The sequence below is a fragment of the Lutjanus erythropterus genome, chromosome 6, assembly GCF_056507025.1.
Source record: "Lutjanus erythropterus isolate fLutEry1 chromosome 6, fLutEry1.hap2, whole genome shotgun sequence".
Classification (NCBI taxonomy): domain Eukaryota; kingdom Metazoa; phylum Chordata; class Actinopteri; order Lutjaniformes; family Lutjanidae; genus Lutjanus; species Lutjanus erythropterus.
In genome coordinates this window covers 17,713,119-17,857,297 of record NC_139322.1, presented here as the reverse complement: position 1 = coordinate 17,857,297, position 144,179 = coordinate 17,713,119, and the positions used below count along the sequence as shown (strand labels likewise).

General features: G+C 38.7%; 1 protein-coding gene across 1 annotated transcript; it reads right to left on the bottom strand.

Moving 5' to 3' along the window:
• Positions 1-43,267: 43,267 nt before the first annotated feature.
• opn7b (opsin 7, group member b) lies at positions 43,268-124,336 on the bottom strand. Its single transcript, XM_084719988.1, has 6 exons — positions 124,014-124,336; positions 61,093-61,180; positions 60,839-61,001; positions 58,745-58,872; positions 46,603-46,937; positions 43,268-45,478 (listed from the first exon to the last, which is right to left on the bottom strand). Exons 2-6 carry the CDS (start codon positions 61,178-61,180, stop codon positions 44,987-44,989), a joined length of 1,206 nt encoding a protein of 401 aa, XP_084576114.1. The 5' UTR covers positions 124,014-124,336; the 3' UTR covers positions 43,268-44,986.
• Between the last annotated feature and the right edge of the window lie 19,843 nt (positions 124,337-144,179).

Sequence of the window (144,179 nt, the reverse complement as noted above, 5' to 3'; positions counted from 1 at the left end):
AATCTGTCAAATGTTCCAAACAGGTGTTTATTTAGATTACTACAACTTTTCCAGTCTTTTGTTGCCCCTGTCCCAATGTGTCAAAGGCATCAAGTTGAGAATGACAAAAGCAACAGACAAAATTTATCAGTTCAAGCATTAAATATCTTGTCTTTGTTCTGTAGTCAGTTGAAAAGTAAAGTAAAAAAGGATTTTCTAATCATTGCATTATGTTTTTATTTACATTTCACACAGCTTCCCAACTATTTTGGAATTGGAGTTTGTATAATGTAGGCTATAAAACAGAGGCGGGGGGAATAAAAATAAAACATTTGTCATCACAGTCTTATGAGAATTAACTGTGGCTGCAAGGGTCCACAGACTGCAACAAATCTATCCCAACTACGTCTCATATAAAGTGAAGAAACAGAGAAGGAAAAAAGCGTAAAGGCATTGTCCATAGTTTCTTAGGCACAGGAAAAGGCTAAGAATGTAACAGAAGAGGGGTCAGTGACCATGACAGATGACAGCCATCTACGTGATGTGATGTAACTGTGACACATACTGCAGAGAAGAAATGGGAAAAAAAAGGAACAGGAAAGAAGTGTGACTGTGAACAGTTATAAAATAAAGCACAATGGCTCTGAGTTGTGCGTGAACAGAAGAGTGCCTATATTGTATTATCAGTCTCTTACTACAGAGTCTTTGTGGGTTGTCCTTTAAATGTAGAACAAAAGACTCAAGTGTTTTCTTGATACCACCACATTTAAGATTACAGAATAATCGATCCTTTCAGTTCCGGTTCTAAGTGTAGTTTTTCCAAATAAATATAATATTAGACTTTTTTTGTTCTTGATTTTATGTTAACTACACACAGATATTTACATATGTATATGTCCTGATATATTTTTGTGTTTGTAGTATTTTTTATGTATATAGTATATACTTTATGTGCTTTTCTGTTATTTGTTATCAAATTAGTCACGCTAAAAGAGGGTAAACCATGCAAATCCCACATGATATCCTCAAATCAATCCTCCAGATATTCTCTCAGTAAAACCCTACCCGATCACAGTTTACTCACCTGTAGTCTGGAATACAGCATCTCTATTGGCCAGGGTCCCAAGCGCTTCCTTCGGATGCTCTGACTGCATGCTCTATGATTTAATGTGGCTGTATACCTTGTGCTCAATCTATTCAATTTTTCCCATGTCCCCATTATCTTCTTTTCCCATGGGACTTGCCCATTGGCTGCCTGCGGCAACTTGGACTGAATTCAAAACTCTGCTTGTGTAAATGGCTGCATTTTTTTTTTCACCTGTCTCTGGCTCACCAAGGGCAACTGAGTCACCACTTCAAACAGCATTGATTCCATCCCCCTCTTTGCTTCCTGACAGTCAAATGACCTTCTTGCGCTCAGTTGTGGGAATGTTTTCACTCTATCTAATGTAGAAGTTTAATTATATTGATTAACCAAAGTTAATTAATTTGTTAAATTTGTGTAGTGATGTAAATAATCTAATTATTTTTCTCCAGTTTTGGTGTCATTGAAGGACAACTTTGCCGATTTGCATCTTTGTATCATTACAATATGCAGATGCACAATGTTTAACTTACCTCCATGCTGTCTGCAGACCTCCCCATTCATTTGCCAGCAAATGTCCAGCAGGCGATGTGCTTTGCATGTTTCTTTTCATTTATTTATTTTTTTTAATTATGTTTTTTGGGGCTTTTCTTGCCTTTATTTGATAGGATAGCTGAAGAGTAGACAGGAAAGGGGGGTGAAGGGAGAGGGGATGACATGCAGCAAAAAAAAGTTTTTTTATGATACACACCTCACGTAAACTACAGCCAAAATCCTGGAGCAGTCCCTACAATAATAATATCTGAATCCTGAATCCTGTTTTGCCAAACTGTGCTGTGAGCAAAGCTCTAAACACAGTTATTAACAAATTTAGAAATAAATGGGGAAAAAAATTGCAGGGTTCTATAATCGTGTGATGACATACTAATGTTAGCAACAAGTTAATGCCTACTAACTGCAGCATGTGGGTCATAAATGATAAGAGAGCGTTTTTTACTCCTCACATGAGCCGAGGAACACAAAGCATTTCACCTTGTCATATCTGCTGGAGCTGGATCAACTGTTCATCATCCTTGTTCAGCTGCAATCGTCTGGAACTGCAGACAAATATGCCATATGACATCTAAGTGTTTTACCTGATATCAGACTGAATTGAGCACTTCATTTCCATATTCAGTTTGTCATTGCCTCCACTCTAACTGATCTCCGTGGGGGAGGAGAGATTCGATTTTCGATTTTTTGTCAACACTGGTGTGCTGCCATGACAACATACTTTGTTTTTGCCACTACAGTCGTGGTTTTGTGAGAGAGTGAGTGCATGAGGGGCAGTTACGTTTCTTTAGTGAGCCATAAAATGTATAAATCTGGCGTGTGTTGTGTTTGTTGCTGCAGAAAAGAAATAAGAAGTTCTTGTAATGTCACTATGGCATCTTCATCTACTCTTCACAACAGAGTTTGGCCACAGATTAGCAAGCATTTGGGGCAAGGGTAGTCTTAAAAGATCTAAACAGAGACATAAATGAATGAAAATGAAAATCTAAAATAATTAACCTGGACTCCTGTAATTCCTGTACATCTGTCGTTCAACTGAAATAGTATTAACTCATTATTTTTCAGCAACCTTTTCAAGAAAGGAATATTTAATGTTTATTATTTCTTACATAAAAAAATAAGTTACATAAAAATGACCATTTACGTTGCAACAATTCTGTAGTTCTCTTTCTTTGTTCCCTTCTTTACGGTAAACTGCAGTGATCAGTGCACAACTGGCAGCAGTAAACATAACCATCTGGGGCATGTATGGGGACATTAAACCCAGGTTAAAACTGATGCTTTAAACCAGGTTTAAATCAACTAAACCAGTGTTTGTCAAACGTTTTACATCGTGTGCCACCTCAGAAAATATTGAGGTCTCCAAGTACCACCTAACTGTTTTGTGCCATTTGGGGCAAGCAAGAGATGTGGTCACTTGAGTGGAGCTTCTTATGTAGGCACTAAAGTTTGGTTCATTGCTGTCCACTTCATTTTTAACACGATTGCTCGAAATATTCTCCTTCTGATGTACACTTCCCTTTGTAATAGTTGCAGATTGTTTTTGAACCATTTGTTTTACTCTGATTTACTTTGATATCTGAAGTAATAGAGAAGAAGAGAGAAAGAGGGAAAAATAAGTTTTACTTCTACCTACTCCTTTTTGGACATGGCTACTCTTTGTTCAATTTTTATATCTGTTTTTTGGAGGTCCTAGCCTTCTTTATTCATCAGGTTTTCTGACATATTGATCGCCCTGTCTGTTTGATAGGCTGTGCGATCAGTCTATTACTGTTCATTTACTTCAGCACCACACAGCTCTCTGCCAACTTCTAAGGTACTAATTGATTTTTACATGTAGTGAAGAAAAAGACACATAGCACTGGTATAATTAAACCTCTATCTGGTTTTGGCAAAGTGTCTGCCCATGTGTTAGAATACACAGTATAGCCTGTGTTATGCATATAGTGGTGGGTGACAGGAGGATTTATATCTCTATAAATCTTGTTCCTTTCACTCTGTCCTGTGCTCAGTGAAGAGAATTTGCATCCATGTATCATAAATAATGAAGATGTCGTGGAGCACACACAGCATGTCGTACCCTGTGAGCTGCCATGAAATTTTAGCAGGAAAACGACGGCACGTACACAATCACTGCAGCATTGTCACACATAAACCCGTTCAATTGGCCTTCCTCTTAATTTCACACACTCTACAGGCGAAGGAAATTATTTTGATCATATGAACACTGATTAAGATAACAAAAAAGAATATTTCGTAACTGGTTATATAAGATGTGTGTTATGCAAGTGTTATGAGAGCCTACATGCTATATGTTAGCACTTTCCTCTGAGGACACACCAGAGTGGAAAGCCTGGCAGTGTTAAAGGATCACTGTGTGAACACTATAACGAGTGTGTGTGTGTGTGTGTGTGTGTGTGTGTGTGTGTGTGTGTGTGTGTGTGTGTGTGTGTGTGTGTGTGTGTGAGAGAGAGAGTTGGGTTTTGGGTTGCTTGCTGGGTGAGGAGCCAGTGGGAGACACTGATAAAATGAAGTGATGAGATATGATGAGACGGATAAAGTGCAGTGATGCAACAGAGAGGAAAAGGAATTTGAGGAATATGCTCAAAAATGAGAAAGAACCGGGAGACGGGGAGCAGGGAGGGGATGAAGATCAATGGGAGCAGTCAGAAGAAGAGCTAAAAGGGCCGAGTGCTTCACAGAAACTGAGGGAGAGATGGACAGAAGTGTCGACAGAGAGGGAGACAAGCAGTGACAGCGGAAGGGGCAGAGACAGGGAGAGGAGCAGATAGGGAGAGTGACTGAGAGATTGAGGGTAGGCAGGAAATAACGTGGCTGGGTGAGAGAAGCAGAAGGAGGGGGGATGAAGGGGAGAGACCTTGTGGTTGTGACTCCAGCTGGATTTGTAGCTGAGTCATGGAGCATGGAAAGAGATAAATGGTTATGACACTAGAGTACGGTGTTTCTGTCCCAAGCTTCTTCCACATTCTGCATTGTGTTCCCTTCTTAGATAAAACTTTTATCTAATATATTTTTGGGAAAAATTATAGTGAAGCACAGCTAAAAATCATTGACGTTATCAGTCTTGCAGGTGTCTGGAGAATAAAAGTCTTTAATTCAATTACTTTCTTACAAGTGACTTTAATGGTGTAGAATTTTATTGCAAGTGTTTGCTGTTACTCAAAAAAACTACAAGGAACATTCACAATGTGTTGATTTTGGAGGCTCCTGTGGACAAAAGCAGTAGTGCTTAATTTTAACTGGCTAATGTACCACTCACTGTGACGTTGTTGAGAAAATGTAAACACAGTCTTGTTTAATCTGATTTCAAGGGTAGTCCAACCTGGTGGCAGGCGTTAAAAATAACTATAGAAATAGTAGATCTTCTCATTGATGGTCTAGTTTGCTAATGGAAGCATCTGTATTAAATTCAGACTGTTTCATAACCGCCCTGCCAGTGCTTTTCTGCCAATACTAATTTGGATGCGGGCCCTCAGTAAGACACTTTATATTCTTGTCATTAATTTGTAAACCATCTCTAAATTAGACCTTCACAATTCATGTTTGTTGTTGTTGCAGTTCTGAAACAGTAAGTCTTTTAGTAATAAACATCCTGTGATACAGCAAATAAATCTTTCACTGTTCATCTATAATTTGTGAATGCAGTTTTGAATTTGTAAAAGTTTGCATCTGTCTGAGTGAACTTTTCTTAAACAGATGGTCTTCAATGCTGCTCACATCCTGCTTTGTTTATTTTTAACTCTTTACATTACCGCTCCCTTGTTGCTTGTGACAGTTTTATATCACAACAGTACCAGCTTTGTGTCTCATTCAACAGCTTGCTCTGTTCTGAGTCTTGTGTAAACATGAAACTGCATCAAGAAGCATACACCCAGATACTTCGACTGTATACTGATGCTTTTGAAATATTTCCAGGAGAATAACATCATCAATAAGTCAGACATGGCTGTTCCGCTCTTGGCACAGGCAGAGAAAACCATAATGAACGGTCTGGACACAAACACGCAATCAGTCAAGGTTAGTATGACCATGCTGGCCTGGCTCTGACAGCCATAGATGCAGGGACACTGTAAAATGTATGTCCTGATCAATAAGTAATGTTTTATTATTTCACTTCCAACAGTTTGTTCAGAATCTAAATGACCGACCATTCGGGTTGTCTGAAAAAAGCTGACATAACTGCAAACAAATATGGTAAATTAAATCTTTCCCCAGCGTATGTCTCAGTATTTTTTACAAGAGCATTTTTATTTTAGGGACTGTTCTGTGCTTTTTCTCTGAATACGATTTAGTCAAGTAAAAGGATGAAGTCAAGTCGGAGCAGTCTCAGTGGAGCAGCATGTATTGATGGCCGCAGCAATGTTGCCTCGTGGCTGTCAATGAGCAGCCGTGGCGCTCGGTGGAATAGACCCGTATTACTTCACTGGAAAGTTAGAGAGACTCACCCTGGCATCATTATTGGCCTGTCAGTATAGAAGCAGCGCTGTGTGACTGCTGGCCTCGCTGTGCGGGGAGAACACTGCAGGTGAATCTGGTTTAATGAGGTGCAGGAATCATTCTGGACAAATAGCTTACAGGTGATTAGGAGGGAGGAGGCAGCAGCACAAGACCTGTCTCAATGCAGAGAGTTGGAGCAAAGCAGTTTATATAGAGACAGGGAGTAAAATATGAGTTTTTCATAGCAGACACTTTGACTTGTCACTGCAGAAAAAGCGTTACTAGAACAATGGGCCACATACAAGAACTCTATAGAAACAGCTTCGTCTGTATGAGTGATTAAGGAGAACTTGACACATTCACCATTATTCTCATGCTTTGTATTTCTCTGAGGTACAAACATAATTAAGGAGTACGCAATTAGTCTGCTATTACCCAAACCTTAGTTTTTCACTCATGACTGCATTTCATTCGTTTGAAGACATTTTGCATTTGAAAAATAGATTACAGTTAATAATGTATTATTACCTACTGTCAGGTGTATTGGCTGTATCTTCACATGCAGCTTTATGCAAATCACTGTCCAGGGGAACATCCTCATTGACAATGCCTGACAGTGCAACATCACCTATTTATGGCTTGAATTTGTCGTCCACCTCTGGGGTAGAGACTTCCCCTCAACCACCTCCTCACACTGCAGTCATCAGTCACCTTGCTGTAGTGAGAATTTTTTTAGGACATTTTCATATCATATCATTTCTTCTTTATTTCAGTGAGAGTACACAGGTAACATGGAATTAACAGCACTGGTTTTCCCAGATTCATGGCTTTCGCAGGTCCCTTAGTACCACTGCTGCTTAAAATGATGAATTTCCTTTAAGGAACTGTGAAAGCAGGGCTTCAGTCTCAAAAAGCTGTTGGGGTGTTGTGCTAATTGTGCTAATTTACAAGTCTCATGCACACACACGCTCAAATACACACAGGCACATCATTTATACAGTCATCTGAAGTTATGAGTGAATCTGACATGGCACATGCAACAAGTCCACGTTTGAAAAATTATGTGAAAGTTGAGATAAGAATATAAAAATGCTCTTGCATGAGGCCCGGTGGCTCTGCTCTATTCAAGTGCACAGTCAGCTGGGACAGTGGCTACGTTTACATGCATAGTTTTTCACCCTTATTCAGAATATGGCAGTGTTCTGAATTTAATACAGGTTGTATAAACAGCATATTCCAGCTGGATATTCTGAAATAGGCCTTATTCCAAATGGAATACGCTGGTATAACTGGTTTGAGGAGCATTATTTGGCCACGTAAGCAACAAATTCAGCATATGCATCTCGGTTGGGTTTTTTACAGCAATTTGTGGGACACAACTTCTTCTGCTCTGTGCTGTAAACAAATCAAATAGTCAACGGTATACACAACTTGGGTAGAGATGTGTACACAAAAGAAATCATATATGTGGTTGGAAGGAGAAACATGGCTACTTTTAAAAATTATTGTAAACATTTGATATCAGCAGTTTTTTGGATATGCATAAATATTGTAATTGTAATTTTCAAGAACGTGATTGAATGAATGAAAGAGGGAGGCTGAGTGGTGGTTGTTTTCACCCAAAAAGGGGCAGGGGTATGACGCAGGAGCAAAGAACCTGGATGGGCTGCTTTCATCTACCGCATACATATGTGCATGAGGAACAGCCTGGAGCCAAGAGGTGCCCACACCACCCACACACACATACATAAAACAGGGCACAAAGAGATACACAGACAAAAGTAACTGACGGCAAGACCGTGGTCATGACACATGTACCACTGTGCCCCTCAAGTGTTAGTTTTTGATTTATTAATTTTAATTGGAGCATGGCAAGCTCTGTAGTGCCACTTGGAAATTACTTAAGTTGTGAAATAAGACTACTCTTATCTTAAAGGTCATCTTTACATTCAGTGTTACTTACCAAAAGGCAGTATGTGCATCCTTGAGGTTTTATAAACATGCTAAGTGCCTTTTTTTCTCCTACAATATTTGCAAGGCCAGTTTAGTAGAACGTTTTACATCATGCAATGTGTACATCTACATTTCCTACCTTGCCTATCTGTCTTTTTTTTATTACCTTTGTTTTACCTTTGCGTACTGCTACACATGTCTGTGTGTTACCATCATCATTTGTCAATGTTATTTTTATTTTCATATCTCTAGTTCCAGGACACAACACAAGACAGGAACGCATCAGTAAACCAGTCTCACATGCACTTATTCCTGTACTGGCATACAAAAACTCATACTCTCTACCCATTTCAATTAAGTCCTCTCCTCTGTGACTGTCTGTTTGCTGTTTATGTCTTGTTGTTTTGTTTCTATTGATTGGTTTTGAGCCAGTTCCCGTTCTGCAGCACATAAAGACAAATTCACATCATGATACAGACAGTTTTAACTGAGTCAAGCCCATTAAAATAGCAAATTTTACCATCTGTAATGTTACTTCTTTAATCTTTTACTGTATAATAGTAATAAGTAAAATGAAATTAGGAATGGCGTGAAACTGGCAGAAAAGAAATATGTGTTGTGTGTGTGTGTGTGTGTGTGTGTGTGTGTGTGTGTGTGTGTGTGTGTGTGTGTGTGTACCCATTTGTTTGGAGTAGGAATTCACCTGGTGGCAAGTTCTTAGAAATATCTCAATTAACATTCACATTTCATTATGATGGCCACATGCACATTTTCAATTAATGCATGTTAGTACACTAATAAGATGTAAAAAGCTATACTTTGTATCAAATTAGATGGAAATGAGAAAGAATTTATCCTTTATTAGACAGTATTAGATGCTTTATTAGACCCTGTTAGACTTTATTAAAGGGTAATTAAGAACACATTACAACAGGACTGCACTATAAACTAAAGTGTTTTATTTCCCACTGTTAGACCCTTATTAGACTATTTGACTATTACTTATTTGTCTATGGGTGACTGTAATAACACTGTATTTGATCAAAGATTCAGGAATTGGTCTTGGCTACTCTGCAAATTGTTTGTGACCAGCCAATAAAGGTGTGTCTTAAGTGGCAGTTATATGATTTCACTTTACAGTACAGTTCTATGTCCCAAATTATCTTCTGAAAAAGTCTAATCGAGGGTCTAATACTAGTTTTTGATACAAAGTACAATTTGTTACATCTAGTCTACTGTAAAAAGTGTAACCAAATAATACAAAAGATGAACTGATCATCAGTCATTAATAATTATAGAAAAATTGTTACTCATGCCATTATAATCCTTTAGTTACTATGCTGAGTCCCATAAATTGACTTATGCTCCACAGGATTCTCTTATCCATGCCCTTCCTCATCCTTCACATATAATCTACCCATGTTTCATGTCTCCAGTGTGGTTGAGGGTCAAAGATGAATGTGAGGATGGACGGGTCCAGTGAAAAGTAAGGAAATGTCGAGATAAGCTGTAGCTCGATGAGTGAGTAGAGAGATTAGGACCAGGAATTGCTCCACCAGGAGGCTGAATGTATAGCACATATGAGTAGCTTTTCTCTGGATTACGTTTATTATATATACGTTTATTTGAAATATCTTAACATGTGTTGAATAGCATAGACATCGTAGAAATGATGGTGCGTAATGACTAGAATACAGAACTAATTTTTTGTGATTTCACTGAATAGTGCAATACTGTCATCACAATGCTGCAAAATGCCCATAATAGAGTTCCCATTTTCTGTCATTTTAGTGAATAGCTGTGGAGGATGGATCCAAACTGGGTCACAGCCCTGACGTCGTAGAGCTGTGCCCAGCTGAATCAAACAGGTTTTGATAATGGTAATCTCACAGATCCATGGCTAAAAGAATGCATGCACACTGCTATCAATCGTTGTAAATGTCATATCGCAGTAGCAGAATGCTGATCTTGAGAAACCAATTGAGGAAGAACCTCCACCCCATCCAATTTACATTGATGCTGGTGGCATTTGAGATCTTAATGGCTTGAAAGAACAGGACTACACATAGACTTTTATCCTTTCATACACCACTTTATCTATATAGCTGAATGCTGAATCAAAGGCCCAGGTTTCAGCTCACTCAGGTTTCTTGCTGGCTTTCGTCATTTTGCAGCGTGTAGCAAACACGTTCTCCAGGTTTAAAGGTGGCATATGCGATGGAAAAAGATTGTTGATATTTGAACTCAACAGCCAAACAAATACACCCCTCCTTTCAGTGCTCCTTCAGAAGATTTACCGTCCCTCCCAGTCTCCCCATCTCCCATTGTAACGAGCCGACAAAAAGCAGGTGGGTGCCTATCCACCCTTCCCTTGTGTCAGCTGGTCCGATGTCTGCTGCTGCCAACCAGCAGGTCACTTTAACCTGACGTCACACAACGTCAAACATGGTGCCTTCCTTTCAAACAGTGGAGTCAGGGGTCGGATAGTATAGTCAATCCTGGGGTTCATAGAAGGCAAACAGTGGTAGAGTGCGCAAAAGTTGTAGCAGCTTAGACCTTCATTCATCTCCACTCACCTCAACACAAGCCAGTGAAAAACTTCCGTAGGATCGTTAACCTTCTAATGTGATCCAGAGAGCTGGCTGTACCTGTCCAATCTGACTGACTGACATAACAGACTGACTGTGTGTGTATGTCTTCCCTGACGGTCCTCATTGTTAAGTGTTCTGTGGCTCGATCTGAGCCACTTTCTGTTTTCCATTTGCAAAGCCAGGGCTGTGTAGAAACACCAGAGGTTTTTATCAGCGCATGCATAGCTACAGGACTGTAAGGAGCTCAAAATGGACAAAAACTGTATTCCATTTGTACCACATACCCCACCTTTAAATGTCAAATGCTGTGTCTGCTATGTTTGCATGTGTGTTATTGACTTGATGTATTTACTTTTTTTTTCCTCCCCTTTCTCCCCTAAGTAGAATGTCTAAGTCCACTCTCCAGCTTTAGTGGCCACTTGTTTTGAGGACAAAAACGACTGCCTACACTCTCTTGAGGGCAACAGAGGAATCTGCAGACCTAATCCTGAACCCAGATCTGACCTGCAGACAGTGAAAAGGTATGTTTCTTGGATTGCACAACTAACCCTTTAATGCTTGGGACACATGTGCTCAGAGGGGTAAAGGGAACTGAACACAGCTCTACCTCAAGCTCCCCTTCTAAGTGTACAGGAGAAACTACAGAAACACAAAACTCGAAGGGCAAAAAAAAAACAGACGGCCCTTTCTAGACCCAGCATTTGTTTTGTTTGTTTTTGCGGTTCAACATGGCGGCCTCCATGGAAGAGGTTCTGCACCCCCTGATAGATATAAATGGCTCAATCTAAGGTAGCAAAAACATAATGATTCTTATTTTCAAGTGATTATACACTAGTGAAAACATACTTATGAACATAATATTCTATTTCTGGCATATTCTGCCTATTGATCCCTCTAGATCTTACACACTAGTCCTTTAATTGCTGCTGGATAGGGGATTTTAGTCATATACTAATTCTGTCCAAAGTGCTTTACAATGTGCCTCTCACTCTCACCAGTGATGACGGTAAGCCACCATGCAAGGTGCTGGACTAACCATCAGGGGCAATGCTTGCTCCAGGTCACTTTGGCATGCGAAGAGGAGGATCTGGGTATCAAACTGACAGCCCTGTAATTAATGGAGCATGGCAGTTAATGCAGCAGTGTTCAGGCATCTATAAATCAAACAGGGTTATACTCAACTGTTCAGATACAGTTCAGTCAGTACAGAAATCACAGAGGTCAGAGTGTCAAAGACACCGATCACACACCTGGATAATGTTCTATTCATGTACACAGGGACATGATAAATACCTGGTTTACTCTATGTTCCATGCCAATATGATCAAAAACAGGATGTGACTCATAGCTGGGATACTAGGATGTACAGACACCTCCCCAGTGAAAGTGGGTCATTTAGAAAATCAGTAGTACTACGTGTTATGAGTCAACATGGGCGTTGGGGTTGTGGGGTGAAATTACATGGGGACACAGAGAGAGACATATGGTGCTGTCACAGTAACAGAAGGGACATGGAAGTGTGGTAACATGCGGATGTGAGGAAAGATGCAGGGTCAGCAATGGCCACTAACACACACACACACACACACACACCGACACACAATTATGCAAAGCAGATGAATTCAGACAGTAAATCATGCTCTTGCTAATTGGGACATGTACATGTACAGAGCATCATTTGGTAGGATTCTTGTTGTCTTGTTTTATGATATGCTCATTCAATCATGCGAAAGATGTGCTATAGTAACATGTCATCTGCACTCCCTGGTTTGAGATACAAACAAAGATTATTGTGGTGATGGTGCACATGTGAAGAAGATAAAGGTAGACTGGTAGATTAAATATAATTAAACAAGATAAAGTCCACAGTTCTCAATTTAAATATTGTTATTTATTTATTTAGAACATCACAACCAACTGGATAGAAATCTACATTTTTGGAGAAACTCAAAAGCTGAAATTCTAAATAATTTACTTTTTATGTTGCCTGGTCACAGATCGGAGCCTGCATGCCCTGGTGGAGGATGTGATAGCTTGCCCCTAGTAACTGAAGTTTATTCAAAGAAATATCATATTCAAGTCCCAAAAAATGTGTCTCACAACAAGTAAATAGCTATCGTGGTGAATAACATCATCACACATGAATGTAGTTGGGCTCACTGTTTTATCTTTCCAGTCATATTCAGTTTATGAAATTTCCAATGTTTAGGGACACCAGTATGCAGGAATATTCAAATACAGTATTTTTTTAGAATAAGCAAAAATAATAATGTTTGTGCTACATGCAAAAAAATGCACAATTTTTGTTCAGAACCTTAATAAAGATGGCATGTCTGTAAAGGGGAGACTCTTGGGAAGCCACAGTCATTCAGATATTTGCAGGTGAATGGTAGGGTCCCTTTCAAAAGGAACCCCTTTGAAAATGACCATGCCATTTTTTCCCTTGCTAAAATTGAGCCTCAGTTTGGAGTGTTACCCAGTCCCATTCCCAAAAAATCTGGCATGACATGGTGCCAATGTATGCCACCAGGTATGTAGTTTAATATGATACCAGTAACTTAACTCTTAGCTTTAAAACTGAGTCTGATACAGCCTCCTAAAGACAGACATCATCACACTCCACACACATACATGTGCACACATGACCAAACGTATGATCCCCTCCAGGCTTATGCCTGGTGGAGTTAACAATAGAAAGACACGTCTGTGTGTGCACACAAACCAGAGGTCTTCAAACTCTGAGGTGCACTTCCTCAGAGGAGCATCGAGAGAGACATGAGGCAAAGATACTGTGTGAGGTGAAAGGGCAGATGTACGCCGATTTGCTGAAAATAACAAGTTAGTCATTGTAGTCTGGCCTGCTGATCTGCACCAAAAATCATGCTCCTTCTCTGAATCATGTAATTTTAGATTCAGAGCGTAACATTTTTGCTTTCTTCAGTGTCAAAAATAATTTGCTGATAGTTCGACCAGGAGATACAAGAAAATGAAGTAAAGATAATTATTTCTTATACGAAAGATACGTGATGATTCGTCCTGAGAGAAAGTCTCTTGCGCTCAGACTCTACAATGAGATTTTGTAATTGAGGGGTGCTGTTCTGAGCACCAGTAAGATAAACCCCCCATGGACTCCAGACACTGGTGGCGGTGATGGTAGCTGATGAGTCTGCTGGGACTGATAGGCTGATGAAGCTGATGAATCTGCAAAGGCTGGGCAGTGGAGGGGCACACATACCAGCAGCGGGCAGGACTAAAGGCAGAGAGAGAAATATATTTAAAATGACAGTAGCAAGATGATAACGGTGGAGGTGTGTTGCTGTGCTACTGGATAGAAGTGACCAGCTGATGGAACAGCTGATAACAGGATTGACAGTCCCACACAATGCTAGCAAGAACAGTGAGCATGCATGAGAGAGGTGAATGGTAAGCACTTGTAAGTATAGCCTTCCTGACTGAACCTTCTCTCAAGCTTGATTTGTTGTGTGTATATTCATGGGTATATCGCAAACAGGAACTGCTCATGGTTACAGAACACTTAGAAAATAGAAGACTTTTAATGATGCCAACATATCCCCCCAAAGCCCTAAATAATGGGAACCAAAATGTAGTGCACATTTATTCCCACACCCACCATCCATGTTGCAATTGTCCAGACTTTCTGGAGAATACTTGACCCAAGAGTAGACTCATAATGTCAGTTTACATAATGGATAAATTTGTCACATGCAAAAGGATTGAACTTGAAGGTCAGAGATGTAAGGAGGAGCGACAACTTGTAATTGTCTTAGGAACTCCATGGAACTGTTTGAACTGTGTGTCCAAAGTTCCCCAAGGGAGTCACAACCTCCGCTCCAGTATGCTTTCACGCAGTCTTTTTTGTGTCTCACAAGCAACCAAGCCGCTGGAACATCTCTGACCACAAGATCTCTAGACTCAGCTGTGTTAATACAATGTCCGTGCATTATTTTATGCTTTTTTATTGTTTTTATTTTTATAAATATAACTTAATATCACAATTCACCCTTTGCCTCAGAGGCCTTTACAGTGTGTACAGTGAGCAACACCCTTTGTCCTGTAGACCCTAAAAAAGGGTAGGGAAAAACTCCTCCCAAAAACTCTTTTTACAGGGAAAAAAATGTAGGAAACCTCAGGGAGAGACACAGAGAAGGGATCGCTCTCCCAGGATGGACAGTTGACAGTCCATGTTGTGTGTACAGACCAGAACAATGAAATCAAATTAAACAGAAAATTTGATGACAACATAGATAAACATACATAAAATTATAAAATATATGGTGTCACCAGGCGTCACCTGTGGCATATGACCTCCTCTCCACCACAGGGACTTAAAAGACGACAGAATACAGAATCATATTTACTAAAAATACTGATAACATAATTTCTTTTATATTAAGTCATAAAATATATGTAGGAGAATGTGGATCCAGAAGAATGTTGAACCACTTCAATTTTAATTCACTCTCTCCACAGGTGTGCAGCATTTTGAGTTTGCCTTACTCTCACTTGGTTAAAAATGCATTAACCTGGACTGAAATTTTTGAAATGTATGAACACAGAGAAATCATTGTCCAAAACAACTGGTGAACAAAATACTCACCCATCACAAGCTGCTGTAAGGTCTCATATGACTCATGCACGTGGCGCATGCAGTGCTGTGATAGCACACACTGAACTCTGTTTTCATGTGTGTCTTTCCTGTCATGTACAGTCCTGTGGAAAACAAATCCCCTCTGGGCACAAGGAAGTCTAACCAGTAAGGTCAGCTCACCCACTGTCTCCTGACACTGCCTTTCCCTCTCAGGAGGAGGGAGTAAAATAGTGCTTGGATCAGCTGACAATGCTGATGGAAAACTTACTACAAGCGTGTCAATGTCACGCCACAGCAGGATGCATCACAGCTGGAACCACTACGCCACTTTAGGCATGACGGAGCCAACAGCTGCCAGACATGCTCAGCTAATCGTTTTATGACACATATGTTCACTGGCCAACACTTTGTCAGCCACTCTTAGTTGCTAGGAGGCAGAATCCACCTGTGGCATTATTCCAGAGATATCAGAGGTACCTTCCCCTGAGACACTCCCATGTCAGCACTTCAATCCCAGACTGAATGAGAGTCTTCATGCTACAGTACACGCCACGAGAAAGAGTCAGAGCTCATTACCTCCCTGCGGTCATGGAGCTCTAGATATTCACTGACCTGTAATGACACTCTTCACTTTTTGTTTTGGGTAGTCCTGGCTGTCTGTAAGCCCAGGCGGCATTCTGAACATGAAATTAAGTGCCATGTCTTGAGAAGCTAAAAGACACTGGAGGACATCTACCTAAATCACATTAACCCTAGCAGGAGAAGCAACAGCTCAGAGACTGACCACCAGATCCCAATCTAATTTTATGAGAACCTGGAAACATTAGTGAAAAAGTTCTGCTGGCCGAGTACAGAGGGATGCAGCAAATGTATAAATGCAATGTATGTAGTAAATTAGTTTATTAATCGAGCCTGCAGTGTGGAGCTTTTGTCTTCCCCATCTGACAGTCAATGTAATTACGCAAACATTGTCAACATGCATTTCTGTATGATGTGTGTCTACCAGGTGAGCTTGCCCTCATTTCCCCTGCTCTCAGGAGTACTCTCACCTAATATTTCTGTGCAAATAAGGACAGAGAGAGAAAAACAAGACAACAAGTTTCAAGACAATAATTCATTATTTATTTGAGTAAATGTAATAGCTACATAGCTACATAGCCTACTCCAAATATTTCACAAATAAAAATACGTCTAAGAGCAGTTATGCAACATCTGTGTCTGCCCTCAGTCTCCAAGCTTCATTTAACAGTTCATTGAGTCAAATTAACACCAATGGTTTGTCCGTGTTTGTCCTCCCCTTTGATTGCTTTCTTTTTTTGACTATATTCCTTTTACTGAAGTTTCTTCTGAGGTACTGCAAACTTTTCTTGGATGCCTCTTTGGTTTTTCCACTGCAGGCTCCACCAAACTCAAAGTTGCGGTAACCCACTCCATTGCTCCTCCCTTTGGCCCTGGCAAACCAGTCATTGCCGGCTGATGTAAATTGCATCACTTGTGTGGCAACGTGGGAATGTTGCCACAGACACTAGATTTAAAAACTCTAAATGAAATTACTAAACAACATGGATGTACATTTTCAGTAAGTACGCAATTTCACAAAGACTTTGTTTGCACCTTTATACAATGAAAGATCATTATTTATTCTAGTGCTACACAAACACCTGCCTGTTCAGGCAACAGATGACAGGCAGGCCCATGTAAATGTAATTTTGCTCCACTGTTTTTTATATTGTGAATATAATTCATGTCTTGAAATTTTTGCTTGCACCTTTTTTATTGCCTCCTCTCAGCCGGTGGTGAGGCAATCTGTCACCTTCAACACATAAACCAGCTGTGAGATGATTCTCTTATCTAGTCAAATCTGGAGGATCACTGCGGTTATCAGTCTGATGCTTCATCTTACAAAGCTCTTTGTTTCTTTTATTATAAAACAGATCAGGTTGGATATGGCATCCCTCACTCCAAGCCAAGTTTTTAGCCTGGTCATGTAGACAGTTTTAATCATTTTAGTCAAGGTACAAGAAAACATTCCTCTCTACATGTAGCCTCATAATTAGTAGATTAAAAAGTCCAGTAGGTGCTTCATTTTCTACTCTACATCTAATGAGAGTGGGATTAAAACCTTTGCATCAGAAGTGAATATAACCAAGCAAGATCAAGTTGCTCTTAATCTTTGTCAGAGTCCTGAATTGCCATGAACCTTTTTTTTGTTGCCTTTTATACCAGTGAACTGCTTATACAATACATAATATAATAATTTGTTAAAATTCAGTGGAAGAAATTCTTAATGTAGCAGAATGATGTATGTTGCATCTCTGATGTAAGCAGGCTTTTACTGTCTCGCTCTTCAAACTACTCGGCTTGTAGGAGGGCATCCTTTAAAGGCAGGTGGTTCTCATCTCAACTACCTTTAAGTAGTTAAATGTTGTTTTGAAGATTATTTTGTTTTCAATCAGTATATTAGGTGGTTTTTGTTAGTGTAACCCCACTGATTGTTTCTCCCCATCCTTTTCAGAGGCTGAGAGTCTAAATTAGTGGGACTGGTGTCTCTGAGTGGTGGTATCTTCTTCTTGTGTGCTGTGCTGTGCACCCTAGTGTCCATGTTTCACAACTGAGTGTGTGTGAGTGTAATAATTTCATACTTCCGCAGGGATGGCCTAACAGTGATGCTATATCATTTAAAGACATTTTTGTGTTCAACACCATAATCTGGCACGAGTTTCTCAAAACAAAAATCCCCCTGGCCAGTTTTAACACTAATGGAGTTGTTTGTCCTATTTAGGTCTACACCGACTGAGAATACAATATTTTAATTCAGATGGTATCTGACATAGGTCTTTGATAAACTGTGAATGGTTTTGCTGTTTATGGAGGAACACGGGCCTGAAGGAACCACTGCCTGAGAGGCAAAGAAGTATTTTTTTCCAATCAAAGGAATTTGGCCACTGAGGCCACTGTACTTAATGACTATACGTGACTTGTATTTTGTTTCTATACTTTATAGAAATACTAATTAATATGGAAGGTATTTTTTTCTTTCTTGTTTAATATGCACTGGACTGTGTGTGTAAAGGCTGTATTATACAAACATACCTGATCTGTTTCAGCATTCATTTTCCTCTGATGTGTGGACATACTAAGATTACCTAAAGTGGATGAGAATGGCTGAATAGTAAACTGTTTCTCAGTGCTTTTATTTTCTGTGACAGGGGAGTATAAGAAACAACTGCTAGCTGTTTAAATTCATCATAAATATAGAAATGCATGGGAGATGTAGCTGAGTCACCTCAGTGTTTAATGGTCAGAGAAGCAAAACACAGGTTTCTGCAGGGAGGAAATCAACTGAAACTACTTTTAAAGAGGCTGAAAAATAAAAGTAGCACATGCATCACCTCAAGCATTATTTTTTTTTATCAGACTCTCTGGGCGCAAACTGATGAAATGCTCAGTGATTGGTAAGAGCAGCATTTCACGCTAAACAGCCTCTCGTATTCCTCTGTTACAGCATTTGAAATCATCAAAGTGACAGAACAAAATGGGAGGAAGCATTACTGCTAATACATAGATTGATTTACCTCTTACATTACACACAGAATCCACTTTAAAAGACTACTGCAGTGATTGAAAAAAAAAAACTTTCTTCTCTGGGAAAACTTCTTTTCCCAGTTGTGCTGTGACTGGAAATGTAAATGCCGCCTTGAGTAGTCAAAAGTCAATACAATAGAGACTCAGTATCTCGTGCTACAAGTCACCACACACTTTTCTGTATTCAACCAAGACTGTGATCTTTTTTGCCAGATGTGCACGGGTATCCTACCAGTGTTGATCTCAGTAAACATGCAGACACAAACACTAGGCGGCTGTGTTGCATGTTTCTACAGTAACCCAAAAATGGACAAAACAAACCCTGGCTCTAGATACTTCCTTTCAAGTTTGTAAAGAGTCTCTCAGCCATTGAAGGACAGACTGGTCCTTTAAGTGCTGAGTGCCTAAATGTTACCATAAAAATACTGAATGATACTTTACTCTATAAGCAGATATTAATAAATGTCACATTTGCTTTTTGTTGCTTTAAGACAGGAGTTAGAGTGGCATGTTTTAGTAATATACAATAATATGTTTTTACTGAATAGTGTTCATAAACAAAAACTATGCCTGCAATCTGTCGCATAATGGTAATATTTTTATTGTGAATAAATTGTATTTAATATGCACAACACAAATTGTGTATTCCATGCTCCAGTCATGTGTACAAATCCAAGGAAATGAGTCTGGATGTGTGAAGTTATCAGAGCATGAATGACTCCAGTGACCAGTGGGCAATAAATCACTGAATAAAAAATATAATATATTCCAGTGTCTGCTCTAATAGCAGAATGGATCTGTGTTGGTCACTTACAAAAACTTGCTGGGCAAGTTTGTGCAAATTTTGCACAAAACCAAATTGTGCAAAAATTGCACAAGTGATCATGCTAGCATCATCTTCAAGTATCACAAGTATCAGTTGTATCAGTTCTTAGGAGTCAAAGAAAAAGAGATTTTCACTCTGGAAGAAATCCATTGTGGAGGAAACAAATAAACAAATAGTAATTTCATCACTGCACTCACTTCTTTTTTTTGACAGGAAAAAAAACATGCTCTCTCACTGTGAATGTTGTAAATGTTTTTTTTTTTGTTTTTTTTTATTGCCTCTCTCCCTCTTACATGTACAGGATACAGCAGAGCCAGACTCATTCTCGAGGGAATGTAAAACAGCATTTTGGGAAACACAGAAAATCACTTTTGCCAAAGTAGACAAGATACTGGGTAAGACTGAAATATCCTAGAGGGACACATCAGGGAAGATCAGAATGCATTCACACGGCTTTCAGAATGGATACAAGAATACAAGACAACGAGAAGGTGAATAGACTGAATAAAAGAGACGAGTGGTCTGGACTGCAGATATATTGATGAACCACAGAGTAAATAAAAAGCCGGAGCAGTAGGCTGCTTAGTAGGCCACACCTCTGCGACCTCTTCAACTGTGTGATAACGAATAATTGTTATTCTTTCAGAAAGAGTGAGCCTACTCTGTTGAGTTTTGAAAGAAAAAATGTGAAGCTTATACCAGAAAAGAAACATTTCCCAAAGGTAAAGGTTCTAAGAATGGAAACAATTTTAAGTAATGTTAATTTCTCACAACAAAGCTTTTGAATGAATCACTTATTCTTTTGGTGTGTGTGTGTGTTGGCTTAGGGGCTCAGCTTTTCTTAGAAACAAGTAAAGGGGGCTCCAAAAAAGGTTGGGAACCACTGCTTCAGATTATGGCCCATAATACACGGTGTAATCCTTCCCAATTTAAAGTTTATTTTTTTGTGTGCTTATGTAGGTACAAGATAACAATATGCAAAGTTGGGGAATAAGGGGGTAACAATGTGGGAATTTTAAAAATATTTATACTGTAGATGTTTTTTTTCTAACTTTTTTCTCTAACTAACCAGTGCTTATTCTATTATTACAGGGTAAAGTATGACCTACTGAGTAAAAATCTCATGTTTGGGTGATCTTTAAGAGAAATGTCAGCAATTTAAGAAAAAACAGCAGAGTGAAAATGTTTTCCCATGAGGGACTTATAAAGTATTACTTCTAAATTATTCATATTCTAAACATAAATCCAGGTAAAAGAGTGGGGAACATACTGTAGTATGTTACTGTTACGTTATTATTGTATTTTACCTGTATTTTACAGTGTACCTTGTAAAGTAGGCCTGCTTATGAGGCACAACACTACACTTACGGAGGACTTCTGAAGCCTGAGGTGGTGCAGGTTTATGTAGGTTGCCACTGTTGTTGCTCAGGGTCTTGTTCATTGTTGTTATGCAGTACAGTAAGTACAACCTTTCTGAAAAAAAAAAAAAAAAAAAAATCAGGTTTCTAGCAGGAGTGTCCATCTAACTGCCAAAGTGAGTCAGTTAAAATAAAAGGAAAATTGTGAAAACATGAATATAGAATAAGAAAACAGTTACTTTGCAAGGCAGCTGCATTTGCAAGATCACAAGATCATGTGAGAATCCATCTTGCCATGGAAGCAGTCAACATCCTTGGAGGGACCACTGGCAGTTACAGCCATGTTTTTAGATGTGAGGACAGTGATAAACATCCATGGAAGCAATTTGTCTCAAACAAAAAATGGCAGCTTCTGAAGACGCTGGCGTAGATACTGTGACAGCAGCAGTTATGTAGAACTGGACAGTATTTCTTCATTGAAAGAAGAGCAAAGAATGGAACTGAAGGCTTTTCTTAATGGAGGCAGATGTTTTCGCTCCTTTCCTGATTGGCTTCGGCAGCAGTTTGATTTGAATGGTTTAAGTTTGGCTGTGTTACACGTGATAGACAGATGGTTCACCCAATCACCTACCTGTTTTTTGAAAGTGCCCGCCCCTTTCCAGACAGTTTCTAAGGACAATTTTCCAGATGGTTCTGTGTAACAAGCCATCTGGTGTGTCAGGTTAAGAAAATAGTGCATGTGGTCAGGATGGCATCTTGTTTGTTCTTGTTCTTGTTGTTATGTTTACATAACTCACAGACAGTTCATTTTGACATCAACCCCTTCTTAATGTTTACTAGATATTTATAGCACTGTCCTAAATTACCTCCTAAGACCTCTCACTTACACACACACACACACACACACACACACACACACACACACACACACACACACACATCCATTAGTGTGTTACAGTCTCTATTTTAAGATATTCCTGAAGCTTAAACGTTTAATCCAGTTAAATTTGTACTTTTCAGATTATTAAATCCACCGTGAGGAATGTCAGCTGTGTATAAGGTCAGCAAAATGTAAAATGTGATTACTCAATGACAGAGTCACAAGCTTTCTCTCCTATTTCTGCCTCAAGCAAAAACAAGTAAAGAACTAACATGTATTCAGTATCTGCACCTGGTAATAACAAAGGGAGGACTGCGCTGCCTCAGCTTACATGTGTGGCTTCAAGGCTGTAATGGTCAATACACACAGGGAAACATTTGATGGATTTTAAAGGTAGAAAAAATTTTGCTATCCTCACACCCAACTAGTGAGACCAAAAAAGAAGTAGTTTTTGTGGCCTTAGGAATGATCAAGAATCTATTCCAATTAAAAGACACCAAGACCTTGAGGAACAACAACAAAATCCACAAATCTCTATGTTACATAATTAAATTTAGAGCATTTTGTGCAAATCTACTGAGGCCCAGTTGTGTTTACAGTAACTTACAACCAAGCTTAACAGAGTCGTACTCTAAACTTATAGCTGATATTGCGTTGTTGGAGGTCTGAGAATACACAAATGTTCCTTATCTTGACAAAACTTATTGAAATTGCAGGCGTAAGTAAAATGAGAAACAGTACAGTAAGAGAATTTTCAGGCTGTCTCTCTCTGGGGTGTAATGATCTAGTTTCAATGATTGTTAGGCCATGATTGAGTACATGGTCAACCATAGTTGTAGATTTCATTAGAAATATTGGTCTTGTCTTCTTCTTCCTCCTCCTCCTCCTCCTCTTGCTCGCAGTCTCCTTCTTCCTCTCAGTTCTTCTGCTCCATTGCTGCCGCTGAGGTCACCTGAGGCTCCTTTATGCTCCAACACATGATTGGAGCGTTTTGCCAATTGAATTTGAAGAAGCGAGAACTGAGTCAGACCAATCGGTAATAGGATGTGGCATTTTGATGTCTTGTTGTTGATACTTGAGCTTTGAGTTTTTAGAATTGAGTGTACAGTTCCATTTCCAAAACTGTAATGCAGCATTTATAGCCATGAGAGGCTGTTTTGGTGGCCATTCCAAAACACACGTGTACATAATGGTAATGTTGAAATTAATCTATCGATTGACCAGCCCGCGCCTTGCCTGATGATGTTGTATTACAGCAAAAGTTGAGCTTGGTTTAACTTTTCTAGCAGATGACTCAGCATTTTGTGTGTGTGTGTGTGTGTGTGTGTTTTGAGATGATTGAAAGGGCTGTATTTTTCCATGACATTTTGGTCCCAGGAAGGCTCAGAGCAAAGTTCATGTTGGTAAATCAAAATCTCTGCGGGGGCCTTTTTAGGACATCTCCCGCTCAGCTTGACAGGCTCAGCTCTACATTGTAAGACTTTGTTCAACTTTAATCTACCTAGATTTTGTTTAATACAGGTGTACCTAAGCTCAGCCACGCTTTGAGCGTGGTACTAACATGCTAACATACTAACAAATTAGCATGTTAACAAGCCACAGCTAGTGTTTAGCATGCTAAGTGCAGGTGAGGTTGAATTCGGACAGTAGTTTGTGAGGTTTGTATCATGAACTAAAGTTTTTGACAAGTGGAAATTTTTTCACCTGCTCTTGGATCCAGAGGAAACATCAGGGGATTGTAAAAGTCAATAGGACTTATTTTTGGGGAGTACAAATCTATACCAAGTTTCATCCTTCAGGATTTAAGCAGAGGACTCAGATCAACACACATGGCTGTCCCTTCCCCAGATCCACACCACTAACATGACTAAAGAAATTGTTTTTGTCTGAATATGTTATCTAGATGATCACATTTTAACACTGGCATCCTATTATCAAACTATTCTATTTGAATTTTATGAATAACACATGTTGGTTGTTGTGGTATTCTTCCTGGTGCCATCTTCTAGTAATCAGGAATGTGTTTATGGAAATATAGCAGTCAATCATCAGCAGGAACACGCACATCCATAAATTCTTTGCAGGTGCTGGGTAACAGTCAGCACAAAAAGAGAAATACAGGCACACTGCTGTCTTCTATTCTACATGACATGACAACATTTCAAACACTGATAGCCTTCCACAGGTAAAGGATAAGCTTTGAGAAATCTTTGCAGTACACAGCATAATTGATGCATGCAGGGCAATAAGGGCAGAACATGGGAAAAGAATGAGAATGCACCTGGGGAATTACACCCCAGGAAATACTATCTCAAGAACCTTGAATATAGTTTGGAAAATTGGCAATAAGGCACACAGACTTGTTACTGACATTAGGCAGAGGCAGGTTTTCACATTACACCAGATGTTTTATTGAAGCAAACTAATCAAATATGCATGGACTGAAGCTGCCAGGGAGGAAAAATTATTAATAACCAAATGACAGTTACTAAAACCAGCAAAGGGAATAAAAAGTGTACATTTCAACAATGTTAAAAAGACCTTAATGCAAAATTTAAAACCGTAAGTGAACTCTACAGTATCTAAAACTGTCAGTCTGACAGAAATCAACCAAAACTGGAAAAACTGAGCTGAAACTACTCGTGGAGAGGCAGACTACACTGAGGAGTGTCCAGGGGTGCTACCGCTTATGCTTTGGTCACACTATATGATGTTCAAAGTTGTCAGATCGCTGTACTGTTCACACTACACAGCTTTCTGTGGCTGTAGGTGTTGCACGCTTCCCTGACCCATCCCTGACACGACCAGTTATTAAACTTCCTTGATTTCTTTTTGACCTCTGTGAGGCATCGATCAGCTCTTGGATCCTAACTTTGAACGGTCCACTCTTGGTGATTGTTGCTTAAGGGAGTGAATGCCAATTTGCCTCTGATCTGGGGGCTTTTGTCTGTGATCCCCAAAACCTGCTGGCGAGTGGAAAATCAGGGCGACAATCTTGTATGAAATCTTTGGTTTCATTCACATTAGGTGCAACACAGCAATCCCTACAGCAAAAATGGTGCAATCTTCATCAGTTCCAGATGTTTTACTCATAAAGTGTAGGAGCCTCATCATGTGGGCTTAGTATTCTACTCTGTGTTAGAGGTCTTCACAGATCCATGAGAGCCCTAGGACTCGAGGCTCATGCAGGTTTACATTAATGTATTAAATGGTGAAGTGGGTCTGGGTCCTGCTATGCGACTGCTGGTCCCTGGTCTGTCTAACATTATGTGTAATCCCAAGTGGATCCAAGAAGACTGAGCCTTGATCAGACAGCACGGATTATGATGAAAATACAGAGGGGCAAACAACTGAAGTTCTCCTCATTATTCTAGATGCAACAATACTGCAAAGCTGATTGTAAACCAGTCACGTTTGTCATCTGTCACCGTGACAGCAAGTGGACTTGTACACTGAGCTGGTTGATTAACAGTAGCCATGCTGCTGTCAATCAACAAGACAAAAGTAACAGAAAACCTGGATGTATTTTACTAACTTTCTTGGCAAGGAGGATGGATTAAACGTATCTCAGCCAGGCATGGGGGAAAGGCTACAAATATCTCATTAGGTAAGACACAAAGTTTTGTAAATTATTGTAAACTTGTTAATAGCAATCAGCTGTTAAATCGTTGCTGACTGGGTCTGTGTCTCCAGACTGGATTCTGCTCTGGCATCTCAGTTCCACGTGGGTCTGGATCCAGCACTTTCAAAGTCAGGTCTGGTTTGGCTCCGGTTGCACATTTCCAGGTCTTTTTACATCCAGGCATGAATTTTTGGACCTGTGAAGACCTCTTTTCTGCTTCACTGAAAGAAAGGGAACTAATACAAAAAGAATCATAAAACAATTTATCTACCATGTTGGTTTAACAATACAGCCAAGAATACAACTCAAGAAAAACAAATCAAAAGGCTAAACAAAACATCAAGGAGCAAAACAGCAGCAGGTGAACCTACAAAGCAAGAGAACAGGGATTAACAAGGCTGTCAATGCTGCATCTTAAAATGATATATTTTGATGTAATGACCCCACAGCTCCTTTGTTATGAGACATTAACATGCAGGATCACTTCAGATAGCTGGGCAGGACAACAATGGGGTTCCAACAAACAATACGCTCACCCAATGTTTCAGATCAAAGCTAGAACAAAAGGAAGTTAACTAAGTGTGCAGTGTAAAAAGGCTGACCACACACACACACACACCACTACGCGTACGACTGTCACATCAGCATTACATTAAAAGTACAGGGTCAGGAGGTTTCTAACTGCTGAACATAAACACCAGTGCATTGCTAAAATATGAGCAATCTGAAAATCAGCAAAAATGTAATTAGTTGTGTGCTGAAGTCCAAGGCATTAAATCCACAACCTCTGCGAACTGATTTTTCTCCTCATTTGAATAAGTATGAGTTAGTAGCTGCAACAGCAGTGATTTAACATGAAGAGACAGAAACATCAGGCTCAAAATACCCTGAGCAAGAGTGATTGATTTTTAAGTTCTCGCCATAAACTGAATACTGTAATGATTCTAAGAAAACCAAACCAAACTGTGTTGGCACTGTTGGTTGGTTGGTCCACTTTGGTCCAGACTGAAATCTTTTGGATGGATTGCCATGATATATTGTACAGATATTAACTGATCATGGGCCCATGAGTCCGGGTTGTGAATCCTCATGACTTTGGTAATCCTTAGACTTTTTCTTTGCAGCCATTATGAGATTGACCTTTGTACTACTACTTTGTGCTACTGAATTTACTGCCATAAAATATAGTACAAATATCAATCATTCCTGAAGGACAAATGCTAACAACGTTGTTGCTCCTGTGACTTTTCCTTTGGCACAACCAGCAGATCTAATTAAAATTCATCCCACCTGCAAAACCGACGTTCCGATCAGCCTCAGCTATACCTTGTGTTTACTGTTGATTAGATGTGGAGGGAAAACTGCACCTGATGCCAATCACTGCAACCTGCAAGGGTGGAGGGGCAGAACCTGGGCACAGGAGAGTGCGACACCACACAGACACTGTGGCACGTAACAGGCACTAGTGTGTTTATTAAAATGAAACTGAAGGCACATTAGAGCTGGAGACAATCTTCACTAAAAGCTGTGTGAAAAATGCATTTTAAATAATCCATTTAGAAATAATCTTTCTTGAGCATGAATCACCATTGTCTCTGTTTTTCATAAATGTTCTTTCTGTGGTAGAAAAAAAATATTTCCTACATGAAACTGCTCACAACAAGTTCTGTGGATCATCTTGAGTAAACAGGTCACTATATTTGTAAGGAAATGTTAAATGTATTTTTTGTTGCTTTTGATTACAACAAGCTGAGTGCCATCTAGTCCCATTATATTCAAGAGAAGCCAGTCATTTCTGTGGCTGATGTCTCCTGATTATAATATATATATATATATATATATATATATATATATATATATATATATATATATATAGATAGATATATATAACTATTCCTTTAATTGTACCTTGTGCATCCTTCAGTTTCATCTAGCATCACTCTTTAGTTATTAGCCTGCTTTGGGATTAAACAGTTGGCATGGAAAGGACTAAGTAGTGATTGTAAGTAGAAGATAAGAAAAAGAATAGAAGATTATTACCGATTTTAAGACCAGTAACTAATTATAGGAGCCTATAATTAGTTACTGGTCTTGAAATCGGTAATAATCTTCTTCCAAGAGTTGATGCAGGGAACTTTTCTGCGCTCTCAGACAGTTATTCAGCCTTTGACACAGTTCACTGTACAGATTTTACCTCATTGCCTCAAGCACTGGGTTGCTATCACAGCTGTGGCTCTAGACAGGTTCACTTATCGGTTACACACAATCACATTCTAAAATTTAAAGGACCATGTTGGTGGTTTTGCATATTTCAGCCCATTTACTATAAAGCACACATACTTTATATCACTACCATTCATTTTCCAAAGCATTCTATAGTTTCTCCTTGTTTGAACTGCCACAGCTTGTTAATATGATGTAATTATTAGTCATCATTCAGTCCTTGAAGGTGTGGATCGATTTGAAGAGTCTAGTGAATCATCATCTGAAAATATGATTTCATTTCAAAGCATAACGTTTCTTAACCTGTCTCAGGGGCAAGAAAAATCCATAAAAACACCTCCGAGGCTCAGATTAAGCTTACATAATGATGAGTTTGGTGCATTTGAATGACAGTTAATATTTGCACATATTCTCAAGGCATTAAAACTTTAAACATTCAGAGTTAAAGTTTACATTAAACGTCTAGCCAGCCAGGGAGGATCATAACAGGTCTTATGAGAGGAGATGTGCTGGTCTTGGATGATATTTAGAGGACTGAATGAAGGAAGTAAAATAAGGAAATTATATTATTTTTGGTTTCAGGAGTGAATCCTCAACAGGATTTCACAGTATTACAGCACTGGTCCTTTATCAATATCAAAAGCCATCGTGTTATTTTACAGTTTTTATTTTGGTCATGTTTTACTGGCTTCTTACCAAACAAAATATGTATCTTTATTTAAGCTCTAACAGCAGCAGACGTTTACTTTGCATGCATACACACTGCATATCTGAAAATAGCCATTGTGTTGTGATGTGATTGTATGTTTGAATCCTGTCTAATCTAATTCAATACACTGCCAGGCAGAGAATCAAATTAGACTCATATCCTGTGTTAGTGGAAAGCACATTCATGTACTTGAGAGATTGCATCTTAATGTTCAAAGATGAAATTATTTATACTGGCAATGTAGTGCAATTTGGTTCAATATACCACACAGACTGTGGAGCGAAGACAAGGGCAGTCATTCTAAATGAATTGTTTGTTTTCAGGGAGTCTGCCCATGGGCAACAAAACGCCTGGCTGAGGTCCCAACAGACACATTTTTCCATTATGAGAAGTGGAAGTAGGTCCAGGAAAAAACAGATTGCAGGGGACAACATAAACAAATAACACATCAGACCAAGAGTAACAAGAAAATGAATGACAATCTATGAAATGAATCACAAGCTGTGACATTTTGGTGAATTTGATGTAAATTTCTAATATAATAGTTAAACACAAACATTTCTGCTACTGAAACCTTATTAACTTGATTATTTTATTCATAGAAATGCAAAACAACCATTTGAATACATTGTATCATCAGGATTTTAACTGCATGTGTACTCAAGGAAATTGGTGTTCATCAAATGTACAAATGCACACCTGTGTTAATATACAGCGAGGTCAGCCATTATCCACCTCATCGGAGTCCGGTTTCACTGTGAACATAAAGAGCCAATCAGATATGCTGACCATGCAGATATTGAATAATGAGACTTGTGTCCTTGTCTAGCTATTAGAGTACGAGAGTTAATGCTCTGCGCTTCACAAACTGCTTGCAGTCTATGGCCACCCACCATAGAGTCTGGTTCCACTCTGCCTGTTAAGAAATGTTTCCTCTGTACTGTCTCCTTATTTCTTGCTCTCGCTGGGAACTATTATATTTCTGAAAATAATACCAAAAAGTAGAGTACGGTCAAGACCAGGGGTTCTCAAAGTGTGAGACTGTAAGCCTCCACTCAGACAAAGTTTGAAAAAAGGTGTCCCTTCAATCCCTCTTAGTTTACCTGCCTAGTTTTGCTCAACACCTGGATTCCCAACCCGTTCTCGACGCACATAACATTATGTTCCTTACAACTTTTCTCAAAATTTTGTTTTCACATGGGGCATGAACCCTGGTCTCCTAGGTGAAAGTCCTCTGTTTATTTAAACCATCCCCCCACCCCACCTCAGACTTTACAGACTTTCTCCCTCTTTATACTACATTAAAAGCCTATTGCGTCTCATAGAGCCACAGATTGAAGTCACATGAAAAGCCTGGTGGCAGGGGTGCCCAGTAGCTAGAGCGTACGCTCAGTGTATCGAGGCTGTCAAGCCATGGGTTTGATTCTGACCTGCAGTTGTCAATAAAATAAAGGTATGAAAAGCCCAAAAAGCCTGGTGCATCCCTTGCAGCTGCCAGCAGGTACTATGAGCACCAGTATGTGACGAGTTGGGAATGAGAGTGTGCTGGGAGTCCTGTAAGATCAATTTGATCCCATAGACAATCAACAACTGAGCCAAGATAGTCTAATGTCGCTGTTTGATATAACTTCAGACATAAATACACAAATACATAAAAAATGATGATTAGTTTCTGACTCTGGGAATGTAGGAATACCACATCTCTGGACTGCATCTCTGAACTACCTCTTTAACCAAAGAATCACACACATTTAGTTTAATCTGTGTGATCTCCTTTGGATGACTAATGTAATATAATGCAATATTCTTTTTATTTCCATTTCTGGACAAACAACGTTGTCTTGCCGACAGATGTGTCAGATCAGAAAATTTTTGAGGAGGGCGTACAGCCTGACAACACCACACACACTGCATATATCAGATACAAAGACGCTGTATGGCACAAAGTTACGTTTGATGCTAAACTGCTGTATTTTGTGTTGTAGTAACTGTTTCCATGGAGAAAAACCTAAAGATCTCTGATGCTAATTTATCAGTACAATGATGAAAGTTATTAAGTTATTAACATGACGTAAATGATCATACAAACTTAGACTGCGCATAATAACTTGGGTACAAATCCTGAAAACAAACCTGAAAAAAAATGTAATTGAAAATATATTCTTTTGAAATAAGTCGCACATGAACACTTTTTGAAGGTTTTGTTTATGTGATCCCATATCTATTCTGCTCTGTGGTATGAGCAGCATGCGTCACTATCCTGAGTTGAAAACAAGCACTGCAGTGCTGGACCAGTCTCATGTGAAACTAATGAGTCTCCGCTGTTACTTTTGGATGAAGAAATATTGTGTTGGCACATGTTTGAACGATCAGCCGTCCGTAATATCATATTGTTATAATAAACTGTTATAATAAAACACAAATACCAACACATTCTGTCATTCAGTCACCATTACTATAATATCAGAAACTTGACCAGCTGAGCCTGGCACTGTGTTAGAGAACTGATGTAATTACCACAGACTTTTTCTGGCAGTGCTTCATGCTGTGCGAATAAAACCTGGTTAAATATTCGCTAAAATGGAAGCAGATGATGATCACAAGCAGCAGATGTTAAACCTCACAATGTGACACATTCCTGATTGTGGTGGAAACAGGAGTTAAAATACCAAGTAATGAAGTTGGAACAGTTCTTTGTTGCTGAAACAGATGAGGTCATTAAGGCCATGTAAGTTTCTCATATTAGACTATATACATACCAACTTATAAATAGTGATGGAAAGAGTCCTGAAACTCTACACTCAAAAGCTCTGTTACATTACTGATTACTCAACAACAAGTAAAACTACTGGTAGAAAAGGAAAAAACATTCTTCTCAAAAGCTTCTCAGAGTATTAGTTACTTTTTAAGCATTGATGTTTAATGCATTGTCAATAGCAGGCATTCAATCAAAGATATTTCTGTTTCTCCAAATCTTCATTCTAAAAGACCCCAAACTCTTGTTCTGGTCACGGTCACTTTTCCGAACCTGCAGCATTTTGGATTTTGGTGTTGTTGTTTTTTAATTGTCTGTCCATATGTGCAGCCTGTTCTCTTTCCCAAGTCGTCAAATATCTATGTTTTGTCACATCCCTTTGTGACTCATAGAGACACACAAGGTACCCCTTAGTGGCCTTTCAAGTAACTTCAATGAAATCCCATCTGCAGCTGTATGACACACACCTGGCTGTCGATGTAGTGTAATCACAGAGAGACCTGGAGGAGGTGAGAGGGATAGGTGGATCAAAAAAACACACATCTTTCACCCTGGAGACTGGGGTTTGTCTCCGATTTGAAACTAACTTGCCTGTCACGTGACTTGTATCATTACATTTTTGACGAAACATACTTATTTTAACCCCAAACACGATCTTTTCCTAAACCTAACCCAGTTGAAGGCCTACTCAGCAGTGAACTATGATTTTAAAAGTAATGAAAATGTCTTATTCAGACTTAAGTAAGAGTAAAATTACAAACAAAAAATAACAAAAAATAGTAAGATTACTGAAAAATATGATTTAATTGACCCTTCCTGTGTCCTTCCTGTGTTGACAAGAAAACTAACTTTGAAGACATGTCCGGGGTCTGTTAAAAAAATTTATTCACATTTTATCAAATAGCCAACAATAGTAAAATGCTAGGTAAATAGCTAATCTACATCAATCATTATGTAGTTCTTAACTTATATTAACCAGCTAGTTAGCTAGCTTTTTGCTGGTTACAAGACAAGAAGAAAGTTGACTAAGGTACCAAGCTCAACTATTATTGGAGCACAAAACAAAAGGAGGCGGTACTTAGGAGGGTCATTTACCTTCACCTGTGTAGTCGTATTTCCTTATTTCCACCCCTGCTGATAAATCACATTCTATGGATGCATAGTGTTTTTTTTCCTGCAAAAACTCAATTTCACAGTTGAAAAACTCTGTGACACTGTGTGTAAAACATACTTTTAACCATCTTCTTATATCAGTTGCAACACTAGTAAAGCTCTAATGTCAATCACACTAATTCATGACTGACATAAACTTATGCTTAGCTGCTGCAGTCCAGCTCACATTGCCGCATGCCTCCCAATCCTGAAATTCTCCTCTAATGCAGACCTGGCAGAATGTAGATATTTTGGCAGATGGTGTTCAGCAGGGACATCTTGTTAAGGTGAGGCAGCCAGATCAGGTCCATCTGTTTGCATAAAGTGTAAGTGCTCTCAACTACACCTGCGGGGTTAATGCAATAGACCAGGTGTGCAAGGACAAAGTGAACAGGAAACAGAAACAGCAGCAGCAGATGTTTTTTCTTACTTTTTCTTATGTGTTCAGTGGATGAAGTAGAAAAACAAGTTTTCTCTTCTTAGTTGGGTCAAGGTGAGAGATGTTGCTGGAACGGTGATTAAGATTAAGATTAAAATTGAGTATATAATTGAAGGTCATATTGCACTAAAGCCTATAATGGCTCAGCCTCTTATGAGAGATTATTGATTGAACCACTCAGTTGAAAAATAAAGGAAATCACAATTATTTTACATTTAAACTTTGCAGTTCATCACCTGTTTCCACACAATATGCGCACATATATGTAAACTTGTTAAAAGCAGCTGTGCTGAGTGACGGTTGGTTAGTAAACGTAGATTTTCCACAGCAATAGGAAACAATCATGAATTTCAATCGGTAGTGTGTGTGTACATAATGTAGAAAAACATGGATCGACACAGGGGGGAAACGTGTGCTTGCTGTAGTCTTTCCTTCTCCTCATACTGGTCATGAAAAGATCCCTTATAAGGTGTCAATGTAAGTGAAAAAAACACATTCCAAAGATCATCTGAAGCTAATATGAGGCTTCAGTAGTATAAATTAAATAAATACAGTTGGTATTTGGACAGCTTGAAGTCAGTTTAGGACAAAAGTCCTTTTCTGTTTTACTATCCCTCCACAAGATTTGAACAGAAAAACAGTCTGGGGAAACACAGACAAACATTATTCTAAATTGTAACTTTGAAAGAAATCCGCTTGATTTGGCTAACTCAGGCTTCTGAAGCTTTCTATTAGATTTGGATAAACACCCACAGAATGTGGACTGTGTATTTTGTCTTCCATTAGTTACATGGAAAGCACATTAGGAAGGGATCTCTTTAGGCCAGGATGAACAGGAGGAATGACTGTAACAAGGAAAACCTGTATCAGTGCTAATGTGGCCACCTGACTAATAATTTAAGACAGACTTGAAAAATTATGAACCTATTAATTTCTTCTTGCAATAAAATAAGCTTTGACTGAACTTCAGAATCTGTTTTTGTCTGTTGTGTGACCATGTAATTCTCTGGATATTTTTCTCCTGGCCTTACTTTTAAATTATGGTTCCAAGAGGAAGAAGCCCACTGGCTGAAGTGATTCCCTCATTTTATCTTTTGTGTGACCATGTGATTGACATTTTTGGTTTTTAGTGAAGTATTTGTGGATTTGTTCTTTTGTCAGCTCCATGTGTGAGCACTGATGCTATGTAGTAGGTTAGACTTGGGTGGCATAAAGCTATCACAGTATACCAGGGTATTATGAAATCCTGAAAGTATGATTTTCAATACCATCAAAAATACAGATGCGCCACTTTCTATTAAATTGATGTGGTGATGCAGTATTGAGGTCATGTATTGTAGTGTGGAACATGTGCCAGTCTCTCTACTGGTGGACAAGGCAGCTGAGCTGAGACACATGGCATCTGTAGGATAAAGCTACAGGACTACCTACTTAAAAATGCCTCTGCCCCTATTTGGGAGTATTTAATAAAGGTAAGTCAGCAAACGCTGCAGAGCACTGACGGTAGCATAGCAGAGCGAGTGTGTAACTTTAGTTGAGTGAGTGTGCGAGGGAGTGGCAGAATAATTACTGTCTACAGTGGCAGAGAGTGATGGTGAATGTGCGCTGAGCGAAGGAAAAGGTAAGCAGTGAAGTTGTCTGTGTGGCAGTAAATGTGACACGAGTAGTTTTATAATTAATGCACTGTTCCAACAATGCCACCTATGTGGGAGCCTATAGGACTAATTTGTTTCTTTTTTTTTCTTACAAGGGTAGACCCATGAAGGACAGACTCATAGTTTAAAGTTTAAATGATGTAGGATGCTGGTTAGGTACAGCCTGGTCTCTGTGGTGGCATCTGCTCCTCGTGGCTCTGCTGCTGGATGGCGGGTGGTCAGGCCAGGGGACAGCGTGCACACATGCTCCTTCATCTGGCATGAAGCACTGCTAGGCTCCTCTTTATTGTGCCCCCATCTCCAGATTGGCTGTCCTCGCTGTCAGTCTTATTATTCAATCAGGGCAACTGTTCATTCTCTAGTTCAGTGTGTTGTGTACTGTGACACAAAAACAAACTACAACACACAAACTTTACAAACCAAAGACAAATCAAACTAATTCCAAAAGGTATTAAAGTTAAATAATCCAAAACAATTAAAGCACACAAATAAATATGCATGCATAACAAAAATGGTAAACAAGGGACAATGATAGCAAATATATATGCAAAAACACATCAAAATAAGACCAAAGCAAATACCCTTGAGTGTATGTGTGTGTGCTGTTTTCCAACTGCTGGAATAGCATCATTATGACAATCAGCTCCGCCTATGTTGAGGAAGTACTTTGTGCAGTGGAATAGAGTCGAGCTGAGCCGTTTTATACAAGTTTCACACAAACACTGTCATAAAATGAAAAATAGATACCACCACAGCCTGCTGAAGGCTGTACTGTAGCTTTTCGGCATCAGAGCTACAGCAGCAGACAGACATAACATGTTTGGACTGCAGAAACTGTGATTAGCCAGCTTGGCCAGGTATCCTCCTTTTCAGTAACACATTGAGAACATAACTCACTGAAACAGCTGACTGTAACTACAGTTCTAAAGGTACGTTGTTGCTCACCATCGCGCTGTATCACAGAGTAAAAGAACAACTGTAAACACTGGGAAATATAATGTATGATGCATCCGTCTTGTGTTATGGTGATGTTATCAGCAGATGTAATCTACACTAAACTATAAATCAAAATGTATGGTGTAAGTATTTCCTGCTCCTGCTACCCCTGTGTCGACTATAAATGTCTTAAACCAGGCTAAGACTACAGGAGCTTTGGGACGATTTACCTCAGATTCACTCCTCTCAACTATTGGACGAGAAATCTGGTCCAGGACCTTGGGCAGTGATGATGTTCAGCCCAGATAATCTGCTAATGTGAGAGGTTTACAGATCCAGTCTCAAATCTCCTGAATTCCTTGCAGACTCATTGGAGCTGCCGTGATAATTTTCAAACATGTTTGATATCGAGGAGATAAATCTGAACAAAAGCCAATGAGAGAGACAAGTAAGGAGACAGAAGCAACTGAGCAGCTTAAGCTTCCTTAATAGATCAATGGTAAAATTAACGATCAATTAATCAATTAATCTGCATAAAAAAACAAACATTTTGCTATACCAAACAATACCAAATGTGTATTTTTTCCTGCTCAATCAAGACCTGATTTTCACAGCAACATATTGCATATGCTCTGACAGTGTTACAGTGTTACAGACTATGAAACATATTAAGACATAAAGACCTACATTTAACTTGATCTACCAAATTAATTAAAGAAGATTAATCCATCATTGATTAGTCATCCCTACAGCTGACAGTGTTGTCAAACAAAAGTAAACATTCAAGCCCTTGAGGCTAACGTCAGGTAGCATTTGTTGACTGATATAAAAGTGTTTAAGTCTCATTTTCAGTTCTCACTGAAGAATAGGCAACGTGTGTCAACCATGTCTCCTCAAACATTTTCACATCCAGAATCATCTTTGATTCACCTTTTTTTTTCTCACTGCAAAGCTTTACTACAGCAGGTTGTTGCGCTACGTCAGACTGCATTTTGTTTACTTCTGCTCCCCGTGAGATCACTTGAGACTGTGCTCCCTCTGGCAGAATTGTCTTAATAATATCCTGTAGTTTGTGGCACACCATTATTTGCAAATCGTGTAATGTATGCATGTTCCAGATAATAGATGATGCAACATTATCTCAAATTAATTTGGGATTTTAAAACTCATGTCATCTGTCCTTGCTTTAGCTTGGCTTTGGTGATTCCCTGACAGATCAAAATACAATTTGTCCAATATTTTGGTTTGTCTGTCTCACAATTTGTAATTCTTTATAATGAGCACGGCAGCCTCACAGAGCTGGAAGCATGGCTGTAAACTTTTATTCTTGTTTTGTAATGGGTTAGCTGCCTTGTGGCTCTTCATGGTTTTATCTAAATGAGAACAGACAAGATTGGGCAGTTTTGGGTTACACTGTTTTGGGGTAGAAAGGGCTTGGGGTGGCTGGACAAGATTTGGGCTGGTTTACCATGACAGGCTGTTTTTAAACACATTAAAAATTACAGTATATTAAAAATGTACTCATAAACTGTATTCCTTATATATGTGAACACATCCAGTCACTCAGCACAACTTTGATATGACATCATTTTTATTCATTCTGCTGAAGATATGAGTTAATATCATTACCATCCACCCATTGCCTTACCCTGCAAATCTGTATTTTCACTGTAACAGAAACATGACTTGACATTTTGATAACATGGGATTGCGTATAGTTTTCTTTCTATATATACTTTCTATATATATGGGAATGCTTTAAGTTGGTGTACATTCACAACTTGGTTCGATTTACCAGTTTAGATAAAACTTTTTATTTTTGTTTTCTGAACTGTCCCTTTTTGATTTCTTTTTTAGAAAATACTTTCATAGTTGCATTGCATCTATCAGTATTCAAATGCAATGGTGAAGACTTCTTTTATTATTATGTCGTATTAAATAATTGTAATCAATCACAATACTGTTGCTATTGTTTAACAATTGAATTGTATTGTTTATTATTATAGTTAATATTTGGGTGGATTTTGAGCAGTTACAGGGCTGGAAAACAACAAACCAATCTGATAACACTTGCACAGACTGTTTCTTCATGCTCCACTGCAACTATTAAAAAAAAAAACATGAAAGCACAGACATCTTCATTCACGGGATCCTGAATTATATTTATTTATCATTCCATTTTACCCCAGAACAAATGATATGTCCTTGGATAGATGTATTTAACACTTTTCATACAATCTTTAATATTTTTTAAACAAAAAGAAAAAAAATACCAAAAGATGTAAACATTTTTTCACAATGCATCTGAAACTTCACTGACAACAATGATAATAATTTCTGTAATTATAATATAATAATATTTTAGAACCTATATAGATAGATAGACATACTTTTTTCCCATATATTAACATACATGTATATATGTACAACACATCACATTCAACCTTGTTCGTGTCTTAGAAACTGGGGGGGCTGCACAACTTCTGACCTGTGCGTGTTTTTGTATTTACATATGCCAGCGTAATACAGTGCAGTCGAAAATGGCAAATCTCCTGAGGATAGGCTGTTTGCTTTTTCAGAGGACAAAAGGAAAATAGGGATTCCTGCAAAGACTTTGTTCCCCAGCTGCAGTCAGAAGATTGAGATTCTATTTGCATCCTCCTGATCGCATTTAACTTTATTTACAGCGGATTAGCACAGACATATAGAGAGCAGTACTTATAGGATTTATCACATCATTCAGACCTAGTGTAGGCTCGGAGAGTTCAGTAAGTGCATTATAAACCATTATAAATACTGCATAAGGAATTTCTGCTGATTCAGTCCCGTGTCTCAAATAGGATTAACAAAGTCTTTGTCATGTTTCCAGGCTGCTTCTTGACAGGTGAGATTCAGGACATAAAGAGAGCCGTGAGATGAGCCCGTTTACCAAAAGTGCTGATAGGATGCCTTACACTGTTACTGGTGGTGACAACAGAGGATTTCTTGATGCAAGGGCAAAAGATAATTGCATTCAGCTCGAGCTGTTTCATGCACACTTCCGACATATCAGCACTTTAATTTCTCTGTAATTAAGCTCGCTGGCAGTAAACTACTCATCCGAATGACTGTAATCACATCAAACACTTCTGCTACTTTGGATTTCCTCCTATTAAATGCTGCACATCTCCAATTCACAAGAGCCACAAATACATTCCATGATTAATTGGGAGGTAGAAACAGTCACCTTCATAGAAGCTGAATATACAATAACATAAGAGATTAAATTTCCCGCTTGCATTGTTGTGTCTCTGTGGAACCCAACAACATTATGGCAGGAAATGGAGCTTGATTAATAGTGGTCAGCTGTAATAGCCATCATATAATGGCTGCGTAATAATAGTGATCTTGCTATTAGAAGCTCCGCTAAGTCGCTTCTTTTCTCACCTAACTATTGGAAAATGGTTTCCAGCTGCAGTGAGGAAATCCACAAACCTGGAGGCTCTTTTGCACTAAAGCCTCCTAATAGGGAACATTTATGGAAACACTTTCAAAGCCACCAGTCAGAAGCTGAAATAACATCAAAATAAAACCCCAATTTCAAGACACTGCAAGGGGTTTGCTCCATCTCCTATTTACACTTTGAGGCTGATATTCATGATAATATATGAATTAAACTTGGCGTCTTTACATACACATATTATACATACATGCAAACCAACGTCTACATGAAATCCCTGACATCTGATAAATATATGCACATTGTTTGGATGAGTAAAGCCAGTGGAAATGGCCCAGATGGGAATGGCAAAATAATTCAGAATATACACACAGGTATACTTGCAGAATTTGTTCCTTCCTTGAGTAGAACAGAATAGAAAAAAGAGACATCAGAATAAGAATTTCACAGTTATGTTCAGTTATGTGTCCTGGTTTGTTTGTCCATCCAAGAGTATGGGCCGAATAAAGCCCGTCCAGCACAGGACTGGAAGCCAAGTCTTTGATATGTATGTTCTTTTAATGGTAACCTGCATATTGGTATAAAAATATGAGTGTCCAAACATTTTGGCTTGGACAGTTACTGTAAAGGTGACTGTAACCTTTGGTTCCAGCATGACATGCAGAAAAACTCCTCTTGGATTTTACAGATCCTTCAGCTTTTACAGCCTTTTTTCTCTGAAGTCTTACACAGCCAACATGAAACCAGCAACATCTTTCACATATTAGAGTAATCAGTTCAATTCTGTAGTTTTTTCCAGGGAAACAACTGTTCCATAGACATTTACTAGGTTCCTTAAAGTATCACCCATGTGTTCACCCTGGAGATTATAGAGCAAGAAACAGAGATGAGCTGCTACCCTGTACATCCATGCAGTTGTATACAGCAATTGTTAGTCATACAGATGAAAAACAAATGAAGACATAGAAATCGACTGTATACGTTAGTGAAAAGGACTGTTTGTCTTTGCAAACAGTGCTGCGGTTTTGACACATGGCCGTGTCAGCCCAGGGCTGTAATTGACTACAAAAACGCCTGGGGCTCCCTTAACCTCACCTCATAGTTAGCCTCAGGTTAAGGATTTGCACTTGAACATAACAGCTCTTGGTTAATGTTATCACAACAATCACAGCATATGACTTGTTTGATACGATTGGACAACAAATGTTCCATTGCTTTTATTTAGACCTTGATTCAATCTAATCAGTGTTTTGGAATAAAATGGATGGAAAGTCTGGAATAACAGTGCTGCATTGATGGTTACATGTTGCTTCAGGTGTTGGTGAAATGAAAAAATAACCAAGCTAGTGTGACATCGGATAAGTCCGCTTATGATAAGCATTCCTTTTCTTTGCCATTACCACAATGTTTCTCTTGCCTTAATCTTTGAGGAGTTATCAGATATCTTATAAAGCAAGAGAAACATGACAAAGACAGAAATAACAACGTCCACAGATTTTCAGAACTGTTCAACAGTGACCTTCTTGTCTGACGACAGAGTTGTGAAATATGATTCAACAAGGCAAGTTTAAGTAATATTCCATGAGTCTGAAGGCTTCTCCAAATTACGGTTGCAAATTTTGTGCATTTTCCTTCACCAGTAGTTGAAAATGCCAACAATTAATTAATCATTAATAATTTCTAAGATATGAAACATGATTTTTTTTTTCTTAATCTACAAATGTTTGTTTTTGTTTTTGTTTTTTTTAAATTTTAAGTCAAAAATTAAGTTTCCTTATTAAACAAACAAACACCAGACAAAACAATGTCAAATGGGGTGCAATTACTGCCATGACCATTGATTAAATATCAATGAATACATTTCTAATTGGTTAATTTCTTTACTCGATCAATATATCAATCATTAACATCCTGACTTCAAATGTGTGCTGCTGCAGCATTTTGAATTTCATTTGTATGTCATTGTTTTCTTCGGCCTGTTTGTGATCAGATTACCTGATTGTCTACTAAAATGCAGAGGAAAGGTTAGAATATTAATTCAGATTGTATTTTGAAAGTAACTAAGTAGATTACATGGTGAAATGAATACTTAAGTACAAGTAAAGGTACAGACTTGAAAATCTACTCATAAAAGTAAAAGTATTCAAAAAAACTACTTAATTACAGTAATTTGAGTATTTGTAATTAGTTACTTCCACCCCTGGTTAGGGGTAGGTTTAGAAATTAGGAATGTGATTGGGGAGGTTTAAGGTAAGAATATCAAGTTAAGCCAATCAGAGGCAGAGTAGGGCGGGACATTCCTGGGTGAAAAATAGTGGATATCCGGCAGAACCTCGGTCAGATTTCTCCTTTCTTGTTTTCTGTACTTTGATATGCTATGTGGATGGGTTAAAAGACATTGCTTGGAGGACCTCTAAAGGGACCTATAGTAACATAGTAAGTTAGCTAATGCTAACTAACTAGCTAGCTAGCAATAGGGTCTACAGTGGCCTCCAAAATATTTTTTGATGGTGGTGTTGGGGACTTAGGAAGGGCAGTTGTTCATCAACATCTCAAAGAGGTACACAGTAGAAATTCTGGTTACCAGGAATGTATACCTGCAAATATTTAAATAAAGCAAGGATTGAGCCATGTTTAACTGATGAAACTTTTTTCTTCTTTTGCGAGAGCTTCAGCGTAAATACAGTGGGCTCATTGAAATGAATGAGAGGGGCTGCATTTCTTCATGCAGTGCTAATGTAAGCTCACATCTAACAGAGCTGTAAGCCCTGAGCTCACAAGGGTCTCACCACAGGGTTAAGTGTTGTTACCAAAGCTCAAGTGGGAGTGGTGGTCTATCAATTTCCTCAAGAAGCAGTCACTACCAGTGTCAGAGCGGTTAATCAAGGGGTGCAGCAAGCAACAGAACACAACACGCATGCTGACATGGTTGTTTTTACATTACTTAAAGCAAATTATACCATGACAAAGTGAACTGCTTCTATAGTCAGGTATTCCGCGAAAACTGCACAGAACTGCAGTCTTCTCTCTCACTACGATGAAGAAAAGAATCATGACATAGCATGAAAGTCACGCCAGTCAACCACAACACGTGCTCCAGCAGATCTAATTAATCTCGTCCATGGCAGGTCTTTTTATACTTTCATTTGATGACCTATGCTGCCAGGGGAAAAAGTACAAAACTGCTCGCTGGACAAACACGGCCGTTAAGCTCAACTATGCTCACTGGGCATTTTTCATTGGAATAATGTTGGCAGGTGCTGAGGCAAAGCCTTGTGTCTCTCATGTTACAAATCCTTTTATTGAACAACAGGCCCTCTCTTTTCCAAGCGGCAAGAAGAGCACTAGAGGCAAGTGGCCTATATCCATGCATAGACATGAAGTTAATTTCTCTCTTTTTTTTTTAAATGGCTCGAGGAACATGTTTATTTTGCCATTTCAGTGTGTTTTTTTTTTCTTGTTTGTGCGTCAGACCCAAAAGAATTTGCTGATACACTGTTAGCTTCTCTCAGGGAGCTGCGCACCATGAAAGCACACACACACCCACACAGGCACATTAGAAAAATACACACATACTGTATAAATAAACTGCTTGTCTCACTTTCATACACACACACACAAACAGGCTTCACTAAATGTTATCTGACCACTCCAAAGGATCATTCTGGTTTGTTACACATTGGGTCTTATTTTAATCATTACTGTCAGTAATGATAACATACTGATCAAATTAATTGATGAAATCTGGTAAACATGACATGATTTAAACAAAGCTCCAGGTTTGCTTAACTTATTTGGAAGAGAAAAAGAATGGATGGTCCATTGTAAACATCCATCAGATTTTACACACAGACTTCCTGGCATCTTTCACCTTCCACATTTGCAGTAATTGCATGCACAAATTGTTTCTGCAATTATGCATTATTATCAGCATTATGGGTGAACTTTCCGTTTCTTTTTTTGTTGTTGTCATGATCTCAGCAATCACTTTGATTATCACATTTATTATCATTGCTGATTGCAAAAAACTATGAAAATAAGACCCAAGTTGTAAAAACCATTGAAACAGAACTAATCTTTAATGTTCCACTGCTCCTGAGCTCATTCTTAAAGTGACAGATCAGATTATTTGATGTGTAGCTGCATGAGGTACATATGGATAGTCAGTGTATTAGCTACAGTAGATGCCAGTTAGGAGAAGCAGAGAGGAGTACCAGCAGGGAAGCTGAGCAAATAAATGCTGTGGACAGGGTCAGCAACAAAATGAATATTAGTCACCTGAAAAAGGTCCACTTAATAATAATGTTATGCTATGTTTTAAATATTTTCATTGCTTTATTTTTTCATCAGGCAGCCTTTTTGGTGGGAAACTGCCAAAAAGGCCAAAGATTGCTCTCTCCAAAACAACTCCATAGGTTGAATCAGTAAATTCGGCCTCACAGAATGCAGAAATTGCTGTGTTATTGTATAACTTTGGTGAATTTGAACTATCCTTTAACCAGACCGAAGTCCCACAATGACTTCAAACCAAGGGTGTGTAAGAACAACTTACTCTTGGTTGCTGTGAGGTAAAATTGCTGATTCCGCCTATGGAAAGTGCAATATTTGTCTTATATATGGTGGCAGTTTCCCATCAGAAAAGACTGACTGATGGCAAAGTAAAAATGGTAAACATATTCTAAATATAGCAGTAATTGTACCCCAGAGAACATGGGACATGCTGAACTACTGCTGACTCAATCTGTCAGTTTGTTTGTGTTATTGAGTGACTGATTACTGAGTAGCTTCCTCTCTGCCTCTCCAAAGTGGGGACGTGCCGACCGGCATCTATAGGTAATACACAGACCTCAAACAACCCCACATCAAATAATCTGAACTATCACTCTGACATGAGCCAGTCCACTGATTGCACCTGATTGGCTTCTTGTGAATAAAAGATGCCAGTATGTGAATACAACTCCCTCTTCTTCTCATCGTCGTTGGCCACCATGTGTGTAAGAGCCAGCTCTCTATTTTATGAACACAGCCACATAACTACATCCTTGTCGTTCTAGATGAACTATGTTTCTGTTAGATGAAGATTTACGTGACATTTCATTAACAATAGGTGATTACTATGTTCAGTGTGTATTTGGTCTGGATTTCATGTCAGAAAAGCAATGCACAATATTTATACAAAATGCTGACATTTAAATATTATCCAGCACACAATTGAAGATTTGCAGATTATTTCAAATTTTGGTCCTCTTTTGTCTAGAGTTCTCTATATAGAGTATATCGAGGAAGGATAGAGCTTATTGAGTGTCATAGATCCTGTTATTCTAAGTCCTCCTCCCAGTTCTGATAATTCAGCCATGCATTCTGTCCTGGACACAGTTGATTAGACATGATTAACATTGGCAGCTCCTCTTTGCAGAGGAATCAATACAACAATCTGTGGGTAAATTGTAGGATCTCCATGATCATTTTTACACATGTAACAATGAGCTCACTAAGCCAAGTCTTTCCCTCAGCGCTTTGTTCTTCACTTCCTCACAGGCTTCATTAATCTAGACAAACGTGGAGGCTGACACACTGTAATTAATTTAATAGGGGCTTTGAAACCTTAATGTATCCTAAACGTGATGAGAAGACACAACTATTTGCCTATTAGATGACAACAGCAACCCTGTGGTCCTTCAATTTGAGGCATGCATTAATAAATACCAGTCAAATCATAAACATCATCAAATACAGTACTTGTAATAAATACATTAAAGGTAGTTTAAGAGAGTTTCAATATCTGCTCCTCCCTCTAAATCCAGCTTGAATTGATTTGCATCGTGACTCCATGGATTCTCAGTCTTGTTTGCTTAGTGTTGATCATTCAAAGTGATCTGATAGTTATTGGCACAGGTTAATACGACCTGATGGAATATTGACGTACATATCTGTGGTTGCATGCTGTTTGTTTGGCTCGTTTATCCTTCTGCATTGGCTTCTAACATTGTGGTCATTTGTTTTTTGGCAGTATCACATATTTGAGGCATGAGACAAGTTCTTAGTTTTTAAACCTTCAGAACATGTTTTCCTTCAATCAGACTTTATCTTTTTGTTTTTAATTACATTTCTCACCATGCACTTAGGTTTTTTTTTCTGGTCATTTTTATCACCTTCCCCTTGTCTGGCTGTGTTTGTTTTTCTAGAGGAAGTCGCTCTGCAACTCATTGGACAGCTGACTGACAGCCACCTCACTGTGTTGTGATCCTTTAAGTATCCTGGCAGTCTGCTGGGGGCTGTGGTCCTCTCTGGTCCCACTGACTGTTTCAGGGCACGGACAGTGTCTGCACGTGCCGTGGTTCTCCGGTAGCCCATTGGACAACCTTGTGGAGTTGCACTCCTCTTTGTGATGGGATTGCGTGCAAGTTCCCTTCTGCGTGGAGCCGTGCGGACACAGACATCCACAGACCGTCCGTCTGCACTGGGCCACATCCCGACACAGGGACTTGCGGAAGTTGGGCTTGAAGACCAGATAGACAATAGGGTTGTAAAGGGTGGAGGACTTGGCAAAGATAGCTGCCAGAGCGAAAGCCATGGGTGGTACATTTGCTGGGTTACCAAATGCTGCCCACATGGACACAATGGCATATGGACTCCATGCTGTCAGGAAACCAATGCAAACTGCCACGGACAGCTGAAAGACACAACAACATGCAAAATACATTTGTCATGTGAACAGTGTTAATTTTATCAATGACAATTTTGACAGTAAGTATTCCTTGATGACCTTTTATTTGATGACTACATTGTGACAATGAATTAAATTAAAAAAGAGTCAGAGTCATGTAGAGTCAGAATGCTTTGCTATGCTCCATTATACTATTGTTATATTTAACAGAGCTGAGCTCACATTAAACATCTGCTCTTTCTAAAAGATCATTTATGATTTCTTATGACTCATAAACAGACACTAACTCAAACTTAAACATCTAAATTTTAGCTCCATGTAAAGTGAATAAACTTAATGTTTCTTGGGTAATATTTGTCTGCCTTAATGATACAATTTACAGATTTTTACTGCTGATTTATTAAAATGGAGTGAAATGTGAGGCTAAATTTAGCAGAAGACCTCAGTAATAAATTAAGTCTGTTTTGTCTGATAAAAGTATGTCTGATAACTAAAAATAACACATCAATAATCACTTATGCCTTTATTCTTATGTAATATTAAAAAAAGAGCCAAAGAATGTCACATGTCAATGTAACACATTATCAGCTGAGATGACTAAACACAGTTAAACATATGCTTACTCCTCACTGGGATCATTACAGCTAGGAGAACTATCCTGAAACTGAGAAGTTTATGACTAAAACACTGACTGAAATTAAACTTAAATTAAAACCATGGTCCACTGACTACATCTTGACTAAAACTAAATGAAAATGAAAGATTAAAATGCAGTTAACAACAATTTTCCCTAAAGCAACTGAAACTAAATGATATCTGATTCTGAAAATGCGCCAGAATCCAGAGATGGTTTATCCTGGTCATTTCAAACTATGACCCATGTATGATGAAATCCATGTTGAATACTCTCAGATCATGGCACCGAAAGATGTCAAATGTGGAGCTTATCTTATCCCTAAATTGGGACCACTTTGACACTCAGATGACTGATGTATTTTTGAATGCCACACACAAACTTCAATGACAAAAAGTGATGATCATATGGTCATATTATAGCCAAAAGTTATCCCCAGATTCTAGGGTATTTTTAGACTCATACAGTATGTCAGAAAGTGACCTTATGCATTTACCTTGACAATAAGTGCATGTGCATTGGTGATCTTGTTCTGTGGGGACATGTGTTGCTGCACAGCCTGGCGGGAGCCCCGCACAGTCAGCAGGATGAATGTGTAGGACAGGAAGATGACAGTGCAGGGCACAATGTAGCAGAAGAAGAACAGGCAGATGATGTAGCTCATGGCTGCAGAGTTCTGGCTGGGAGCCTGCCAATTGATGCAGCACGCTGTACCGTATGGTTCGGCCCCGTACTCGCCCCAGCCTGACAGGGGGCCAACAGCAAAGACTCCAGCGTAGCACCAGACCCCAGCAACCAGTACGCAGGCGTGGCAGTAGGAGAACTTGTTCCCTGAAGAAGAGCATAGCAGGGTAGAGGCAGAGGCAGAGGAAGGAGAGTCGGGGAAGTGATTACTGACAGATGAGGACATCAAGGAAGGATACAGAAACAACAGCATAAAAACAATATGCTACTGAAAGCATATTAAGTCTGGTTACCTGATGCTGATAACAGGCAATGAGTGAGGAGGAGAAAGAGGAGGACAGATGGAGGAGCAAGTGGGACGATATCCAATAAGTTAACAACTTGATAGGAAATTTTCCCTAGGATAGATAAGTAAGTTTGATAAGAAGAATGAATTGCTGTTCTGCAATGTAGATAAAAAGATTAAAAAAAAAAAATACTTTGCTGTGACCTCAGGCAGGTTCAGGTAGATCATATGGCCCACAGGAATGCACACGTGATGCAAGCAATGTTCATAAGAGACCCGAACATAAACATTATTGTGTGTGTATGGACAGAAGCTGCATAGCATGTTTACTTAGAGGCCAAAGTATGTGGGGGAAAAAAAACACTTGAGAAGTTATATAACTACTCTAGTCTGAGCAGTGTGCACACAAGACCTCATATTAGGAAACACAGTCACTACTATTAGTCAGTGTTGGATGTTTATTTACTGCACACAGAAATCCAAACAGGAAAATATATGTGGATTATAATATGTGATCATGCATCATTTCCTATCAATATTTTTCACATTCACTTAAAGCTGGGGTAGGCGTTTTATTTTTCACATCACTGGGCAAAAAAAATCCATAATAACATTTCAGCATAATGCAATTCAAGTGGTCTGAGAAAAACTACCACCTTTTACAGGCTGGAGAAAATCTAGCCCGTGACGAGAGTCTTTGGCCAATCACAGATCACCGCAGAGGGAGGGCGTCGTAGAGAGAGAGTGGGGGAGGGTTTTGCACATGTTTTGCTTACTGTCCTCTTGCACAGTGTAGTGAGAGGTGCATCTGTTTTTCCAGCTGTACATCTGGTTGCTTCCTGTTAACAATATTTTTGCTTACAAACTTAGTGATTTTTAATCCTTAACGTAGTTACTTCTCTTTTTACAAGTAGCTTAGTATTTGCATGTGACCATTATAATCATCACCTCAGTGTCATTGTCATCTTCACTCAGACTCGACAGAAACAAAATAAACTATCAAAAATGTCTTGGTTTGTCTTTCAACTGCTCCAACAAGACTCTTGTTTGGGTGAAATAAAACCTTAATTCGCCACATGAGACGTGAAAATATTCAGGCTTTTCCTCCCCACTGCTTCTTTGATACCCAATGTCCCTCTCACTCCTCTCCTAGTGATATTTTCACATATGGTAAATAAAAGGTTTATGTCCACCAGACCAGAGTTGGTAATTGTTAGAGCAGTAGAAAGACAAGTCAAGATGTTTTTGGTGAGTCTGATTTTGTTTCTGTTGTCTTTGAATGAAAATGATCATATGAACTAGTTAGCTAACATGACTAACGGTTATCTAATATACTAAGTTGCTTACAAAAATGTTCAAAAATTTGCAAAAACACTATTTGAGTCAAATGGAAATACCATTACCAACATATACCAAACTAACTGTGAAAAGTGAAATATATAATATATTTGTACCAGGATTCAAGAAAATTGAAGAAGTGATTCACAAAACCAGCCATATTGTAGGTACGGGAAACCAGTAATGTGTTGGGATGTGATTAATTTGCTAGTTGATTTTTTGAATTGTAACATACTATTCTGTAAATATATCATAATTTTACTATCAAAAAATTAATAGACCTTGTAGTTCATATAAACATGAGAAATCACCAGTATGCAGGAAGTAAGGTTTTTATATTTCAATATTTATAGTAGCCTTTCTATCTTATTCTTACTATGTTATTGCCTTTCATCGCTCCATTTAGTGATGATGTGGCACATAAGATTTAAGGTCAACAGCCACTTTTTCTTCTTACATGAAGCCATTGTTGCAGTACCTTATATAATGTTTGCACAACTGATTTCTGCAATAGATTTTGTATTTTATTTGATTCAGAATTTGCTTAAATGTGAGTATACAGCACTTATGGCACATTTCTGTTAGCATGATTGGCGGTGGAGCACTCACTCATGTGCCAGAGTGTAAATGAGGGGATCTATGGAAAATACTGAAACAGCCCTGGCCGCTAACTGTCGACTGTAATTGATTTAGATGAGGGCTTCTTCAGTGTGGAATCAGTGAGGAGGAGAACACAGGGAGTCTTATCTATGATACCACACAGCCTCTTCAGCTGGATGTCAGTCCCTCTTCCAGTTCACCTTGAGGATGGGGGTTGGTGATTAAACCCTGTGGCACTGGCTCAATTGCGTGGTAGCAGAGAAGGGGGCTGGTTAGCCATTACATTTGGCTTTAATCTGATGTGAAGCATCCCTCCACTGATCTAACTCTCCGGCTCTCAGAGTAGCACGTGAAGGATTCAGCCTGAGCCCTCTTTTCACGGATAGTTGAACTCAATTTCTAACAGAGCCCCTCAAACATGTACCCTTACATTTTAAAAAGGGATACACCAAACTTTTTTTAGACCTCACCTCAGAGCATCTGAATATACAGGCTACAAATCCGAAACCACTGATTTTCATTTTTAGTTTTGTTTGGGTGGTTTGGACTTTTGGAAGAAAAAAAATACAGAGAGTTCTAGCAGGCTAACTTTAGAACCAGAAAAACAACATGAAGACTTATAGAGTCAGTTGTAAAAAAAAAATTCTGACAAGCAGTTATTTTCAAGATCGCAAGAAACTGAGGACTTGAACTGACATGTCGATTTCAGATGTACACCCATCTACAAACCACTCAGTTGCAAGTATATGGAGAGGAAGCTCACATAGATGATGACAACAGGATGTAGGTATGTGTAGTTCTTTAGTGCACTTACATAATTGCAATGTGAAAACAAAATAATGCAACAAAAACATGAACCTTGGGTCAGACCTTGCTTCAGGCTTTTTGATGTGAGAGCACCCAACGTCATTTCTGCACTTTTCCGTCAGTGGATCATGTTTTACTTTTGCAGAAATGGAACGAGAAGGAGCAGCCACAGCGATATGTTACATGAAGAACTGTAGTGGACAAATTGCTCACCTCCAACTCCTAAGAAAGGCCTTTTGTTGTGAAGCGGTGAAAACAGATTGCAGTTGAAATTATGTTTGACATTTTTCTTTATTTCAACAATGTGAGCTTGTTTGGCTGTGCTGTTAACGGACACACCACCAGTTGCTCTTTTGTTGCTGCCATTTTTTGCAGCTTTTCATCGCTATTACCATGGTGACAGTGGATGTCACCAGTCTAACCAAGACTGAAATATTAAGGATTAAAACTTTACAGTAATAAGGTTAATATCAGTGCAGATGGCAATCCAGCATACTGGATTGGTGCATCCATGAACATATATCCAGGGATGTTTTTCTTTATTTTTTTCTCATTCATCTTGTATAGCTTACATTGCTCATGGTCCTGGGTGTGGCCAGTATTTAGTGATATATTTGTCTCCAGTCTTGCCAGAGAAACCAGTCAGTCAAATGGAAATGCTGACTTTCTACCCTTTAGTCCACCATGTTCACTGTATGTGCCGTGTCATACATCGTGCCTGCCTAACAATCATCAATTTTCACAGCCAATACCACTTAACATCAGGACAAATATCCCACATTGATTCTGTTGTCAATTAACTTGAAGTCAGTCCTCTTTAACTGTAAAGCCATTCCCCAGCTCCCTTCTTCATTCTCTGCTACCCCTCCTTCTTGTAATTAGTCAATGACAGGAGGGAGGTGAGGATGTATCTGACTCATCCACTCTCAGTCTGTTAGGTTTTTTTTTTTACTTATGTTTTATTTTCCTCCAGCGTTGCATGCAACACAGTTTTGACGTCAATTGACTTTACATCATTCTCTTTACAAAGTTTCCAGCTGCTTTGAAATCTATCCAGTTTTGGTACAAGTACAATAAAATGTACAAGTAAAGCAGGATATACATAAAATCAGAGGTGGCAGATATCAAATTCAGAGACTTCAAAAGAAGAGGAAAAAGCAAACAGGCGATGAAAAAAAAGGGAAGCAGGAGCAGAAGTGGTAAGGTTGGGGTTCTGACTTTTATAATAATAATAACTTTTATTTTTATAGCAACATTAAAAACAGTTTAAGTGCTTATTGCATTAACAGAGTTATAGCATTGCTTTAATCAATGCAGATTTGACTTCTTAAATTTTACCAAAAACTTTTTACACTCACTTGATGTATTTGTTGTTGTTTTTTGTGTTAATGTACTTACTTGGAGATGGAAACACCTTTTCTGAAAGGGTCTGATATAACTTACTGATCAGTAGGAAGAAGAAGAGAAAGAAGAAGAAAAGAAGAAGAAAAAGCATCATCACTCTACCACCTCTCCCACAACAATGGCACGTGTGTATACAAGCCTATGTGTGCGTAACATAATGGACAATGGAGTGAAAAAGATTTTATTTCCCCAAAGGGGGAGGTTCTTCTTCTTCTAGTTTATTAGCTCCAAAGCAGTTGATAAAATTTTTTGTGACATTTCAAAGGTTTTCTTAAAATTCGCTTGATAGAAACACAGCTGTTACAGGAGTCCAACTCTTTAAATGTGGATTTTTGCAGCTTTTTTTAAATATGTGATTTGTCCCATCTGAAACAATTCCCACACTGTTTAAATACAGATGTAATATAATAATAATAATAATAATAATAATATATATATATATATATATATATATATATATATATATATATATATATATATATATATATATATATATATATATATATATGTACATATATATATATATATATATATATGCTCTCATGTAAAATCCTTTAGATAATCTACACGAGCAAATGATTGCTGAAGATTTGCTTTGGTAAGCCAAAATTAAGTCTGCATAGCTCTCCAGATTTTCCAACCACTCCCCTATTGGAGTGTTTTTCAGAGAAACATCTAAGAAGACTTGTACCTTCAGGGTTATCAGACTGTCACAATACAGTTTCGCAGTCTCAGCCCTTTTGTTTGATGGCCCTCGATCCAGTGTTCACAGGTTTATTAGCCGCCATCGGTGGCTGTAGATAAAACCACCAGATCCACGTGCTGCTGTTAGGTTACCAAATGAGGGCTAATTTGTCTGTCAGCAGGGGTTCATTAAGAAGGTACTCCAGCTGTGACAAATAACTAATTTTAGAGCGAAAGGAAGAAGCACCGTCCATCACTCTCACTCGTGTTTCTAATGCTCCATCTCTTCTGCTCCCTATATATGTGTTAATTTAATCATTTTGCACCTTGGAGGATTTTCTTTAATGCCTTGCTCAAGGACATGTCAGCGAGAATAAATTTCAGTTACCAGCCCTGCCTCCTAAAAATGAGTTTATATACAAGTAATTTGCTACAGCAAATAGGTTTTCAGGGAAACATAATACAGATCTAAATATATTTTCTGTTAAGGAAATGTTTAACATACCAGTGTATTATACAAATGTATTGTTTCAAAGAAATGTTGTCTGTTAAATTAATCCAGGCAGGAAGTACGTACCCACCACAACGTGATTCTGAAAACTATTTAGTAATATAAGAACAGAATTTGTAGAGAAAGGTTTGCAATCACATCAGTTGTAACAATGAGGCCAACCTGACATGGAGAGTGGTTTAAGATAAGTTTTTCACAAGGATTTGTAGGAATGTTTTTTTTTTAACGTGTGTTAAAAGAAGTAACATATGACAGTTCAGAAAGCTTGCAGAAGCTCAGGCAGACCAATTGTGCCACAGACTTTGTGCTTCGACCAGGTTTTAGCTAGAGAATGCACTGGACTACACCTTTGTTTCGCCTTGATTTTTAGACCTCCTGCCAATGGCTGCACAGACCAGGCGCAAGTGCATTTCCTGTCTTGCAGATGTGGCAAAAATGGCAACTGCGCTGGATAACAAATCCACCCGAGCCATCAGCGCAACGGTTTTGTGCCAAGTTAAAGATAGGGCACTAAGTCCCATGAAACAGGCAAAATAAAATATGAGCTACAGACTGGAATAGTGGTACACTGTGGCTGTAGCGTTGTTGTCAGAGAGCATGGTTGCATAATCTCCGATGGCAGATTTAAATATATGGCAGATTTTTCCTTTAAAATCATCATGTATAAGTGTGTGCAGAGAATCATATTTAATTGTACAGTCACACCTGTCTCTGACCTTTGCACGTGAGCTAAAACTTAAGACAACTCAAACTCAGTCTGGTTGATTTAAAGAGGCTGTGCAGACCTTGTTTTTCTCTTATCCACTTGCCGCTCTAATATTCAAACTCAAGCAAAAAGGTCAAATCCTAGGAGAAGTGCAGTTTATTAACTTGGAATGGTGATTTTTGTAGAAACAGTTTGCTGTCTCATCACTTTTCTGAAGAAATTTATGTAGACTCTGTGCTTTAAATAATAATCACAGTAGGATATCTTTTTACATACTGTTGAGTGTTGAATCTCAAAATTCACACATGCATCCAATCCAATTAAACCAGAGTTTATTGTACTTTGACATACGATACAGGAGCGCATGTTGAATTTAATGTGATAGACAGTCTCCATAATATCTCCACACATGGAAACTGAACCTTACGTCAGCAGCTCATAAATGCTATCATGCTTCTACTCTCCGTCCCCCCAGTAGCTCAGTCCTTTAACATATTTGCTGTTACTCCATGAACACAGTTCTTACACCACATGTTTCTTTTCTCGTATTTATGCAAAGCACTGCGTGGAGCTGTCGTAAACCCACTCATTCATCTTGACCAGACTGCAGATTGCTCTCACAGGGAAACTGTTTGGCCATTTTCAGATCTCTTGACAGTGAGCTCACTTACAGAAAAAAGTATTAGGAACAGTAGCGGTGATTTGGCCTTTAGGTGTAGACATCTTTATGTCCTGATCACCAGAAAGTAATAGCTGTTAAAATTTTAATGTGTATGTCAGCTCCAGGCAGAGAAAGCTGCTGCTTTTTGGCTCTCCTGTTGATTTTCTCGTTCTGCTTGTCTTTGTGTGTGTTTTCAAGGTTTTACATTTAACAAATATGATACTCTTTGAAAGCATCTAGTGCCTGGGTATGACAGGCAGCTTTTTTAGGGTAAGTGTATAAGCTAGTGTATAAGCTTAGAAACAAGAAGGCATCGTGGTTTAACACTGTGTCTGTAAACTGAGTACATTTGTTCAAGGCTCCTTGCAGGGAACTCTCATAAAGAGTAATTATTTATGCTCATTTACATTTCAAACACTTTATTTGTGAGGCTTGTAGTCTCCAGGGTTTTACACATTGCATTATAGACTCTGGTAGACAGACAAGAGGAGCTCTTTAAAAACACAGCCTTGACTTCAATTATATTGTGCCTATTAGCAGCAATCGTTGTAACCTGCTGGAGTCTGAAATAGACTTCTAATTCTATTCGGAAGCTGCTGGCTGACGTACTAATTTTCAGAGGCCTGTGAGGTTGGATGTTGACAAATGAAGTTGTGACACGTGCATGTAATCAATGCTTGCTGTCCGTCAGATCTATAGAGTCTCCTGCTGTTTAATAACTCATCCAGGCTGCCAACATCACTTTTCTTAAGCCTTCTGCTCCATGCTACACAGTGTGTTGTGCTGATTTCTTCCTCAACCAAATCTGCCCTTTTCTGCTTATATTAATTATACTTTGTTCATGCATCTTTTGCCTTGTATACCTTGTCAGAAATTCCATTGATGCAATATGTGTTGGTCTCTATTGTGAGTGTCCCTGCGGTGTGAATGGACGAGTGAATGTGAGTGTGTAAAGCATATAAATGGGAACATGCCTAGATTCTGCACTCCAGGATGCAGATTCCTGGAGTGAAGAATCTGTGCTGCAACATAACTACTGTGGATTCAATCATCGAGGATGGACGTGAAGAGAGTTGATGTAGATATCCTGATGTTTCTGGGTGAATTTAAATTATGTACAGTTTCTGTCAGCTGATAGCAATTTATATATGCAGCATTTCTTCAATTAGTTAATTAATTATCATGTAATTTATGAATCATGGCTGAGTGATGCTGTGACAAATGATTTTCACATAAAGACAAAAGAAATTAATGATGGTTTAATTAATGAGAAAATTAGGAGTGACTGATGAGAAACTGAATTAACCTCCTGCAAAAATTAACACAGAAACATATAGCTAATACGGATGCCTGCATGAAATCAAAGGTTTTCAACAGTGTATTTAAAAAAAAAAAAAAAGATATGGACGCTACATCAACTTTCAATGCTGCTTAAATAGATTTAGACACAGGCAATCACATACATAAATCCTCAGTGGCTACAGAGGCAAAACGATTAATTATGATCATCAGCAATGTGCTGCTTGAACAGTTTGAAGTCACACCAGTGCACAGTGGAAACACATCACATGCACAAAGCATTGAAAGATGGAGGAGTTAATGTTAAGTGACACTGCCTGATAGCAGAGGTGAGTCAGACTTCCACTGCAGTTACAATGTGGCCATAAGCAGGAGCGGTATGCATCCTTGAGCAAAAATAGGCACACATAAATGTTACAGTATGTATTTCACTTAAACTCACTTTTCTTTTCTCTCAGAGTCTTTTATTTAAAGCAGAATTTTAGGGCAGTCAGCCAACAGCAGTATTTCACTTCAGTGCATGAACCACTGCAGGGTTATTCTAAAAATATATTCCAATATGATTACTAATTACCTGTTAAAGTTCCAGTGTATAAGATTTACAGGAATCTATTGGCATTTACTGGCAGAATATGACAGAAATGGAATATAATATTCGTAAGTATCTTTTCAATAGTGTTTAATCACCTGAAAATAAGCTGAATTTTTGTTTTTGTTACCTCAGAATGAACTGTTTATACATACTGAGGGCATGGGTCCTCTTCCACTGAGGCCGCCATATTGCTCCGCTTTTCTACAGTGGTTCAAAAAGGACAGACCCAACACTGAGTCTATGGATGGTCATTTTCAGAAGTTTCACAGCCAATGTAGGTTGTCCTACATGCTTGAAAGGGGAGGCGGAGGAGGGGAGGGTTTTCAGTCAGCACACTGCTAGATGCCACTAAACCCTACACACTGGTCCTTTGAAAAATGTTAGTAACATAATCCAAATATCACAGTATGAACGTAATGTAACTTGATTACCTCCCATTAGTTTTGGATTACCTCAATACCAATTATAGTGAAATTTGGTTCTCAAAGTGGGGGTTGTAAAGCCACTGCAGGGGGGCGTGGATAACCAGGGAAGAAATATAAATGAAACAAATATTATTTATGTAAGGAAAATAAACAAACAAGGGTTTCACTCAGGTGTTGTGAAACTCATTTAGGTTGTAATGTGTGCGACTGTGCATGCTAGTATATCGTTCGTCATTTTAAATGTATTTTAAAATTGTAACCCTGCAAACAATTCCCATTTTTACTAAATCCATCTGTAATCTCATTATGTCTTTTTATGTAATTGTAATGGAATACAACTACCTTTTTTGTATCCTAATGACATAACTCTGTAACATGTAATCTGTTACATCCCATGACAGTCTGTTCTGAGGATGTATATGTCATCGCTCCTTGGTTTTGAGAGGCAAGAGTTTGGAAATCTGTGGGAGTAAAACTTGCAGAAAGAGGAAGAGAACTGAATCTCAGCATGAAAGAGATCATTACATAAGTTTAATCTAAAATAGAAAGCAATCCTAATTGTCAATAATTAGCTGACCCTCTTAATGCCCTTGAATACCGTCAGAATTCATTTGCATGATAACATCGAAATCTTCACTGGATAAGACCGCTAATTACCATGAAGTCTATCAAAAACATTAATATCTCCAGCGTGGGTATGAATGTTGGTAGATAACATAACTAATAAAAACTTCATGAAAAAGTAAACTTCCTACATATTTGATGTCATATCTCTGTTGGTTTGTTTCTTCTTGTGACCTCTGTTCCTGTTTGCTTGAGCTGTTTTTCTGTGTTTGACAGATTTTTGAGATCAGTCCTCTGGATAATTGTGCGGTTTTGTGAACTCCTGTAGTGTATTGAGTCTGTGTGAGTTGTCTGGTCTTGCTTTGATAATATCAGAGCCAGGCCTTTTTATTGCTCCTAATTAGTAAATGTAACTAATTAACACCCCACCTACAAATACCAGCTTTTGTTTTTAATTGTGATAAAAGTGGATTTTATTATTTCATTATTTTTTTTTGTTCCCTCTGTGGGCATTTTATCAAAGCCGCCTAACTAACTTACAAATCTTTGGATTGTGGGTGATTACAAAGCGAGCCCACACAAACAGCAGGAAGAAATGGAAATCCACACAGACCTTCAACATTACTGTTTGGGTCATTCTCACTGCTCAGTCACAGGAGACAGCTGTTTTAGATGAAAAAGCTAAAAAAAAAACCACAGTTATCTGGTGAACATAGAGTATTTAGCAGCTAAAGCCAGATATTTCCCTCAGGAATTGGGAGAGACCAAAACAGAGCTAAAAGAGAGAGTAAATAATGGACTTGTTTGATATATTTTACTTGACAGAAACACAACTCCAACTGAATGATAACGTTGCTTCTAGGGGTTTTGCATAATGGTCAATAAGTTGACTATAAATCACTAGTCGACACATAAAAAAAATTTGTTTTAACATCTTTGAAATGGAAGCTTGACAAAACAATCCCCACTCAAGGTCCACTCACTAGCTTTTTCAGGGTTTTCATGCATTTTTCTCAATGTTAAGCCAATGTTAAGTCTTACTTTACAACAACAAATTCACCTCCAGGAAAACTGAGTAAACTCCAGTTCTTGAAAAAGTCAGTGTTGATATTTAATATTGTCACCTCCTCTGGCTTGGTAAATTGACCCAAAGCTACTGCTATTGCAGTCTGTGCACGTTAACATGTGTTAGTCATAGCTGTCATGAAACAGGCTAAAGATAATGACTCAATTTTACTTGTTCAATGACCGTTTCACTCTGCTCCTGTTTGAAATTAACACCACTAATTGAAATTCATTACTAAACACTGTAAGCATGGATGTAGCCAGGGAATCATGCAATTCCAATAATTGGATGGTTTGTGAGTTTTTCAAACACCAGGGCCTGCAGGGGAATAAATTAAAAGGGAAGGGAGTACATTAAATGGCCATGCAAATATCTCCTTATTTACATAGCCTGCTGTTTAAAGAGGTTAAAACATGGCCTTGAAGATTAACATTATTGCAGCATGGTCACTTTTACTTTGTAACAAGCCCTTGACTTGCTGGCCTCACTGCATTAATATTTTCCTCTACAGATTCAAGGTTTTTGGCTTCAGGGCAAGATTCCAATTTTCCTTAACAACATTGATGAAAATGGGTAAGCCTATCTTCTGGTTAATCGGTATCAATAACTGAATATCAAAAACACTTTTGGTAAATTTCTGTGTTTCAAAATAGGTGTAATTTCAAAAAGAGGTAGCAGTAGCCAATAATGCTGACTGAGCATTAACGCTACAACCGCCAGCCATGGAACTACAGACAGCTGCCCTCTAGTCTGGCTTATTCTTTTCAGTAACTCCCAGCACAGCAAGACTTGGACCAAAGACTGCTTCTAAGACAGGTTTGATAACAGGGAATCTAGTACGAAGATGGTTTTCCTGCTAGGTTTGGCTTTTGACACCCCCGGGCTATTTTGTATTTTGGAAATATATTGCTGAAACGGTGCAAAATATCACTGAGGATGTGATTTCAAAAGGGTCAAAAAAGCAATTTTAATTTAATTCCAGCCTTATAGGAGAAAGACTAGTTGTCTTACCGTAGTTTGGGCAGCAAACCTTGAGCCAACAGACGCAGGAAAGCACAGTGAGGTTGGTCAGACTGCACAGGCCAAACAAAACACCACAGAAGGCATAGACAGTACAGGTCATCTCATTAAACAGCCACCTGAATGGAGAGAAAACAGAAGAGAACTCATCTGAACCTGATTTGTTTCTGACATCCTGATACTAAGCCACTGAAGCCACTAAAATCCCTCTGGCGAATTACACAGTTCACACCCGGCAGATGAAACAGGTGATAAGTTTTCCAGCCTTCCCCTCGTCGTATACAGCCACAGTGAGCAGTGATGCATTTTGACCCAACCATGACACTTATGACAGCTATCAGCTGCACATGCTCAGGGGATCAGAGCAGCAAATGGGGAAGGTCAAAGGATAAAGAGACAAGGTGCAGGTTTCATCTACCATTTTCAGTGTTCTTATTGAATTTCTTTTTTTTTTTTTATGTGATGGAGACAATTATGCTTCTCTACAGGGATCTAGTCAAGACTTTAGTAATATCAAGGTTAAGAATCCTTGGACACTCCACTAGAAAAAGTTTTTTTTAAGGGATAGTTTGGATTATTTGATAGTCAACAATGTACCACTGTGGATGGGGTCGGCAACAAAAGGTTTTAGCACATATTTGCAATTTTAGTACACAAAAAATGGCCACCTCAAAAAAGCTTATGCTATATTTAGAACATATTCACTTAACTAAACAATGTGGGGTGAAAATCTCTGTTTTACTAAACCTACTTAAAATCACAGTCAGTTGCACTGATAGAGAGCTGAATGGAAAATGTATTTTCATCCTTACTACAAAGACCACTGTCCTTTGCTTTGCTCTTTGAATTATATTATTACTGTAACAGAGGAGGAAGAAGCACTTTCGTTCAGCCCTGCCGATTGATGGCTTCAGATAGCCTCAGAAACCTTCACCTACAAGGTTGAGCATGTTTTATTAAGCCTGAGAGGTGAAACACAGGGCACAAATCTCTCCCTGCTGCCTGTAAAGCTTAAAGTGGCTATAATCTCTATTTTTATAATAACAATTTATCAAATCTCCTCTGCTGTGTGGAGCCTTATAGTAAGTCTCAGCTCATTGTTTAGCCATGACTTTAACATTTTTGTTCATTCTCACTGCTTTCATTCTGTCATTTCTTGATATGTTTTGATGTGGCAGTAAAGCTGATTTAACTATTTGTCTTTATGCGACTGTTGAAATTTAGGTCCAGAAGGCCCAGAGTCCAGAACTGCACCAAGATTTCTGGCTTGATTTATAGATTTTAGAGTCATGGATTCAAAGTCAGAGTGATATTTTTATTTTTGAAGCTTGGAGGAAGCTCGGGGCTCTGTTGGAAACACCAATGCTTTTAGCCGTTACCCGACATTTTAACCGTCAGTTAAAACGCTGTTACATTTCTTGAGGCTTGTTGGATTTTGCATATATCTGAATGCTTTTCCTTCATGTTGAATGTTATTAAGTGTGTGATGCTGCTGAGAGCTGTTTCCTGGCTCTTATTCTGTGGTGCTTGCCACGATATTGTATTTTATTCTCCACAACCATCTGGCGACCCCCTGAAATTCTCCAAAGCCCACTGGGGGTCCTGACCCTCAGGGTTGAGAAACACTGATATAAATTACTTGTTAAAACTTAAAATTACATTCTTATAAATTTCAGGATCTCTGATTTATGATAGCTCAAGCTGGATCCCTCTTATATTACTATTATAAGGTGCTTGGTTGTACATTTTTTTTCCTACAGTTATGGTAATACACCCTTTTTGGGGATTATTTTTACCTGCTTGTCCATTATTGATTCATGTATAAAGAAGGTCTGATAGACTGAAATCTCAAAAAACTGCATGTGGAAATCTCTTCAATCAGTTAACACATCCACATTGACACGCCCTTGGTGTCCTCTATTGTAGCTACTGCCCTGCTTCTCTAACCATTCTCCACCTTCCACTCTTTGTAAGTCTCTCTGCCTTCTTTCCTTGTCCTTCCAGAATATACTGAATGTGCAGATGACATTGACATAATAGATGAGAGGAGAAAAAATGGTGGTGGAGACCTGACATGTCACTCACATGTGAGTATAGGCTGAAGGGATAGCCAGTGGGAACAGGGTTATGGTCATGGCCAGGTCACTGATGGCCAGGTTAACCACAAAGAACTCCGCTGGCTTCAGGGAGGACTTCTTTCTATAGGCCACAAACAGCAGGATGCCATTCCCCAGCACAGACAGCACACCTGGAGACAGAGTAGCAGCGTATATAAGATACACACATTCACACAGAGAACGGCTTTAAACTGAGGGGGGGAAAAAAATCACATGACTTACCAAAAATGATGTAGAGAGTTCCCATGAGGAAGTCATTGTCTTTCGATATTCTGGACACGAGCAGAAATGTTTCAGAGGCATTGCCCATCTAGAAACGAAACAGGAAAAACAGACAAATAGACAGGGGAAAAGAAAGAGCGAGAGAAATCTTTAAACTTGTGTTTTTCTCCTTCAGGCAATTTAGAAAACAAGCCAACCATCTTTCTCACAAATTTACATCCTTCCTCTGTGTTTCACACAGGCGGAAGCACAAGGGGAATTGTGGCTCAGACCACAGCTAAAACCAAGTTGCAATAATAAACACAATTTAGTCTCACTTCACCAGCCTAATTTTTTGAATCAGAGGTCAAAACATATTCATCTGCTGTGCTGTTATGTGCTGTACTGCATCTCTTTCTTCATGATTCAGACGTTAACTCACAATTAATCTTTTAATAGCAGTTAAAAGCAGAGAACAAGACAGCGCTCCATCTGCTAGGGGTTAGCTCTTTCACTGTTTTCACCAAGTTTTGAGTGTTGGGGGTAGCACACTATAAAGTGACTCATCAGAGTAGTTAGATGAATTATTTTATTGTAAACAGCAACATACCCCGTAAATTTTTAACAGGTGGGATTGCCATTGGTGAACAGGCTCATGAATGACTCCCCTAAATCCAAGATGAAACTGACAGGAGAGCAGGATTTAGAGAGAAAAGCGCGATTACAAATCAGTCTGCACCTTCAGCACCAGGGACAGCACAATTAGTTAGGCTACTGGGAGTTCAGAGCCAAGGTCATGGCCATAGATTCTTACTTGCACAAACTTGGAACAATGAGTCAGATTAGAATAACATATTTAGCCAAACAAGCCCTCTATCCCTGCACTCTTTCTGCTAATATGGGCTTAAGTGGAAACACAGCAGGTTAAATTAGTGGGATCCATTTTGGTCATCTTGCTAACAAAGGTGATGGCAAGTTTTGATAAACTCCTTTGTTAAACATTGGTTGGATGACTTTTACTAACACATAAGTACTTTAATAGGTTACTTTTCTTAGGTAATGCTGTAACAAATTACTTTTTAATGGCAGTAATCTTGTAATGTAACAAGTTGCTTTTAAAAGCAACTGTACCCAACACTGGTGCTCACCTCTTTTGGACCAACACCGTCTCATCAAAGAGAAGAGAAAAGGCTGCTTCCATGTACAAATGCAATACCATCCTTCATGCAAAAATGGGTTATTTGCATACACAGCATGACCCGTTGCCAATACAGTATTCATTGTAGCCAAAGCAAGTTGCTGAGGCAATCCTTTTAAAGGAATTTATGGGTGGAGATAACATGAAAATGTATTCATAGCCTTTCTATTTACTCAATGACTTCACCTCTACTTACAGATTAAAGGGAGCCAACAAAGGGAAGAGACAAGTCAAATCACCTGAGGTTAAGAGTGGAGCTTCTTGAGGATAAAACCATATTACCATAAACTCAGGAGATTATCTTCAAAGAGAACCAGAGGTGAGGAAATTATTTTAATATTATTCTGTGTGGACTTTCTATTAGGATCTTATGTGGCCTCGGTGCATGTAGCTCAGCTTGTTAGCAGACACAGTCCTGCACAGGTTTGGACGAAAAAGTGCACTTGCCTGTATTTTCATTCGCATGTCTAAGCACTTGTGCATGTTTGTGTTGTGGTTTAATTACTTTCCCATGAATTACTCATTAGTGTTATGTTCACAATTTGCTTATTCGCAGCTTGTGTTTGCTGCATCATGTGTGTGGTTTTGTGGTTTTGTGTCCCAGAGAGTGTCTTGTCCTGTGATGTTACAGTATGTTTCATCTTTTTGCTGTCAAACACATCATTTACATAATATATATGTGATGTGATAATATGATATATGATGACCCTAGTCTGACTGACTGGTTGCACACTGAAGGGTATAAGCCTGCCATTGATTGCTTGGCTTCAGTCAACACCGCAGCATCCACTTTAACAGCTTAAAGTTCCCTGGAAACAACAACAACCTCTGATCTAGCAACCTGCACGCCGAAAATTTCAAATTAGTGCCTGGGACACTAATGGTACGAAAATAAACAAGCTAGTAACTGACAACTTTTCTTTTTGGGTGATTTAGCCATTTTAATGCCAGAACTCACCACTTGATGTGCACATGTTCCAGCAAAACAACTTCTTGCTCAAAACTATTTTGCAGCCACACCGTTGCTGCATCCTGGGCTTAGTTCCGCCCAACATGTTTAAAGACATGGAGACAAGGCAGGACTTAAGGAGCTGCAAAACAAAGCTGAGCTGGCCTCAACTTTTTTTCAGCACTCCAATATGTCTTTGTTTTGTCAATTCCATACCCCGTTTCCCCATGATTCATGTGCCGTGTAAACAACAAGGGATCGGTTTCTTTACCTCTACGTTGTAACATTTGTATTACATTAAAGCGTTGAATTGTCTGTGCAAAGAATATTTGTTGAAGTGCTTTGTACTCTTTGAGTCTCCACTGCTAATGTCTGTCTAGTTTAATCTGACACAAAACTCTAATGGTGACTGAACAAAAGAGGAGCATCATTTGGAGCTATTTCACAGCTGTGAATGAAAACGTGTTTGCTACTGTGACAAAACCACAATTTGTTTATACAAAAGGCACAAAATTCAGGAGAAAGAGAGCTTGGATCTATGACAGAAAAGAAGAGAGGGGGAGGGAAAAATATATATTGGGGATCACGGCTGCCTGTGTGAGTGCTGACCCCAGGTCGTTGGCGGTTGGCTTATTTGCTTGTCATGGAGTGCGTCCTCCTCATATGCCAGTGCCAAAGAATTTTCATTTTATGTGAACTGAATGGACAGTAAAGTAATCTGACTCTGAATCTGAAATGTCTCTGCATTTAGGCCTCTAACACTGACGGCTAGCAGCGGTGTGTGTGTCTGTGTGTGTGGAGTGAATGAGTACTGAAAGCAATTCAAATATTCACAATCTATATTTACTGACATGCTAATATTTTTTGACATCACTAAAACTAATACATGATATTAGTATCAAAAGAAACTTACCACCAGGCCAATCAACTTTCCTTTCCTGAAATATACTAAATAATTACATAAGTTCCCCTTAAAAGTCAAGCCAAGATTAATAGTTCATGAATGACAAGGCACCAGTTAGTCTTCACATGAGTGCGATGCTTCCTTTCTTTGCCTGCCTATCTTCTTATATCTTGTGAGAAGAGAAAAACTTTTTACAAAGCAACACTTACAACACTCCTGATGACTTGTGTAGGCTGCAAGGTTATCCAACTTGTTTACCTGAACTCTCATATTTCCCATGATAAACTGTGGGATGGTTAAATCTCCTGCCTGCTTTTTCCTCTTACTTTCCTTCACACTAGTCTGATGCCTCTTCAGTGTCTCAGTAGCTGCATAGAGATTTATCATAAATTTTAAAATGAAAATATAATATTACTTTCCCTTTCTGTCCCTGAGAGAAAAGAGAAATCAAATTCCCAAAGATATTAAGAGTGAAAATGTGGTAGTTTGTTATAAATAATGGATGAAATGAGTTCTTGGTATACAGCACTTCACTTCATAACCAGCAGCTGGAGTGTAGCTGGAATTCAAACTGAATTTCCTTCACGGTTTTTAGACACCTTAATGACTGATATTTTTATTCAGACTTTAACTCTGGACTCCCGGCAAGTCTTTTTTTTCACCTACAACAGTGATCAGCCCTGTAGCAGACAATATATTGCTATGACAATCTATTGTGTATTGTGTCTATTGTAGACACAAATATGTGGACATATATCTCCATGCAGATATGCTGTAAGTCTCCTGGATTCCTACCAATAACAGCTTGATGTTTTTCCATACATTTATAATTACTGATGGGGATTTTATTCCATACTGAGACTCCATCTAAACTGAGCACCATGTTATTACATCTGTTTTCTCTTCATCACAGTTCTTGGCTTGAAACACGATCTCAGTCCAGCATAATACAGGGCTTACGAAACCATTTTAAATCAATCGCAATGACTTAAAAAAAATGCACACTGGTAAAGTTTGAAAACAAGAATGTTCTTTCTTAAAATAGTGCTCCACAGATTTAGCATTGTGTTCCTCTAACATTGTCAAATTCACAATGCAAAGACTAAAAAAAGAATCAAAATTAATGCAGCAGAGGATATAGTTTCTTTAATTCCGTGGACTCTTTTTCCTGACACCTACATTACCCAGAATGCAACTCCACACATGCAACCAACAGTTCATTTAAAGATTCAGGTGTGTTATACTAATGGCAGCAAAGCCGCTTGCGTCAAGCAGAGATGAGAGGCGGGCTACAGAGGTCTGACAAGCTCACTGCTGTCTAACTCTCCATTCCCACACTTTTTTTTCAGGTTCAAATTTGTAGTCTTCAGCCCCAACTGATGTTGACTCAAGTGACATCACTTGAGGCAGTTTTTTTTAGACTTTGCCCTACTCCATCTGAAGCCAAAAGGGTTTTATACACCTTTTTTCACATAATTAAGTGCAAACCATGATGCTTTAGGTCCTTCCCTCTAGCCAGTGTGCAAAATACCCGGTGGCCATCAAGGCCCCTCCCCTGTGCAGTGCTCCAGTGTTATAGTAAAGCCTTACAAAGAATCAATATGCAATATGCAAGATATGAGTCCGTATTTTTAGTGTAACCATGATGTCAAAGCAGAAAGAAAATCCACAGGTTGTATGGGGCAACAAGTTTTTTAACTACCCAGCATTTAAATTGGAGACCTTTTGCAACATTGCCCCCCCATGGTAGAGAGTCTTACCAGAAACAACTGGGTATTCAATGACCATATAAGAGAAAACACCACAACAGTATTTTTCTGTATTCATTACTGTGAATAAATGTTTTGCAAACTGAATAATTAGACATGAGCTAAAAGACATTTTAATGACAAAAGTGACAATTTTTTTTTTTATATACTTATGTAATATCTTAAAATGATATGCCACATAGAACTTGCTGAGTCCTGCATTTGTTTGACCCATACATCCACCCCACCTCCTCCACATGCGGACTTTCATGTGTTTTATGTCACCCGACTCCAACAGCACATCAAAATATGATGCTAGACAGCCACCTCCAGAAACGATGCTAGAGGAGTATGTATGGTTTCATAGTGTAAAGGAAGCAGTTCCCTTTTAATTCCTGAAACACTGACATTTGGGAGATGCACAGATTTCAACTGACAACGACATCATGGTGTCAGCAATGATCTTACAGAATCTTAGAGAGGCATTTGTCAAAATCAGACAGTTTTATACTGAACCTTCAGATGATATTGTGTCTGCCAGCCTGCGTGTCTTATTATTGACATTATTTTTCCACTTTCCCTTCTACTGTATGCTCTCCTCTTCTCAGCAGTGTCCAGGGTACAAGGGCCAAGACTGGATTAACAGTCTGTCTGAGAGGATGAAGTCAAGATTGGAGATGAGAGGCAGAGGCAGAGGATAAGAGGGAGGAACCTTCGTCACCCCCATCAGACTGAGAGGGGGCGAAAAGTGCTGTACGGAGTGAGGGAAAGTCACGAAGAGACTGTCAGCCTGTGACTGAATGGTGGAATTTGGGCCAATCATTGTAGAGGACGTCTGTGACAACTTAAGCCTTGCTGTCATACAAATGGAGCTTACAGTCTACACACATTCAGACATATAGAGACACACACGTACAGTACAAACAGAAAGAGGGGGCAACATTGTCAAGGAGAGGGAAAAGAAGTGGAGACTGTTTAAAAAGAATAGGGGGCTGGAACGAATGAGCAAGGACAAGTGAAGGATGAGAGAAATCCTATAAGTGAAACTGTCAGAAGGATGGGATTGAAAGCAGAATGATGGAGATTACTCATAAGACGAATGGGACAATGGGACAATTCAGTGATGCTTAAAACATCCACCGTGCACATACTTATCATTGAATACCCTTGTGAAATGCAAAGTGATTAAGGGAGCAGGATACAACTGAGAGTGTATTCTCTCCTGAACACATTTGGGAAACACATTCATCCCTCAAGTCCCCATTTCTACAGTCAGTGTCTGTGTTTCTCTTAACCAGACACCTTCACTGTCAGACTGATATTCTTCTATCTCACCAGACGCAGCTGCCTCCCTTATTCCCACATCCTCCTCCTCCTCCTCCTCAGTGTTTATGGAGCATATTTTAAATGACAGAGAGCAGCGATGGAATAAATAATAATAATAATTTACAGGACTCCAGGTTGGAATTGCAGTGTTTTGCAGTAGTTGCTCACTCACAAAATTGTGAGTTAATAAAAAAAAGATTTATACAGGCTGTTTTTGCAGCATATACTGATATCAGTAATCAAAAACCTTATTTCAAATCAAAGCATGCAGTAACGTTTGTCTGAGTGTGCAGTGTTAACAGTGAACAGTGGCAAAACACCAATATTGACAGAAAAATAAAGAAATTTGAATCATTTGCAGGAACTTGTTTCTAAAATGGCTTATTTAACTAATTCAATTGTACTCATGCATGATAATAACTTTTAAATTTGACCATGTTACAGCTGCTCCCATTCTAGAATAGAAATATATAAATATAAGCATAGACAGAAAATGTAGAAGTATGTAAATTTGAATATTATTTGAATATTAAATGTATATACATATATATAATCTACAATAACAGAACATTTTTTTCCAAAGTTAGCAGGTTTGAATATATACACAACAAAAATTTAACACAAATATGTAAAAGTGCATCATACTACAACAGTGTAAATAATAATGCTGAGAAATGGAATCAATAAATGTGTTAAACGAAGCATTAGTATAAATAAGATTAGTTTAATTGTACATTATAAATGTAGTACCAATGCCAGAGTATTGCACAGTTGAATTATTGTACAAAATATTGTAATGTTAAGTTAGTGGTGCACAGCTGAAAACATAAACTATAAATAAATAATATGGCTGTAGCTGCTGACCAGTCCAAGGGTCAGTCTACTGACTCAGACTGTCTGACAGTCTGAGGGAGGAGTTGAAAAGTTTGATGGCCACAGGCAGGGATGGCTTCCTGTGGCACCCTGTGGCGTAGGGTATCTTGGTGGAATGAGTCTTGTACTGAATGTACTCTTGTGCTTGACCAGCTCATCACTGAGTGGGTGGGAGACACTGTCCAAGATGACGTTTAACTCGAACAGCATCCTTCTCTCTGACACTGATGATGGTCAATTATAAATCATCATATTTCTGTCTTTGCTGTCACCATTTGTAAGGCCTGGCCAAAGATGAACTGTGGGGAGAATATTCAAAACACTCCCACAACATGCAACCCTGTCTCCCACAAAATACATTTACAATAGTAATATGCCTGCAGAATATGCTTTAGAGAAACAGTTGTGTCCTTAATGTTTGTATTCTGTTTCCTTGCAGGCTTGAGACGAGGGTTCATGGCCTCATTCCATGTGTCGTCAGGTTTAGACCACAAAAATATGTTTAGGAGTATCAGCATGCAAGCTAAGAACCATCTAAAAAGAAAAAAACGCAATAGCGGAAAGTATCAGGTTTAGATCAGGACCACCACACCACACAGGGAGGTAACAACCAGCCATACCAGTTTAATGTCATCAAACTAGAGGCTCGTGTCTCTGACTACTGTGTGCATCTCACTTAGCCCACCACACATTATGTCAGACATCTCCCTCTTCAACCGACGACAAAGCCAACGATGACAAGACGACATCCTCAGTGGGCTTTCCACACTACATTGATCTGTGATAGAAAAGAATGTGATCAAATACGTTACTGCTCACATAAGTGGAAAACTGTCTCTGGCCCATTCAGCGGTTCATTAAAACATCAAAGCACAGGCGCGCGCACACACACACACACACACACACACACACACACACACACACACACACACACACACACACACACACACACACACACACACACAGCATCAGCAACAACACTGATTAAATGTGAAATCCCACCTTAAGGTTTAATACCACACTCACGAGAAAATCACACATTTTTGGCAGAAAACTCACTTATGATTTTTTAACACATGAATCATTTCTCTGCTACATTAAGCCAAGACACTGTGTGTGAGTAAATGTTGTAATGCTGTTCATCCTATTCATTTCCGCGAGGCATCACTCATTCAGATGGCATAGATCCTCCTGAATCAAACACCATAATTGATCATGGCATGTTTTTCTTTCTATTCTCATAAACAGAAGCATTATCTCCAAATGCAGTAGACACAATGTAGTCAGTATAATGCTGGCAGATAACAAATGGCTGTGTGCACTAAGGAGGAGTAACTGATACATTATCACTTACCCAGCTGTCTGTGGGTAGTGTCATACATTTTGAATACACATTTTAAGAATTAATCTGGAACCAGTGTAGGCTATTAAAGGTCCAGTGTATAAGATTAACAAAGTGTGTTTTCATTAATGTATAATCACCTGAAAATAAAAAATGGTGTGTTTTCGTTACCTTAGAATGAGCTGTATATATCTATGGAGTCCACCATGCTGGACTGCCATACTGTAGCTCTGAATGGACAAAACAAACACTGTCTCTAGATACAGCCTTTAGTGGTATGCAAGGGTTTCATGGCCACCACAGATTCTTGTTCTCGCTTGGAAGGGGAGAATCAAGGTGTCTGAAATCTGCCAGCTAATCCTACTAACCCTTTCATCCCAGCTCACAACCCTCACCCTCTCACTCTAATGAACAAGTTAAACTTTAGCAGCTGTATGAGACGATGCCCAACAGATTTTTTAACATGCGGTTTATGTGAAAAAGTTGCATAGGTAGGTTTAAGCACCAAAAATACTTGGTTTGGTTTAAGGAAAGATTATGTTTTATGTTGAAATAAGTTGCATTACCTTACGTTACCTTACATTATGTTACGTGTTACATTATGTACCTTAAAACTTTGAATAACATTTTGGTTTTACATGGGACACAAACCCCGTTCTCCTATGACAAAGTCTTGTGTGTGTCTATGTGCAGTATAAAGAAAAATGCCAGAAAGAGACTAAAAGAGAGACATTCTAAAAATTGTATAGAATGATTCATAATTATGTAATCTACTACATATGTATAGTAAAAATAATAATAGAGATACTAAAAAAACAAATGAAAAACACAAGCTATGAAAGAGATATTGTGCAAGAGGCTGGCAACAGAGACCTGGTTCCCTTCTCTAATGATGTGTGTTTTCAAGAACAATCAGTGAAGCCTGACCAGTGGCTCTGAGGCTTTGCTCATTAGGACCTAACGCGTCCAAACTGTAACCTGACCCCTTAAGTTTTGAGTGTGAATTCACACAGGCACGGGTAGGTGTCATATAATCATGAGTGTCAGGAATCCTGAGTGCAGGTGTTGCATTATTCCAGCTGTGATGCAATAACGGCATGGTTTCATCTCTCAAGATTGACAAAAGATGAAAAAAAGACAATCAGTTGACATTACAGAAGTGTGAACTGTAAATACACACACACTCTTTGAGAGCAAGTTCCTCTACTTACTCTGAGCTGGGTTACTTAACAAGCTATTATAAGTCTAGTTAGACTCATGAATAATGAGTCAAAATCTGCAGTGACCTCAACTGTGTGTGAAGTAAGATCCAGCCCTCTGGAGGGGTGAACACACATTACCCTCCAAATCACCCAGTCTGCAGCCTATTCAAAGGTGCAAGTGAGCCTATTTTATAAGCAGGCTGCACACTGTGACAGGGGAGAGCTGAAATTAGGCAAATCATTTTCTTTCACAGTGCTAGAGAGACAAGTGAGTGAAAAAGAGAACAGTGAGGGATGTATCTTGAAAAGCTGAGCAGAGTTTGGATTCAAAGAAATGATACAGTGGGAACCAATTATAATAAATAAGCATGATTATGTAAACAGGACATGAGTGATTATCTTGTTTCCCCTTGATACTACTGATGAGAAAGATGATATGCAAGACTAAGAATCATTTTTCCCTTCTCCTTCTATCTCTTACACTTTTTAATATTTCTCTTCCTCAGTTTCGTTGTCTTCTGTGATCAAAACCCATTACTCATTTTTCGCTCCATCACCCAGATTGCTGATGCATGTTTTTGCAAAGACGAGAGCAGACACTCCCCGGGACTCCGGCACAGCAGTACACACAGGTAGTTCCCTTCACAGGAAGTCATTTCAGTTTTGAAAGGTGACCTGAGCTCACTGTGGGCAGCGCATCACTAGAAGAATTTGAAAAACACAGCAGGGGAGTCAGAAGTATTAGTATGACTATGAACCCTGAGTGGGTTCTAGATAAAACCCTGGAATATAAAAAAGGTTCTGTGCAAAACCCCTGGGTAGGGTTTTGTTAGCACCCAGCAGGTGGAAAGGTTCTGGATAGAACTCCAGAGAGGGTTCAGGGTGGAACCATTACACCATAGAGGGGTTTTCCTGTAGAACCTCTCATAGAGGGTTCCGGGTCATACCTCTCAGATGATTCTAGGTATAACTCTTTATGAAGGGTCCTAGGTAGAACTTTCTGAAAGGGTTCCAGGTGGAACTTTTATGGATTGTTCTACCGGGAACCAGAAATCTCCTATGAGGACAAGCTGAAGAACCCTGTATGGTTCTAGTTAGCATCTTTATTTCCGAGAGTGCAGTGTCTGTAGTGAACATACAAATTTCAGACTCAGTGTAGATCAGTTCTGACAGCAGCACTTCATCAATAACACGTCCATTTTTGATGATGAAGTGGAATATAAACTGTCCCTAATGGACTCCATTAACGCTCGCTCCCTTCATTCCTCAACTCCGTTCCTCTTGTCACTTCCTGGAAGTTGCTGCTATCTAGCAAGGGAATGAAAGGAGGGAAAGTGAAAATGCTTTTAGATCCACCACATCGCTCTTTTCCCTTCACCATCTCATGTGCTCATCTTTCATCTTCCTGTTCTCCCTAAGGGTTTTCATTCATCTACCCCCCCACCCCATTTTAATCTATTTTCTCCTACAAACTTTGCTTTCCTCTATTTTCATTTCCTGTTATCATTTTGTTCCGTGGTGAAAGCAGAGTACACAGCTTTGCCTTTTGCAGAGAGTTCTGTACATCTCAATCTACATGTCATGGTCCAGCCTGTTTCTCTCTCATTCCCAGTGTGTTCTCAAGTTTACCCTCCCCTGTGTCTCCTGTTGTTCCTCTGTTTTTCTTCACTCTGTGTCTGCGTGTGTTCGTCTGGGCGTGGCACTCCCTCTCAACCCTGCTCTCAATTAACCTGCACACCTGCGATTCATCCGTCATCAAAGCAGTGTAAAAATGCTGGCTCTTCATTCAAGTCTCTGCCAGATTGTCAAGTTTGCTAAGGTTGTACTAAAACTGTGGCCAAGTTTGTGACTCTGTTATCTTTCCATTCTAATCCTGTGTTTACCTGTGCCTCAAGTTAATTAACCCACTAGTGACTTGTGGACTCTCTGGTCCCGTGCCACTCCAGTCTGTTTTCCAGTCAACCTGCCAGCTCTGCTCCATTGTGAAACGCTCTATGTGAAGCTTATGCCATAGCCTACAGAGTAGCATATACGAGTACGCTGTTGTGAGCAGTTATACTTGTGTACTCATCTGTCTGCATCGCTCTGCAACTACACCGCCAAAGTGCTAGTTGACAGTGGGGTTTCTTTGCCAGAACTTTGGTCAGATGCCCTCTTTCTATCTATTCCTGTCACTTACATTGAAATCACTGCAAAACAATTGGTACATGAAGTTAAAATAAGGAAGAGCCTACAAGGAAAACCTGCAACAACCTAATTAGGGAGGGAAATGTCACAATATAAAGTGGTTGTTTTATTTTTAAAAACCACAAACATAAAATAGCAAGTACTTCACCACCTTTTACCTGACTTGTTATGTTTTCAGTCTGATCTGGAACAGACAGCTGGTAAGTATGTGCAGGGTGGGAAATTAACTTTTTAACATCTACTCGCCACTGCCAGATTAATCTTCAAATTCACCATTCATCATCGTAATTACCACCAGCCACTTCATACTTGACCAGCATTTGGCTGGTGGCTGATCCACTCCAGATGTATATATATGATGGCGGAAGAGCATATTAACGGATTCAAGGTGGACAGAGAGCGTCCAGCGTTACGTAATGTGAGAGGTCTGCGCTGCTGCAACATGTAGTTACATTTCCAGGGCGGTGAACTGGAGTTCGCAACTATGCCGTACCTGTGAAGTCCCTATGGTGTAGATCCAATACTAAATTATAATTAAGCTTAAGAAATGATGCATGCCTGGACACAACCAGGACACAACTTCTTGCACAACTTAGTTTTTTTTAATATTTAGTTTTTGGTTCATTTTCCACTTGCAAATATCCAACTTCAATATCTCCCAAGAACATCATTAAAACACACATTCTCACGTGAGTAGTTCCAGATAATCTGCTGTATTTCTTTATTTATGAATATTTTCCTTTGTAGAATTGTACCAATGGAATTTAGTTTACTGCAGCGCATAAAAAGGAGTTTTTTATGGTAATAGTGATTTATTTATTTTTTTTGCTCAGTATGGAGTTTTTAAGTTGAGAAAGATAGACATTCAATAATTCTGTACAAAGCAACACTTTACAGGGTCAGTACAATACAATGGATTGGATTTTTTTTTTCAGAAAACCCAAGGAAGGACCTCAGGAAACCCATCAGCATTTTTCTGGAATCATTTCAAAGCTAAGATGAATCCTGGAAGATAACCGGGCAATCATCTGTTCCCTTAGACATTTAACAATTGCTGACACACCTTCCATACAGTAATTCACCTCAAGAGAAGAGGGGGCTACACTCTGACTGTCAATCTCATGAATACAAATGTAGCGACATCACGCCTCGCCATGGAGGTCGAACAGGTAGAAAATGACAAGTCGAAATGGACTTTAAATTATTGAAGACAAGAGCATGAGCAGGGTGTCACAGTAGTTCCCTCTCGGTCGACATAAAGGAAGATGGAAATTATGGAGATTATATAACTGTACGTGTGACTTCAAGGCCATGAATGCTGTTTCTCAATGTGCATTTTATTTTAAGTATTAGGGCCAGTGGAAACCCAAATCCACAGTAGCCTTCTTCCTATGGTTTTACATTAGTGAGTGTCTAGTTTTAATCCAAATTTTAAAATATTGTCAGTTTAGGTTCTGTACACTTTCCTTTCCTGATAATGGGTTTGATATCAGTTGTCCCACTGAAATATGTGCAACAAAACAACCATCCATCCATCCATCCATCCATCCATCCATCCATCCATATTCTTCGGCTTATCCGTGGTTGGGTCATGGTGGCAGCAGGCTATGCAGGGTATTCCAGATGTCCCTCACCCAAGCAATGCTTTCCAAGTCCCCCTGGGGGATCTTGAGGTTTGCAAGCCAGATGAGACGTAATCCCTCCTCCCAGTAGGACGTGTCTAGAATATCTCCATAGAGACAGTTCATCTTAATCAGACACCTGAACCACCTTTAAACGCAAACAAGCAGCTGCTCAACTCCAAGCTCCCTTCAGATAACTGAGATCTTCACCCTGTCTCTAAGGCTGAGCACAGCCACCCTACAAAGGGACACTCATTTTGACCGTTTGTGTCCGCAATCTCATCCTTTCAGTCACTACTCAAAGCTCTTGACCATAGGTGAGGGTTGGAATCGGGGGCGGATCTAGGAGTTGAGGAGAACTGGGGCTAAGCCCAGAGACCAATTTCTTATTTATTTATTTATTTATTTATTTATTGGCTTTAGCATTCACCAAAATGTTTTTGCTTCTCTACTGAAATGTCTTAAGAATGTAAAGTGGACAAAAGGCACTGGACAACACATTTTCACACATAAATTCACACCTGTTAGTGATGCAAACTAAGTACATTTACATCAAGTACTGCACTTATTTTGTACTTAAGTTCCATTTTGCCCAACTTTATGCTTCTACACTACATCCCAGAGGCAAATACTGAACTTACTAATCCACAAAGCTGAAAAAAGGCTGTTTAATGACATTAGAGATACATGGTTCTCGCAGGACAGTGATGCTACAGACATTAGATGGTCCTGTAGACCATGATGCACTTCTGTAGATAAACCAGCCAACAGTGGCCTATAAAGCAGTTAAAATGACCTCAAACATCTACAACAGCAAACAGCAGTAACATTAATGCAATAATATTAATCCAGAAACATGAAATAATAACACTGACAGGGAACATTTTACTGCAACATAAATACTTTTACTTTAAGTATATTTATCTTATAATATTATTTACATACTTTTACTTCAGTATGGTTTTGTTAATGCAGGACTTTTACTTGTAGTAAAGTATTTTTACAGTGTGGTATTAGTACTTTTGGATCTGAATACTTTTTACGCTGCAGGAAAGTGTGCACATGCATATGAAAGCATGTTCACGCGCAACGTGGTTATCTTCTCTGTGCTACAGATTATAAATGCTGCAGCATGTTGGCACTCATCAAACATGATAAAGAGTTTTATTTCATTCTCACTTCTGTCAGACACAAAGTCACAGAGCAGCCCTGGATGTGTCTGAAAGCACGGACAGACAGACAGACTACAGCTCAGCTAACATCAGACAGACAGACAGAGAAATTACTTATACAATGTAATTTTCAAACCATAAAAGATACAGAGCTTTTGAGAAAACGTCCGGGCTTGAGCCTCAGTAGCCACCCCCTAAATCGGCCTCTGGTTGGAACATAGATCGACAATAAATTGAAAGTTTTGTTCTCCGGTTCTGTCTGTTAGAACACCAGCATTACTGCTGATGCTACACCAGTCCACCTGTCAATCTCACACTCCATTGTCCAGTCAGAAAATTATACTAAAACAATTTTGCTTGGGGCACTAACTCACTCAAAACCCAGAGGGACAAATTCACCATTGTGTCGCAGAGAACCACGGCCACGGAAGGTCATGGTCCGATAAATTCTAGTTCCCAAAACCTTTCTGATCCCGCCTAGTCTGCCATTTTGAGCCTGAGCTAACTCAATAGGGAACTGAAGCTGTCATATCGTTTCAGACTCCTATGACAAACTACCGCTGCTTCTAACTCTAATGTGCTAAAACACCAAAGTTGCACAAAGTAACTCACTGAGGTAGCGGTAGTCCAGTAACTCCTGTGTTCGGAAGAAGAGATTTGAAGAGAGTTTCAGTTCCTTGTTGGAAAAGGTTGTCTGATATCTAATATCTGACTTGAACCGCCGTCCATCCAGATGGAAAGTTGTGCTTTCTCTTCTTCCCTGCTGTTTTCCCTTCATTCGTCTGTACTCCAAACACTCCTCTCCATCTTCCAGTCATCCATCCATTTAGCTAATGTCTTCCCCTATTAATCCAAACATTTACTCGAGTTTATGCAAATTACATGCGTTGCATTCATCTCTTGCACTCCCACATGCCCTGTCCCTCCATCATTTATACATCCATCTGTTCAGCTCTTCACCTCTGACAAACGCCTCTCAAACAGCACCATGCTCAAACATTGACATTCTCTCTGGGTGTTTTTACTTTGTCTTTAATATTAAGGGCGAGTCCAATCAGTCATCCCACACGCCATCTGTTCACCTCAAGTCAAGCTGCTGCCCGCTGCATACAGAAACCTCAGACATTTCCATATCTCAGAGAGGGATTTGTCTCTGTGACAAACAGACCGATGGAGACGTGTGGGTTTCAAACCAAACAGGTTGCAACTTGAGCTTCATTACTCAAAGGAATTGAGCAAAAGTTCATGATTGTTTACTTTGAAAAGTTTGGGGAAAAACAAGGTTCAAGTCACATCATTCAGGATGTACAACCACTGTCATGTGTGCTACGGAGTTTGTGGCTAAAGGACGACAAATGTTCTTTCTCCTTCATTTATCATCTTCTGCATTGCCTTCTAGCTTTATCCTTCCTATTTTCTCTTTCACACTTTCTCCATCTCTCTTAATGGGAGCTTTGAGGAGTGCCATGTCTATTTGATTAATACCCTGTATTTACATTTAAATATGGTAATCTAAATATGGTAACTGCATGGTATAGAGAAGAGGGAAAACATTTCATTTTGATGGGCAGTTTTCCAACCACTATAGCGGCATGAGTCACAAACAACGAGCAGGTGTTTGATAAATAGCAAAGCTCAAAGCTGAATCTTATTACATGCTGAGAGAACTGCATACAGAGAGAAAGATGAGAAACAAATAAATCTGTCACAGATGAACAGATGAGACTCAACAACAACAACAAGAAAAATTTGCTTCTCTTTACGTCTCAAAAATATGCCTCAGACATAAGTCAAATCTTGTTACCATTATCAAAAACAAATAAAGTGATGGATTCAGAAAGTTCTGTGAGTCTAAATAAAAATCTAAAACATCATTCGTAAGAAACCACTACATCATTGATGCACCATGCATCAATCAAGCAGTTGGGGTCTCGTTTTTTTTTTTGTTTGTTTTATTTCTGTCCCCAGTCTCAAATCTTGCCTCAAAACTTCACAGTGGAGATTTTGTACACGTTGCTCTCAGCCCTGTAAAGCTGTGTCTTTGGTTTATCTGACCAAGTAGTCTACTGAAGACAAGCATCAAAATCAACATCACAAAATTTTGTTTTTGAACAGATGAAAAATTAATATACATATAATAATATCCTAATAATATTATTGTGTTAGTAATCAAGCAGTTTGCTGACTTCCCTCTGACTGACACGCATTGTTAAACAGTTTTTTTTTTTTTTCAGTCCGGTGAAAAAGCAAATAAAAACAAACATTTCTTATCGACTGTCGAAATGCCTTTCATAACCATCATCTGTTGGTATTCCATGTCTTATACCTATTTGTAGTGTTCTCTGTATTTTGGGTATCAGGTCTTTTTGGTGATTAATTCAGCAACAACCAAGCTAGCCTTTGTACTAGTTGTTTGCACCATTTCCTTACTGGAGGCAAAAGAGCAAACATCATTTGCCTCAATTTTTGCCAGTAAAGATATCCAAACCTGCTTCATGCATCAGTGATGAATAACATTTTGAAAAAAAAAAAAAAAAAAAAAAAAAAAAAGGAACAACAACGAAAAAAAAAAATGCTTGCGTCACTGTTTCACACCCAGATGATTTTCTTTGGTCAAAAATTTGAACGCTGATGTCTCATGATTTCATTTGCTCTGACAGACTTGTGTTAGTCTGGTGATGCCAGGCCCAGAAAAAAAACAAAGCTGCCTGGATTATGTTTGGTGAAAAAGTTTTTTATGTGAAGGAAGTGTTTCTTTTTTAAACTTACACACCAGGTATAGGGTGGTGGTTGGTGGTGGATGGTGGGAGTACATTGATACCAGAGACCTGGGTTCAGCGTCCTGTTGAGTCCACATTTATGCAACAAAAACACTGGTGAAGGCAAAGATCATAGTTTTGGTTAAATGTTGAAGAAGTTAATACATTCTTTATTGTGGAAATTTGGACTTAACAATTTGTTTTGAGTGTTTAATCATTAAAATGTTCATCATGCTTTGGCTGCTATGAGCAGACATACTGCAAGTGCTGATACCACCAGTCAGCGCACATTCTGTGGATATTTTCTATATAAACACTTTGCCAAGTGGTACATACTCTCATGGAAAACTGTCCTCATTGTGTCGATTTAAAAGTGTGATTTGTGTTTCTTCCAAATTGTATTTTGCTGTTGCGGGTAAGTATAGGAGACAGGGTTGCTTTCTGGGACAATGGAGGGACAATTACACTGATATGACAGTTAGTCTTTTGTAAGTCTGGTTTTCTTGATAGCGTGCAACCTGATTTTACATTTTTTTCTGATTTAACTTTTATGCATGGTATGTAACCGGTGATTTAGAATCATTATCATTGAATGTGTTGTGTTTTTGCCCGACAGGCAGTACGGAGGCTGCTGTGACAGTGTGACACAACTAATCAGTCAACATTTTGATGACCCCACAGCTATACATGTGTTGTGTTTGCAGATTGTGGTTCACCTTTTAACACACTCTAACCACACCACTTTGTTCATTCCCCTTTTTTTCTTTAAAACAAACAGGTTGGGTACAGGAGTACCACAAGGATATGTGAGCCCTTTTTGACACTGTAAATAAATCAATGCATAAGCAGACAGCCAAACAATTACATCATCAAATTCTCAGTTGACATAATTATATTAAAAGCTCGCTGCAAGGTGATTACTACCCCTCAGTTTATTACAATGAGCACCTTTAGGGGTGTGGGTCTGACAACCACCACCTCATTCTTAACCTCAATAAAACCAAGGAAATGACATTTGACCCCAGGGAGGTGCGAGCCCATGACCTTGTGATTATTGGTGAAGGTGGAATTGGTAGGTGTGGTCCTATAAATACTTAAACAGAAGCCCAGAGTGGCTAATCGTAAAAAACAAAAAGATTCCCAGGGGGCTAAACTGGTTGCAGGGCTCCAAGAATTGGTGAGAGGGTTGTTAAACACAATAATTTTACAAATAGATGATTCAGGCTGTCGTGTTGGGTTGCAGTGAGCCCCAGAAACTGGACACATGAATGGCAGGATCTCACTCACCTCACAAACCATGGCGACCTACTTGATGTTGGAACAGCCCATCTGACTGGGGGTCACACAGTCCCAAAATTGTGATTAAGCTAACCATACTGTGAGGCAGCTGCAGGATGTGGTAGTGTCACCTCCCCCCCACCCCTTCAAGTGAATCAGTTCATCCCTGTCAGGGGCCAAGTGAGAAAGAATCAAATAAACTCAAGCAAAAAGTGGAGTTTGAACCAAAAATACAAATGAAATGAAATGAAAGAACAGAGAAAGTGAAAAGCAGGAAAGGTCAGAGAGACATTAAAGTTTTACAAAGACATACCTTTGCTTTTACACAGACATAAAGTTAAATTTATGTACATTTTGACTGTTTGATCCAGATGAAAGCAGCTTACTGTCAGTTTTTGGTGGACGACCACTTCGGCATTAAAATTTAATTGAGGACTAAGATGATGCAGAAACTCCTCAAGGCATCTTTCTCACATGGCCATTGGGAGTGAACTGATTAATAATTGGACTTTGATATCGATGATGATTGCACATGGGATTGCATAAAGTCAGACTATTTCATGATTTATTTAATCCACCTGTGTTTGCTACCTTTCACATCATCGCTACTGGCAAAAGTTTATAAAGCTTTGTTTGGGTTAATATTAAACTTTTCTCTCATTTATGGTTGAAAGTGGTGTATTTTGTTAATGTGCTGTTGGTTTGAGAACATGTATTGTAAATCCTGTTGAGATGAAGGTCAATGTATGTCTTAATAATATGTGCATATTATTGTCTGCATGTGTGCTTTAAATCCTGTTAAGATGCAGGAGAGTTTAGTTATTTTGCCGTTGGCTACAAGCAGGCACATATTTAAAACATCCTCCTTCCACAGAATTTGTTATGTATCAACAATTTTATGCTTGTGAACCTTCTTCATCTTACAGTAAGTTTGGTGCATTTGTATTTTTTAGCTCACAAAAAAGCCCATCAAGTTAGCAGCACAACATGAGAAATATTCATCATTGTCAATATACATGTGTTTTGTTATTTTGTGTCACTTAATAAATAAATGGTAAATGGACTGCATTTACATTGCTCTTTGCTTCCAACCACTCAAAGCATTTTACATGTCACATTCACCCATTCCCACACATTCATACACTAATGGCAGAAGCTGCCCTGCAAGATGCCTTCAGCTCCTCCGATAATAACATTCAGTGCAATATATAAGTGTAAATGTTACACTGTAAAAAAAAAGAGGATTTGTTTAGTGAAGTGTTAATATGCACCCTTTTGTGTGTTTATTTTCAGGTTTTACAGAAGTAATGCTGGTCATGCTGCTCATTATGACGCCAGAAATGGTTGCACCCATGACTGCACTGTCAGCTGTGATTATTGATGCTGCCACATGGGCTTTTCATAGTTATTTATCTTTCAAAGTTGCAGCAAGACACACTTTCAAGAACTGTAATTTGTCTGAGGAAAACCCAAAGAGGTCAGAGAATAGTGGACTCTTGCCAGCTTACGTGGTAAAGCTATAATAATGCAGTATATATCCTGTGAAACAGGTTTTGGTCTGAAGCATGAAATTCCTGGACTGAAAATGAGTCAAACTCCAGCCTTGCATGGGCACACAAATGCACAATAACTACTGGAACGTGCATGTTGACTATCTGTGTGCTCAGCTGGTTCAGAGACTGTTTGGTGTGGCAACTGAGATCATGTCAACAGTCTCCAATGTTTTACTAGAAAGCATAAAGGCGACAAAAGACAACATGATAAAAACAGCAAAGTAAAAGTGACAGGAAAGAAAGAACGCCCGCCTCTTCACACTGTTTATGAAAATAATGTCAGACGCTCACACCGTATCCTGAAGGACTCGTCACACACTCTACATGCAGAAAATACTTTGGGTTTAAACTTTCCGTCAAACATCCATTAAACTATTCAATAAAAAACAAACTCAGTCTTCACTTATGTAGCATCCCAATGTATTATTTATTATGCTTTTTTGAAACCAATTCTCATTTCTCTTTGTATTTATACCTTTATCTCACAAGGCATGTACAATGTGTATGTACGAAATATACGCTATGGTATGTCATCGTATGTTAGCTTATCTTGATTTACAACTGACCCAACCTAAGCCCCTCCCCTTTTTGCTCTGTGCCCCAGTGACAGTTGAGCGTTGTCGGTACCTCACTCAACTTTCTCCTTCTCTGTTTCCTGTACTTAGATACGCCATGAGCTCAGCTTATTTATACTGAAAAAAAAACAAAAAAACAACAACAAACAAAATTTTAAGATGGTTGCAAGATGTATCAACAAAATGTGAGCTAACTAGCTAGTTAATCTACATCAATCATTAGCTGGCCATTTAACTGGTATTTTGCTCACATTAGCTAGCTAGTTAGGTAATGTTTTACTAACAGTAGCCAACTTAAACTTTGATTGAATATGCCACTTTTACAAGAAAAGGAGAAAGTTGATCAAGGTACCGAGTTTTCTCAGCTGTCATTGGAGCAGAGAGTGGAAAGGGGCAGGCCTTGACTGGGTCAGCTGCTTCATTACAAACTCTAAAGGGAAACCCCTGTCTTCAGTCTTTATTGGAAGCGTGTTTAGCTCACTGCATAGCTTTGCACTGACATCTTACCTCCATAGTAGGCAGAAGACCTCAACTTTAAATGCATCCAAGGGGCAGAATAAGAACATGCACACCAATCTAATATAACAGCTATGAATAGATTCTTTGTTTCAAGACATTTTGTCACCATTACAGTATTGTTAGACTGCATACATTCTTGCTGAGGTTTGCTAAGATCTTACAGCACTCACACTAGTTGCATAGCAAAGGTTAAGTCACTTATAGTAGATCTTATTGGACCATCATAGACAGTTATGTGTGGGTGGATTTCATAGCAAGAACACAATGTATGGAATTAATGTATAAGTATGTCTGCTTCTGTGCCAGCGTGGGTAAAAGTATCTACTCATCTGTAAGTTTCCTTCAGAAAGAAAGAAAATGTGAAACTGCAGACTGCAGGATACCAGATTAAAGGGCTCACAGAGATGTGCTGGCACAAAACAAATACATTTTGTGTATATGTGCTCTATCAGTGGCATATATAGTACATAATGAAAGCACTGTGTTTTAGAAATTTTCATCTTGTTGTTGGTCACACACCTACCAGATAATGTAAATGAGTCCAACTCTCAAAAAATGTGTTTTCCTTATCGATATTTCACTTCAGCGTTCATATGTCACTGTGCAGAATAATGTATGTGCTGGATTTGATACTAGAAGATACTAGTTTTCACATGATGGTCTGAATTTAAGACGTGTGCGCACAAGATGATTATCATTTCTAAAGCCAGTCCTGGTCCATGCAGCCCTCACAAGTGTGATGTGATTAGCATATTGATAGATTCCGGATATTCAAGAATGACTAATTTCCAGAATTTGTAACTAATCCACATATTTTTAATAAAGAAACCCCTATCAGACTCACATTATAATTCCAAGAGCAGTATTTTTAAATTAACTAGAATATGACCGGAGAGAACTGTTTTTTACAAGACTGAAGCAAGAGGGCATTGGCTGGTCAAGAAAAGTGTAACTCAGTAAAAAAGATAAAGCTTTTTAAAATATATCTTATGTGACACTAAATATAATATGAGCTCCTCCAGGTGAGCTACTGAGCTACTTTAATTCTATGATTTTTCACAAAAATATAGCAGGTTTAGAGACGGTTTTACAGTCTGAACAACATGTGGCACCATCCGACCTGATGCTGCGTTCAAGTCAAAGTCAGAATCAAAATTTGAAGTTGAGATTTCCAACTTCGAGTCTAACTCTCCACACACAGAACAGCAAACAAAAACGGCATGGCTGACCATAACAAACAGATTTTTCTGCAGGCTTCTGTCACAGGAACTCATGCCATTAGTGTTAATTAGTGAGATATCCCTTTTAAAAAGTGTGCAAGATTTAGGGGCAGAAATGGAATATAATGTTCGTAAGTAAGTTTTAATTAGTGTTTAATCACCTGAAAATAAGAATCACTCCGCCATGTTTCTCTGCCATGTTTCTGCAGTAGCCCAGAACACACAAACTAGACACTGGTTCCAGAAATGACTTTTCCAGTTTTGCATGAGTTTTATGTACACAATAGGTTGTCCTATGATGTGTTTGCAGTCTGCAAGTATCTATAGTCTGTAACCTTTAACTCTATGCCTTTCTAGCTACACTGGAAGGTAATTACAGAAGTTAGTGAAGTGGTTGTACATTTTTTAATGTTTCCACTTTGGGGGGGCATTTTTAAAGGAGAAATTTGAAACCCATTCACTGTAATAAATCAGAAAATGACCACAATGTGTCATCAGAGATCAAGGAAACATGTTAAGTTGAAATACTGGCTTCACTTGACATGTACGGTACAGCTACAGTGTCCCCCTTTGAAAATCCCCATTCTAGACTGGAATAACTGTTTCGTATGTCCGTTTCACAACTGCTCTTCCATGAAGTTGAGGTAAATGGATTCGCCCAAAGTTTACAAGTAGGAAGTCCACTTTCTGTGGCATTCCATAATATTTGTTCTGGTAGGAGGCTGTAAAATTTCAAGTTCTGAGTTATCTGGAACGCAGCAATAGACCCTTGATTCTGATAAGGAGAAACTCCCCAAAAAAGTGGATGGAAAAAAGCAAGAAACCTCAGTAAGAGCAACAGAGGTGGGATCATTCCTCTGGGTCACGGAGGCAATGCAATATCTGCCTTATGTACAGAACGCACAGAAATAGTCGTAGTAGAATTACAATACTATCCAAGTGCTTAATGTATCATTTGAAGTGAAGTTAAGTGTATTACACAGCGCCTGCCTGTCCCACTGACTTCAGCTTAACGTCCGTCTTGCCTCCCCTTCTCATCTCTTGACAACCTCTATTCCTGCCAGGAGAGGTCTCATTTATTAGAATGTACTTGAAAGCTTTTTGTACCCCAGAAATTCCCCCACTGCTCATCCTCTTGTCAAATATTAAGTTTTGAGCAGAGAAACTGCAGTTGAGATGAAAAAAGCAGAAGAGAGTTCAGCGAACTGACTGCGGTTCGTCTCAGCATTTTGTTCCTGATGTTACTGGCCTCAGACTTATTCTATCACGCCTGCAGCAGAAATATGGTCACAGAATCGCTGATGGACTTTACAGCTGCAGCACTGGCACTGTCCTTGGGCCAGATGTCGGTCGGTGGTGGCGTGAGGCCAAACTTGAGTGTTAGTCTGGGGTCCACTGTTTTGTAGCTACTAATCCCCTACGTGCCAAATCGGCACAACATACTAACACATGTACTGTAAGTGTATCCGCAAAGCCTGCACAGAGAAGCTGTCAGAGCAGCGATAATCAGCAAACAGGGTGGGCGTGGAGAATTAAAACGCAGCACGTCTGCAGCTCATGTGAAGACTATCAACGTGGTTGGTGATCTTAAAGGGTAACTTCTGTGTTTTTCAACCTAAACTGTTTTTTTTATGTTTTTGTATGTAAGTGACTAATAGGGACAACAGTTTTTGAAACTGATCCAGTATTTCTCTACAGTGTTGCAGCCAGCAGAAACTAAACTTCTTCTGCCAGCTGCAGCACATAGAGAGGAAAATAGGGGGAGAAAGACAAAGCTATAAGAAAGAAAGACAAGAAGGTTACGACAGCTCATCTGTGCTCTTGTTTCTGGCGTTCGGCTGACTGTAGCCCAGCCAGCTGTATTCTCTTCGCCGGCATGCTGAGACCTCAGTGCAAACAAAGCTTTCTGAAATTGCGTTTCACCAGTGACAGTATATAAACAACACTGACGTAGCAGCATGCCAGGGCAAGATTAGAAGGCAAGTTCAACAGTCAGACGTCAGCGAGCCCAGTCGAGAGACAGGTGCAGGACCTCGAAGGACGGAGAGACAGAGGGACAGACACATACTCACACTGCCAGACAGAAGTGTGCTTCCAGCATTGTAAACCTCCGAGGCCGTGTATAATTGACGTAGGCATCATCTTTGATTTGTAATTTGGGATGGATAAAAAGATCGAGTTGTTACTAATCAAAAGCATGTCTCATTACTAATCAGACATGTGGACATGACTCATTTCTTTTGAGAGGCGTTTTTACCACTTGTCATGCTCTTTTTAGTGTACCAAGTACTTTAATGATGTTTACTCTTGTTTGCTCATATGCTGCTAATGATACAGCAGTCACAACACGCTTTACTGAATCTCAATACTTAGATATTATGATAGTGTGATCAAATAGATTTACATACTGAAAGTGTCTCATACATTAAATTAATTGCTATACCATGTTTACTATGCATTTGTACGCTTGCTTTCTTTCTTTCCTTCTTTCTTCCAGTGTCAGAGGTGAAGACTACCTTCATGTGTCTTTGAGCGCTCCATATGCTGCTGGTAAATTAGCTATGGCAGACTACACTAACATGATTAGATTTCATGCCATGTACATTAACATGGATGGAACACTTATGTAATACAAATTGAAGGCATATTAAATGTCCCAAATGTAACTCGTAAATCTTCGGTAGATGATTATCCTGATCCCCACGGGACTAAGAGGGAGCGACGTCCTCGTCAGAGTGGAATTAATAGCTTGTTTCAAATAAGGCAGTTTCATCGCTCACTCATAAGACAAAGACAATAAAAACTCTCAGGTCACCACAGCTGAGACCTTCACATAGACAACCCTAGGGCGTGCTATTACCCACAACACAACTATAAAGGCTGCAGGCAGTAGGAAGAGATGAATTGTAGTGAGGTGTGTCTTGCTCCTCAGCAAATACTAATACAGACCCTAACCTCCAAATGCACACATACAGTACATACAGGGGTCTGATGTGTTTTGGTTAATGCCCCTGGATTTTGAGGTAGTATAAAGATGGAGAAATCCACATCCAGAGGAGGTGGAGTGAATGGACGGCTCAAACAAACACAGGACTTTGTGCTTTGAGTCACTTCGGTGACGTCACGTGATGTATATAACAAAACGCTGGCATCTGATGAGTTGGGAGAACAGGTTGGTAACTTTCCATCCAGAGAGAATGATGTGTGCTGGGCTACAGCTAACAATTATTTTCATTATTGATTGAGCTGAAATTATTTTCTCTACTAATTGATCCACGTTTGGTCTATAATTTATAAGAAAATAATGAGAAATGCCTGTTATAATTTTAATTCTTGTTTTGCCAGACTCACAGTCAAAAACCCAAAGATAGAAGATTCAATCAACAATGATTACAAAAAGATAAAAGCAAATCCTCACACACTGATAACTCTGCCTTTTCTTACAAAAAAGTAGCTCACTTGGTAGAGCATATGCCCCATGTGCTGAGGCTATTAACCCTGCATCTTTAGTATTCAGATGGTGAGTTTAATTTTAGGAAGTGCACCATTTGGGCATATAAATACACACACACAGTCCCAGTGGACACACACACACACACAAATGCATTGACTGACCCGACACTGAAAGCGTAGTAAACTTGATGAGAGGAAAGATGAAATAGAAGTGATATTTCGCAGTGGAACAAGAGACTTAAATGTCACGTCATTCAAAACAAGTGTCTCCTTCTGTGAGAGAAAGGTTTGTCTTGGCAGTCTCTCTAAAGACTTGGCTGACCTTCAGGAACATAATAGAACAATGATCACTCACTCCGTCGCCATTCTAATACCTTCCTCTAAGTACTGCATGCCAGTGTATAAAAGTGGCCATTTGTCTCATATCCAATATACTAACATCACAATCAGTTTTGAAATGATCATGCCTGTAAACTATTAAGGCTACAACAATTTTCAACAAGTGTCAGGAATTTGGCTCATTGAGTATGAAAAAAACAAAAGGATATGGCTCAAGTGGCACTAGTGCTTTAATAACTTTAATGGTAAGTCTTTCATCTAATCATTTTAACTTATGCATTAAATTTGTAGTCCCCAGACCAAACACTTTAACTTCACGTAATTTGTGTAACTGTGTAATTCACTTTTTTTTTAATGGCCTGCAGCCATTTTGTCTCTAATTACGCCCGCTTAAGCACTACATTCACTTTACATTAATTCCAAGATTACGTTCCTCACCCCTTGTATGCATTCTCTCACAGTCTATTAACCACTGTCATACAAAGTAAAAGCGTTTTTGCTGAAGTAAGTCAATGACTTAATTGAATCTCATAATCAATCTTGATTATAATTGAAACAGCTCATCCCTGAAAAAACATTGGTAATACGATGTTTTCATGCATGCAAAATCGAAAAAACATAAAAAAAAACATCACAAGAGTGAGTAGAGTGCAGATCTCTGCCAGGAAACAGATGGTGAAGCAAGTTTTTTTATTTGCTATAGTCCCACTTTTCTTTAAGATGCATAGAATAATATAATGGTATTATAACAAGCATCCTTGGTTCACCTAACTGTATAAGCTTAATAAGGAAATGATAAAATGGAAAATAAATCCAAACGTCTCAATTTACATTTACATTGTTATTTATTTAGAACATCATCACCAACCAGGCAGCCATACAGCAATATAAATTTACATTTTCAAAGAAACTCACAAAAATGTATTTCCAAATAATTTACGCTTGATGTTGCTTGATAGGTCGGTGCCTGTATGTCCCAGTGGAAGTCGTGGCAATTCAGACGGTTGATGTTTTGGAATAGAGTCGATACAATCACCCACAGTAACTGAATTTAATTCCAGCAAGAACCCTCTATCACTATCACTTTTATAACAAACCAAATTCACAAAAATCAGTTGAGAATTTAGAAAGTTTCAGTCTATTTTGCAATGAAGTTGTCATCTCTCAACACACATTGTATTCGTTCACTAATGAACTTTGACACTTCAATATGGCGACCACTGAGACGGCATTGGGTACAAGTGAGGGATAATCAAGATAGCATTGTATCGTGCCTAACTTTAATGGATAATTACAAATTGAATATGGACTTAATCTACAGATGCCTTGCAGTTGCCAATGACTTTTGGCCCTTATCATCCAGTTAAGAGGAGTGAGGAGTCAGCAGTCAGTATAAAACAGAGCAATTAATCAAATATTTTTTCAGCATTTTTCAAGGTTTTTCCAAAATTGTGAATCTGATCTTGATAACTATAACAAAACAAACAACAACAAAAAAATCCATGCGTGCACCACGGCTCTAGGATGACAATGTCAGTCTGTTGGTCAGTCCAGTATATCAACAACTATTGGAGGGATTTTCATGAAACTTTTTGACCCCCTGACTTTTCCTGTAGAGCCTCCGTACATGAGGTTCACATCTGTGGTTCAGAGTGAAGTACCTCCACAAGTACTGGATCAATAGTCATGAACTTGATACAGACATTCGTGTTCGTCTGAGAAAACTGGTGATCACCAGATGTTTCTGATGTGTGTGTTAGCATTGTCATTGTGAGCATGTTAGCATGCTGAAATTAGCATTTAGTCAAAGCCTGAGTAAACTCTCACTTTAGTGGATTATTGGACTATTTCACTTTTGGCCGCATGCCTCCTTATTCTGGTTCAGTTATTCAACTCCTGAGGGAAAAAATGTGTTTTTAACTTCAATCTTTTTCATTGTCCACTCCTTTATTTCAGCTGTTTGTAGTTTGTAGCTGGGTAGATAGCATAAACTCCGCATGCCAGAGCATCTTTGGTCTGCTGTCTGCTTTCATGTGGGTGGGTTGATCGCATGGAGCAAAGCAATATCTCGCTGGTTGTGCTTCCTGCCACCCCTCTGCTCCAAGCATGGGTCTCAGTTTGTCAGTTTGCTGGGTTACTGAGACGATGCCGTGCCACAGGGAAACCCCCAGCTCCAGCACTGCACCAAGCCTGTCAGCTTTAATATATGGAGGGTTACTTCAGCTACTGTACATGCATGTGTCCTTCCCTATTTACATCTTAGCTCTTTTTTTTTCTTCTCTCTGATAATTTGTTTCCTCCTTCTGTGCACTGCCTCTTTATTTCAAGTTCTTGTCTCAGTCCTAGTGTGGCTTTGAAGCACACAAACATGATTATGTGTACTGCATGTGTGTGTGTTTTCTGATGTACATGGCACCAAAAAGAAGGGGCTGTCTAGTTATTTTTATTTTTAACACTCTCTACAAATTAGATACGTTTTTGTGTTTAATATTCCATTGCATCTAACCCTGAGCTCGTTTACTGCCTCCATCATATGCACAACAAAAATAAATAAATTTTGCACAGTATGTGTTGAATGGCCTCCCTTCCTTTTCTCCATATGTTTCACTTCATCAGAACTACTTTTACCATGACATCATAAGATGATGGATCACCAAAGTCAGTAGAATTCGTCCTGAGGGAATGCATGAAGGTCTGCACTAAATTTCATGGCAATCCATCTAATTGTTGTGAAGATGACAACAAACGCCGACCCCAAGCTGGTTCATATACCTGACCTAAAATTGATTGATAGTGTACATGAAAAAAAGCAACAAGTAGTTGAATTTTGTTAGTGAACAGACATATTTGATTTGACATATATTACATGTAATAAACACGTCAGTCCATTTGTCCGTTTGTGATGGAAAAGTTGGTTTGCGTTCTCTGTTTCTGGAGATTTTGAGGAGGTGAAGCGCGCTTTTTTCATTTTCAGGCTTCAGCATGTTTCTGGCTGTCAGACTCATGCTTTTAAGACACTCTTTTAGATCAGTTTTAGATAATTTATCTAAATTAAAAGGTTACAGAGGAAGCACATCTGACTTTACTTAAAGAGCAGTGATTAACAGGATGACACTTCAATTCTAGGTTGAATCTATCTTTGCTCCCACTTTAAGCTTGTATATTGTGATAAAATCTTGCAGCTCTGAGCACCGTGGGCCCGAAAAGCTGGTTCAAATCCAGAGACAGGTTCACTCCTGCCAGGTCACAGCAGCCACACTCACACTTTTGTCCTTGATTGCCTCCAAAGCTTGTACAATTTCCATAAAGACACAACACGGTGTTACTACTGTAGGTATTTTATGTTTGTACTCAGTGAACAAGTCAGAGTAGTCTCATTCAGTTCAGTCATACCACTCTAAAGAAATATGTTACAGCTGCACTTGGACAAATTGAGTGGGAGTGGTGTGTGTGTGTGTGTGTGTGTGTGTGTGTGTGTGTGTGTGTGTGTGTGTGTGTTGCTGGTGTGGGGCTCATGAAGATGGATCAAGGTAGACAGGGCAGCATGAACAAAAAAACTATATTCTGCTTTTGCTACACTTTGGGCCATTTCAATACTTTTAAGGTCATCTGTTGAGTTGAACCACTGGCACTTGAGAATGCAAAACTGAATATTCACTATTCATCCCACAAAAAAAAAAGAAAATGAAAGGTTTGTGCACTTAACTGCAATTTTTCCCTTTTCTGCATAGTTTTCTATATGAACCTGAAAAGGCCTGCAGTCCGTACCATAATATTCTCTTTGTAAATGACCAGCCAACAGAAATAAAGAAGAAATTGTAATAAATTTCCATATTTTAACAAAATATCAATGAAATTGACTTTAATCTGTCTATCATCACAGTGTTAAGAGTCATCTTTGTATGTGTGCCTGTGTTGCATGTGTCTGTGCTTTGGTGCTTTGTTTTGTTGGATGTGTTTTGGGATTTACCGTTTCAATTTTCTGCCGTGAAGCTGTTACAGGGGAGGAAAACAAGCAGTGGCATTTGGAGGCGAGAGAGGAGTGAGTCTCAGGTGATGTTTTATTCAGAGCAGTGGAACGGAGTGAGAACGGCAACACACACAAAAACGGGGATGACAGAGGGACTCAAGATGTGATTTTAACCATCAGTGATAGTCCGTTTTTTTTTTTTTTTTTGGCTGTGTGTTTGTGTCTGTCACCTGCTGCCACCACACAGATCAGATTTTGTCAGGTTCTCCCTGGTCACCAGCACTTCAAAGTTCAATGACTCGATTTGCTGTTGAATAAATTGGAGATGGATGATTTCTCTGAATGGGCCCCGATAGCTGGCTCTATTTTGGATGCATTTAATGGCTGGCAAAATATCCAGATTTGTGCAGCTCTGACCCTTATAAATTTTCTATCAAACATTTCATCTCTGCTCCACCCTTTTTATTAGCAAAAATCAATGGAAAACGTGTCCTATCTTTATTTTATTCACTTTGAACTCTTGTGTTCACTTGTTAAAAGGTCATCAGGCAGGTTATATCAGCTGTAGCTGCAGGGTAAAGGCGTAACAGCTAAAATGAAAAGTTTGGTTGTTCTCTGGTTAATCTGTTCTCTGTGGCTAAAGTATGTATTTAGCCAAATACTGTTTATGAGAAGACACTCTCTGTAACACCAATGTACGACTGTGAACAGAACTGTTTGTTCTTCAACTAGGACAAACTGAGTAGTTGCCCTGTCTCCTGTTAAAGGCCAACCTGCACTGAAAGTGTCTGACAACCTCGTTTTGAAATATCCCAACACACTCCTAAAGTGTTATGAGGCATGTCAAACTGCCATGACGCCCCAATCCATCTTCACTCCAACTTGTCTCATACTGATGCTTTGTTACCACCCCTTAGTGTCTCATACTAATGCACAAGGTATCCTTTAATGACTGTATGAGATGCTGCCTGGTTAAAGGAATAGTTAACCCAGAAATTAAAATTCAGTGATTATCTACTCAACCTCAGACCGATTGAGGGTTGGGTTTATTTTGTTAGTCCACAAAACACTGCTGGTGTTTCAAAAGAAAAGTGCAGCATCTCCCAAACTATGTAAGTGAATGGTGAACTGTTTTCAAAAAAAAAAAAACACACACACACACCCTGCAAACTAAGGATCTACAGTGAAGAGCCAGGCTAAAAACTTGGCATGTTGGGGCTTTAGGAGACTTGGATTACACCACACGAGCAACACTGTTTTCCTGTAAAAATCCGGCAGCGTTTCGTGGACTAAAAAACTAAACCTGACCTTCAGTCGGCATGAGGGTGTGTAGATGATGACTAAATTTTCATTTTTGGGTGATCTATCCCTTTAATGTTGTGAAATGGTTGATGTTTGGTTAGGTTTAGGAGAGTTTACAAAAATTACTTGTGGAGGTTTAGGGGTGAAGGATAAGACCATGTTAGGGGTTACAATAAGTGCATTATGAACGCCATGTGACGTCACCAAAGCGAATCACAAGATCAAAATCACATGGCACAAGTCAGGTGACACACATAATGTTATGTAACTTTTGACTGTCTCCTTTTTTATACTACATCGACAGTCATACAGGCACAGATGGGTTTACATTGAAGTCACTTTTAAGTCTGGTGCATTGTTTTCAGCCCCTGTGCATCTGTAAGCTTTAACTTTGGAGCGTCAAATGAGATCCAGTGGCTTTACCGGTGTTTGACTGCCAACCAACTGACAAAAGCAGCAGCACGCACCCAACAGTTTCTCTCCTGCCTTATGTAACATTGACGTTATGGGCTTCTCAAATAGAAATGTACAGAAAATTAATGAGGGGTATCTGTAAAGCAAACAAACTTATGGCTGCCTACATATAAATAGTGACTCCCTCCCAAAATACTGCTGGCTCTGAGGTGTTGACATTCCATCTAACATTATTCAAATAGAAATGTACTGAAAATTAATATTAGTATTTGTAATATACTTATATGTGTATATTTAGCCTGAATACTCACTTTTTCCTAAAATACTTCTGGTTCTGTGATACTGGCATTACAAATATACAGGAATGACGTGCATCAGACCTTCCGAGGTCCCACCCCTTTTTTTGTTTTCGCCTTTTAGCTCCATTGGCCATTGTGCAAGCTTCAGACCTTGTTCAGCTTTCTTCTTTGCTGTGCATTGTACTTAAATATGCTATATTCTTAGCATGTCTATGCTGAAAACAAACCACATTTTGAAGACAGCCAAAAGACGTTGCTGGGGGACCTGTAAAATAAAAAATTAGGTTATTTTAGCAAAATGTTAGCTAACTAACTTGCGTATCTACACCAAAAATTAGCTAGCATTTTGCTAACATTTCCTGACTTAAGTTGACCCTATATTTCTCTTTTACAAAAAAACGGGGACAACTGACAAATGTACCAAGTTTGCGCAACTGTAATTACAACGCAGAGCAAAAAGGGCCATGACTTAAAAGGGTCAGTTATCATTTTCAGTGCAGTTCAGGACCTTAATAATCTCCCTGTTAAATTTTAATTGATACCATATCAAAATTTTCAGCAATCTGATCAATTATATTAGTTCTGGATCAGGACCTACAGCGTTTGGAGTAAGTTACTTGGTAAGTATGGTAGGTTACAGCTGTCTACTGATTATGTCAGATCACTCAATTAACATGTAACGTACTGTATTATTCTGCTCATCTCATTTTCAGGCTGCGGGTCCAACAGTTTTTAGTGGAAGTCAACGGGGCACACCCCTGTTGACTTCCACTAAAAACTGTTGCATTTCTGCTGTTTCCCCCAACAATCCCTTTCTTGTGAGGAGAACAATGGTGCAGAGACAGTATAAAATGAAAAGCTATACGAAAAGGCATGCATGGCCACTTCGCTGCAAGACCAGGCTATTAAGGTCACTGCGTCTGGAGCCACTTATAAGACTGTCAGCATAAAATCCTTTTAAAACACATCTGTATGGGAAGAGCTGAAGCGCTTATGAGTACTGTCAGCGAGGAGACTAAGTGCAGCACTTGTTTTTTCTGTTAAAAAAGCACCTTGTATCACCCAGCAGTACACTTCAGATGAGGAAAACTCTCAGATTACATTTGTTCAGACCCACCCTTAAAGAAGAAAGATACAGACCATTTCACGTATCGCAGTCAGAGCATATGACCGTCCATATATGACAAATTGTGTCGCTGACCTTCATATTAAAATGAGCTGTTAGTCACTCAGAAACTGTATTTGGTGTTACAGAGGATAGATGTCGCAGGAGGCACATTGAGAGGACTATTAGTCAGTCTCTGCTGATGCCACTCCTACCCATTCAATCACACTTTGAGCTCAAGGTTGTTGTCTCTGGAGTCACATACGGTACCACTGATCAAGGGCCTAACCTCTTTGCTACTGTTAATCACATTTTCTGTCTCCCTCTCTGCTTTCCAATATTAGAGTATATAAAAAATACAGAAAGAACAACGACACAAGGAAAATAAGGAGACTTAAGGATGAAAGTATAACCCAATACCCTTATGCCTATTCAAACATTTGCCATACGACCTTTTTGTGAGTGAACACAAGTCAACATATTCAACACAGAGACATACTGCGTTCATTAAGTACTCTGCTTTGTGGAAAATACCTCACCTTCACTCTGAGGATTAACAAAAGCTCTTTACCTTCACTTTTCTGTTAATCTTCTCAGCAAAACAGTTTGTAATCAAGTCAAATGCAAGAGGAAGGCTTTGCTGCAGCGATCTGTGTCGCAGTTAAAACCACGGTCACTGCGGTCAGTCCACGGAGCAGGTGGGCCCGATCAGAAAAATTAACATTCTGATTAATAGGCTGCATCTCCTCAGAAAGAGATGCACTCTGTGTGTTTTCTGCACAAAACACAGCAGTGCAACCTCACTGATTATTTAATTCTGCTTCCACTTGAGAGTTTACTCCGTCTGTACTCTGTAAGCTTAATGATATTCGCTGCAGTGACATCATTGTGTGCATGGAAGCTGTCGGAGGATTGTTTATTCGTGTTACATTAAAAGATGCCTTGGACTTCATCGTCTCAATGTAGCTGACCGTGACTAAGTTTGCAATTTATAGTTTAACAGGAACAGAACATGAAGCAAAACTGATCCCATTTATTAATCTGTGATGGAAGACAAACATTATCATTGCTACCTTCAGCAAGGCCCGAGGTCATGTCATCTGGTTAGATGATAGAAATCAAAGAACTCAGATCTCTCAAACTCATGGAGAGCGCAACAAATTAAGTATTTAGTTTGCTGCTCTGCACGAGGATGTCATTGAGAGAGAATAAAAAAAGAATACACAGTGAAGCTTTTGTGCCTCTTTTACCTGTGAACTGCTGAACTGACTTAATCATACAGAGAAAACAAGCTGATCACATAACTGCTTTCGTGCAAGATGGAGTCTTATCTAAGACTTTTGTTTAACCAAACTGTGAGCCAACTGTTTCACTTATACCACTGCACTAATAAATATTTAAAACTTCAGAAGTAACATAAAACACTGATCATGAGTCCTGAGAACTGAAATTAGTAAAACTTCAAACAGTTACCTTTTACCTTACTAAGGCTTAGAAGCAGCAAGAAACTCAAAATATTTCATTGGTTAAAGAAAAGGTCAGAAAATAAAATGACAACTTGTCATTTTTATGCATCGGATTTTGTACAGATAACAGAAAACAAATTAGATATAGTGTGAGTGAGCTTTAGAGCTGCTGATGGGCAGATTTATCTTTGGTCAGAGTCAGGCTACCTGTTTTCCTTTTTTCAGCCTTCAAGCTAAACTAATTGAGCTGGCTGCTGGCTCTAGGTTACCATACAGAAGTGAGAGGATTACAGATCTTCAATTCATAAAAAAAAAAAAAGCAGATAAACATATTTACCAAACATTTCATCTACTCCTTTGTACATTCAACCTCGTCTTTTAAATTTATAACTGAAATAAAATTAGAAACCATCCTGTGATGGGATCACATCTGTGCAAAGCCTGCCTACGTCAAAATGTTGACATTCAGACCCGTGAATACTCAGTACTCACTGACAACATATTTCATTTGTTCAACCTACAGTATCCATTTTTGGCAACTAAAGCATGATAAATATTTTTAGCTTATATTTAGAAAAGTCAAAGCACATGAGTTCATAGAAAGTGTGTTGCCTTGCTTAATATTTTTTGGGTTGGACATAAAAACACTTAAGTATTCATTTTCAGATGTAAGTGTGTTAAAATCGAGGCATTATATTAGATTGAAGCCAACTGTGAGGAGTTCTCCAAGTCTGTTAAATAACTGAGATTTCTTTCTGGCTTCAGGGGCAGTATATGCTGTAATTATGTGGTATTTTTCACCCCGATAAAAACAATCCAACTTTAAAAGACTACATGGATTTTTTTCTGTTTTTCTAATCATCTTTCATCATCATCATGAAAAAGGGAGAGAGCGCCTGGATGATGTAGTTGAAAAGCTGAAAGCGGGTACTTTGATTGGTTTCCTTTTGTGAGGAACACAGCATGTGGCTGGTTGCACTTTAGAAAAAAAAAAAAAGCAACAGTTGACTGCATAGCTATGCTTAGTCTAAAAGGAACGAGAAATGACAACCCTCCTAGAAATGTAGTGGAGTCAAAAGTACAATATTTGTCTTTGAAATGTAGTGGAGTGAAAGTCAGAAGTTTCCAAAAAAAAAAAAAAAAGAAATACTCAAGTAAATGTACTTTGTTACCGATCACCACTACTTAACTGATACTTAAAAAAAAGCACTATATGACATTCAACAACATCAAAGAATGGCTTTTTTCATTGCTTGAATTGAATTGAACTGAACTTGAATTTGAACAATATGCTATTATACGAATTAACAGTTAAGTTTTCTTCTTACATACACACATACATATACATACACATGTATATATATATATATATGCTATAGGTATATATGTATACATACAAATACACTTATATTTTTTCACATATAAGAAAAACCTAACTGAAATGCACTTAAGAAACCATTACAGCATAATAACAGCAAAATAAATTTTGAGTTGGTTTTCATATTCTACAAACTTAAGTTCAGCTTTAAGTCTTTTAAAGAAATATAATCATATTTTCTAACCTGGACGAAGGCTGTTGTCATCATCTTCAGTGCTGTCATCATAAATGTTGTATCTCATGTTTTACATGTCTGCTCCCCACGTCCGGTGTCAGAGCTGCCCACACTGCCAGCTGATGAGCTTGTCATGGCGTCACACATGCAGTCAGCACAGTGCATCTTTTGTCCCTGTGCGTTGCCAGATGCTTCCCCCCTTTACACGTAACTAATTTCAAATGAAATATAGTCGCACTTTAAATAATTTAGCTTGACATTTGACTGTGTTCACAGCAGCTACGAGCTAACAGAGGGTTAACAACACATCACCTGCAGCCAGAGCCATGTAGAGAGACTGCTGCAGTAATGTTAACTGCATTTGTCTGAACCAGAGGGCAACTATTTAAACTGACAGCTCAGGTTCAAGGCACCAGAATCGGTCTGGTAGGTACAGGTCATACAGGAACCAGTGCCACGCTGGCACCAAGTTTGGTACCCAACCCTATTTATTTGTGTCATTTTCAACTTTTAACCAAAATCTTTCCCTAATTTGGTTTTATAGAGGATATACATGTAATAAATAACCTAAACTTGATCCCAATGCTGCGCATATAAAAAAATAAAAAAATAAATATGATACTGAAATGCCTCATTCCTACTAATTTAATAACAAAGGGTATGAACATGAGAGTGAAGAGGAAGAATGACACAGAGAGAAATACATTATAAGCAGAAATTCCAGCTCGCAATTAAAACAAGCCCTAGAAACCTGGAAAACAACTCCAATGTGCATCCTTTATCACACACAAACTCAGCGTTAACGGCTTTGTATTGAGCCACTTTGTGTCAAATGAGTTCAGCTAAAGGAAAAATATTGAAAACGTGTGATATTCCAGTGAGATGATGAAACAGTGAGGACGTTAATAGGATCTATCTATTTTATTGTTATTATTTTAATAAGATGATCTACCCTGTAATTTAGTACACTGCAGGATCTACAGTAGCTCTGTGGGAAGTTTTCATTACCTCTTGGCTCACTGTTTTGGTTTGCTGGTCCAATAAAATTAAAACATTGGTGTAAAATGGTTATACATGCACAAATATGCTAATTTTACTTGCTAATTGCAACTCTGTTTTTTTTTTTTATTTAAATGTGGTACAAAGAATTATGAAAACCATTATTTTTGCATGCACTTGCACTTTTTGAGCAATAATGTATTTATTGCAATCTTACTGAGTTCAAAGGATCTCAGCCCAGCACTGTAATTATGCTTAATGGATAATTGGTTTTGGAGACAGGTGTTAACAAATACTCTAAAAGCACATTGCATTTCATCCTGTTGGCTTCGGCAGTGGTACTTCATTTGGATTGATAAATGTTAATTAACAAGTTTAAGTGTCCAGTGGCTCTGTGAAGCTGTACTTCACAGAGCCACAGCTGCGCTTTGAGCAAAATGCTAACATCAGCATGCTGGCATGCTCATAATAACAATGTAAATATGCTCTTTTTTTTTTTCTTTTTTTTTACAGAGATGTTTACCCTTTTCACCATCTTAGTTTGGCATGCTAACGTTTGCCAAGTAGAAGAAGACACAAAGCCGAGACTGTTCCATCATCTGGGAATCATGGATGCCTGCGCCTGAGGTTGCATATCATGTGGTGTTTGTAGTTTTACATGTAGCTCGCATGTAAAATAGCAATCATTAGGAACAACGAATGTGCGAATCCATGTACTAGATGACGAGATATTTCAATGGATAGGTAAGTCAGGGGATCAGTAGGATTCATTCTCCAGGCACCATGGACATTTTGTACCAATGTTCACTGAAATCTATCCAGTAATTGTCAAGACATTTAAATTAAGCTTAGCTCAGACAAAAGATTCACAACGAAACTCTTTAGAGACTGAGATTGTTTATCATCTCCATCGCAGCAAAATCTCTGTAACTCTCTGTACATGTGTAACTGCTGGCTGTTCAGGCTGGATATAATTTGTAGCATCTTAAAATATAAATGAGCACAGTGAAAGTGAGTAACTCGCTACAGCTGCAATTCTTGAATTGAATAAATGGTGAAAAAATAAAAGGTGTGTGCATAACATGTGACTGAGGAGAGACGGACACATATGTGACCCACAAAAGATCTTGCGAGAGTGATCATTTTAACCCAAACCATGATCTCTCCCTAACTATAGCCGAGCATTTCTGTCCCTAAACCTACCCAGATTTAAACCACAGTGTTGTCGCTTTATAAAATATCATTAGTCGTTTGAATAATGAGTAATTGAGCCGTATGACCTTTTTTCCATTCAATTTAGACATACCATTTGTTTTGAGTTAACTAATGAGCTCTGGGGCTCAATCTTCTGGATCAAAAAACAAGCTAATTCTAATTCATTTTAAAAGAAAACAAACTGGATCATGTTTGCGTTGAGTCAACTGACTGTTTTAATGAACATCACAGCTGTAGTTGTGTGTGTGTGTGTGTGTGTGTGTGTGTGTGTGTGTGTGTGTGTTAGCATTGTGTTGAACTGTAAATTACTCATCTTAGCCATGTGACTTTTCATACTATGGCTAATTTTGTGTCTGCTCAGTATGTCAAACTGTGTTATGTCACATGGTGTGAATACATGAACTTTGAACTTGAAGCCTCAATTATCTTAATTAATTAATTAATTCTCATTTCTCTATGAGAAGATGGTACTGTACTGTGCTATATGTGCGAGACTACAGGATGTAATATTTGTCACTTTTCTCTATTTGCTGGTTCTGGTGGAAGAAGGCAAAAGTCAGGCAAAATTATGTTTACCAGTCTTTGTTTTTCATGGCAGAAGCCATGACAGTGTACTGCAAGAAATGGTCTATGAGGGCAAACATTTTGGAGGCAGAGTCTGTTAAATCTGTTCTTTGTTGTGCATTCAGTTACATTTATTGAGACATGGATGGCTGACTATTGTACATAACAATTCTCCCAATAAATTCAATGCAACGGAGTGTACAGATTTCAGATCTGGGGAAAAGAGAGCTTGGTATCTGATAGGAACTGTTGTTGGCAGATACCCTGAGCTGAGGTATCAAAATCAGTAGTAGCATAGGGCTCATTTTCACAGCTTTGCAGGCCAGTTCAATTTCAGCGTGGGCAAGCTTGGAGTAAAATGAAATGGGACAACCATGTCATCCTTTTGCAGATTGAAACAATTGTTTGTGTTGTTATTCAGTAACCCCATTTTCTCTGGGGAAAGCTTACACTGGACAGTCTAAATCAAATACTTAATCAGATGTGTACAGTGAGAGACATGAAAGACAAAGGATTACATTGTGCTCTTGATTGTTTTTTTTCATCTCCACGAGAGGCTACACCTCATTTGTTTGCGATGCCTGTTAGATGGGCCACAGTGATGGATTGTGGGCAGAAAAACGTGCATGGTAAAAGCCTTGAGGAGAGATGCACTGGCAAGATGCCAATGCTCACTCACTCAATCACGATGCCTGACCACTAATTTAATTTACATCTAACATGAATGAAGATGAAGGTTAAAGAACTCTAACAAAATCTTCATGGATGTTCAACTTCTATTTTCAGCTTGTGTTTTCTTGCATACACGGCTGTCTGTAGCTGAGGGCTGGTCCAGATGAGGTGGGAAAAGGTCTCGTCTCAACAAGGTGTCAATTACTCTGCAAGTCAGGCCACATTCAAGATGTCAGCCTGAGAGTTCCACATCAAAGGAAACAGATTTTTTTTTTCTTTTTTTTTCTGCTGGTACTGTTTGAGAATGGGGCTGACAGACAATTCTTGTAAAAAAAAAAAAAAACTGACCGCAGGAATTGAAGTAATTGTTAAAAGCAGAAGGGACAGATTAGGGCAGTGTAGTACACTTGTTTGATAGGCGGACTTGGATTGAACAGTTGCAGGAAACAGAATATTATGACCCATTCAGACAATGGGACTACATAAATATATATAAATATACTATACTGATTCCAAACTGGGAAGTTCGTATGTTACAGCACAGTTGTTGGGCATAACATGGGACAGTAAATATCTATGTAACACCAGAAGAAAAAGAAGAAATAGAAAAATAAACCCAACAAATAACAAACCTAGATTAGTGCACTCAGCAGTATAATGTATTTAGTGAGAAAATTTAAAGAGTATTAAGTGTATTTTTTGGCAAAATGGAAGTTATCACTATATATGTCTGTTTCCACTGAAAAACATGTTGTCTTTACTTGGAGACTATTTTTTACAGAACAGTACAGAGGACTGATAGAGAGCTGAACATTATGATGTCAAAGTGAAGTTGACCCTTAACCTTTCAAGCATAAAATGTAATCATCTCATCATTTCATCCTATTAGACAATTGTGTGTAAATTTGATCATAATTAGTGCATGAATCATTGGGTTATGGCCAGCAATGTGTTTTGTGAGGTCACAGTGGACCACCAAAATCTAATCAGTTCAGCCTTGAGACCAAGTGGATGTTTGAGCCAAGTTTGACGACATTCCCTCAAGATGTTCTTGAGATATCGCGTTCACAAGACTGGAGTGACCTAAAAATATGATGCCTGTGGACATGTCCGTCAGCAGCATGGGGCCATAAAAACAGGTTTTTCAATGGTTCTCCAAACTTGTGACTTACAGAGGTCCTTCGGTGTACAGTCATGAATTTGCACACGAAAAGAAATTTGGCTGATCAGTCCAGATTAGCACTGGACAAGACGCACGTCCCTTGGTCATACATGCAGACACTCACTCACGTACACACACATGCACACGGAAGCGATCACATGATTAAAATTGCTCAGTACAGAGTACAAGAAAAATCCTTACGTATAAATATTATAACATACATATCTATAGAATATCTATAGAATACACAACATGGGAAAAACCTGCAGTAAAAAACTAATTTCAGCAGAATATGCTGGAACTTGTATCATCAATCATCATGAGGTATCCGGATGAAGAAGAAAAATATTGCTAACATGGTAACCTTTAAAATCCTACAGAAACTCCAAGAAGTGTAAACTGTCATACAGTTCTGCTGCATGATCACAGCCCAGTGTTTCTTCAAAGTACTGGGTAACATGTCGTGCAGCTCTGGATTGGGTTAGATTTACAAAATCTTTTAATCAATTAAGCCAAATGAAGCATCACATCTTCCCTCCTACACATGCAGCTACACATTCTGAACTCAGCTTTCATGCAGCAGTGTTCGCCCAGCCCACATATTACCAACCTGCAATGACTGGATCACGTCTAACAGGTCAGACTCACCAGTAACACCAGTGCTGGACAAAAACAGCACTCGGTAGACTTCATCTGTGTGTTGTCAGGGTGCTGTGTTTAATTAAGTTATTTCCTAACAAAGGAGAGTGTCAAAGCAGACAAGTGTGGGAACAGACTCTTTGTCTACCGTTGTGAAATCAACATCATCAACCAGCAAATCAGAATCAAACTCCGTGACTGGAAAGCATTCGAAATTAATAGAGAGACAGAGAGAGCAATAGCAGATATTGGCATCACAAGTCATTAAACAAAACGTAGAGCCTACAACCACCCTAGGCTCTGTGAGACTGTAATGAGGCACAGCACAGCAGTGCTAAGAGCTAAAGGCTAATGTCAGAAGTCAGTAGATTTTTTTTTTGTCTCTGATACAAAAAAGATGCAAATGAATGCAGAATCTGATGGCAAGGGACAAGAAGTGGTGGAGTTGTGTTCTGGTTTCCATTTGTAGCCAGTGATTTAGCTTTTTATTTACTTTTTTAAAGTTTATCTGCACTCATGTGAAGATATACTATTATCCTCCAGATCCAATCTCACATTGTAAGTCTTTGATCAGACTGTAAACAGTGTCTGGTGCACAGAGTGAATATCCCTTATGCATTACCTGGATGTCTGCTGACTAAACCAGAAGCCCTGAAACATTGGCTGTTTCCCCCAGAGGCACCAAACAATAGCAGATGGGTTCTGAGACTGTTCCTCTGAGGATCATGAATGTCTGTACAAAATTTCATGACAATCCATACTGTAGTTGTTGAGAAATTTACGTTTGGACCAAAGTGACAGACAGACTGATAGATATACATTGCCTGGAGCTATACAGCAAACAAAAAATAAATCTTAAAATGTGGTATGTAAGAGCCTCTGTCATAAATACCATGACTCTTTGCTGGATTAGAACAGATTTAGTACGTGTAATACATGATTATTAGCGTCACAGTTTTTTTTGGGAGTATTCTCTGCAGGTTTTTTGAGAGAACCTCAGAGACAAATGTGATGATGGACAACAAGCAAAGAGGTCAGTGGGCTGTGGCCTCTGTGTGAAGTGACTGTTATTGCAGCAAGAGCTCCTATTGCAGCAGGCAGCACTATGGGGTGTTAAGTTTTAGTTTTCATACCACAACACCTCTTAGGTTCAGTTCAAACCTTAAGCTCGGAAAAACTGCAATTGCAAATGTTTCACACGATAACTGACCTGCCAGTGTGGCTGATATAGATAAAGTATGACTGTTTAATTCTTCTCCTCCCCACTCCTCTATTTCATGAAACAGTTTTTGCAAATGTAAATGAGCACCATCTATACCCACTCAGAGAAAGAAACCCAATTACTCCATTCACTACATAAACTCTCATAGCCTGCTTTACATAATAATGCTATACCCTATATAGTAAGACTTTGTACTTGCTCTGTTGCTTATGCAATTATGTTTCGTAACTAAATCTGTCTGCATTCTTATCTATGCTGTCTCAATCTGTCTTTGTCACTCAGTGAGGTTGTGACACTTCACTCACCAAGCAGTTTAGTGAAGGGCACTCTGTCCCCTGTCTCTGTTTTGTTTATTGCGCTCTCATGGTCCTCTGGACCTCCTTAGTATTTCATATATCATCTGCATCTAATCAACTTCCATCCATTCCATCCTTGACTCCTGTTTTTGTCAGTAGTAACCACATTGTTGCTTTGCATCAACATTTATTCACATTGCCATTATAATTGGCTTACTATTACTTTTAGGTGGCCTGTTACTTCTACTGCCCTGTATATCTTGATTTATTCGCCCATTGCAACAACAGCATAGAAAACACAACAAAAGAATAAGAACAAAATGGATTTGATTCAAACACCAATAAACTAATATATGCACATTTTCCACACATGAACTCTGAACAATGTCCTGAAAATCAGGTCAGGACAAATTTGCACTTTCAAATATGGAGCACACAACAGGAGATTGTCCACATCAGATGTGTTGTCACATGTTGGAAATGCCCTGTGTGGTTTAGGCAAGGAGAAGTGTTCGCAGAGCATGCAGAAGAAGGACTTCTCCATAATGATGACATAATGATTGTCACCCCAGTTATACAGGTACAATTGTGAAAAACTTTGGCTGGGATGCTTCATCAAAAAATAACAATCCTTTTTAAAGGTAGAATCAGTAGGAATTTGTCCAAGTTGTTTGTCAGTGCATTAGGACGTCTAATACCACTGTTTGGGGTTGGTAAAATGTCCAAAACAATGAGAAAAAAAAGAAATACAGGCAGAGAGCAGGACCTCTATCTCTGAAAATACAGACACCACCTCACACTTCTAATGGGTCATAAGTGATAACTGACAGGGATTATATCATATGATTTTATAGACTTTTATCTTTAGGGAAATGTTGCAAATTAACTCTTTAAGTAAAAAAGGCATACTACTACTACTAACAATAATAATAATAATAATATATTGCCTACAATATAATATGACATGCATTTAATAATGTGAAGACATATAACTAGGGAACAAATAAGAAGTGAGAAGATTTACTGTGAGGAAAGCAGAGAAGGGTGTTAAAAATGGAGGGCAATGCAAGACCAGTCTGCCTATCCGACAGGAGACACTTCGTTGTGCGCTGGACGCACACTTTTACTTTCTCTGACTGTGTGGAAATCCACAGATGACTGATGAAACATGAGGTAAAAAATGAGACTCATGCTGGCTGATACTGATTGGCAAACAGTCATATGAAAACAAAACAATCAATGAAAGAGTGGAAAACACTAAACAGCAAACAGAAGCAGCTACATACTGTGCAGTGTTATCAGGGCAGGGTTAAGTCTGGGCCAACTGATGCAGACATTTGTGTTCACATATACTCTCTCCTCCTCTAGGTAATGTCTTGATAAGTGTAGAGTTGCAGTGCATGTGTGAAAAAAAACTAAACTCCACTTACACTGCACACATCGCATCTGTAGCACAGTTTTGATATGTCTTCCACATAGTGTCCTGGCACCACTACTAGCTTTACAAAAGCAGTGTGTTTTTATTTTATTGATTTGGTAATTCTTCTACCATGGATAAACAGGCTACGTAGTTAAATTTGTACTTGTCTGTTTACATGATCATAAGTCTGCACAAGGTCTTTTATTTTGAAAATTGCCCCAATTCTTTAAGTGTCTGACTTCCTGCCCACTCAGTCTGCTCAGTGCAGATTGATGTGACTTCTGCTAAACACAGACTTGGTGCGCATTCTTTGTGGAGCAGAGCAGAGAGCTGCTTCTGGTATGTGCTGATGTGCTTCTGGTGGAATCACATGCAATGTGTGGAATGTCTGCGATCAGCTTTGGGGGCCATAATGCGCCATAATATTGCCATAGTGCAACAGCTGTGCCTAGTGGAATAAAGCCAAAAGTCTGTAAGCACAGAAGAGTTTTGAGCTAAATGCTAAGATCATCATGATAACATGCCCACAAGGACAATGTCAAAATTCTAAAGTTAAGCAATTGTTGACAATAGTTGTGTAACCATGCTAACATTTGCTAATTAGCACTAAACATAAAGGCGGGCTGAGGCTGATGGGAATGTTGTTAGTTTCATATGAATTTATTCGCAAAGCAAAATGTGGACAAAATTAATTTGATGATGGCGTTAGATAAAAAGTCAGAGGAAAGTTATTACAATTTAACCTACATTTCATGGAAATCCATCTGATGTTTTTTAAGTTACTAAACTCAAAACCAAAAATGTCAGATGTTGGACCAACAGACATACATTGTCACCCTGTTTGTTACAACTTTTGTTGTGTTCCACCACCGTCAACTCTCCTGTTCCTCCCTCAGTATATTTTTAACACGATTGTGATGTTTGAGAACGGAAATGAAAGAGGCCCGGGCTGATATTTTGAGATTTCATAAACAAACGGGATTCCAAGCCGTACAGTAGCACTGAGTGAACCATCTGGTGACAGATAACTTAGCAAATATCCACAAGTGGGGTCAAAGGCAAGGAGTCTACTTAAACAACCACTCTGCCTCTTATAATATTGTGTTTATTTTAGCGTAGCTGTGCAAGACATTTACACTCAGTCTCTTTCCTGCTTTAAAAGTGGGAGCTGTGAGCAAAGAATGACTTTGATTCTGAACTTCTGTGTGCGGGCTTTAATGCTTCTGCAATTTATAGATTCCTGCAAGCTCTTACAGTAATAACCTTTACTGCATTTTCCCGAGCATTATAATTCATTTCTGTGGCTCAGAACTGACCCGTCGAGAATGCTCTATAAAACTTTATTGATGATGAATGACCTCGGTATACTGTAGGCTCCAGTAGCACCTGTGTCATATTCCTACAGTGTGCCATTTTAAAGTCTTAACTTCTATTCTTTCATTAAACATAAGCACCTCTTCCACTGCATTTTCACTGTTGTGTATTTGTATTTCCTTCCCATCTTCTCTTCCTTCCCCAATCGAAAATGTGCATCTTTTAATGACTTGCTCCCTCATTATTCGCAGACCTGAGACAATGGCATAATCGTAGGTGTTGTGAGGGGGTGTGGTGCTGGGGGTGCTTAGGATCTGTGTCAGACAGACATGAGAGGCACAGGGCCAGAGGGAGAGTAACGCAGCGAGGGGAGGCTGTGATGTAATCTTTTCAACAGACAAATAAAGTCATGTAAGATACGAGGAGAAGAGACAGCAAAAGATGTGGCCTTTTCTTCTATAACTTCAAACCAAAATCCACAGAGACGCTTAAATGAGGCATTTCAAAGTTAACTGGATTGGAGAGCTTGTGTGCATAATACATGACGTGGGAGTTTGCAGTATCCGTGTTTTATTTAAATGTGTATGAAGGTATTCTTGATTGTGTATGTTTGATTATGCGTGTTTGATCTTGCAGTCTAGAAGATTATAGAGGTGAATTCATCAGTCGTGCTTGAATAGATTGGGGGAGGATTATTAAGGAAAACGGTTGGTGACTATACGACTTTGTTGCCATGGATGCAACTTTAAATTTGAGTTTCTGTACTTTGATGAAAGCAAAGCATGTGGTGTAATGATGATAGGGAAGCGGTTACACAATCACCACAGTGGCACACTAGATTGAAGCAATCATACAGAAGAAATTAATGACATCTCCACTCATGGACCCACTTACACTACTGATCTTACTGAACACATACGCCATTGTTAGTTTACCCATTATGTTGCCTTTCTTTAATAAATAATTTGTTAACTGGGTTGGTTGTGCAAATCTCCCTCCTTTGTCATTTGGCTCTGCGGCCCAGTTTATGACAAGTGGGGGCTCGTCCAGGATGTTCTACAATGATTTATTGACCCTTCCTTCTCTTTAAGTTTTCTTCACGGTGCTCAGGAATGAGTTTTTGATAGATCGATGAACTTTTATTCAGTAATCCACAGAAACGGAGAGCAATAAAAAGAACAGTATGTATTCATCTCAAGTTCTTTTGTGTACACTTTTGTAAACCTTTGATCCATTGTGCTTCATAGCACACAGAGAAAAATACAACAGAAAAGAGAGAACAAGAAGCATTACGACACGGGGTCAACAAAATGTACATGGAGACAAGACTCTGCATGCTCCAGCTGTGAAAGATGCAATAATTGGTGTTACACCTTGGTCTGGGTGAATACTAAATCCTGATTGGCTGCAGGATGTCCATTAATTCCTGATAATGGACACCTTGTCTTTTCAAATTAATGCGCTGGAATGTGGAACCATAGCAACAGGGAGGCAGTCAAAGCCTCTGTTTACACTTTATTGCAGCATGTTAAAAAGCTACACGTTGCCTCGACTTCTGAACACCACAGAATGGCAACTGCAAAGGCTAATTTATGCTAACGTTAGATATGCATTCAGATATGGACGGAGCATTCTGTCCGTACTCTGCATTAATTTCCTGTGCATTTCTGCCCACTTTCTGAAATTAAACGGATATTGATTAAGGGACAATGACATGGCTCAATAGCTAGCTTGTTAAATTGTATTTACTGCTTGTCAACCATATGCAGCGTCACTGACTCTGAATCTTGCTAGTATAATGTTAGCTTTCTGGCTCACAGCCAGAACTGAGTGTACTGGAAACATCTCCCATTCCCGAGTCGTGTCTAAGGTTCATCCTATTTACTGGAGGAGTAAACATTTTCATTGCATAAGAACCTTATGGATTGGCAATGATTGTTCCAGGTATTAGTCAAACCCTCAGATTTTACCAGGTAAACAGAGTTATGGCTTGAGAAAACCTTTAAGGCTAATTTGTGCCCCCTCTACAAAATAAAATAGATATGACTGTTTCAAATGATGTACACATACTTATTAAGCAACAAATCAACTAGAGGGCACCGTTCAAGTTACCCCAAAGAAGAAGAGTTAACACCAAACATTGCAACGATGGCAGAGGTTGTAATAATGTACCTTTGGGAAAGAATGAAAAACAGAGGCAATCTACAACTGTTTCTGACTTTTGATGGACATGGTCTGTGTCGCCATTAAATACATTGTGATATGTGAACTGCTTTGTCGTGCCTCACGGTCATGCCTGACTTTAACTATTGGTTACACAGCTACACTGCCCCCAACAACTCCCAATGGTAACTCCTGTGTTGTCTGCATCCGCAAGCTTTCAGAAAACATGCACAAATACAGACAAAATGAACCTAGAGTACAGACAAAAGGCTCTGTCTGTGTGCTTATTTAATATTAAGCATAAACAAGCCTTTAGATAATCAGGAATGATTAATTCCTGATTATTCCGCGTTGTGTCGGAGAGTTTTGGCTTCCCTGTCGTCCATTAATTCCTGATAATGAACTCCTTGTTGTGCATTATCGCTCACATAATCACAAGTTGAACAGAGTTTTGTCACATGTGCTAATAACATTAAATTATATTAACTGCTGGCTGTGTGTTTTGATATCTGTAGCCAAGCTGGGTTATGTGACTCCAACAATAATATTCTCATTTCATGATAGTTTGTTAAGCGTTCACATTGCATGGTCTGCGCTGAGGCAGAGAAGCCCTTATTTATAGAGGGAGGAAGGGAGGTAGACAACAGGGAACACAAACTATTACATCGGTGGCTGTACCCTTGCCAATAGAATTTAGTGTGTAAATGTGCGTCTGTGTGTTTTTATGAATTTATTAGTATAGTGGTGTCTCTGTGTGTGTAAGAGCTTGTTCATGTTGTTCTTACAGGCTAAGCTGGCAGTGACAGCCTGATACATAATGCATGCTGTACATGAGGATAAGGATAGCTGACATTTGGTTGCTTGTCATTCAGGATATATCTACCCTGGGGGAACGATCATGCTCGTAGATAATCACACACGGGTATTTATACACACACACATATACTGTACAGAGCCAAGGCATATTTCTCTTCGGGGTAATGTAAATGGCAGATGTCCCTGTCGGAGTCAAAGGCTCCATTCAGCTTTGAGGCAAATCACCAAATCTCTGTGTAACATCATTAAACAATTGCTCAGCTTTCCATTCCCGAACATATTATACAATTCACCATCCTCTGTGTACAGTATGTGTCCATAGAGGTCTCACAGTTGGATTAAATGCTGTTAAAATCAATTTCACAGAAAAATATCTCATGTTTAAAATGAGGGATGTTTTGGGGGCATAGGGCAGGCATGGTAAATAGTTTAATTTATTGACTAAAATTGGGTAGCATGACAACACTACACTGCTCGCACACAACCAACCCATTATACAAATTTGCGTAGTCTACTGACACACGCATCATTGTATAAACACACCCACAGTCAACACTCTCACAGAGTGATGGAGAAAGCAGCTGCTCACCCAGGGCTTACTGTCGGAGTCACACTTTTATTTTTAAACTCGCCGCTCGGTGAGACCAACTCAAACTTGTCACAACAAAGTATTTGAAAGGTTCACATTAACATTGTCTGTTTACAATTTTCAATCTCTTGTTGATTTCTTTTCTCGTATTCATCTAAACCTTCGCCTTCATTACATAACAGCATTCCTGACGTTAAAGATGCACACTATGGATTTCTCTCAGCTGACACAGACAGCTGATAACTGTCTGTTATTTTCATCCTGTGAGTTGCTCCAGTGATGTCATGTGACATATATAACTTAACGTCCTTATTGTAACTTCAGACACGGTGTTGTCCTAAACCTACCCTGGCACTTTCATTGCCTAAACCAGTGCTTCTCAAACAGGGGCCTGTGGTACTCCACCAGGGACAATCTGAAAAGTTTTCAGATGTATTCATTTAAAATATTATATTAAAAATATATATATTTGTTTGCTTGTTTTTATGCATTTATTCAAAAGGCTTCATAGTTCAACAAATAACATTTTAATTTCAGTGGCAGAAACTTTCACATAACTGAGTAGAAGTGTAGGAAAAAAAATAGGCTATGTCAAAGTATTCCAATGGACGTACATGAGGGGGTCTTCTAAGAGGTTCTTGGATGATAACAAAAAATTGAGAACCTCTGGCCTGAACCCAGAGCCAAACTAAGCATTACATGTGTCACATGGCTTGCGTCATGTGGCTTCATTTTGTGAGTGGCTTCAATGACAGCACATAAAGTTACATGTCTCACTTGACTTGCATCATGTGACTTTCGCCTTGCGAGTCACTTCAGTGATGTTGCGTGATGTGCATGTAACATACGTATTGTAATCCCAAACGTGGTCTTATCCTAAACCTACCCAAGCTGTGACAGTTAACCACATGTTAGAAAGGTTTTCTGGCAGCATCCTATACAGGCACTAAGGGTACCTGGTGCATCGGTATGTATGGAATGAGAACAGGATGGATAATTTCACATTTTTGTATTTTAAAAAGAAGTTTATGCACACCTGAGGGGATTATCAACCAATAATTTATCGGCCCAATATTTATCGTGCATCCCTACTCGATGTGTGTGCACATTTGTTTCAAGAGTTGTGAGAGTGTGGTGAGGTGGTTGAGGGTGGGGTTTTGTTTCAGAATGAACTGTCAAATGTGTCGTTTCTGTTTTAACCTGACATGACCTGATTTAATGAGCCAGGATTCAATGAGCCAGAGACGAATTAATTATGTCATAACAGTGTCATGTGCAGATGCAGATTTAAACATTCAGTCTAATTATAAACAAGATTTTCCACACTGCAACATTTAACAGAATACATGAATATCCTGCCCCCGCTGACAGTGTCGATATTACTCCTTTCATCAGACTTCAACACTCACTTAACATTCATTTTGCTTTATTATCATATGTAACTGTGACAATGTGACAAACTGCTAAATGTCAATGCAGGGAGAGCTTCAGGGGTTGGATATGGAATGTTAACATAATGCATTTTTCATGTGCTCTGGTTAAGAGAAAAAAATCTATATAAATGAAGTGAAACTTGAGAGTTAAACCCTGGGAAGGTTGAGAAATTAAGAGAAATGTGGGCCCAGTCATGAGCTTTACACTGAGAGACTAACACTCTAATTGGAGTAAGAGAGGCATGGGCGATTATGGTAATGCACATCGCCATAATCGGAATAAGTTGGTAGCCCTTGTCCTTAGTGAAACCTACGCCTGTGGCATCCCCACAATCCCCATTTGACATGTAGGAAAAATGTGCAAATTACTGTTATGAGTTGCTTCACTGGAATTAGAAACACTGGAACAGGATGTGAGCTGTAAGTAGATCCACAGAAGCTAAATCCAAAAGATGCAGTTAGGAAACATAGCAGACAGTGTAATTAATGTAAAATTGCTTTTTGTTCTCTTCCGCAGACCATTTAGTGTTGGCGATGGCTGTGGTCACAGCTGTTGATAATGTGATCTGAGCTCTCTGTCAGCCGGCTGGAAATTAACCCCACATCTACCACAACACAGAGTGAGTGTATGCAAAATCACTGGAGCTCTGCCTGCAAGCATTCAGACAAACAGTATAATTTAATTTCACATATTGTTTCACAGAATTATCTTTTATATCCATCAATTTCTTATACTGTGAGATAAATAAAAATCCTGTATGATGCAGTATTTTGACCCTAAATCAATATGAGCTTAAAGAAATAATTTCTCTGTTGCTTCATTCATTGTGTGACTTTGTGTTTATGTTTGGACTGTTTCTCTTAGAGATGGCAACAATCAGAATTTTTATTTTGGCTCGCTTTAAGAACATCTGTACAATCTGTGATTTTATCCATGAATATTGTAACAGTGTTGGCCAGAACCCTAAACCACGACACAAGGCAGAACAGGTTAAGAGCATAGTCTAAAATCTTAAATCCAGAACAAGCAGAGGTCAAACCAGCTAGGAACAGAGGTTAACACGAAAAAGTAAGTGGTAAGCATCAAAATCTAAGATTCAGGCAGGTTCATGATCAGAAAAGCAGGACACAATGAACACTGTTATTCTTAGCAAAATACAAAAAGACAGTCTGACGTAAGACTAGTGGAAGTGGGCCATGTAAATACTACTCAGACAAAGGTAACATTTACACCGGGGACCACCACATTTTGAAAAACGCAGACTTTGTCCCCATTGGGCCGCTGTGACTCAGAAGACTGGTGGTTTGATCCCCTTGAGTCCTCATGTTGAAGTTTCCTTGGGCAAGATACTGAAGAAAGCTGGATGAACTGTTTCTGAAGCAGACACCTTGCATGGCAGTCATTAGTGTCTGAATATAAATGTTGCTTTTTATTTATTTTTATTTTTTTAGCCTTTATGTTCCCACCACTTTTCAACACAAAATGACACTGCTGTAGTGAGGTAACCAGAGGGAATGGGGAGCAGGTGAGTGAGTGAGTTGTCAGGTCAGGTGATGGAACTGGGGGGTTAAGAGAGGGCAGGAGAGTATGGCAGGGTCAATGACAGAAATCATGAGGGATTTGTCACAAATATACCGTGTATGAAATGGGACATAAACTACCATCCCATGCAAAAGCCACTGAAATTTCAAATATGCCTCCCCAGTTGGTTGGTCTGCAGCAAAAGATTACAAGAATTCACAGAACATTAACTGGTATTTGGTTGTGGTCTTACTTTTATTCATAGTTGCTCCTAAAGATTCTGCAAAATTTCCAATTTGCTGCTGTAGAGCTGGGAATGCCCAAAACCAGATGGCAGACTGGATTTGTCACATCTTTATCACACATCTGTAACCTCTGATTTTTTATTAATAAAATACATACAGCTTACATCTTCAGTTATGATTTCTATCAAAACATGACAACAGTATTTATGCAAAATATCAAATTGATCGTTTAGAACATTTCTGAAAATACCAATAATAAAGACAGGGCTAAATGTAAATGCAAAAAGAAGCGCATTTTAGAGGAGATGAAAGATGAAGAAATCACTTTAATCATTGTGTTAAAGTAATGTATTTTTTGTCAAACTGCCATGAAATTTGCTGACATTCTCTAGAAAGAGACACAACAAAAAACGATTTGGATTGTAAACTATTGTAACAGTTGTAAATTGATCGAAATGAGCTTTCAAATTCAATCACTCAATCGAAAGACAGAATCGACACATTCCTTCACTATTTATTTTTCACTCCATCTCCACCAAATTGCAGCATTCAAGTGTCCGAAGAAAAAAACACCACTTCAAACATGGCACAATGAAGCTTACTGGACCTTATAAAACACTTGATACCTGACTACAAAAAACGTCATTGTAAATGACAGCTGTGAGAGCATAAAGAAAGATCTGTTGACCTTTACAGATCAAAACTTGATAGTCTAACAATGGCCTGACAGTCATTGCAAAATAAAATATATGTATATATTGTAAAATCAAATTAAATTGTGACCTTAAAATTGAAAGTCATGTCAAATTGTGGATTTGGAAAATAATGAAACCCTTGATAGGTTATCTACAGAAAACACCAAAGTCTACTAAAATAGACTTGCGCTAACTGAATGGCAAACAGACATACGTGGACAGAAGAGGACACAAAGAGCAAACATCTTATACAAGAAGTCATCTGACCCTTCTTCAAGAGACAGCAGATTGATGGTCAAGCAGGAGAACAAATCTTTGATGGTTGCTTTGTGTGTGTTTTTTTTTTTCCACATCTTTAAACTATCCTTTCACAAGAGAAAAACACAAAGGAGTATGGGTAGTGCTACAGACAGGGCATACCTGAGGATTGGGAATGACGAAGACTTTAAATAGCACATTTTTCTTCACCACATGGAGGACAAAATGTTTTTTCTTTACACCTAACGATTGTTTTGTCAAACAGATTCTTTGCTGTCTTCCAGTTAGGATGCTCAAAAGCTCTATGCTGTAGACTTTTTAAAAATAAAACTCTTGACAAGCGATTTATAGCTTTACATGTTCCAACAAACCACCAAGACGGTACTTATACAGCATTTTCTTCAGCTGTAAAGAAAGTATTGTGCTCTTTTGTGTCACCCCTGAGGTCAGTCCTGTGACTCCTGCTAATTAATAACATGAAGAATATTTTAGGTTCCAGCCGGCCTCAGAACACTATCTCAAAGATCAAACTTTATGATAAAGAGGGCATCATAATGACTGCTCTGTTAAGATGTGAGAGCACCTTCTGTCTCCAAAGTCCAAAGTTCTTGTGATCTTTACAAGATATGAAATCAAAATCCAACTAAAAGACATCCGTGCTGCTTCGACTCTTGTAACTCCTAAAGCAATCCGTGACTTCACTGAAGGGAGATATTAAAAATGTATGTGGTCTGTTATCTGCTTCTCAACTTAAATTATGAGTTCGCAAATCAGACAACACTGGGGCTACAGTCAACCAACCAAAATCTTGGTTGACTGAAATTCTACCTACTGTTCAGCCAATTTACTGTCAATGTTGGGAAAAAATCTTCATGTTATTTCTAGATTAATTAAATTAGCCACAGTGCACTGAGTGACTCTACCTGCTGGCCTAAATTGGAGCTCATCAAAGTGGTAAGACTTTACAACAAGGGCGCAATAATTAACATTAGCTAATGCTTAAAGAGCATTAACTCACAGTTTATTAATAGTTAACTACTGCGTCATCATTTACTAATGGTGTTCATGTTAACTATGCCATAATGTATATATTAGTTAATACTTTATAATGATGCTATTAATATAGTTGCAACTGTAATTAACATTAACTAACAGTTAATTAATGCTATAATAAGCATTATATAACTGTTAACAAATGTCTCTGCCTAACATTTATTAAATGCTTACATGTTAATTAGGGTACTAACTAATATCAGTATATGTTTGATAAAAATGGTAACTAACATTTATATATTATGAAGTTTACAGCTACGCCACTTCATTAAGAGAAAAACATTTTTATAAATGTTTATTTAAGGGTTATTATTGTCACACACCAGTGGCTTCCATATATAAACAAAGCTCAGCCCTAACACTCTTGTGCTGCAGAATAAATCAGTGTCTCTATTTTACTCTAAATAGGACCATAATTTACAACATGAACATCACATTGTATGAAGAAGGCCTGAAACTAGTGACTGAGACCATAAACTCATTAGAAAACTATTTACAGAGGTCATAAATGAAGTGAGAAGTAGGGTCATTTTCTCATAGGACTCCATATAATCAGACTTCTTTTTGCAACCAGCAAAGTTGCCCTCTGCTGCTCATTAGAAAGAATGGAGGTTTAAGGCACTACCTCACTGGCTCCGTCCACTTATTATACAGTCTGCTTTCTCCAGAATCTCTTGCTGAACATGATCGTTTCTGCATCAAGTGGTTCTCACCACAGTGAATCTTTCATGTCAGACCCACTAGGCATTCCCATGTTCTCTTGACTCCTGACATTTCCACTGGGATCCAAATCTTTCTGAATCACCACCACAGAATTCAGCTCTTTTTTCACAATAGGAGTATGTTTACTGCAGCTGACTCCATCTGTGAGTCTTTGGCGAGCATAATGCACCAACCAAACTGTGCAAAAACTTATACTAACAGCGGAAGAATACATTGCATAGGAAACAAAGGATGTGCAAGTGCTCAGATAACTGGTGGTTCACCCTAAAGATGTTCATGCAACAGCTGAGTCCTGATTTAGCAATGAAAGGCTTAAAACCCCCTACAAGAGAGAATACCTCAAGAGAAACCCTTTGATAACACTTCGCAGGCAGCAAGGAGTTTTAATGGATCTACCTTAGTGACAAACACATTCATGTGTGCATATTTGACAATCTGAACACCACAGGTAGTGCAGGAAATCTATATAAATCTCTTTTCTGCACTTAATTGCAAGTTTATTAGGTAGATAGCTGATAGACAAAAAAAATTTCAGTCCAATACAACAGTTCAGTAATATAGATGTTGCTTACTCTCATTGATGTAAATCAGGTGGACAAAATAATAGAAACAACTGTCAGTATAACGCAGCTCAACAGCACCACAAACTGCAGCCTCCACACAGAGTCGAATCAACAGCTCTCGAAAACTGAAAATTAAAAACTGAACATAATAACCTTCATGAGGTATTTACTTCAGGATTGCTTTATTAGGCTGCTAGTTGTACTGAATCAACGGATGAAAAAGTGTTACGTTTGTGTTTACGTTAAGTAATTTAAACATCATAACTAGCTATAATAATCTGATGTTTAGAGTTTAGGGTCACTGTGTGGAGTGATTTTAGAAATCTTTTTCTGAGTTTAAAAACAATGCAATATTTCACTATAGACCAGAGGTTTTTAAAGTCATTAGAGAGATGACTCTCAAACCACTGAAGTGCCAAAGTTGGCGAAGTGTGACGTTTTTCACTTTCTCCCTCTCTCTTTCACAGTCAACGAGGCATCACTCTGCTGTCTGACTGCTTTTCTCACCGCCAAAACTTATCAAACTGCCATCTCTAAATTCAAACAAAGAAATTCATTGTATCCCTCCTTTTAATTTCTGCTTTCAGGTGACGGTCTTAGATTGAAATATCTTGGTCACTTCATCGACCTTTCACAGAATCTGTGACATCACTGCTCTTAATTATATTTGATAGTACAAAGCAGTAAATTATTTAGATTACAAAATTATAATATTATAAATTATTAACTGTTTTAAAAATTTAATTGTGTGTTGTCAGAAAGAAATCAGACTCAGAGTATGCTGCTTAATGAGCTGGTGATCATCTGCAGTGCAAACATCAAATGGAAAGCAAAAACATACTAGTGTGCGTGTGCATATCTGCATGCATCAACAATATGATACATCCAGCTGCTCCTCTGATATCACTTCATCAGTAGAGCATCACAAACTCAAAAAAACACAACATATGAAAACATTGAACTTCCACGACAGGAACATCTTGTTATGTTGGATTGCCATGCATGTTCAATAAATCTTGCTCAGACTAAAATCTCCTCATTAAAGTCCCGACACAACATCTCACCTTCAGAAAACCAAAACAAATCAGGGCTTTTCATCTGGATTTTTTCAAAATCTGATTCTTTAGCTGTTTTTTTATTCTCTGAAATCAGCTTCTCTAACAATCCACACAGACTGTCACTTTCCAAGTGTGTCTTGCATACACTCTGTTTCCGCATTAAGCACCTGGAGTTCATTCATTAGTGCAGCATTGTCGCTGCTCTCAGACTTGGCATCTTTTGGCTTTTTGCTCTTGTCTCGTTTTATCTGTCAGGATCTTGCTCAAATAGAAATAGCTCAAGCTTCACAGAAAACATCTGAGTTTTTAAAAACTAGTTAGGTAAATGCTGGTCCAACTTGATCAGTATTTCAGCACTTGTTTATAAATCCGCAGAGACAAAGCTGTAACAAGCCACAGAATCAGAAACATGAGTTATATTGAATATCGAGATGAAATAAAACTTTCAGGTCAGTGTCAGAACCCACAAGAAAGATCTGTTACAACAGCAATTAAAAGTGAGCCATCTACATACACACACACACACACACTCCCTCTCTCTCTCTCTCTCTCTCTCTCTCTCTCTCTCTCTCTCTCTCTCTCTCTCTCTCTCTCTCTCTCTCTCTCTGACTCCCCTCTGAGTGAGTGAGGATTTCGCTGTTGCTTTTATAGCCCAGTGTTTTTTTTTTAAAGGTACAGGCAGTATTTGGTTACTCTCGACAAAAGACAGATAACACGCACCAGTCCTCAAAATGAGAGATCTCACATGTTGTTTCCTCGTTAATTTAATGTTATCTCTCCCCTGGGAAAAACAGTGTTTCCCTCTTCAAATGAACAGTTTTACTGGATCTCATGTTGAATTCCTAACAGCTCTGTAACCTGCGCAACACGATCTGACACCTGGCAGCTCAAGTTACAGTACACGTAGGCAGAAACACCCACACACACATATATCCATAATATAAGGTGATTTAAAAAAACAATGCAAACATTTCTGGGAAAAAAACCTTCACAGTAAACAATGATTGGACGGTAACATCAGAATTGATATGATCTGCATTTAAATTGCAGGTCTATCATGAGGTAAAGGCAACAAGGTCCATGAGGGAATGGGGATCCTGTACAGTCGTACCAAATCATTGTTTTCATCAATCATGTCCTGTAATTCTGTTCACATACAAACGGAGCATGTTTGTTTTTGCTATTAGATAAAAAAAATACTTGATGTTGTATGCTAACAATGCACACATTTTCACTGAATTTCACTTTGATTGTTGTGTAATTTGACATGTTGGACATGGTGCCAAAGTGGTTACATGTCAGTTTTTAGTAATGCAAAGTAACATCTGTATGCACAAGTGTTAAGAAAAGTACGGCTCCATGATCATCTCCGCCCATTCTCTTAGTACACGCATGCAATATGAACTCAATTTAGTTAAGGCACATCAAGTATGATGGTATATAGATTATACTACACTGTGAAAACATAAACAAATTTTAGTTTTGAGCCCAACTTAGACTATTGGGTTTTGAATCTTTGAGTTTATCTAAAGAAGAAAAGTCAGTTATCTCAAGAAAAGATTAGAAGTTGGCAAAACTTTGTTGACTTTATTTCAAAACATAAGAGTTTTTGGGTTTTGATCAAGGGTCAAGAGTCAAAACTCAAAAATCTAATGAAGACACTTGCCTTGAGATAATGAATTTTCTCAAAAAATCTTTTATAGTGTACTCTTCTTTTCCCAATAATTTGTACAGTATATTTAGTCTCACACGGACATTGATAGTCTGCCTTGTAAGTTCATTTGGGCTGAAGGATACTTACTTACATTGATATCAGGATACCCCATCAGAGAAGATTTTTGTTGTTGGATATAATTTAGTCCACCTTAACAGCATTATCTTTTAGCACTATTTAGTTTTACATTTTCCAATATAATATTATGATGTTCAATTTTGAGAGATTAAGTCATTTGAAAATGGCAGGGAAGTCAAATCAGTCCTGCATTGGTGCCTGTAGAACAAAGAGTAAAAATCTAAGGCTATGTATGTAAATCGATGGTGCCTAAAAGACAAACAATCTTCTCTATTAGAAGTTATAATTAGGCATGAGGTTTCTGGTATGTGTTATCATGAAGTTAAGGCAAAGATTAGGTTAATAAACAACTTTATTGGTTATGTTGTTGCTAGTTTATCCAAAAAGTGACGAGACAACCCAATATGAGCCAACGTGCATCAACATTCAGGGCATAAAGTTTTTTAGGAATGGATTTTTAAAAGGATAATGAGAGAAATGTTCTATCATTCCACACGTATCAAACTGTACTGTACAAAAATAGTAACAGGTTGTCAATAAAAATCCCTTTTGTTACCTTTTCAACTTAAAATTTCCAACAAAGCTTCACCCTTCCTCCACTCTCTTTTTCAGTTTTCCCACACAAAAGTGGAAGAAAATGGAGCTCACATGATGGACATTGTTGAAGAAAGTGAATTAAGGTAAAGTCAACCAGGTGTGGTGGGTTTTGTAAGTCAACAGATGGATGACTTTCTCTGTGTGGTGTTACAAAACACACTGTGGATGGATGGAAGTAACAAGTGGATGTGTGACTATCTACCCACACCGACACAATAATGAAAATTCATTCATTATACACTCCTACACACTACGTCAGTGACCTCCTCCATTCATCTTTGTGTACAAAGACGACAATGAGGAGGCGTTTTCTGAGTGTGTGTGTGTGTGCACACATGAATATACGCTCTCCTTTATGATGATCAATGACCATTATTGTGGCACACATTTCACAATCACATGCGTAGATTAAATTAATTTGTGTCTACAATACACTGTCACTAATATTTCCAACCCTTTTTTCAAGTGCACATGACAACAAATATTAGCCGGGAGCAAAGAAAGTAAACAAGAGTGTTATCTGGAACAGCATGGCACAAACATGATGTAACCACCAACGAGCAAGAACACACACACACAGCTGGGTCTTATAAAATATCACCTTTCTAACTCAAAGCACAGGAGTTCTCCTTCATGTGCTCCATAAACCTGATTAATTGCGTACTCTGCCTTTCACCCCCACTGCAAAACGCCTTCCCGCCCACACTGATATGAAAACCACTGCTAACAATAACACCTCCACACTGTCACACAGTGTGACACTTATATCACGTCCACAACCAAAGTCAAATGACTTTGAAATGAAGATAGAAAAAAATCATAATTCACCAGAGCCCAAAATTTCGTCATATTAGAGCCGCAACTAATAATTACTTTCATTGTCAATCAATCTGACAATTATTGTCTGTATTAATTAACTGATTAATGAGTTGATCCATTAAATATCAGAAAATAGTGAAAACATCTAGAAAACACCTTCAGTTGTCCTGATTTGTACAATAAAATGTCCTAAATGTCCTAAGATTTTAAATTTATAATGATACAAAACAGAGAAAACAACGAAACAATGAACAATTATTAAAATAGCTGTAGATTAATTTTCTGTTGATTGACTGATTGATTAATCAAATAATCATGTCGGTCAGCTTGTTTTGTCAGACCAACATTACAAAATCCAACGATTTACAGTGATTTAATTTAAAACAGTTTTACTCTAATTTGAGAAGCAGGAAGGAGAAGTTTGGAATTTATACTTCATAAAAAAACAAAACAAACTAAACACAAATTGTTCTAGATTAACTTTTTGTCCATTAACTAATTTTGTGATTCACAACCCGTTTCTGGACTCAAACCCAGTCCTGAGTGAGAAATCTAAGAAACTGCCTCTTCTTCAGTTCAGCTCTGCAAGAACCTCTATAAGATGCCATCCCAGATCTATTTTCCCATGTTTCCTGTTGGTTTCTACGTAAACAAGCTAAAAAAGGCACAGCACGTACAGTACATGTGACATAATTTTTACAACTTTGTCCTTTAGTATGTTTTTCTCAGTGCATTTTTTCACACTGATTTATTATTACAGGGATCTTCTGTGGTCCTGAACATCATGTGATACAAGAATACATTTGGCAGAGAGCAGCGGGCAATACAGATCTCCTCCAGCAATGCCGGCAGCAGTGCTTGACAGAGCTTGGTCTCTCATGTTGGATATTGGATGTGGGTTTTTTGATTATTATTTTGGCTGGCAGGGCCAGTGTAGAATATCACAGCATAGGATGTTTGAATATCTGCTCCTCGGTCTTGCAGGAGGATATATATCCTCTCCAAATAATCACACAGCCCTGCGTAACGTAGAAGTCGGGCAACTCTATTGCTGTCATTCATGCTGGAGTTATCAAAATAAAAATCACACACGTGGTTTGGTTGCTAAGCCTGAATTTTTTGTTTTTAAAAAAGCCTAAGCACATTGATTATATTTATTCCTGCTGTGATTAAATTAGAGAACAAAAAGCCTTGTAGGCAATCCCATTTAAATCTGTAATTTGTGCACTAAGAACCATGCTTTTGTGTTATACAATGTTTTAAATCAGCAGCATGAAAAATAAGCAGAATCAATTAGATGAATCAAACTAACATCAATCCTGTGCCGCCATCAGTTCAGTCAGTTAATCGATAAGAGTGTATTTCTAAGATGAAATAATTATCCTTAGAATGAGTGGGAAAAAAACAATCAAATGCTCAAAATGTTCCCAAACTTTTTGTCTGGCATGCACCCCACGTTTCCTTGATGTAAATCCTATTCATTCAACTTTATTTATTTCACTCTATATTTCTCTCCTTGTCTAGCCACCCCCCGCCCCACCCACCCACACACACACACACACACACACACACACACACACACACACACACACAAACTCACTTTCCCATTTAAAAACAATAAATGCCAAAATTATAGATGTAGAGATATTTGATTCCATTAAGTTTACAGTACAGTTGTGTTGTAATATGTCCCTAATTACCCTCTAGGGGAGTCTAATAAGGGACTAATTAAGAATATTAGAATTTCTAGTTTGTCAGATTTGATATAAAGTACAGCTTGTTACCTCTTGTTAGTGTAATCTAAGTATGGCCGATCCACGTGAAGAAATTTCTACTCTGTATTTAACCCACCCACAGTGGGCAGCCACTGTGCAGCACCTGTGGACCAACTCCAGACGATCAGGAGAATTAACCCAACATGCATGCACTTGATGGAAAACCTATGCAAACTCCACCCCACGCCGTAATCTAAGTTCATAATGACTAAAAAGTAAAAGCAGATCCAGTCAGAAGACCCGAACAGTGTAAGAAGTCTGAATGTGAGACAGAGACGCAACAACAGAAACAACAGGGAGATTGCTATGGCTCACATTTCAAAGGCAAATGTATATTTAGGAAAGCCTGAGGCTGAGGGAGACATTTGATTATCCCTATTTGTGTTTATCAGACGAGCAAACCCATTGCAACTTCCCCCTCCTCTTAGTGGAGAAGCGACAAGCAGGAGCAAGTCACACATGGGACAGGGAAGCATTTTGTTGCCTGTCTATTAAGATTTTAAACAGTTTAAATACAATCAACATGAGAGGACAGTTACGCCCACAGCAAATGCAATCCACATGACAAATTCCAAGTACCTTTGACTCAATAAAATGTACTGTACACCGCACGTGTGCTCAAACATATCAGCATAATCTGTCAAAGCCACATGAAAACAATCAGCCAGCTGCCTTTTACATTGTGAGGCAACGGCAGAATCTGAAATAATGTCATGTACAGTCATCACATGGACACAAGAACTGGGAAGAGATAGCATAGGGGTCATCACTTGATATAGGCAAGTCCATTTAGACACAAACAGGTCAGACCACACACAATAAACAATGAAACTAGAGCCTGGGACAAACACAATGTGATCTACAGTGCTCAGTTTCAAGCTTGTTTTTTTCTAAATGAACCACACATGCTTGTAAAATAAAACTCACTGGGGGGTAGAGTAAATTATCTTAACAGAAGTCCCACTTCTACACAAGACTACACAGTCAATAAAACACCTTTTCCTGCTTACCTTAATGAGAGGGTATGCCAGAGATGGCTGGGGATCATGGGTGTTGAGTCAAGTCCAGAGCGAAGCCAGTCAAACCTTCACCCATGTGTGGCAGCAGCAGCATAACCAGGGACAGTTTGACTTGTGCGTAACCGCTGGGACACTCAGGCACTCCCTCACACACACAGAGAGAGTCTCTGACTGAGCGAGAGGATCCACTCGCAGTCGGAAGCAGCCCGACAGCTGTGCTCAGGGAGATCCAAGAGGCGACAGATAGAGACAGACGTGCTGCTGGTCTCTGCTCTCTCCTCCTCCTCCTCCTCTTCTCTCCTCCTCTCTGTCTCTGTCAGCCTGCAGCTCCCACTCTTTCCCCCAGTCCCCTCTCTGTTGCTCTGCTCTCCCTCGCTACTTAAATCGCTTTCTTGTAGACACACATGCATTCTCCACACTGTACCCCCCCCCTCTCACACACATGCACAAACACACACACCTCTACCAGCCAGTTTTTTTTTTTGTCTTCACACAGCATGCTCTCTCACTGTTCTGCAAGCAGAATGTCTTTCAAAGGGGTTTATTATCTCTCAATTGACTGTTTAACAGACTAAATCATCTTATTCTCATTTTTATCTCATCCCCTGGACATAAACATGCACTGTCTTCACCTTGCTGTAAAATGCTCGCTGGACCCCCTAACATCAAATCTAAATGTTGGACTATAAACATGAGAAAGGTAGAGGCGCTAAAAAGGCAGACATGGGACATGGGGATAATGACATGATACAAAATGGATATCTGGGTGTGGAGAGTTCTGCAGGGTGGGGTTGAGACTGGGGCACGGGTTTGGCTTTGAAGTGCAAATGAAAGCAAAATGTCATGGTTAATCTTTGCTAGCGAGCATGTTTTTTTTTTGCCACCAGCAAAGGCACATAGTGTGTATAGCCTTGATCCCCACGCTGGAAGATCTACCAGGAGCATTATTCATGAAGAAAACAGAAACAACAGAAGACATCAATCTTCATTCTTTTGTCTGTTCCACACAGGAAAGAGATGTATGTTTGACCTTAAGGAATGCAATTCATATATGCCGCATAATGAAAGTGGCAGTACTACTGCATCCATTCATGTATGTGTTTGAATGTAAAAACATGTCCTCATTCAGTGCAGAGTTCGAACAGTGGAATAAATTAGATGTAGACAGAAAAAAATGGGGGTGGGGGCAAAGCAGCAGCCAATCAGCATTCACATAATCCTGTTAATTAGGGATGATTTTGATAGCTATAATATCAATGCCATGAATGAATCCTTACCAATAAAGTCACGTTTATAAATAAATACTTACTGATCAAAACTGAAGATAAATCAACATTGTGACCCTTGTTGATTTATCATCATTCTGTCCTTTATGAGTTGTGTGGCCATCACTTAACACTCTTAGAACAGTACACAACCATTCTTAATAAGCTATTTTATTTATCATCATATTTTAAGAAACATTTGTTTTCAAGATTGCATTACGTTAGATATCCCGTTCATGAATGAACTGGGAAAAACAAGCATTTGCCTGTAATGTTCCTCATAGGTGGAATAAGCTGCAAGTGATAGTTCACACCAAAATCAAAAAACAGATTTTTCTGCTCACCTATAATGCATTTTATCCATCTAGATAGTTTTGGTGTGAGCTGGCTGTAGAGATGTCCCTCATCTCTCGAATATTAGTGAATTATATAATAACTAGTTGGCATCTGGCTTGTGGTGCACAAAGCATCAAAAATACATTTGAAAAATTCAAAACCAGATTCTCTTTCCAGAAATCATGACCCAGTTACTCAAAATAATCCATAGACTTTGCTGAGAGCAGTTTCATGTAGAATCTACTTTCTTTCTACAGTAAAATCTACCAGAACTACATTCTGTCTACTAGTTAATACATTCATTTCCTAACAACAAGGACTGTGGATTATCTTGAGGTTCATGATTTTTCGAAAGAGAATCTGGCGTTGAATTTTTTGAAAGCATTTTTTTGGTGCTTGAGCACCAGGAGCCGAGTGCTATCTAGTCTCATTAAAAGGCAGACCCCAAAACTCAGCATCTCACCCCAAAACTGTTAAATGGATAAATAGCCCAAGAAGAAGCAGGTAAAAGACACAATATATAGTTTAGATTATTGAGTGAACTGTCCCTTTAATTTTAACAAAATTTGAATCTATCTTTTTTAACTATCTATCAATGCAACATACAAAAGAGAATACTAAATGGTTAATTTGCAAAAACATTATTAATATTTCTTCTTTTATTTGTTTTTCTAAATCCTGCTTTTTGCACTCTGGGTGATATCAATCAAATTGGTGTTAGATTGTTTAGATAAATTATCTCAAATGCTTTTAATTTTCCAGAAATCATGTGCTTTGTGGCGCATTCAGCAGAATAACAATCATCCAGATGTTGGCTTATTCATTTCAAGAAGAATAGTGTTTATCTGTTTTTGCACATGAAGGACGATGGAGGATTTTTATGAAACACAATCCATTTCATACATTCTTCATCTGTCTGTCTGCACTGCCTTTGTGTCCCAGCACCATCTGTCAGTCGGTCCTGAGCAGGATACCTTGATGCCAACCTGAATCAGCAATGAAAAGGGACAACAGTAACAGAAGCTCGCCTGGTGAACGGACAGACAGCTGTCCAGCACCTGGCTCCAACATCCCATACAATAGTATCCCAAAGACAACGCAAGACCTAAAAATACAATCAAAGAACAGCTATCCTAAATTGATTCTTAACTGACAAAGATGTATGGGTTGTGTTTAGAGAGTTATGAGATGACAGTTTTTGGTATTAGATTTTGATGTACTAACTGATCAGAGACACTCCAGCTCTGTGTACCATTTATTGATGGTACAATGTACAAAGTTGGTTTTGGCCCACTACTTTGTTAAATAGGGTTGTGCTGATGAAATATTTGTGGCCCCAATCCAGATGCCAGTCTTTAAATTGGATAGCTACCAGTTCTGAGTCTGATCCAATACTTATTTCTGCTCAAATGTTGATTAAATATCTGAAACAGTGTAAAAACATAAACACACCATATTTTTTTTTAATGGGCAAAATATGTTGATCATTACTAACGTGATATGGATGAAAGTTTGCCTGGGAGGATGTGACTCCTGAAACAGACTGAGAGAGAAGATGTTACGACTCTAAAAATAAAAATGGGGAGAAATAATCACTAGAGTGATAGTGGGGTGTTTCCCCGGTGTGATCATCAGTGTGGGTCATCTTGCTGTGACTCAGTTTATCTCATATTGCCATCAAGAAAAAGCAGTTTTAGCTCAGTAAACTCACAAAACCCAGTCAAACTCACTTCAGTGTATACAGGTAACAGTGCAAAACACATCCACACTTTACTTTTCTCAGAAAAAACATATATCTAACTGAATAAAAATGTCACAATAACAATCAAATCAAAACTCTTGTCATGTAAGCAAGTTACTGGATAGTAAATAGAGAAGTAAAATCGGGGAAAAAAACTACAATTTTTTTATTGTATTATTAACACTGACAATGTTGTTTATAAAACACTCATGCCAATAAAACATTGAATTGAACTGAAAGGGAAAGGGACTGTGTCGCCTCTGTAAGTACTCACTACTCACTGAGAAAAATACTGCAGTTTTTCCCAAGTATGTAGAGACAGAAGCAGTCTATCTCAGAGTAACATTAAAGTGATAGTTCACCTAAAAATGAAAATTCAGTCATTACCTACTCACCCTCATTTAGTCCACAAAAACACTGCTGGAGAAAACAGCGTTGCAGAATCTCCCAAACAGTGGAAGTGAATGTTGGAGACATTCTCTGTCTGTTTTGGTTGTTTTTTTTTCTGTTTGAAAACTGGTCCCCACTCATTTCCACCGTTTGGGAGATTCTGCAGATCTTTTTTCCTGTGAAATCCCAACAGTGTTTCAGTCAGCATGTTGCTGAGTGGATAATGACTGAATTTTAATTTGTGAGGAACTATCCCTTTTAGACCACTCTGTAGATTACAGGTTAACACCATCACAGCTTCAGTTAAACACTAAAGAATATAGTAAACAAAATTTATTTAACTATTTTTTAAAACAGTTTCAATCAATCCTCATGACTTAAGAACAGATTCATCTTTATAGCCTTTTGACCTCACAGTTCTAACATTGTTACAGATGATGAATTTACTGTAATTTTAACTTGTATGGATTGGGAGTCTAATATTCATTTTTAATGTGTCATGAGGACACATCACTCTGTTGAAGGTGTTAGAACTGCAGAAACACTCACCATTGTACAGTACAGTACACTTTACACAATTTGCTGATGAGAAAGACAGAGCTGGACCTCAGTGAGTGTATTTTCCCAGCCTTGATGTCACAACTCAGTCACTCAAGCTGATGCCTACAAATATATTCACATTCACCCACAGTACAAGTAAAATGGTGCACTGTAGAGGCTAGCCGTGTCAGAGGTGTACTAACAGGCCGAGGTGTACATCACACAGAACACTCTTTATTTTAGCCAATACAGATCCACTAAAATATGTTCAAACTTGGCATCAATACTACTCTGGTGTCTCATCTAAATTGTTTAATGTATCGATGTAATAATTTTGGAGCAGAAGCAATGCATGTCTATAAATAAATTTACTAAAAAACAAAAATAGGTTGCATAACTCTTCCGCAGTACATCACACTCCAGGTAAATGTGGCTGAAAACATTTGATGATTAAACATACTGCGAAGGAATCATGAAACTTATTACTCAATTTATTTTAAAGCATTAAGGCACAGTTTGATTTTAATGGTTTATCATCTATGAGGAAAAGTTACTTCTCTGACTTGACAGGGGTGCTGATATTATTGTGCGCCTTTTAGCACAGCGAAGAAGAGTCCAGTTTAGACAGATCGACCTCTTCTCATCCTCCTCTGACCTCTGCTGTGTCTTGTGGTCCCGTGTGACCACTTTGAAGGTGCCAATGATATTTACAATGGTCAGTCTGAAGTAGTGGTGGAATATATAACTGAGTACATTTACTCAAGTACTGTTCTTAAAGACAAATTTGATATCTTGATATCTATCTTTCTTTTTCTTTGTCTCTGTGGCATCTTCCAGGTCTCCATAGAGGAGAGGAGGTTGTATGGCTGGCCTCACTGCTGTCTCCTGAAATGGTTTCAGAGAAATGTTCTTATCAATTTTATGTAGTTCATGTAATTTTGTAGCCTGTCCTCTTCCAGGTCTCTATAGTGGAGAGGAGGTCGTATGGCTTAGGTCCAACAGGCAACACCTGAAGCTCTTTGACGTCCTCCTGGACCCCCATTCTTCACATATATATTATAATTTTCTGTATCAGAACCTCTGTCCTCAAATACTGTATTTTTGGTGATTTTGCTGTTCTGTTCTGTACACACAAAATCTACTGCACATCTGTCCATCCTGGGAGGTTGCACTCTGTCCTTTTATAAATCAAAGAAACTAAACTAAACTAAACTTACAAAAGTGGAGTACTTTCTCAATGTTGTATTTGTACTTTTAAGTAAATAGAGAGTAAAGAAAATATCTTACTACTTTTTGAATTACTGGTTTGAAGTAACTATTTTGGACACACATGTACACACATGCAATTTAAAATACAGTGCGCCTGAGAAAAACTCTTACGTGTGACAAGCACAAACGCCATTGTTGGCATTCCTTTGAATCGAGCCCTTGTCTCCGCTGTTTACTATCTTTCAAAACGGAGTGTGTCAACAAAGTCAGATGTAGATTTTTATATGTGGGAAGTAACACGAATGTCAGAGCTGTAATTAGTGATCTAAAATTGATAGGAAGACCCGATAATCAGATCAAAAACGAGTACATGCCCCAAGCAAAAACATATAAATCAAAAGCAAAAAAAAAAAGCCTTGGGGTTGCCCCGTGGAGCACAGAAGGCAATCATGTGTTTCAACTTTGACATCATAGGAAAATACATGTTTTTATGTTCACTTGGAAATGTTAAATAATAACAGTGTGACAAGCTTTTCAATCATGGAAATGTTTCTCGCCTATATATAAATCTCAGATTTGTTCATTGTTTTTGTTGATACTGACTGCCTTATTCAACAACAAATTCACTGGGGAAAAATCAATACTGTACAATACTGTAGTACATGGATATGCACACATTTGTATTTAAACAGTGCATTTACAGTACTTGTGTTGCAATGTGTTACATGTACTGTAAACAGACAATTCACCTTTGATCTCTTAATCATATACAGTGAACAGAAAAAAATTGCCACAAAATGACATCCATGCAAAACTGCAAAAAAAAAAAAATGCATTAAGTAGGTCATTTGCAAATTTTGCTGCGGTCACAAACAATCCATGCCATAGCTATTGATGGAAAGTACTGACAATTGATACTTGAATGGATCACCAACATTGATTCAGTCACCAAGCCACGTGCAGATGGTTATTATGCAAATTCGTAGCAAGGGTTGTCATAGGCAACTGGACTTGATAGAGTTCTTGAAGACATTTCGCCTCTCATCCAAGAAATTTCTTCAGTTCTGACTGACTGGTTGGGAGTTCAGGTATTAAACCTATGTGGGGTTGTTAACGCCTAGAGGGGCATGTGACTCATGAGCCCGCCCTTCCATTGTGTGAACCGTTATGGTCAGCTGGGGGGAAGTGTGAATGAAAGTCCTTAAGGTCCCTGCCATCATGTGAGTCGTTAAGAGTCACACGAGTGTAGTTTTGTATCCAGCTGCCTGGGAAGTGATCTTAAGACTGCATTGTATGTGGCAGATTGTGTCTAGACCTCCTCCTCTCTTGAGGGATGGCCGCTCCAGGTTAACAAAATTAGCCTCTTTTACTCCTCTCTCAAATCATCTGGCTTCCCTGGCCAAAATACGAACACTGCTGTCTTCGAAGGAATGGAAGGACGGGCTCATGAGTCACATGCCCTTCTAGGCGTTAACAACCCCACATAGGTTTAATACCTGAACTCCCAACCAGTCAGTCAGAACTGAAGAAGCTTCTTGGATGAGAGGCGAAACGTCTTCAAGAACTCTATCAAGTCCAGTTGCCTATGACAACCCTTGCTATGAATACCATGATGTGGATGACTGAGAGTCTTCTCAGAGATGTTATTATGCAAATTGTGCACAACCGTGTGTCTTTTGCACACATGCGGCAAAACATATACAATTTGTTTGAATGAATGAATTTGAATCTGTTGCAAACAAAATAATTGCTCAGAAATCTCAACTTAATTGAGTCAAATTATATGAGAAAAGCAGCAGCCATTCCTACTGTGCTACCAGTAAGACAGCAGTATACAGGAGATCTTTCTCTCTTAACTGTTAATTCCCAGGCATCCTCCTCATCATCATGCATCATCAAGGTCATCATCGTACATCATCATGATGATCCTCTCTTGAATGCGTAAGTGTGAAGGGGAGAGGCACATTTCACTGATGATGTAAGCAGAGCCTTTGATGGTAAACTGCTCTTCAAGGCTAGTGTGTGTCTTTTGATAAATAACACACATCTATGGGTGTAGAGTGCGTGTAAAAGGAGGCACAAATCGTTTTTTGTAAATCTAGCCAACAGTTTTTTACACAAAGTGCACATCTGGACTCAATGATCCACAAAAAAAGGTGCAGTCTTGTGTAGCTTTGGTTGCATTCTGGCTTGATACCAGCATTCGGTCTGCAGGTCAGCCTTACATACATAGGACCACCATGCCTAACCAGAACTCAGCTATTAAAACAATATTTCCTATAGGTCCAAATTCAATGATGATGAAGCAGTATGGCAATGTTACAGTTTAGCTTTTACAATAAGTCAGACCAGATTCATAGCCAGATTTGTTTACCCCAGCGTGTGAGCCACAGCTTTGTTTGTTTACGTAGTCCACAGTAAGCAACAACACCACTGCTACTACAGCCGGTGTGTGCAGTCTGAATGAATGCTGCACACACGCCCCATCATTCCTGGCTGTCATGAAAAGTACTGCTGTACCTCCACGGCAAAGATCAGAGCTTTTTATGTGTCAGAAGAACCCAGAAAACATGATAAATATGACCTCTGACCCTGAAATAGCCAAGTCGTCTGACCAGGAAATGGTGACTGCAGGGCTGAAGCAGAATGAAACTCTTGCACAATGAATTCTTTCAATCCTTATAGAACAATTTGTAGACTGAAATTCTTACTGAATTGATACTTTACATTTCCTAGAAACCATGCCTTGAAGAGTTACAGTCCAGATAAGTAGAAATTCAGACAAAAAGTAAGTATTTGAGTTAATTTCCCTACAATGAATTATGCAGTGAGTTCAGGCATGTGCCATACACTGTAGTCACCCATTAGGCTTTAGTTTCCATTTCAGCATCTTTTGTCATGGCAAATTATCATGTTTGTGCAGGCTGCCAAGCCTGTCAGGACATCAAGACCACAGTTTTCCTGAATGCCTAACTCAATTAATACAGCATAACTCAATTTCATACTGTCGGCTGTTATATCTCGTTATTCTTGCCTGTTGCAGTCTCTTCAATGCTGAGCAAGCTCAAAATGATAAAACAGTGGTCGGCCTGACTATGTATTTTTAACCTCATCAAATCAAAGCTTTAGGATTTGGATTAATATTTATTATCGCTGTTATTATAGACCACCTTCCAATAATGACAAAAAAATAAAATGATAAATAAAAGGAGGAAAACATAATTATGTATTTTGGAGCTTTTACTGGCACAGGCTTGTCTTCAGCATTACATTCCTGTTTCAAAACTGATCTATTTTACGTCACTGCATCTGAGAGAACAGTGAACAGAGTGAACAGAGGACAGTGGCAAAACACATTTATCATGGCTGGTGTAGTGATATTTAAACGTACACTGTAAACCTGAATAACTTAGCAGTACTCAAAAAAAAAATTTTCTGTTCATAAACCTTAAAAGTTGGGGGTCATCAGAGCTTGAGTTAACAGAACTGAATTATTTTAAGTATAAAAACACTATTTCATGTTCAGTAAAGTTCATATTACTTGTGTTTTGAGTTTAATAAACACAAAAGACACTGGCACTCAACATTTTAAGTTTTCACTACTTAATTAATTTGAGCAGTCAGTTTTCAGTTATCATTGAATTTATGCATTCAATTTAACGTTTTTTTTTATTTATTAATTTTTAATTTTAAAATTCTTGAGAACATTTACATCTAAAGATAAGTAACTTTGTAAATTATATTAATTAAAATCTTTTAAAAAATCTAATCATTTGCCAGTACCGCTGCCTCAATGGCACCCTGAAGCCCACTGGTTGAGAATGCTGCTGTACACGGCCAACAGTATTTGTTTTCTTTTTCACACACAATAATTAACTGGGAACAACCTAAAATAGCTTTTTAATATAAATGCAGCTGCACCACATCACATCTCTGCAGTCTCTATCTGCTGTTTGTTGATTTAGTTTCATAGAGAACTTTTATTTAACACTGGGCGTACCAGTGGAGAAAATAACAATATGGCAGCTGAGTGGCATCACATAGAAATGTTTTGCCAGCTATTTCAGACTGTATGAAGTCATGAGCTATCTAAGTTTATAATGCACAGCCTATACCTACACCCGGGTTTGTCTCTGCAGGGCGACCTCAAAGCCTATAGGGCGCCATTAGACAGCTCTGTCTGCATTCATAGATCTATAGTTATAACACACAAAGGAATTTCAAGACAGACATAACAAAAACTTGTTTCTTGGAAATAAGTATTATTTTTTGTTTAAAAAGAAAAAGAATCTAGTTGAGCAAGTTTTGCATTAGAAAAGTAATCTCATTTTAAGAAAATATTTCTAACATTGTCATAATAAGATATTATTGAACTACAACATTTGCATGATATCCCAGCAGAGGAACAAGATTGTTTTTCTTATTTTAGGGGTAAGATCATTTCTACATCTTCTCAGTTTAAGGATATTGTGAAATGACACCAATTAAAGTTTGAATTAATCTGTTTTTATTAATTGTCAATAAATGTGAGCGCATCAGATGTTAAGGAGTATAGATCCTGCTCCTTCACATTTCACATAATGAACAGAACTGTGGTCTGGTCTACACAACACACACACAGCAAAATACAAATGGCCGTGCTGAACAAGGACTGCCTGGCATTTACTCATTATATCAGTAACACATTATAGTTTAACATGACTATTTGAAAAATGTATGACAGAACTCAAAGTAGTTTTTAAGGACATTTTCAGATCTAACTTCAAACTAATGAGTCACAGTGCAGCGATGCATTTGGTTAAATGATGCAGGCAGATCCCGCAAGCATCATCGTTATCACATATGAAAACATGAAAGACTGTTATTACTTCCAAAACACCACACAAAACACCACACATCCAGCAAATATACGGCGCTCCTCTCTGCTGCTCACACGTTCGCTTCGTCCCTGATTGACAGATTCAGCGATGTCAGTATTTTTCATTGAAGTAGCTGTTTTTTCCCTACCTGTTTTAATAAAAAATGCTAAAAATAAAATGCTTCTGGTGCCTCAATTCAAGACAGTCACTTGTTTTTATCATGCTTTTTGAAGAAATTATGTCTTGTTCTTTTTTTGCTAACTGCAAAAGAAAATGTGTCTTAATATAAGCTTTCTTTGGCAACTCTATTTCTTAAATGTGTTTTCTAGTTTTAAGGTCCATTACCTTCTCTCTGACCTAGATTTAAGAATTCTAGCCAAGCAAAGTTGGCTTACCCCACTGGCAGATTTTTTTTTTGCTTAAAACAACACAATTTGATTATATTTAAGAATATTTGGCTTCTTTCTAGCAGGGCTGTTTTTGCAGTGCGCCGTCATCTCATTCCTGGATGCATCACATGCCTCCTCCTTCTCTCTCTCTCTGTCTTTGTCTTATTATTTTTCCCTGACTCTCTTTGTCTTATTCTTGTGTTAGTGAAAGCAGCCCTTTTGAAATGTGGGTCAGGAGTCTATGTGTTTTGTTTTATGAAAGCTAGGAAAAAAGAAAGGACTTGCAGGGAAAGGGAGAATTGTTTTTGTTGGGGAGAAAAGGAGAAGAGGAGAAGACTCACATGTCGGTACACGTTTGACTGTAACTAATCAATCATCATTGTTCCTCTTGTAGCTGGTCCAGCAGGGATTCAATGAGACACGTGCAGGTGCACTTCCTATGATGTTGTCATGAGGAGGTGATTGAATTCACATGACTTCAAAATGATCCTCACACTGATAGATGTAAGAACACGAGGAATGAATCATATCTGTACATTATAGATCAAAGCTTGTTTAAATTATCGTCACACATGGATAATTTTTCAAGTGGCCATGTATGTTAATACTGTGCATTGAAAAAGTGTGACTATAATTTAATTTTATGCATTTACCAGTCACTCAGTAACTATTTGACATCAGGGCTATTTAAAGCCTCTGGAAATGTGGCTTTAAAAAGTAAAATGCACATATGATATCAACGTTCTCATTAACGTCTCATTATTCTCATTTCTCATTAAGCACCCACAAAAGTCTAAGTCAAAATAAACACTCATAATTATAAAAAGACCTTATTTTAAAACAGGTCATTTTGCTGTTTGGACCAGCCATTCCCAAACTTAAGAAAGCCACAGCGTCCAGGGTGAACCCCGCCTCTCGCCCAGTGTCAGCTGGGATAGGCTCCAGCAGCCCGCGACCCTTATGGAATAAGCGGTTACAGAAAATGAATAAATGAAGAAAACCACAGCCAATGCCAATTTGAAATCTGAAAAATCTACTGCGGCCTTGCCAAAACTTTAATCACAACTCTGATTAACACACGAGAATAATCGTACCAAGGATGAGATATAAGATCCGTTTGGATGTTAATGTGATCACCAAATATGGTGTAATACCTGATAAACAGTGTTACATGCCACGGTGTGTATGTGTGCTGAGCTGTCCAGTGCTCAGGTGCAGTCACTCTGCAATCAGGACCTGGTGCTCAAAAGCTGGGAGAGTGCAGCCAGTCTGTGTATCTGTAGTCTAGTCCTGCAGAAGCAGGCCAGAATGCTTGTTGTGTTGTTTGTCATGGGCTTTGTCAGCTCTCAAAAGCTAGCTTCTTGTTAGCCTTTCTGGCTAGTTGTCCTTTGTGTGTTGTTGTTGTTGTTTAATTTAGTAGATTAAGTTAATCCTTTTGTTTTATTTCATTTATTAACTTAAATTTGCACTTAATTTGTTAATAAAAAGAACTTGTTTACACCTTTGTCTCAGTTTTCCCTTATTCCTTTTTCAACCGGTTACATTTATTTATTGTTACACCCCTCATCCCCTAGCCCAGTCTTGGGGGTCATAACAACAGAAAAATTAAGAATAACATGCAATTTGAATCCCATGGCTATATTTATTAGTTCTTAATACTTTTAATATATTAAATAAATACAAAACCGATACTTGAAAAACATTTAATTTATTTTTAATGACCTTCACGGCCAACCAGTTGGCTGCAGCCCACACTTCGGGAATCACTAGTTTAGACCGTTTCTGAAGACAGCCTGGGTGTGGCACATCACAGGAGCCTCAACACATAAGCTATGCAATGTAGATATCGTGGACCGCTGTAGACAGGGGCAGCAGCAAAACATATTTTAAAAAGGACCGCCTAAAAAATCATTATCAGTCTTAGGGTCTTATATGTGACGCAGAAATGTTGTGTTGGTGGTGCAGGTGGGTTTGCTATCTTACACTGGCGCAATTGCCATTTTTTGCCACACAAGCAAGATAGGTAATGAAGGTCTAAAAATGAGGGCAAAATGAAGGCATGGCCAGCCGCATTTGATATCTTGTGCTCGGCGCATTGGAGCAAAAACATGGAGTCAAAAGTCTGTGGCGCAATCGGTCTGCCTGCACAAGATAGCGCCTGGCATGTTTGGCTGAAGCACACAGACACGTCTCCACAATCACAAAACCCCCACAGGAGTGTGGATTAGTAAAGTGTAAATATTGAAGGTAAAAGTCTGCATGTGTGTGTCTCATGCTAGGCTGAGGCATGCACACACATCTCCACAACCACAAAACACCTTTCATTTATGTTAAACATTAGAATTATAAAGCCTAATATATATCAACAGACCTGCAAAGTGTGCACAGGACAGGGTCACAGCTGTCACACTGTCTTAAAAGATCAGTCAGCATGACAGCTGGAGCAGCTGTAGTGTTTGTGTCTGTGTGTTTATTGGGATCCAGAAAAACAAGGATTAAACAATTGTGATCTATGACATACAAAATGAACGAGACGTTGTATCTGACCACAAGACCGGCCCGACCCGGAGACAAAGAGGTGTATTTCTGTCAGAGCATGATGCTGGGCTCTCCTCTTGACCACATTGTCTCTGATCATAACACAATCAGTTAATGACTTTTACAGTTCATATATTGTATTATTTTTAAACGAAACTATTACACATGGAGCTGCTTTGGAGACTTCCTGCCGTCTGCACATATCGTATGCTCTTGTGCTCTCCTTTACTTCAGATCCAAACTAATGTTGCTTGACGTGGATTTTAGGCAGCAGCAGTCCAGCAACTTCTGTGTCATATGAGGTAAAATTACTATCTTTTTTTTCCAAAGCATTCTGGTGGCTGTGAAGACAGTGGCTTCAGTTCCCCGTCAAAAAGGGCTGTTTGATGGCAAAACATAGCAGTGAAAATGTTATAACTATGTTGTACACTTTAACTCACATTGATTTCTGCAAGGTAAATTTGCGTCAAAGGAGTCTGGAGCGATATAACTGCTTCATTACCCTGTTGTTGATTTGGCTCAGGCTCAGATCATAGAGGGCAGCAGCAGGAGCAGAAAAGCTTTGTTGCACCCACTTAACAACTGATGTGGATTTTTTTATGATTGATTTACAGAATTAATTGCATAATTTTCACAACAAATGTCTGGGCAAACGCCAACCCCATTCATACCCAGAACACAAAAGTGAACAAAGACTTGAAATTAATTTCTCAGATGGTTACTATTATGTGTGTAGGTCCCTAAATTACATAGTTAGAACTGTGGAGTTTCCAGATGCTTTAATATGTTATAAAATGAAAAATACGACATTAGAAAATGTAACATTTGCTGCAATGAGTATTCATACACCTCCAGTTCTCACATACTATACATACCTATTTTTTTGTTGTTTTGTTGCTTTAGCTGTGATAATATGTATTTCCACTGTGTCCTTACAGCAGGGCATAACAGTGCTGACAACCTCAACTGAACTGTTTCCTTACGGTAAACTGATTAAGTTATTATAGGTTGTCAAGCTGTAGACTCGGCATCATCATTTTCAAAGGGCTCATTACGTCCATGTTGAGCAGTGCATCTAGTATAATAACTTGTGAAGGAAGCAGGAGCACTTTAGAATGACAGATATAGGCAGCATAGATTGTATTCCATGGTCATTTGTGGAATATAGTCTGCTCTGTATATTCATCATTTCTAAAAGTGCTCCTGCTTCCTTCACAAGTTATTATACTTGTGCATTCCACCCAAAATAGACAGAAGAGAGTGTGTGCAACACAATGAAGTGGTTCACAAGGTTTACTTTTCAGTCTTACTCTGCAGTTTGTTTTGATTCACTCTTAAATTCTTCACTTTCATCTAACAGACAACAGCAACTGTCACAGCTCAGCAGGAGTCTGATATACGTTCCCAGCATGAAGGCTTAGGCAGCGTGGTCAACACAACCGTCACAAAAATAGGAACAGTTGGCAACAGGCAGGCGAACTAATCCACAGGCCTGAGGCAGGATATATCAGGTTGGCAGCAGGGTAGACACAGGCTGGGAACAAACAAACTGATTTCAAGCAAATAGCAAGCTAATTGATAATAGCAAGGAAGAAGAATACTATTAGACACAAAGGTAAAGAGACCAATTGGGTAAAGAAGTGCCGAAAACTGTTCTTTCTCAGGAGAACAAGCTGACTGTGAAACCAAGAGGAGACACCGCTGTAATGATGTTTTTACAGGGAGTTTAGTTAGAGCACGAGAGGAGCAGCCCCAGCTGGCTCCACGTGGCAACAAGTGCAATTTCCTCTTATACATACTCACGTGAGCCGAGTCCTCATCCATGCAGGAATTGCCATTGATCTCGGACACCGCTGATGGTGCTTTGGCCCAATGAACAACAAGCACACCGGAAGGCTGCTGTTGAAGAAGAAAGCAGGAAAAGCTGAACACAACAGTTCAGCACATGTGCTGTTTTCTTCAAGAAGCAAAAAGCATTTCTCAAACTGTTTAAACCATAGACCACATCAGAAAATATTACACTCTTCAAGTACAAATACCACCATTATAACTCGTGTTAAAATACAGTAATGTAAGCCCACTCTATTTAGCTAAGGATAGTTCACACAGGAGGCAGCTTTATTCCTAATAAGAATATTATTTATTGTTGACTGTTGTCAGCATGATGGAAAGTCCCCTGATGATGGCTGCATATAGAACTTAAAGAATCACCAACTAATCCTGAGATGGCAATCCATCCATTCAGACTTTTGTGCACTATACTGCAGGTTCTGTGACCATATTGTGTTTTTTTTTTTTGTCAGAAAGGTGCTGGCAGAGCACTGGAACGAAGCGTCTGGGCCGTGTGCAAAAATGCTGCTCATGAATTTGGCTTCGATGACAGTATCTTGAAAACTCCTGTGACCACCATTGTTGCACAGTATCGCCCCATTGGTTTTTATTTTTCATTGTGAGCGCCCACTGGACGATGTGCTGCCTTGGTTTGACTCGGTGTGTCACCCAGGGGAGCAGGAATTTGCATCTGGGTCGCCTGCTTTAGGGTGTCTTAATACTGGTTCATCTTATGTTAAGAGGCTATAAAAAGCTGAAGGCTAAATTCTTGACAATCAAGGTCCCCTGATATTGTGCCATCTGTAAGCTTTTATTATGAAGCAGGAAAATCAAGAAATGTTGGTTTTCATCAGCAGTACCCTGAAGGTACAAGCAGAGACACAGGAGGGAAACTAAACTTCAAACCACAGAGATTCACACACAAACAACAAAAGTACTGGGAGCTGAACAGATACAGATACTTTCAAAGACATATTTCTCTCTGGGCTCCTGCACTGACATGAGCTGAGTCATGACTTTCCAGTGCACATCAGAAGAGGAAGGGAAGGCCTCCATTTTCTTCGCTACCAGAGTGATAAGTCACCATCAAATATGTGATTGGTTGCCTCAAAAAAACACACAAACAAACCAAAATGCCAGTGACGATACCAGCGCCTTTCTGAAAAGAGTTTTTTAAATAGAAAAGCTTGGAAAAAAGACACTATAGCATTATGTGGATGTACACACACAGAGTTGAGCTTTCACATCAACTGGAAATCAACGCTTGATTCCTTTCACGTGCCACAGACTCTCGTCATGCTGGTGATGTGTTTGAATGTCAGTTTGAGTCAAATCCCACAGAAGCAGCTTATCTGTTCAGCCGACTGAAACAAAGTCATTAATGACTAATTGAGTTTTACAACTTGACAAAGTGATAACAGTGACCTTGGGCTGTGGTAAACAAGCAGTACAGTAGAGGAAAAGGCCTCTGGTATGAAGTAACAAATACACTCACTAACAATCAGTTCACGCAAGTACATGAACCTGCACCACCAAATACTACAGAGAAGGTCTCTGTTCATATCATCTTCCTACTGTCCTACATAAATATATTGACTAAATGCATGCACACATACTATAATTCTTGCTTGGCAGGCCACTATACTGCATATGCTCTGATAGACAATCCCATAAAGTGCGTGCTGTCTCTCTACACATTAATTCCATCGTCCATGCAAGCCCCAGGGTCATATTGAGTTTGTACACGTCAAGTTATTCTCTATATGTCTAAAGGCTTTCAGACTGCACTGTATCTACGGCTTTGGCTTTTCATTCATTCAGATCACATATGCAATAACTGTTGGCTGAAGGTTAGATAATGTTAGTCATTCTTTTTTTTTTTCCCTACTATGCACTGAGGGGGGTCCATAAAGTGAGTTGTGTGTTTTCAATATTACTCTGCCTTTCTTATAGAAGTCCAGTGGCAGAGCTTCTCAAAAACAACAGGATGAAAACAAGAACAAAACCAGGTAAAGTCAGGCCACAGATGAACAAAAACATTCACATGGCTGTATATTTTATTTAGAACATATTCTGTGTGTTGAACTGCATGTGTTGGTGATAAATCACACTTTTGCAGCTGGCCACCTTTAATCTTCTCTTATTGTCTTTATTACATTTCATTTGACCCTCTCCCATGTTGTATTGACCATGTTTCATTTTTCACGGCTGCTGCACATGAATTTTTTTTTTCTTGGTTCATCTTGCCCCTCAGGCAGAGAAAACTGCATTACGTCCTCCACTGCTTGCTTGCTCTACTTATTACTCCTCCCTCCTCACACCCTCATGGCAGCGTCTCATGTCTCATGTCACTCCTTCATACGTCTTCCTTTCATTTGTGCTTATGTTCACTCCATCATTCAATCCTTACTCATTATAAATTACTCTTCTTCTTCTTCTTCATCTCCCAGTGTCTCTAAATGTGTTGGAAAAAGCCCTTGGCTGAGTGCCAAAAATAATTGAAAGATTTAGAGATTGCTTGACCATCTCCGACATTGGTTGAGTTAATGCATACGTTGTATTATGCAGCTTCCATTCTGTGTAAAGATGAAAGAAAGTCAAAATTGGCATGGTAGTCCCAACACAGTGGATTGTGTGCAGACAAAACAATGGTGGCTGGCCGAATCGGGCTGAAAGCCTCTGGAAACTTGGCTTGAAATAGTGAAAATGCAAGTGTTATCAATATTGAGTTCCTCATTAAGTATCCACAAAAATCTGACTGACTATTAGAGTTTTTAAAAAAAACATCTAATTTTGCTGTTTTTTGCTGAACATCTCTCGAGACTGTTTAGTTGTGGCCGATCACGTTTGATTGACAGCTCCCTCAGGAGCACTGATTATGCAATGTGCAGTTGTAGACAGGGTCAGCAGTGAAGCAAGGCTCCCTTAAAAAACCCTTAATATCGGTTTAAGTGTATGCTATACAAAATTTAGAATATGTTTCTTTTTTTTTCCTTCAGGGAGTCTGAAGCCACCATCTATGCTCTCTTTAAAACCACCAGACAAGAACCAGCTTGAACAGTGTGGTGGGAACACTCCCTGTAGTGCCAGTGAATGTGTGTAGTGTGTGAACGCAGCCTTGGCCTGACTCTTCCTCTAATTTATCCTCTAATCAGGGCCAGGCAATACAAGGCACCTCCTGGCCTCGGTTCTCCCCTTGCTGCCTCCTGCTCTGTCCCTGCTTTGGCTGATCTTGATGTTTGCCACAGGTACGTGACAAAAACTCTCTAAACGGTATTCAAGGTTCCTGGGGTGAAATTCCCCGGGTGGCGTTGTTCAGCTTTTTCTCTATTCTCCCCTTACCGACATCGCACACCAAACAACTGGTCCGCTGCCTTTATCCGTTAATGTGTTTGTGTTATTGTGTCAATTTTGTGTTTTGACAGGCGAGTTTTTCGAGAGAGGCAGATGTAGGTCAGCAGCTCCTGTGTTCTGAGGTAAAATTGTTGTTTTATCCAGAGGAGTCTGCATTGATTATAATGGCTTCAGTTAGCTGTTGTTAAATTGGCTCAGACTCAAAGAGGCAGATTAAGCAGAGAAGAAGCAGCCATTTGAGTTGAACCACTGCTGATTTTTATCACTGCTTTTTCATTTTTGTAATAATTTTGTAATTAACTCTCATTTTTGTAAAACGTGGATGACAATATTTCAAACTTGGATTGAAACTATCTGATGCTTACTATGTACATAAAACCCTAAATTAGCTACACTATTGTGGATTTGGGTTTCCAAGGGCTTTAAATATACATATTAAAATCAGTTAATAACCTTAACACTAGTTGCTCATCTAACATTGTCCTGATCAGTTAACTCGTTACTGCACAAGTTCTGTTGGATTCACCCAAGTCAACCAATAACACAAAGATCAAGGCAGCAGGAGACCAACAACTCCCATGTTCTGAGGTAAAATTACTGTTTTTTGCAAAAGTGGTCTGGTACAATATTTGGTTTATATAACAGCGGTTTTCTGACAGAGGCTGTCTGATGGAAAAGTAAAGTAGGGACAATATTATGAATGTAGCATGCACTTAAAAAAAAGGCCCATCTAAAAAAAAAAAAAACTACATCACTTTAAGTGGCTGAAATACATTTTTCCTGCTGGTCCTGTCCAGAGCAGTACACTGCTTAGTTTCCGTGCTAGTGCTCTTCTCAGCTTCTCTAAACTGTGGGTGTGCCAACCAGAATCTACTGTAGGTGATACACTGACCGGTAACAAGTCCTGATAATCCACTTCAAATAATCCAAACTACCCTTTAAAACCAGGGATGGCAATACAACAGTTATCAAAAAAAAAAAAGAAAGAAAAGTGAAAAGTGCAACCTCTAAAGTTTTCAGTTTTACATGGACACAAATTGACTGTGTAGAATGAGAGCGACAGAGTACAAAAGAGAAGCAGTACAGCAAAATTAGACAGAAATAGAAACTTCATTTTATTTGGTCCTCACAATTCTGGGGTTGCATCCTGAAGGCACCCTGATGAAGTGAATACAGCACAGTGAAGTGGAGAAGAGTTGTGTGCAGAGTCATAATTTTTTCTTTTTTGGTCACTTGCTGTATCATACAGGAGCAGATAAAACTCAGCAAGCAGACACACACACACACACACACACACACACACACACACACACTGCAGACAAGCTGCTAGAATTTCATTACAATATCAAGCAACTTTGATACAGACCAATATATATATATACACCAGCTTATATTACCATTCAGCTTCATTCCAACAAGCAAGGTGTCTCCATACCTCTGTTTATCAATGAGCCAGCTGAGCATTCCTCCAACAGAAATTTACAGATTATATTTTTAAATTCAAACTATGTTTTTCTAGCTCGCAGCGCAGTTTGATTACATTCCAGCTATCACGTTTTTTTTTTCCAACTTTGCAGCTTAAAAGTTTTGTCAGTACAGTTATCAAGTTCCAGCTGAACTAAAAGTTTGGCAGCAAATGCAACTGCAGGTAGAGCAACAATACTCGTACTGAGCTCTTTATGGAGTGATACAGCTTGAAAATGTCA

What these genes read in the sequence shown, in the direction of transcription:
- opn7b (XM_084719988.1), bottom strand. Translation starts at nt 61,180, where the DNA reads ATGGGCAATGCCTCTGAAACATTTCTGCTCGTGTCCAGAATATCGAAA. An exon ending in CCTTCAGCCTATACTCACAT is followed by an intron (nt 58,873 to 60,838) that starts GTGAGTGACATG and finishes CTCTCCATTCAG; the next exon opens with GTGGCTGTTTAATGAGATGA. An exon ending in CACATGCACTTATTGTCAAG is followed by an intron (nt 45,479 to 46,602) that starts GTAAATGCATAA and finishes TGTGTCTTTCAG; the next exon opens with CTGTCCGTGGCAGTTTGCAT.